The sequence below is a fragment of the Acomys minous genome (genome assembly GCF_964271855.1).
Source record: "Acomys minous genome assembly, chromosome: 16".
NCBI classification, from domain to species: domain Eukaryota; kingdom Metazoa; phylum Chordata; class Mammalia; order Rodentia; family Muridae; genus Acomys; species Acomys minous.
This window is the reverse complement of record NC_140498.1, coordinates 84,923,858-85,060,828: the sequence shown is the minus strand read 5'-3', so window position 1 is coordinate 85,060,828 and position 136,971 is coordinate 84,923,858. Positions and strand designations below refer to the sequence as shown.

At 49.0% G+C, this 136,971-nt stretch overlaps 5 protein-coding genes and 1 long non-coding RNA gene across 12 annotated transcripts in view; 4 read left to right on the top strand and 2 right to left on the bottom strand.

Moving 5' to 3' along the window:
• Nucleotides 1–29: 29 nt before the first annotated feature.
• Nucleotides 30–2,910, bottom strand: HCAR1 (hydroxycarboxylic acid receptor 1). Its single transcript, XM_084762722.1, has 2 exons — nt 679–2,910; nt 30–634 (listed from the first exon to the last, which is right to left on the bottom strand). Exon 1 carries the CDS (start codon nt 1,935–1,937, stop codon nt 906–908), a length of 1,032 nt encoding a protein of 343 aa, XP_084618848.1. The 5' UTR covers nt 1,938–2,910; the 3' UTR covers nt 30–634; nt 679–905.
• A 13,137-nt stretch (nt 2,911–16,047) lies between these two features.
• DENR (density regulated re-initiation and release factor) lies at nt 16,048–36,567 on the top strand. 6 transcript variants are annotated; one of them, XM_084761099.1, is made up of 9 exons: nt 16,048–16,203; nt 17,083–17,197; nt 23,470–23,489; nt 24,548–24,632; nt 26,591–26,665; nt 30,591–30,674; nt 32,832–32,948; nt 35,996–36,135; nt 36,236–36,567. In XM_084761099.1, the coding sequence occupies exons 2-9, from the start codon at nt 17,092–17,094 to the stop codon at nt 36,278–36,280; spliced, it is 672 nt and encodes a 223-aa protein (XP_084617225.1). In that variant the 5' UTR covers nt 16,048–16,203; nt 17,083–17,091; the 3' UTR covers nt 36,281–36,567. The 6 variants fall into 6 exon arrangements, with proteins under 6 accessions (XP_084617225.1, XP_084617227.1, XP_084617228.1 ...); XM_084761100.1 differs by having other exon boundaries at nt 16,120–16,251; XM_084761101.1 differs by lacking the exon at nt 26,591–26,665.
• Nucleotides 17,217–19,955, top strand: LOC311585651. The gene is made up of 2 exons (XR_014775290.1): nt 17,217–18,093; nt 18,161–19,955. It is a non-coding gene; the product is annotated as an uncharacterized lncRNA (long non-coding RNA).
• Nucleotides 36,568–38,593: 2,026 nt separating the features above from the next.
• CCDC62 (coiled-coil domain containing 62) lies at nt 38,594–88,047 on the top strand (the record flags this gene model as incomplete). The annotated part of the gene is given in 15 exon segments (XM_084762687.1): nt 38,594–38,676; nt 38,678–38,692; nt 38,694–38,754; nt 42,647–42,839; nt 46,904–47,070; nt 49,649–49,750; nt 52,942–53,113; nt 56,788–56,889; nt 64,309–64,397; nt 65,089–65,204; nt 67,474–68,202; nt 71,563–71,743; nt 74,762–74,878; nt 82,485–82,577; nt 87,525–88,047. Coding segments are annotated over 14 exon segments (2,181 nt in total). The 3' UTR covers nt 82,539–82,577; nt 87,525–88,047.
• A 5,129-nt stretch (nt 88,048–93,176) lies between these two features.
• On the top strand, nt 93,177–122,830 carry HIP1R (huntingtin interacting protein 1 related). Its single transcript, XM_084762019.1, has 32 exons — nt 93,177–93,406; nt 109,058–109,121; nt 109,424–109,566; nt 109,729–109,785; nt 110,799–110,879; nt 111,217–111,293; nt 111,569–111,630; nt 114,500–114,640; nt 115,226–115,283; nt 115,373–115,448; nt 115,549–115,689; nt 115,829–115,890; nt 116,062–116,134; nt 116,208–116,391; nt 116,482–116,570; nt 116,653–116,769; nt 116,862–116,963; nt 117,212–117,406; nt 118,325–118,472; nt 118,600–118,686; nt 119,049–119,156; nt 119,347–119,483; nt 119,660–119,770; nt 119,899–119,957; nt 120,174–120,204; nt 120,289–120,351; nt 120,522–120,622; nt 120,815–120,920; nt 121,021–121,144; nt 121,227–121,288; nt 121,376–121,582; nt 121,714–122,830. The coding sequence occupies exons 1-32, from the start codon at nt 93,314–93,316 to the stop codon at nt 121,759–121,761; spliced, it is 3,207 nt and encodes a 1,068-aa protein (XP_084618145.1). The 5' UTR covers nt 93,177–93,313; the 3' UTR covers nt 121,762–122,830.
• A 1,940-nt stretch (nt 122,831–124,770) lies between these two features.
• Nucleotides 124,771–136,971, bottom strand: part of VPS37B (VPS37B subunit of ESCRT-I) — a 28,626-nt gene continuing 16,425 nt past the window's right edge. Inside the window, exons 1-4 of one of the 2 annotated variants that reach the window (XM_084762043.1) lie at nt 136,067–136,300; nt 130,121–130,292; nt 127,775–127,857; nt 124,771–126,858 (exon numbers count right to left, since the gene is read on the bottom strand). In XM_084762043.1, the coding sequence (XP_084618169.1) occupies nt 126,367–126,858; nt 127,775–127,857; nt 130,121–130,265 (720 nt within the window). In that variant the 5' untranslated portion in view covers nt 130,266–130,292; nt 136,067–136,300 and the 3' untranslated portion in view covers nt 124,771–126,366. Of the gene's footprint in view, nt 126,859–127,774; nt 127,858–130,120; nt 130,293–136,066; nt 136,301–136,971 lie in introns of those variants that run through there. The other variant, XM_084762042.1, reaches the window with a different exon arrangement.

Here is a 136,971-nt window from a genome sequence, read left to right as displayed (position 1 = left end):
GAAGACGAAACAGACAAGATGCGGCATAGTGCGGGACAACGCACTATGAATTTAATAAGGACTTGGGAGGGACTGAAGGAGTGATTTCAACTCACACTCAATTATCAAGCAGTCAAAACCCGCCACACTTAAACTAGCACATCCCTAATACCAAAAGCACTCCTGGCAGCAGGACCCAGGCTCTCTGATTCCACTGGAGAAACTAAGGCATGTAGACATGTCCCAAGGCATCTTCTTTGAAATACAAACAAACAAACAAACAAACAAACAGCAAGCCACCTAACATCAGAAAAACATGGAGCTGGAAGGTTAGAATAGATTCTTTTTGCCGCCCTCCTGGACCACCTGGATGTTCAAACATTGAAAAGGAGATATACAGAGGTTTCCCAGGGAAAGTGAAAAACTGGCAAGGACTGCACGCCCTGACCTAAAGGGTCTCGCTCAGCTGGAAATAGGTGTATTGACTCAGTCCAGTTTCTATTTTTTTTTTCCAGTCCAGGAAATACTGACAAGTTATTGAGATCATTAACTCTCTCAGGGCAAGAACAAGACCCAGCAACACACACACACATTTTCTCAGCCGTGTGTAAGTGACACAGGATCCGAGCAGTTCCTAACCCAACATGCACATTTTCTTCACACACACACACACACACACACACACACACACACACACACACACACACACACACGCTGTCTCCTTAGCATCGCAATCAGTATCTAAACATAACCAGCCCACTTCGAGCAAACTGGAACCTTCTAGAAAAGGTCAAGTGACAGGGATTTCTTGTCTACCTGAGTGAGAATGATACAGCTGAGAAAGCGTGGTGGCACTTTTCAGGTCCCCTACAGTGCGATTTAACTCACAGTTGCCCATTTCTCTGCCTTGCTTGTCTTAATGCCGTTCAACACACTTGGAGATCCCACTGCCCGTCTGACGGCCTTTGGGAACTATTTGCCACATCGACGGAGCTCTTACGACAGAGATTCGAAATTGGCATCTCTTCTGACCTCTGGGTCTTCTGGTGTCCTGGGCGTTTGGGTCTCAGACTGCGGATTTTGAGCTTGGCATAGAATTTTGGGAATGAGGGGCTTGAGAAATAATATACAAGAGGATCCAGCATGCTGTTCAGGTAGGTGAAACTCAGGGTGACATGGAGGGCTGTGTGGACAGAGGGGTCACAGGCGCTGGAGGGCACCGTCCAGAGGAAGTAGAGCCTGGCTAACACGCTGGGCAGGTAGCACGTGACGAACACAGAAGCCACCACCATGATGAACCGGGTGGCCCTCCTCATCCGAGTCTGTCTGGCCAGCTGCTGCCTCTGTCTCAGGCTCCAAACAACCTTGAGGGAACAAAACAAGATGATGACGAGGGGCAGGAAGAACTCCAGCTGGAACATGACGTCATGCCACCCGTTGGCTGACTCCATGATGAAGCTCTCACAGGACGACACCGTCCCCTGCGCGCACAGGTGACTCTCCATCAGGAGATACACAGTCCCCAAGATGACCAGAGTCCAGAGCGCGCAGGCAGCGGCAGCTGCCGTCCGGTTGGAGATGGCATTGACCGTATGGTGGGGGTGGACCACTTTGAAATACCTGTCCGCAGCCACCACAGTGAGGAAGACAATGCTCCCGGCCCTATTCATGGCCAGCATGAAGAGGACCAGGCGACAGGGAATGTCCCCAAAAATCCAGTGTCTACGTCTGAGGTAGTAGTCTGTCCGAAAGGGTAAGCAGACCATGAGGAGAAAATCGGCCACGGCCAAGTTGAAAAGGTAAATAGTGCTCGGCTTCCAGGTCTTCATGTGAAAGCAGAAACCGCACAGTGCTATCCCGTTGCCCAGAGCGCCCAGCACGAAGGCCAGGATGAGTAGCGGTGGCATCACCTGGGAGATGGGGTCTCCTTCGATGAGACAACACGACTCGTTGTCCATGGCAGTCGGAGAGAGGCCGAGCGTCCTAGGTGGCAGGCACAAAGGCACAGATGCCTGTCTGAACACTACGGCTCCCCCAGCAGCTCGGGGGCCCCTAACCTCATCACCCTGGGATGCAGACGCTGTACCCACAAGAGAAACTTCAGCCAGGAAATTAAAGCCAGCGGCAGTAGGTTCTTTCTCCTCAGCCTGGATCACAAGCTGCGCGTCCCCCACAGAGGGGAAGCCGGCAGCTGGGCCAGGCTCTGAGGCGCAAGCCGTTTTCCATAAGTGCACGTTTCTGGGATGCAGCTCCAGGGTCTGGTGGGACGCATGCTGCAGAGTTGTTGCTGGTTGCAGCCCTGGGGATAATTTTTCTTTTCTGCTTTTGTCTTCTTCCTCACACTCTGTGCTGCAGAATGCTCAGAGCTGCACAGAAGGCTTGGGGGAGAAGGAAAAGAAAAAAAGCTTGTTTGCCCTCCCTCCTGGTGGAGAAATCTAAACATTTCCTGGAGTCGTTCTGGGCCTCTGCCTAGCTAGCTGCTTTCCTGCCTAACCTTTGCCTGACTGCCCCGTCCTCCCCCGATCCCTTGGGACTCTCCCATGCAGTGCCAGAGAGGGGAGACTGTATTCCACAGCCTCTCAGGGCCACTTCCTGTGCCCACACCCACCCAGAAATACAGCTTCTAATACCCAGGAGGATCTGCAGAGAAACAGCTCGAAACACGACATCTGTCTGGTGTCAGAAAGATTCTTGATGGGCTGAGGGTGTAGCTCAGAGACAGCATGTACAAAGCGCTGGGTTCTTGCCTTACTGCCAGCCCCTACCAAGAAGATCTGAAAACTACATGAAGAACCCCAGCTTTCTTCTTGTCTCTGTGAGGCAGCCCCTTCTGGAGGAGTCGGACCCTTTCTCTTCTGGGAAGTAGAGGGGGCTGGAGAGATGGCTCAGTGGCTAAGAGCACTGTGTGCTCTTCCAGAGGCCCTGAGTTCAATTCCCGGCAACCACATGGTGGCTCGAAACCATCTATAATATGATCTGATGGTCTATTCTGGCATGTGGGTGTAGAGCACTCATATATGTAAATAAATAAATAAATATTAAAAAACATTTCTGTCTCCAGCTGGTGGTACAGAAAAGCCAAACTTCACAGAATGAGTGAGGGAGGAAACAAGCGGTTGCTTAAGGAGTTAATTTCTAAAATAATCCGTGGTAAAATGAGACTGCTTAAGAAACTGGAGCCTTTGCTAAAATGTCCTGCCCTCTGGCTTGAGAGAGCGTCTGGCTGCCTGTGCCTTTCCCCATTTGGGAACAATGGGAAGGGGAGTGCGTCGAAGGAACGAACAAAAATGGTCATTCTCCTGCGTGTGATGAAAGCTAGGTGTGAGCCGGGCGTGCAGACTTCACGCGCACACGCACACCCATGCGTGCACATACAGATGTTAAATAAAGGTTTATTTTATTATTTTGTTTATGTGTAAGTGCCCATTGGAGGCCAAAGAGGGCGCTGGGTCCTCTGAGCTGGAGTTGCAGGTGGCTGTGGGGGTGAGGTGGGGGTGGGGACGTCTGGAAGAGGTCTTGAACTTGGCCTGCAGCTGAAGATGGCCTTGAACCCCTTATCTTCCATCTCCCAACTGCTGAGATGAAAAGTTTATGAGTCGCCGGGCCAGGTGCTCACTTCTTCCCAAAAGAATACTAGACTCCAAATCAGCCCTATACATCCATCACAGACGCCAGCACCTTCCGTGTCATCACCCACTACTCCCCCATCACAGACACTGTCACCTTGCACATGGCTGCAGAAACTATATCTTACATGCTTTCACTTCCTGCTCTTTGAGATTCAACTGCCACCGAGAAATTAACATTATTCTGTTCTGTGGATCGAAGCCACGGCTTCATGTATTCTCAGCCAAGGCTACCACTGAGCTGGGTATGGGGGTATCAATCCCATGCCTTTCCTTTCCCCCCTTCCTCACTCCTCCTCTTTCCCCGGCCCCCCCCCCCCTCTCCCCCCTTCTCTGTCCGCTAAATTGTCCAGGTGATCTTCTCTCTTTGACTTCAATACGTAGCCCAAGCAGATCTTAAATCTGCAGTCCTTCGGCCTCCACTTCTTCGTGAGTGGGATTGCAGACCTGGTCCCCCATGACCAGCAAGGCTCAGACATTATAACCCTTTTTCTTTTTTCCCCTAAGGGCTCCACAAACTCCATGTAGTCTGGGGAAGTACTACAGTATGAGGCACACATGATTCAGAAAATCTTGTTTGCTTTGGTCCATTTGCCCAACACCTTGCTTATGTTAAGTGCTTGGCAGATTCGGCACAGAGTAAGGCTCGTGATTTTTAAAGGATTTATTACGTTTTATTTATGTGTGTGTCTGAGTGTGTGTATAGGCACCACTTTCATGCAGGAGCCAATGGAGGTCACAAGGAACCTCCTGGAACTGGAGTTACGACTTGCTGCTCTTGCAGAGGACCCGGGTTCAGTTCCCAGCACCCACACTGGCTGGCTTCACAACTTCCAGCTTCAGGGCTTCCGACCCTTCTGGCCTCCTCTGGCACCTGCACCCACATGCATGCGCATGTGTGGCAGCAGGCAAGCCCGCGCGGTGCGGTGCGGTGCGGCCAGGAGTGTGGCGCGCGTCACTTAAACTTCTGAGAGAAGTTTTAAAAGTTTAAGAACTACACAGAGAAAACCTGTCTCGAAAACCCAGAAAAGAAAAGAAAAAAAGTTTAAGAAGGGCTGAAGGGCTATTCTCGGGCATGGTGGCGCACGCCTATAATCCCAGCACTCGGGAGGCAGAGGCAGGCGGATCGCTGTGAGTTCGAGGCCAGCCTGGTCTACAAAGTGAGTCCAGGACAGCCAAGGCTACACAGAGAAACACTGTCTCGAAAAACAAAAAAAAAAGAAGATGAAGAAGGAGGAGGAGGAAGAGGAGGAAGAGGAGAAGAAGGAGGAGGAGGAGGAGGAGAAGAAGAAGCTCTACTGTACAGGAAGCTTAGGAAATTCACGTCCCTCAGCTCAGGCCGTCCGCTTTAGGTTATTACTCTTCCACGAACCAGTCCACCGCCCACACGCACTTGTGCACACCCACGCGCACGCGCGCACCATGCAGGACTTTAATGATGCTTTCCTTCTGTGTCTTCCCAGAGCCTATGGAGCCCAACACATGGAATGGAAAAAAAAATATACAACCAATACGTCCTAAATAAATGACAGAAAGAAAGGGTGGGAAGATCTTGAAACCCGCCAGGCTGGTATCAGCTCAGGGCACGCACGCCCTTTGTTTGGTGCCACCTCTGCTTTCATAAGTTGGCATTCCATTTTATCAGTGACAAAGGGGGGCAGGAAGTGGGATTCCCAGCGAGGCCGCCTAGTAACAGGTGGTGGGAGGAGGCAACGTGTGAGTTCGGGAAGCCAGCTTCCCCAAAACTCCTTCTCAGGCCGCGGGTGGGAGCGTGCTGTCAGCGGTTCCCTATTCTGATGTGACAAGGGATCACGTGTGTGTGGCGACTGAAGCAGGCTCTCAAAGCTCTGGAGGCCGGAAGGCAGAAATCTAGGTGTCAGCCGCTGGCTCAGGGACAGGTTCTGGTTTTTTCCTCATCCAACCTCCTTGCTTTGTGGCTCCACCTCTTTACACCTTCTGGCTTTATCTTCCATGTCTGTCTGTGTGTGTGTGTGTGTGTGTGTGTGTGAGAGAGAGAGAGAGAGAGAGAGAGAGAGAGAGAGAGAGAGAGAGAGAAAGAGCGAGCGAGCGAGAGAGAGAGAGAGACAGAGAGAGAGACAGAGAGAGAGAGACAGAGAGACAGAGACAGAGACAGAGACAGAGACAGAGAGAGAGGGGGGGAGAGGGAGGGAGGGAGGGGGGGGAGGGAGTGTAGGTGGGGGGAGGGCGTGGGGGAGAGTGCTCTGGAGATTAAACCACAGGCATCATCCAAGCTAGATAATTGTTCTATCACTGAGCTATGGCCCCAGACTCTATATGTGTCTTTAATAAGAATACCCACTGTTGGATGTAAGACCTAGCTAGCTAGTACAGAAATATCTCAGTTTAGCACTGTGTTTTTAGGGCTGGAGAGATGGCTCAGAGGTTAAGGACACTGGCTGCTTTTCCAGAGGTCCTGAGTTCAATTCCCAGCACCCATATGGTGGCTCACAGCCATCTACAATGAGGTCTGATGCCCTTTTCTGGCCTGCGGGTGTACACACAGTAAATAAATAAATCTTTAAAAAATTTTTTTTTGTTTTTAGTCTACGTGTGTATTTATTCCAACATTCTAACCTTCTTCTGTAAGTCAAACAGTCTCGTGGTTTTTGCGTTCCACACCAAGCTGGTTGGTCTGTGAACTTCCCAGGGTTCACTTGTCCGTCTTCCCTCTCACTGTATGAGAGCTGTGTTGGCCGTTATACAGGTGTCGGGTAGCTGAACTCAGACTTCACGCAGACGCAGAACTTTGCCCAATGGAGTCCTCTCTCAACCTTTGGTTTGTTTGTTTGTTTGTTTCCTCTCTCTCTTTTTAAAAAGATTTGTAGCTGGGCAAGGTGGAGCACGCCCGTAATCCCAGCACTCAGGGAGGCAGGCGGATCTCTGTGAGTTTGAGGCCAGCCTGGTCTACAAAGCAAGTCCAGGACAGCCAAGGCTACACAGAGAGACCCTGTCTTGTAAAACCAAAAACCAAAAACAAAAGATGTTTTAGTTTTTAATTATGTGTATGGTGTGTGTGTGTGTGTGTGTGTGTTCGTGCACACACATGAGTGCACATACATACTATCAGAGGGTAGACAAGAGTGTTGGATTCCCTGGCATTTGTGAGGCCTCCTAATGTGTGTGCTGGAACTCAGACTCAGCTCGGATCCTCTGGAAGAGCAGTTTATACTCAACCACTGAGCCGTCATCTCTCTAACCCAGTGTTTCTTGGCTTGTCTTTGTTTTTGTTTCTGATACTGTCTCTCTACGCAGCCAAGGCTGGCTCAGCCTTCCATGTGCTGGGGAATCCTTAAGTACAACTAAAAGAGATGGGTCATCTGCTAAGAGTCCTGGCTGCTGTTGCAGCACCCACATAGCTGCCCCCACTGTCTGCAACTCTAGTTCCAAGGGACCCAGTGCCCTCCTCTGGCCTCCACCCAGCACCAGGAATGCATACCTGCAGGCAAAACACAATTAGGGAATGGATGTATATTTTAAGAAGCTCTATTATGTTGGAGGATGTTTTTGTGCACTGTTTTTTATTATTATTATTATTATTATTATTATTATTATTATTATTATTATTATTATTATTTTGGGTTTTTTGTTTTGTTTTTTGGTTTTTTGAGACAGGGTCTCTCTGTGTTAGCCTTGGCTGTCCTGGACTCGTTTTGTAGACCAGGCTGGCCTCGAACTCACAGCAATCCACCTGCCTCTGCCTCCCGAATGCACTGTGTATTAAATGCTGACTTCTGTACCTAGAGATCCGGTTGCCGTCCAGGCTTTGGCACTGTCAGTCATTGGGCTCCTGTCTTGGTGTGTTGTAAGCATTGTTCTCCATCGCCTTCTGATTGGTTAAATAAAGAACTGAACGACCAATAGCTGGGCTGAAGAGTTAAGGCGGGACTTCTGGGCCTAGAGAGAGGAGGGGTTCCAGGTGGGGACCAGGGAGAAGGGAAGTAGCTGTGTGTGTGTGTGTGTGTGTGTGTGTGTGTGTGTGTGTGTGTGTGTGTGTGCCACAGTGTTTCTATGGAAGTCACAGGCCTCCCTGGTCCTTGCACTGTGGCCCTGGGATCAAACTCAGGTCATCAGACTTGTAGGCAAGTTTTACCTCCTGAGCCAGCTCACTGGCCCTTCAGCCTTCAGCTTTTTTTTTTTAAAAGATACTAACAGTTGTAGTAGAACTCGACACTCTCGGGGCTTTGTGTCCCTCAGATCCAGAGATCTGGCTGGCCGACTAAGCCGAAGCAGTTTCCAGGCCTGCCTTCTCCTGATAACGCAGTGTTATCTTTTAAAATCGGTCTTCTGCATGGCCTGTTGCATGGGCCTTTTTGGGGCAGAACTGGTTGAGTCCCTCGCCAGTCCTGTATTGCTAGACTAGCAGGTGAGCTTATTAGACATCTAATTTTTGGAGGCGCCAAACAGATTCCTTCTCATTAACCTCTGAAGAGCTGACTCTCCCCGCCTTTCTTCGGTCCCTCAGCCCTGCTTGCTTCGCACGGGGCCTGTGGGATCAGGAGCCGAGGAGATGGTGTCTCCGGATGCTGTGGCCGTCGCCCCTCCATCCCTTCTGTTGGTATTTACATCCGAATGTCTAAAGTCTGGGAAGACAGGTCTCCACGAGTCGAGGTCTACACAGGGCTAAAAAGTGAGACCCTGTGTCAAAAAGCTGTTCAAGTAAAATGGACCTCTTGAGAGGGAGACGGATAGTCACAAGGCCACTAGGCAATATCCAGGCTGACAAGACGGCGCCATGGGTGAAAGTGCCTGCCTCCAACCCTGATGATCTGAGCCTGGTCCCTGGAACCCACGTGGTGGAAGGAGAAAAGTGACATCTCTAGATTTTCCCTCTGACCCTCAGGGAGAGAGAGAAAAAGAAAGAGAGAGAGAGAGAGAGAGAGAGAGAGAGAGAGGAGAAGAGAGAGAAAGAGAGAGAAACCAGGTAAAAGGGAACACATGACTCAGTGCCAGTTGAGACCCAAGAGGGGAACAGTGAAACCTGTGATTTCTGGATAGTCTGGACCTTGTGATACAGTGTCACGTGACAGTCACAAAGCCTAGGGCAAGGTCTCTGCTTCTCATCAACAGGAGACTTCTCAGAAAGGGGGTGACAACACTGCCCCTTCCGCCAGGCTTCTGGTGAATGGCTCCTGCAGCATCACTTCCCCCTTGCTCTTCCGCCAGGCCGTTATCACCTGACCTCGGGCATGCTTAGGATGGCCACAGACTTCTCTCTTGTCGGAAAGGAAATGTCTGGCTTTCTGGCGGCATCAGTCCAGTATGCATGCGTCCTATAGTGCAAGTGAAAACCCTACTGTGATGGTTTGAACACATGGGAGCTAGTGTTTTTCTTTGTGTGGAGGCAGACAACCTCAGGTGTCATCCCTCAGCTGCCACCCACCTTTCTTTCTTTCTTTTTTTATTTTTATTTTCTTTTAAAAATTTTTTTTTTATTTTTGGACACAGGATTTGTCATTGTTCTGAAATTCACAGGTTGTCGAGGATCCCAGACATGGAGCCCCTGGAATCTGCCAGTTTCTGCCTCTGCATGTTTGGTATTATAAGAAGACACGAAGGTTGGGGATTTAGCTCAGTGGCAGAGCGCTCACCTAGCAAGCGCAAGGCCCTGGGTTTGGTCCTTAGCTCTGAAAACAAAACAAACAAACAAAAAAACAAAAACAAAGTTTCTTTGGGGCTGGAGAGATGGCTTAGTGGTTAAGAGCACTGTCTGTTCTTCCAAAGGACCCAGGTTCAAGTCCCAGCAACCACATGGCAGCTCACAACTGTCCGACACCCTCACACCAATGCACATAAAATTAAATTAAATTAATTATTAAAAAAAAAAAGAATACATGCGCCCAGCTTTGTTCTGGGAAGCAAACTCTGGCTTGCAGGGCAAGCACCTTACAGAGTGAGATGTCTCTCCAGCCTCTGAGCGCAGGGCTGTCGTGGAGCACGCCTTTAATCCTAGCACTTGGGAGGCAGAGGCAGGCGGATCTCTTTGAGTTCGAGGCCAACCTGGTCTACAGAGTGAGTCCAGGACAGGCAAGGCTACACAGAGAAACCCTGTCTCAAAAAACCAAAAAGAAAAAAAAAAAAATGAAGGCCAGGACGGAGAAAGGCCAGAGCCCATGAGGCTATCATTAGCATAATGATTAGCATAATAGCATAGTCATTACTATAGAACCCTCTATCCTTAGACTTTCAGACTCGGTCCTTGTGGTCCCAAGGGAGCAGTTGTATTTTCTGCCTTATGTATAAGACCCAATCAAGATATAATTCTATATCCCATAGGTCAGTGCTTCGCTCAGCCCTCATCAGAGAAGTCGCTTCTTACAGTAGGTGGTAATTAACAGAGACCGACAACTGTAGAATGTGCAGAGAATAAGCGACCTCAGAATGCTCAGCCCTAAACAGGCTGTTTCATCACGTCCCGCCCGTCAAGGCTCAGGGATAGATTTGCAGGAACCAGACGTGGTGGTTAACCTCAAGGAAATAGCGTTTTCTGATACAACAGGGCAGATATAAACTAACAGTGAGCGAGACAGCGTGTACAAGACCTGTACGACCTCAAGACAGACACAATGCCAACGCAGAGGAAGGGAGATGGGCCAGGAGTCCCACCCTTAGCTAAGGAGCTATTGGCATTTAATTGCTTCTGGGACAGGAAAGTCAGTTTTCTTCAATGGAGAGAGGCCTGGTATATTGATCAAACTTCAGGGCAGGTCTAAAGTCCAGGAGTATTTTGAGAGAGAGAGAGAGAGAAAGAGAGAGAGAGAGAGAGAGAGAGAGAGAGAGAGAGAGAAGGAGAATGAATATAAAATTTGTGAGGAGTTGGATATGGGGAAATTCCCAATAAATACAATATTATTAAAAATATCAACAAATGTAAATAAAAACAAAACACAAAGAAATAAAAACCAAGGAAAACCAACGTGTGTGTGTGTGTGTGTGTGTGTGTGTGTGTGTGTGTAGAGAACAACTTTTACATACCTATAGAGGAAGGCCATCAGAAAAGCTGAGCTGAATTTCAGTATAAACGAGAAACTCCCTAATATCCACAGAGGGTTAAACATAGCTTTTCCAAGTAAGCTTTTCCAAGTTTGCATTGAGTATCTGTTAGCTTCAGTATTACCCGGATGTGAAACAGCAAAGACAGGGCAAGATGGAAGTGCCAAGGACGAGACCTAGCGCCAGAGCAGCCAGGGTTCTTTTCTTTTTAAAGACAGGGTCTCACTATACAGCCTTGGCTGTTCTGGACATAGACCATGCTGGCCTTGAACTCACAGACTTCCACCTTTTTCTGCCTCCTGAGTGCTGGGATTAAAGGCGTGCACCACCAGGAATTTTGTTTTGTATTTTTTTTTAGCATATGTGAGCATGAGGATGCCTGTAGCAGCAGCCATTATTTCCTATAAAGGTCTGTTTTCAGTCATGTGTACTTATCTGTGTTGGGGTGCCTGAGTACAGAAAAGCTTTTAGAGTTCCCGGTGTTTGTAAACTGCCCAGCACAGGTGCCAGCAACACAAGTCTAGTCGTTGGGAGGAGCGAGGAGCACTCGAGCTCAGCTTTGAACTTCTGATGCTCTTGATTCCGCTGCCCCACCTGGCTTGTGGAAAGCTGGAGGTTGAACCCCTCCCTGGCCTTTCTTCCTGCTCAGCAAGGACTAACTAACTAAGCTGCATTCCCAGGCTCTGGAGTAGAAGCGCTGCTCCTGAGGAGAAAGCCTCACATCTCCGAGGCAGAGTCTCCCAACTGCTCAGTGGCATTTACCAGATCTCAGACTGTATGCTATGATCGGAGATGAAAATTTACCTGGGTGTGGTGGTGCAAGCCTGCAATCCCAGCACTTGGGAAGGCGGAGGCAGGTGGATCTGTGAGTTCGAGGCCAGCCTGGTCTACAAAGCGAGTCCAGGACAGCCAAGGCTACACAGAGAAACCCTGTCTCGAAAAACCAAAAGGAGAAGGAAAAAGAGAAGGACAAGGAGAGGGAGAGGGGGAAGGGGAAGAGGGAAAAGGGAGAGGAAGGGGGATGGGGAGAGGGAGGGGGAGATGGGAAGGGGAAAAGGAGAGGAAGAGGGAGAGGGGGAGGGAGAGCGTTAGGATTCTGCTTCAGTCCTCCTACCTGTGATGCCATTGTCTACCTGCCTCAGGCCGTGTGGCAGGGCTATATAAAAGGACAGCCCTACCTCATCCCTCCCTTTTACTCTCTCTCTCTCTCTCTCTCTCTCTCTCTCTCTCTCGGATACTCCTCCTGCCCTCTTTCCTTCTCTCCCCATGCTAATTTAATAAACCTCATATAATCTAATATCTGGTATCTTTTTTGTTTGTTTGTTTGTTTGAGACAGGATTTCTCTGTGTAACAGCTCTAGCCATCTGGACTCACTCTGTAGACCAGGCTGGCCTCGAATTCACAGAGATCCGCCTGCCTCTGCCTCCCAAGTGCTGGGATTAAAGGCGTGCGCCACCATGCCCAGCTTCACTTCTAAATTTCTTAAAGTTAATTTTTTAAATTTCTTTTGGGGATTTTCAAACAACAATGTGTCCCCCCCTTCCCCCCCCCCCCGGCTTCTGGTATCTTTTTATCATTTTCTTACTTATTAAACATAAAAGAGAGGGAGAGGGAGAAGAAAAGAGGAGGAAGAGGAAGAGGAGGAGGAAACAGCAGCAGCAAATTTGGCTTCCAATGCCAAGTGTCCAGCCAAAACCCAGAGCCACCATGTAAGCGTGCAAAACAAAAGAGGAATGAATTCTGGAAATCGGTTTACTGTGGGATGAAACTGTTGAAAAGTTAGACAGAGTTGGGGAGGTCACAAGGGTGTGAGCTAGAGGCTAGATTCAGAGTGGGTGCGACTTGACAGAATCCCAGGGTGTGGGATCCCCTAACAGTGAAGAAGGGGGCAGGGCCTAGGGGAGAGATGAGGGGACACCGGACACAGCAGGTACTGCCAGATAGAGGCTGCTTAGGGTGGACCAAGGCTGCTGCCCTGTCCGGTTCCCATTGGCTGAACACTGAGCTAGAAACTGAAATAACAGCCTATACAGCGCCACCTTCTGGAAAAAGTGGAGTAGGAAAAGGTACAAAACTGAGGGCAGTGGCATCTAAGAGCCATTTGATTGTCACATGCACAATCATTTTATGCACCATTAAGATGTTGCCGACTACACTGACCAATGCTAACAACTCATTGCCATGCACTTTGATGTTTTATTTTAATGTGTAGATGCATGTTCATATGTGCACATGTGTTTGTGTGTGTGTGTGTGTATGTGTGTAGACAGGGGCAACAGTGTCATCTTAAGGAACTGTCTACTTCCTTTGACACAAGGTCTCTTCACTGGCCTAGACCTCACCAATTAGGGTAGGCTGGCTGCCATTACAAACATGCAGCACCAGCTGGGCAGTGGTGGAGCACGCTTTTAATCCCAGCACTCAGGAGGCAGAGGCAGGCAGATCTCTGTGAGTTCGAGGCCAGCCTGGTCTACAGAGCAAGTTCCAGGACAGTCAAGGCTACACAGAGAAACCCTGTCTTGAAAAACAGCAACAACAACAAAAAGAGCACTACATCTGGCTTTATAAATATGCATTTGTGTACTTATTGTGTTTTTATATGGCATTGTGGAGGTCAGAGGACAACTTTATGAAATTGGTTCTTCTCCTTCCAACTTTCTGTGGTCTCCAAAGACCAAACTCTCAGGTTGTTGGGCTTGTGTGGCAGGTCTGTTCGCTGTGTCATCTCCCTCATCTCACAGCTTTGGATATGAACCTGGTAACCTAATTCAGGCCTTCGTGCTGACGAACTGGGCCACGCTCCCAGCCCTGCATCTTGGTGTGCTTTTCTTTATCTTTCTGCTTTTTTTTTTTTTTTAATTAATTTTTTTGTTTTGTTTTGTTGGTTTTTCAAGACAGGGTTTCTCTGTGTAGCCTGTCCTGGACTAACTTTGTAGACCAGGCTCACAGAGATCTGCCTGCTTCTGCCTCCTGAGTGCTGGGATTAAAGGTGTGTGCCATCATGTACAGCTTTTTTTTTTTTTAAAAACACAGGTCTTACTGTGTAGTCTTGAGTGACCTCAAACTCATAGCAATCCTCCTGTTTCAGCTGACTAAATGCTGAGACTGCTGGGACTAAATGCAGGTCTGGCTAAAATGTGAATCATTCCCCCCACCCTGTCCCTTCCCATGATTTTTTTTTAAAAAGAGGGTTCTCTGTGTAGATTTGCCTGTCCTGGGAACTCTCTCTCTGTAGACCAGGCTGGCCTCAAACTCAGAGCTCCACCTGCCTCTGTCTCCTGAGTGCTGGAATTAAAGGTGTGTACCACCATGCTCAGCAAAATATGTGTCTTAAGATAAATAAAATATGCTGTTTGCTGTGTGATTTTCCCCCCAATTTGTAGATTGAACCCAGAGCCTGTACATTTGTTTGTTTGTTTGTTTTGTTTTTCGAGACAGAGTTTCTCTATGTAGCTTTTGCTGACCTGGACTTGCTCTGAGACCAGGCTGGCCTCGGACTCACAGAGATCCACCTGCCTCTGCCCAGCTGAGCCTGTACATTTTAGGCAGATGCACTACCATTGAGCAACAGGCCAACCACTTGGAGCTTTGAACTTTGACTAGGGACAATCACACTTCTTAGGGTTTCTGGTGAGGTTTAAATCCAAAAGATGAGGCTGGGTGTGGTAGCGTACACCTTTAATCCCAGCACTCTGGAGGCAGAGGCAAGCGGATCTCTGTGAGTTCGAGGCCAGCCTGGTCTACAAAGTCTAACATAGTCAAGGCTACACAAAGAAACCCTGTCTCAAAAAAAAAGAAAAAAAGAAAAAAAGAAAAAAAAAGAAAGAAAGAAAGAAAAAGAAAAAGAAAAAAGAAAAAAACCAGCAAAGATGTTTATGATTGTTAAATTTTATTTACTTGTTTAAATTTTGTGTATATGGAGCTCTTGTCTGCATGTATGTCTGTGCTCCATGAACATGCCTGGTATCCTTGGAGGGCAGAGAACATTGCATCCCATGGACTGGAGTTACAGAGATCGTGATAAATTGCCATGCAGGAGATGGGGATTAAAGCTGGGTCTGCTGGAAAGCAGCCAGTGCTCTTAACTGCTCAGTCATCTCTCTAGTCCCATTTATTTATTTATTTTTTTAATTTTATTTTTTGAGACAGGGTCTTACGAGGTAGCCTTGATAGCCTGGAATTTACAGAGATCTGTCTGCCTTTGCCTCCCCAGTGCTGGGATTAAAGGTTTGCACCCCCCGCCTCCACGAGATGCTGGAGTGCTTTTTGTTTGTTTGTTTTGATACAGGGTTTCTCTGTGTAACCCTAGCCCCTGCCACTCTGTAGACCAGGCTGGCGTTGAACTCAGCAACGCCTTTTCCTCCGCCTCCCAAGTACTGGGATTAAAGGCAAGCCCCTTCACTGCCTGGCTGGGATGCTTTTTTTTTTTTTTTAATTATTTACGAAAGTGATTAGAGGGGCTCAGGCTATAACCCAGTGGCAGAGCACTTCTCTAGCATTCACAAAGGCCTGGGTTCAATTCCCAGTACCGAAAGAAAGTTGTGGGAGGGGGCCACGCAGGATGAATCTCTGGTGAGGATTGTGTTGGCTAACTTACTCAGGAAAAGTAAGCTGAAAACAGAAACTTAAAGGGATGGTAGCAGTGGTTGTGAACAGAGCCGGCACTGGAGGATGTGAACCTGTGGGTGTGACCAGAGACGATGCAAAACCAAAGAGCAGCCAATCTACCAAGCTCTTCCTTTCCGAGCTCTGAAAGTGTCCTAGTGTTATTCCTGTTTCGGGAGTGAGACTTGGGCTGAGTATGCAGATGAAAGGGGTTTCCCCAGAATCAAAGTAACAAAAACAAAAACAAAAAACAAGGAAGCAAAACTAAGGCAAGGGTGTGTGTGTGTGGTTAAAATCAGAAATCCAGAGACGTGATAAAGGCATTCCAGCGTAGAACACGTGTAAGGTGAGGAACGCACAAGCGAGCATACGGAAGCAGCTGTCAGCCTGGCAAGATAAGTTTGAACAGTCATCCATATGATCTTTGCAGGAGTAATTCAAATTAAGGGAATAGTAATGAAATAAAACCCAGTGTCTCATCCAGCCATAATCTCTCCACAGAGGGGTGACTTATCAGGCGAGTGGCTAGTCTGGACTCTAGGATGCAGTCCAGACGCTGGGGCAAGGCTGTAGCCCAGGCACATCATTAATAGGGAGTCACAGTGACTCAAGCGCCTCTCTGTCAGTCCGGTCCACGCCCCACTGCGCAAGAACACCCAGCGCCACTCGTTCACCCTCGCCAATAGGTAGCGAGCGCCTCCTACCGGCCATCAGCTTCTACGCAACTCAGTCCCCATTTCCCCCCCCCCCCTTGCTCAGCGCTGGGCGCATGCTCCTCCCTCTTTGCCCCGCCCACCCACAGCACTCAGGCTTCTCGCGACATCCGCCTAGTGGCTGCCGGGATCTCGCGATAAAGGCTTATTGTCTCGCGCGAGCGTGCCTAGCCGACGGCTTTCAGGCAGCTGTGGCCGGGGAAGAGGAGTTGCATGTGTCCCTTCAGCTGGCCGGAGCGGAGGCGGCGGGGGCTGTGCGGACGGCTGGGTAACGAGCGCTCGCGCCTCTGCGGCTTCTGAGGAGCTGGTAGAGCGTGTAAGGGCAGCCTAGGCGCTGCCTAAAGGAAGGGGGCCGGGCCGAGCGTCTCCACGCCCGCCCACATGGGGGCCTCCTGTGGCGTCCCCGGGATCTCCCCTTAGCCACAGCCTTCCTGTGGGCTACCTGCCCTTTTCCTGGTCCTTCTGTCCCGATTTTATATCCCCAGGCTTTGGCACTTACATCCTCATCCCTGGCTCGGTTTCCCTCTCCTTTGGTATTTTGCTGTCGCCGTACCTTGCCTTCTGGTCACCACGGGTGACTCCCCCCGTCCTGCAGAGATGCCTGGGTAGCCTTTACTGCAGTTTGCATCCCTCCCATATAGACCTCAGACCTGCCCGGTCTCTATTGAAGTCACCTACCCCAACTATCCCCCCCCACTGCTTCTTCTTTTTCTTTGGTGTACCTTTTGCTTTCACCCCCCAACTCTTAGCCTTCATGGCCCATTTATTCTTGGCTCCCTGTAAACCCGTGGAGCAGGTAGATAAGCCTACAGTTGTTCATTTTGTGAGTCTAATGAGACTTGTTTTCTTTTTGCGGGGGGGAGGGCTGGGGTGTTTCAATACAGGGTTTCTCTGTGTAGCCTTGGCTGGCTGTCCTGGACTCACTTTGTAAACCAGGCTGGCCTCGAACTCACAGAGATCCGCCTGTCTCTGCCTCTCCAGTACTGTGATTACACGCTTGTGCCCCCGTGCCCATCAACTTGTGTTCTTTTTAATAGAATTGAAACAGCTTTGGGGGTTCAGGGAATACATGGTGAAAGCTTATACCCAAATGCTGGCTTTCGGGGTGGAGCTCCCAGATACTAAAGTTGTGTTGTTTTGTTTCCAGGTTTGTGAGATGGCTACTGACGTTTCTGAATCCAGTGGGGCTGATTGCAAAGGCGATACGAGGAACAGCGCCAAGTTAGATGCGGATTACCCTCTTCGAGTTCTTTATTGTGGAGGCAAGTGTTGGAAGGAAAATGGAATGGCTTGTGCTCACTGTAGTTTGTTTGTTTGGAGACAGACAGGGTTTTTCTGTGTCCCCATGGCTGTCCTTTGTAGACCAGGCCAGCCTCCAACTCACAGAGATCCGCCTGCCTCCGCCTCCCTGAGTGCTTGGGATTACAGGCGTGTGCCACCACACATTGATAGTTTCATGTTTGGTCCTCTTGATTCCCCCAAGTGTCTTTGTGGTGTGAAGGGACCGGGCTTAGTAAGGACACACAGGTTAAGAGATACTCCTTTTCTGTGTCATTTATGTCTTGCTTCCTGGCCTGGGGGAGTTTACAGTCCAGTTAGATTAGAGGTAATGTGCAAGTAGAGAATTCCCAGCCTTAGGCGGGTGTGTATCACTTTGTTAGGAGAATTTCTTAGTAAAGTATGGAAGAAGTGAGGAAGGGCATCCTAAAGGAAGTGATGCCAAAGGAAGCTTTGGGAGCAAGAGGCAGGGCCTGAAGATGTTGCTTAGTGGCAGAGCACTTATCCAGAATGTTCAGAACCTCCAGGTTCAGTCCCTGTACTGGGATAAGGAAGGATCTGGGGGAGCTTGATGGCTGACTAGACTCTTGAGCAATTTTATTATATTTTTATTTACATTTTAATTTCATTCATGCCATGGTTCGTGTGTGGATGTCGAGGACACTGTGGTCCTTAGTTCTGTCTTCCATGTGCATCCTGGGGATTGAGCTCTGGACCTTGAGCTTGGCATCAGGTGCCTTTACCCCATGAACTCTTTAAGCAACTTTGAATTCTTATGGTACAGGAAGGGAGTCAGTTAAAAAGTAGAGAAGATGAGGTCAGAGTGGTAGGACAGTGTGTTCATGTTCGTGTTTGGATGTGTGCACATGTGACACCAGAGGTCAGTGTTAAATGACCCCTCCATCACACGGGTTAGTGTGTGGATGTGTAGGCTTGTGACACCAGAGGTCAGTGTTAGGTGACCTCTCCATCACATCCTACTGTGTTGTTTTTGAGGAAGGGTATCTCCCTCACTAATGGGCTAGATTGGATGGCTAACAAGCACTGTGGATCCTCAGCCTCCCCAGTGTTGGGATTTTGGTGCTGTGGTTCTGTGCTGTCTTTTACATGGATGCTGAGGTTGTTGGGGGATCCTGACTCAACTCTTTAGGCTTATGTGGCTTTATAGAGTAAGACTAAGGCATCTTCCATCTCCAAACTTCAGACAGGATCTCTTTATGTAGCCCTGGCTGTCCTGAACTCACTCTGTAGACCAGGCTGGCCTCAAACTCAGATCCACCTGCTTCTGTCTCTTGAGTGCTGGGATTAAAGGTGTGCACCACCACTGCTTGGCTCTGCCTAGAATTTTTAATATAACAAAGTTGGAGTTTTGTGAGAAACAGGCTTTAATTTTTGTTTTTGTTTTTGCACTCCTCCCCCAGTCACCATGGAGAGCTTGGGACAGTCTCTCTCACGTCATCATTAATTTGTTCTTTTTATTATTGTTGTTAATTATTGATTTATTTTTGAGACAGCCTCACTTTGTAGCTTTGGCTAGCCTGGAATTCAGAGATCTGCGCATGTGTGTGTGTGTGTTTGTGTGTATTTCTTCCAGACATGTTTTTTTTGTGTACCCTTGGCTGTTTTGGACTTGCTTTTAGGCCAGGCTAGTCTTGAACTCACAGAGATCCTCCTACCTCTGCCTTCTGAGTGCTGGGATTTCAGACATGCACCACTATGCCCAGGTGCTACTTTTTGTTGTTGTTGTTTTTCAAGACAGGGTTTCTCTGTGTAGCTTTGGCTGCCCTGGACTCACTTTGTGACCAGGCTGGCCTCGAACTTACAGAGATCCGCCTGCCTCTGTCTCTGCCTCTGCCTCCCGAGTGCTGGGGATAAAGGCATGCACCACCACACCCAGCTGCTACATCTTTTTAAAGTGGGTTTATGTATGTACCTATGTATGTGCATCACATGCATGCAGGAACCAATGGAGGTTAGAAGATGGTATTGGATCCTTTGGAGCCAGAGTTAATAGCTGGTCCTGAGGCACCAAGTGAGTGCCAGGAATCAAACTTGGGTCTTTTGTAAGAGCAGTAAGGTCTCTTAAGCACTTAGCCATCTCTCCAGCTCCACCCTTTGTGCTCTTTTCTTTTTTACCTCTATTAAACCAGCTTTATTAAGTTTATTGTAGAGAAACTATGTGGTAGCCATGGTCGAATCCTGGATCCTATGCATCAAGATTCTGGTCTGAGTTTTCACAAGACAGTCTGTAAGTTCATGATGAGGAGATTTTCTCTTTCAAGAGAGTCAAGTAGCTGTAGATCTTTGTAGGTATCAAAGGTGGCTTTGGTGAAGTTGATCAGGCTGAAGTATAGTAGTCATCATCAATATTGGCCATTAGTTCCTGCTTCCTGGACACAGGAGCCAAGACCGTGCTAGTTCTTCTGGTGGAGATGCCATAAATCAGTACAAAGCTACAGCAGTCTGTCACTTTATATGAAGTGTGCAGTTTTTGTACCCTCAGTAACCTCTGCATAGGGGTAGTGGAAAGCTTGGCCAAGATGGCAGTTCCTTGGAAGGCAATGGCTACTTGGAGCATTTAACCTCCAGACAAGAGTGTGTATTGTAGCAGTAATGTGGCAGTAAATGCCTTGAAGCTGGTCTGCTAGCTGTTGTGCGTGTGCTTTTGCCTCAGCTCAGTCTTCAAATCCCTTATGCTTAAGGGATAACCCCAGGAGAAAGTCAGTATTCTGATTCCTTATAGGGCTGGGAGAAAAGATCTCCTCTAGAGATCTTGACCAGATGGCTCAGCTTGGTCTTAAGGATCCACTCCTTGTCTTTGGTCTTCACTCCATGAGTAAAATACTCATGTGGCTTCAGCTTTGGCCCCATCATGACTCCCAGAGACTGCTGCCAATGCCTCTGAGAAAGCTATAGGGCCTCCTAATCCTGGGCCCCGGAGCCTCTGGGCTCTCGGCTGCATCAGCCTCGGGTCCCCTTTGGTGTTTTCCCAAGGAAGATGTTAAATAGTTTTAGTATAGATTCTAAGCACAGGCTTTAAGGGAGGTACTGGGAAGTACGTAGAGAAAGGACAGTGCACAGCAAATACATGTTTGCAGGCTACATAGTGAGACCCAGGTTCAAAAACAAGAAACAAAACTGCAAAAGCATCTTAAGACAGATGATTTGTATAAATCCCCTGACACAATTAACCTAAAAATAAAACAGTACTGATTCAGTATAGTGTTTTTGTTTTTGTTTTTTGTTTTTAGGCTGGGTATCTGTGTAGCCCTGGCTGGCCTGGATCTCACTCACTGTGTCGATCAGATTGGCCTTGAAGTCATAGCTTTTCCTGCCTTGGCCACCACTCTCAGCTCAATATAATTTTTTTCATTTCCCCCCAGCAGGATTTCTCTGTGTAGCCTTGGCTGTCCTGACCAAGCTAGCCTCAACTTAGAGATCCATCCACTTGCCTCTGTTTCTGCCTCCCTAGGGTTAGTGTTGGGATTAAAGGCGTGTACCACCACTCCTAGCGTCAATATAGTTCTTTAAGCTTTTTTGCTGAATGCAGTTCAGAACTATTGGGCTTGAGGAAGGGGAATATTGTGAGCAGAACACATATAGGGAAAAAAAATCAATTAGAAAAAACTGTTGGGCCTTTAAGATGGCTCAACAGGTAGAGGTGCTTGCTGTGGAGCCTTACAGCCTGAGTTGGAATCCCTGGTCCTGCATTGTAGAAGTAATAAACCAATCCCTGAAAGTAGGCCATGGTACGTGTATCTGTACACACATAATAAACAAACTAGTAAAGATCAAGTAGGGCATGGTGGCTCAGGCCTGTAGTTTCAGCGCTTGGAAGGTGGAGAGAGGAAGGTTGTTGCAAGATTGACGCCAGCTTGGGCTACAGAGTAAGACCCTATCTTTTTTTTTTTTTTAAGTGGCATACGCCTTTAATCCCAGCACCCAGGAGGCGGAGACAGGCAGATCTCTTGAGTTTGAGGCCTTAGTTGTAGGGTTTTTTTATGTGTGTGGATGGTTGTTTTGGCTATGTGTATGTGTGCAGCACTTGGACTTCTGGTGCTCACAGAGACGAGAAGAGGGCATTGGACCTCTTAAAGCTGAAGTTACAGATGGTTCTGGAAGAGGAGTCAGTGTTTTTAGCCACCACGCCATCTCTAGCCCCTGGATTTACTTTATGTTTATGTGTATAGATTCGCGTATGTGCGAATGCTGTCCACAGCCTGGTGTTTGTGCTCTAACCACTTTCCAGTCCAATTGTGTAACCTTAAAAAAAAATGATATTCTTAGCCAGGTGGCACGTGCTTTAATCCTAGCACTCAGGAAGGCAGAAGCAGGCAGATTTCTGAGTTTGAGCTACACAGAGAAACCTTGTCTTGACGGGGAGAAAGGGATGTTGTTTTGTCTTTTTTTGTTTGTTTGTTTTTGAGATAAGGTTTACTTTGTAACCTTGTCTGGCTAGGAGCTCACAATGTACACTAGGCTGTCCTCTCCTTCCTACCTGCTGGGATTAAAGGTATGAATCACCACTCTGCTATATTTAAAAAAGAAGTCTCTTGTATCTCAGGCTGTCCTTGAAAAGTATTTTCATCTCCCGCCTTAATTAACTGTATTACAACACTAAGGGAAGGGGGTGCTTCTAATTCTCAGGGAGTGTGAGATCTACATGTATAAGAAACACTCGGGAGTAGTGGGCTTGCCTACTAGCAGGCCTGATGACCCGAGTTCAATCTTGGAACCCACACGGTAGAAGGAGAGAATCGCTTAGGGAATACAAAACATTGAGCTAAATAATATTGATACAGCTGTGAGTTAGGAGTTGAGCAAGGGAAGGGTCTGTCGAGAGTGAAGTAAGGAGGTGACAAAGAAGTGGACTCTTTGATAAGCCTTGGATCATAGGTATTAAGTGGTGGTTTCCTAGGAAACATTTTTAGTTGATTATCTGCGTCAACGGTAAGATGTGTTTTTTGTGGCCCCGGGCTTAGTAAACCAGGTCTGTAGGGCAGAGGCTACCAAAAGATAGATGCACTTAGAGTCCAACCAGAAGGCGTTGTGATGATTGGCTTCATGAGCCAGCTCAGTAGGAAAATGCAGTGGAATTCTTACTAGGGTCAGTGTCAGTGTGAATCAGTGATTGACAGTGTATCTATCTGGATAAGGTGCTGCGCTAGATTCTGGGAGGGATTGTAAGACAGCAAGGCTCTGCCTGTTCTCTACAGGTAACTTAGAACGAGTAGGTGTAAGTGTTTGGTGAGGAGACGTACACAGGTACAGCTGTAGCAGACTGACACACACCTGGGTCAGTCGTGGTGGTGGTGTGGAAGGGCAGAGGGCCTTTCAATTGCAGAGTCAGGGGGACTAGAGGTGAGCACACAGTTGGTAGGAGGGGAGGGTCGTATTCAAGCAGCACTGAGAGCAGAGATGTTAGGCCAGAGAGCAAGAAGAGAGGTAGAAAGGGTGGGGAACGTGGAGCTGCAGCACCTGGAAGTCTACACTATTTGGATCTTCAAAGTAGGAAGTTGAAAGACAGTGGTGTCTGGGACCACAGTGTTGGGACTTAGTTCTTAGCTGCTGTAGGTCACTGAAGGTTTTTGACAAAGAAGCTGTGTTCTCACATAGCTTCACATCCGGCGGCAGGATAAAAGCTGGAGGAAGCAAGCTTAGTGACCAGCCTAAGTTAAGATTTAGTCAAAATTGACCAGGGGTTTAGAAGAATGGCGTATTGAGTACAGTATTAGATACTTGCAGTCCCAGCTGCTGAGGAGCCTGAAGCAGAAAGCATTTGAGACCAGGAATTCCAGCCTAGCCTGGGGAGTAGTAGTGTGTGGCCTTGTCTCTGTCTGTCTCTGGTACATGAGGGGACACCTCAAGTGGAATATTTGATCGAAAAGTAGGAGAGGTGATAACACAAAGGTGTCTTTTAAAAGGGAGTAAGAAATGAAAAACTAGAGGAAAAAATAAAGTATTCTGTCAGAAAATAGTTATGGGGGGCTGGAGAGATGGCTCAGGGGTTAAGAGCACTGTTTACTCTTTCAGAGGTCCTTAGTTCAATTCCCAGCAACCACATGGTGGCTCACAGCCATCTATAATGAGATCTGGTGCCACCTTTTGGTGTACAGGCATATATGTAGTCAGAACACTGTATACGTGTACAGTAAATAAATAAATCTTTAAAAAAGAAAGAAAAATAGTTATGAGGCTTGTGTTTTCATGGTTTTAACATGTCACGTCTTTGTTTTTTTCCTCTCCATTTCTCTAGTCTGTTCATTACCAACAGAGGTAAGTCTTGTTGGGTTTTTTGTTCTTTTTCTGCATGTGAAATCTTGATATTAGAGTTAATCTAATAGCTTCTGGTTTTCATTTCCTTTCATTTGATAGTGTTTCACCCTTTTATAAAGAACTTTGGATCAGAATACTTAATTCTCTGTGTATGTGCCTTTTCTTAAAAAGATTTATGTATTTTTATGTGAGCTATGTGCCTAACATGAGTTAGGTGCATCCTGTACATACAGTGCCCTCAGGTCGAAGAAGGCTGACGTTAGAGAAGGTTGAGAGCAGACCTGTGGGTGCTAGGACCTGCATCCAGGTCCTCTGCAAGAGCTATAAAAACTCTCTAATGCTGAGATGTCTCCAGCCCAGCTGTGTGTCATTTTTGTACTTGGCTGTATGTTTTAGGTTTTTGAGTGGAGTTTATGAGTAGCCAGACGATGGGAGCAAACATAATCGGAAAGCCAAGATTTACATGCCTGCGAAGAGGAAGAGTGAGGAATAGAAAATGTGTATATGACTTTCCTTCATTCAAGCTGTGTGGTCAAATCAGGAAAATAATGAGGGCCCTTTGTGGCCAAAGCAAGAACCATGGTTTTGCTTGTGACTGCCCTCCCTCCCTCCCTCTTTGAGTTTCTCAGAGTAGGGGGCCTCACTTTGTGGTTTATGACCTTAACCTCAGGGTCCTCCAGCCTGATCTTGAGTGCTGGGCTTACAGGCATATGCCTCTGTACCTGGCCGTTAGTGTCTTTTTAATGACCTCTCTGTTTGATGGAGAAATGACCAGCTGCTCTGAGGAGCTCCTGGTCTGAGTTTTCATTTCTTGTGGGATAGTTCCTACTTGAAGTACAGATTTCCTGTGGATGAATCAGGCGAGGCTGAGCATGGTGACCTGTAATTCCAGCACCCTGGAAGCCGGAGGAGTTAGATTGAGAGGCTTCCCTGGCTACAAAGTGAGCTATGGATGTGGTTTATCATTCTTTGTGTTGGGAGTATGTGGGATGGCTTCTCATTAAACTGTAGTAGTTGAAATGCATGAGTTCTCACTTGTCCTTCTCCTTCCCTTGCAGTACTGTGAATATATGCCTGATGTTGCTAAATGTAGACAGTGGCTAGAGAAGAATTTTCCAAATGAATTTGCAAAACTGACTGTAGGTATGGACTTTTTCCTTTTTTGAACCTATGTGTTTTTTGGTTTGGTTTGGTTTTTAACTAAAATTGTATTAATGAAACGAATACATGGTGGGGCATTTTAAACATAGGAAAGTTGAACCAGACCTGGTGGTGGAAGCCTACTGCTTCAGGTGTGTGGTGGACTGAGGTTAGACAGTCATGTCAAGGCCAGCCTGGGCAGCATGAGGGACCCCGTCTCTTGAAGGAAAAAGAGAGTTGTGGATGTAGCTTAGGGGTAGAGGACCTATTTAACATGCGCAGAGCCCTGGTTTAAACAAAAAATGATATGAAAGACCTTTTATAGAATATTGTGAAATTTCACCAATCTTGGTTAACTTTATAACTTTTTAAATTCTGAGACAAGATAAATCTTTGTATTAGCTGATAAAAGAGTGAACAATTTAGGAGAGATATATACATATATATATATAGTTTGTTTGTTTGTTTGTTTGTTTTTTGAGACGGGGTCTCACTATCCTTAGTTGGCATTAAAGTCACAGAGGTCCGCCTGCCTCTGTTTTTGGAGTGCTGGAATTATGGGCATACTTACCACAAGTGACTATATTCACATTTATTAGGAGCATATATATGCTGTTTGAGGGTCTGAAGACAAAGTAGTGGGAACAAATTTCTCCAAGGGGAAACAAATCAAGTAGTATACAGATAGTGGTAAACAGAAAGGGGGAGATGAGAATTGTTTCCAGCTGGCAAGATGGCTCAGGGGGTAAAGGTGCTTGCTGCATAAACCTGGGGAGCTGAGTATCCCAGGAACCCACATTAAGATGGAAGGGGAAAACCAGCTCCGTATAGTTGTCCTTTAATTTACACATGCGCGTGCGCACACACACACACAGACACACACACACACGAATAAATAGGTCTGAAGACATGTTTTGTAAAGTTGGGCATAGGGAATAGGCCTGTAATCTCAAGTGGCTAAGATAAGAAGATCTGTCTGACGAGAGGGAAAATTCATGGTCAGCCTGGGTAACAAGAGAGTTTAAAATCAGAGTGGTTTAGTGAGACCCTGTCTCAGTAATGGTGACAGTGACAGCTTGCCTGAGAATGGCAACAGTGGGTAAGAACTGGTCAGAGAATGAGGCAGTGTAGAACAGAATGTTGGACATGAGGAAGAGGAGCATGTAGAGCTTAGAGGTGCAGGCATCTGAGTGGGATTGATGGTGCTGGGCTCCTTTGATGGCTGCGCACAAGGTGGGTTAAAATAGAGGCACTCGCAGGAACAAGGAAGTCTAGGCCCGAAACAGGCCGACTCCACTCCTGTGCATCCTATGTTGCTCTTCTCTTTGCTGCCCAGTTTTCATACTTCTGTGAGGCAAAACCCCTTGTCCTTTGTAAGGCCTTTGGAGATGGTAACTACTTAGTCACTCTGTTAGAAAAGAACACTTAAGGCTGGTCTTGTAATTAGCCCCTTCAGTTTTGGTCCTGAGCATCACCTGCCTACACCATGATTGTGACTTAGAGAGGGATGCAGGAGAAATGTTCACAGGATCAGTGTGTTGAGGTTATAAACTGGCCCGGTATGGTGGTGCACACCTGTAACTGCAGCACTCAGGGAGGTAGAAGCAGGCGGATCTCTGAATTCAAGGCCAACTTGGTCTGAGTTCAGGACAGCCAAAGCTCCACAGAGAAACCCTGTCTCAAAAAACAAACAAACAAACAAACTAAGCCAACACTGAGATAAGTAGGGTTGACTGATTTGTGAGTGCCCTCTTGTCTAGAGAGGGGAATGCTACCAGTGTGAGGGAGGATGTTTCTCAGCAGGCTGGTAGTGTGGGCCTGACCCCTCCACCCCTAGAGACTCCGTACAGACCCCCATAAGCGGAGGCTTCTCGCCCTGCAAGTGAAGTTAGGTGCCCTCACCTCACGCTGGCCTTGCTGCAGAAGTGCTTGCTAGATCTCTGTCCTTCACCACCATTCAGGAACAGATTTTGGCAGTGAGGAGGAAGAAGGAATAATTGAAGAAAATGAAAATGAGGCAGAAGGAAAGAACCAAGGTGAAGTGGTTTTAGATGTTCCTTTTACTAAAGTGTTTCAGCTCCAAGGCTGTAAAGCGGAGATGAGTGCCCGTCTGCTGCATAGAGAGTTCAGATGCACGTTTACAGGATGAATCCTGGTAAGCAACTGACCTGGAGTTAGGTGTGTGTAACTAGCAGGTCTTTGAAGAAGATGAGGACTCTTGAACTACTCTACTGTTTTGTTTGTGGAGAACAAATAATCTTTATAATTTAAGTACTTTTAATGATAAATGCATTCATAATCTTTTTGTTTTTGAGACAGGGTCTCACATGAGACCCTGAACTCACTATATACCAAGACTGGCCTCATATTCTATCCTCCTGCCTCTGGTTTCCAAGTCCTGGGATTATAGACATATGCCACCATGATTTTGGCTGATTTTCTTTTAATAACATTGACATTTAGTTTGAGTCCTTTCTACTACATCCCTGTCACTGTCATGTTAATAACAAGTTGTTTATATTTTACTTTTTGTTTCTGTCTCAAAGATACTGGTTCTGCTGCATGTGGTGGCAGCACACCTTTAATCCCAGCACTTGGGAAGAAGAGGCAGGTGGATTGCTGTGAGTTCAAGGCCAGCCTGATCTACAAAGCGAGTCCAGGCCAGCCAAGGCTGCACAGAGAGACCCTGTCTCAAAAAACCAAAAAACAATAATAAAAAAAAGATATAGATTCTGTTTTGGGAACAATCTTATCATGTAACTCTGGCTGGCCAGAACTTGGTAAATGTTATTAAAAGAAGAAAGAAAAGAAAAAGTTTCCCCCCTTTTTATTATTACTTTTAGGTTTTATTTAATTTTATTTTTTATGTGTGGATGTTCTGCCTGCATGATATCTGTACTACATGCGTGACCAGTGCCTATGGAGGCCAAAAGAGTGTGTAGGACTCCCTGTAGCTGGTGGTACAGGTAACTGTGAGTCGTCATGTAGGTGCTGGTAATCACACAGACCTCCTCTGCACGAACAACAAGTACTGGAGAGATGGCGCAGAGGTTAAGAGCGTCGCCTGCTCTTCCAAAGGTCCCAAGTCAAGTCCCAGCAACCACATGGTGGCTCACAGCCATCTGTGATAAGATCTGGTGCCTTCTTGTGGCAGGCAGGCATACAAATAGGCAGAATACTGTATATACAAATCTTTTTTTAAAATATGTGTGTGTGCTTGCGCGCGTGCATGTGTGCAACAAATACCCTTACCTGCTAAGCTATCTCTCCAGCCCTATAAGAAAATTTCCCTTCCATATGGGAAGCAAAAAAGAATCATAATTTGTGAGCTGGGCACAGTGATGCATACTGTAATCCTACTACCTGAGTGGCTGAGGCAGAGGCTTATGGGGTGTTTGTTTTGTGTTTTGTTTTTGGATTTTTGAGACAAGGTCTCATTATGTAGCCCCACCCCGTAAAGCAGGAACAACTTCTTGGGGACTAAGTCTTTAATACCTGGGCCTTGGGAGGATACGTAACCAGACTGTATCACTTACTGTTCTGTTTCATTAGAGTCGTATAGCCATTTGCTTTATAGATGCTATATTTAGCTAGTGTGGAGTGCTTCACATACTTAGGAAGTGGCGCAGAGGTGAATTTTAAAGAACATTTGGGGTGTGTGTGTGTGTGTGTGTGTGTGTGTGTGTGTGTGTGTGTGTGTGTGTCAGAAGACAGCTGTGGGAGCTGTGCTCCTGATCGTGAGGGTTCCAAGGAACAGACTCACATTGCTTTGAAGCAAGTGCCTTATTCACTGAGCCATCTCAACAGCCCTGTTTAGTTTTGAGACAGATTTGAGACAGACCAGGCTAGCCTCAGACTTGTTATGTAGCTAAGGATACCCTTGAACTTTGTTGTTTTTCTTTTTTTTTCTTTTCTTTTTTTTTTTAACAGTTTCTTGGGAGAGGGGACATATAAATGCAGTAGACACACAAGGTGGGGGAAAACTCAGCAAAGCAGAGAGGGGACTTGTCCTGGTTTTAAAGCCCCTGAAAAGTTTTCCTCCCCTAATTTGTGGTTGGTCAGTTTGAAGAAAGTGAGGAAATTTGGTTGGCCCAGAACTGTTGTATGACATGTCCTGAGCAGGCCTTGAATTTGTTGAGCCAGTCCACCAGAGGGCTGCTGGTGGGAGACAGAGTCTACAAAGGCTTGGGTTTTTTTTTTTTTTTTAACATTTAAAAAACTTTATTTATCATACATACACAGTGTGATCTACCATGTGGTTGCTGGGAATTGAACTCAGGACCCCCTACAAAGCCTTTCCCCCCCCTTCTTCAAGACAGGGTTTCTCTGTGTGGCCCTGGCTGTCCTCGACTCACTTTGTAAACCAGGCTGGCCTTGAACTCACAGAGATCCACGTGCCTCTGCCTCCCAAGTGCTAGGATTAAAGGTGTGCACTACCATGCCCGGCCACAAAGCCTTTATTTATTTTATTTTTTTAAGTTGCCAGGCTTTTGTCTCAAGTCTGGAGGGTGAGGAGGAAGCTGGCCGTCTTGGAAATTTGCCTCCTTTATTACTGAGCCATGGCCTCCCTTCCCTAACTGTCTGCCTACCACGGAGTGTGCCTAACTCCTAATTTCTCATTTCCTCTTCTCAGAGGTCACCCTAACTGCTCTTAAGGGACTTGAGGAGGATGAAGTGGGCAGCAGTTAGAGTGCCTCAGAGGGGAGTCTGTCCAAGGGGCTTAACTGGTGCCAGTGGTCTAGAGCACAAGACAGCCATTTGGTGATGGTGTGTATCTTTGGAGTTTATCATATGAATGTGAGATGCTGATTTCCTGCTGAAAGTGTAGTTGGACAAATAGCTGGAACATTTTTTTGCCCTTATTAAAGAGAAAGAACAGGTAAGAAAACCATCTTAAGTAATTCTTGGCAGGCTCTGTCATAGGTGTCTATAGACTGATGATTTCTCTGCCACCATTGTCAGCCAGAAGGTGTACACTATGAAGAAGGCCATTCGTCAGGTTAAGAGTTCAAGGAGAGCTGGGCAGTGGTGGTGTATACCTTTAATCCCAGCACTTGGGAAGCAGAGGTAGGCGGATCTCTGTGAGTTCGAGGCCAGCCTGGTCTACAAAGTGAGTCCAGGACAGCCAAGGCTACACAGAGAAACCCTGTCTCAAAATAAAAACAGAAACAAACAAAGAAAGAGTTCAAGGAGTAAGCTGCGCATGGTGGTGCACACCTTTCATCCCAGCTCTTGGGAGACAGAAGCTGGTGGATCCCTGAGTTTGAGGCTAGCCTGGTCTACATTTGTGAGTTGCAGGATAGCCAGGGTTACACAGAGTAACCTTGTCTCAAAAACCATAACAAACAAAGCCAATTTAAGCTTCTAAGTCAGCCATTGAGTTTCTTTTATTGTAACCTCATGGGGAACATAAAGATACAAGGTTAATGAGGAAAAAATTTTGATGACATGGTTAACATAAGTTTTGTTTAGGAAAATGAGATATAATTTTGTAGCTAGCTGGACTTTATAAAGGAAACACAAGAACCCTGTAGAAGAATGCCTGTGGGCAGTGTCTTACCAGTAAGAGATGTCTCTGTTAGTGGTCCTTAAAAAATGGTAAGAGTCTGGGGTTTTGATCAAGTTTCTTTTCTGTGCCAATTATTAATTAAAAAATTGGAAAAATCTGGTAGCAGTAGAGAAATTTCAAGCACCACAGCCAACCAGCAGTTTTAGCATGGTGTTTATTGGGGCTGAGAAAACAGGTCAGTAGACACATTTGGAAAGCCAAAAAATCCCAGCCTTGCAGTGCTGATCCTTCTAAATCAGTGCTGGAACTAAAGTGGGGACAGGACCCAGGGCCCTGTGCATTCAGGCCAACACTCTTCAGCCCTGGCCACATCCTTGGCAGGTGATTTTTTTTTTTTTTTAATACTAGTATAAAATGATGTTCATGTTCTTGAATTTCATTTTTCTATCCAGAAAATTCACCCAAACAAGAAGCTGGAATTAGTGAAGGCCAAGGACCAGTAGGGGAAGAGGAGGAAAAGAAAAAACAGAAGAGAGGTAAGGCCTAAATTCATGTTTGATTTATAAAAACATACCTTCTCTTCATAGAAGATAGGTGGGGTGATGAGGGCTGCAAGGTGAGGAACTTCTGTCTGTTTAGTGTGAGCTATGCATGATGGCTTATGCTTGTAATCTGCTGAGCCAATTTTCCAGCCCCAGCTTACAAATATTTTAAAGATTTTGCCCTCCCCAATTTCCCCCCAGTGCTGGGTATTAGACCTAAGGCCTTACACATGCTGCTCTAAGGGAGAGAGCTCTGCCAAGACTCTGTTGCTGTGTTTTCCTCACTCTTCTCATCCGTTCTTAGTCTTCACTAAAGTGCACTCACCTCCACCTGCACGTCTGTCACTCACTACTCGCTCCGTTCTGTCTAACCCTGATTTTTGCCTTACTGGAACTGTGGTAGTAGAAGTCATCGGTGTCTTGGTATTTGCTAAGTAGAAAAAAATGCATGCACTTTTCTGAAGTGTGAATTTCTCTGTTTTTCCTGTGTGTAGACCTCTCTTCTTCCCACTGTCCCTTAAAAGTAACTTCCCAGGCCTGTCCTTGGTCCTCTTACCTTCTCACTCTGTTCATTGTCTTAGGATGTTTCTGTCATAGCCCTAACGTCTGCTGCACTATATACCTGTAATACCTTTGTACTTTGTTCATGTCAAGCTGGAAATGTGCTTGGTCCCCACAGATACCACAAACGAAGCACTTCTAAAGTTAAATCGACTGAGTCCTTAGCCAATCTTTCTTTTCTTTCTTTCTTTCTTTTTTTGAGACAGAGTTTCTTTGTGTAGCCTTGGCTGTCCTGGACTCACTTTGTAGACCAGGCTGGACTCGAACTCACAGCAATCCACCTGCTTCTGTCTCTCGAGTGCTGGGATTAAAGGTGTGCGCCACCACATCCGGCCTATGAGTTGATCTTTATTTCTTCCTTTTCTCCGTTTTGGCAAAGGTTATCCTGTCACCTGAGCTGGAAACTTGAAAACCTTTAACAGTCCTAAAATCTCCCTGCCCCCTCTCTTTCTCTCCCTCTCTCCTTTCTCCTCCTCTTTACTCTGACTAGCAGCTGTTACCAATGCTGCATTTGGTTTACATTTTGATTAGTTTCTGCTGGAGTGAATGCAGGACCTGCATTTGCCTCTTTTTCCACCGTACTCTTCATAGACCCACCCTTCCAACTAGAGCTAACATGCTCCTCATAACCATGGAGCTGTCTCTTTTCATTCTTCTCTCTTCAGTGACTTTGCTTTGCCCAATGTAGTCACGCCTGAGCTTTCCCCAGTTCCTTACTGACTTCTGATGTCCCTTGGTACATATTCATAAGCATTCTCCAGGAAGACAGAATGCTTCCTAAATGTCATGTTTTGTCTCTTGGACTGAACATATGTATGTCTTGTACCTGTCCAGCCATTTATCTCCACCTGAACATTTCTCTGCTCTTCAACACTCACTTTAGAGGTCACATCTTTTAGGAACGATTTCCTGCCTTTTATTTGTTTGTTTTGTTTAATATTTATTGTGCTGGCCAGTGGTGGCTCACACTTTTAATCCCAGCACTTGAGAGGTAGAGACAAATGGATCTCTGTTTTCTGGGACAGCCTGGCTACACAGAGAAACCCTGTCTTTCAAAAAACAAAACAAACAAATATATATATATATATATATAGTGTGTGTGTGTGTGTGTGTGTGTGTGTGTGTGTGTGTGTGTGTGTAAGGTAGTGTACACATGTGTGAGGTCAAAGGATAATTTGTAGGAGCCAGTTCTTTCCTTGTATCCTGTGGCTTCTGGGGATTGAGCTCAGGTTATCAGGCTTGACAGCAAGCACCTTTACTTGATGACACATCCACAGGCCCATAAGACTTGGTCTTACTGAAGTAGCTGAGGCTGAACTTGACCTGCGTGCTGGTGCTATAGGCCTTGCACTACCATGTCTGGTTTAACATCTCCACCACCACTCTTCCTGGTCTGGAGGATGGGAACTGTGTTCTGTCTGTCTGTACCCGCAGTCCTTAGTGCAGCGCCAGGCACATCATAGGTACTAACTCAGACATGTAATTGGATACTTTTGTATTTAGAAAAGAAACTTAAAAAAAAAGAAGACTCAATGTAGCGTTTCATAGCTGTGAAGAAGGGTGCAATTGATGTGCTCTTTGTTACTGAAGGTGGGAGAGGGCAGATAAAGCAGAAGAAGAAGACCGTTCCACAGAAGGTCACCATAGCCAAAATCCCCAGAGCAAAGAAGAAATACGTGACGAGAGTGTGTGGCCTTGCAACTTTCGGTGAGTTGGGGTTTTAGTTCGTTTACGGTCCTGGAACACAGCAGCCTAGACGTACAAGCCGGAGTCTCTGTGTGTACCCTGAGCCACTGCAGGTCTGCTGCCGTGCTTGCTTCTGTGGGGTTGGGGAGCCACCGCCTCAGCTCCCATACATCTGTTTATGCCAAGAACACCCTAACCGGGGTTTTGGGTTTCTTTTTGTTTTTATTTTTTATGTATGGGTGTTTGACCTGCATGGATGTCTGTGCACCCTGTGTCTGCCTGGTGCCCACAGAGGCCAGAAGAGGATTCAGATTCCCTGGAGCTTGTGAGCAACCAAGCAACCATGTGGGTGCTGGGAATCGGACCCAGAACCTCTACGAGAGCAGCCATTGCCCTTAGCCATGTAGTGATCTGTCTTTCTGGCCATTGTTCTAGATTTTTATTTTTTTAAGACAAGTCTTGCTTAGCCTGGAATTTGCTGTGTACTTAAGGCAATCCACCACCTTATTTTCTAAGTGTTGGGATTACAAGCAAGTGCCATGTTCAGCACAACACCCCCCCCACCCCCCCCACCCCCGTCTCCCCCTTTGTTGTTGTTATTGCTTTGTTTTCCTTAAAGGCAGGCTGCCAGGTGTGATGGTGCACCCCTTTAATTCCAGCACTCAGGAGGGAGAAGCAGGCATGTTCATCCTGCCAGTCTGCTCTACATAGGGAGTTCTAGACCAGCCCGGCTATACAGTGAAACCTTTCCTCAAAAAAAGAAAAGACAAGACTGAGTGGAACTATTTTTTTTTTTTAAAGATGTGTTTATTCGTTATTTGTTCAGTAAGTATCCTGCCTGCATGTGTGCCAGCAGGCCAGAAGAGGGCAGCATGTGGTTGCTAGGAATTGAACCCAGGACCTTTTGGAAAAACAGACAGTGCTCTTGGCCTCTGAGCCATCTCTCCAGCCCCCTGAGTGGAGCTCTTATGTCTCAGGCCGGCTATGCTAGTAAGGAAGGACGACCGTGAACTTGTGATCCTGCCTCCACCTCTAAGTACTGGTTTATAGGAGGGTACCACCCTGCCGAGTTTATGTGCTCTGTCCACTGCTGGAGATTGAGTGCTAGGCACAGACTTTTCATATTCAGCTAATCTCCAGTCCTAGGGTTTTACGTTTCTTTCTTTCCTCCTTCTTCTTTTTTTTTTATTTTTTATTTTTGTTTGTTTTTTGTTTGTTTGTTTGGTTGGTTGGTTGGTTGGTTTTTCAAGACATGGTTTTTCTGTGTAACCTTGACTGTCCTGGATTCACTTTGTAGACCAGGCTGGCCTCGAACTCACAAAGACCCACTTTCCTCTCCCTCCAAATGCTGGGATTAAAGGTGTGTCCACCACCACCTGGCATGAGTTTTACATTTCTAACTATAGTTTTAGAATTAACATTTAAAGTCTTTTGTAGACGACACTAGCACATTCCCCTCACCTTATTTCAGGTATTTTTGCTTGGTTTTTGTTTTTAAGATGCTCTCTTGGCTGTGTTGCCTTGGCTGCTCTCAAACCACTGCTTACCCTCTTAAGAATCTGGGGTTGTGGATATGTACTAGTGCCCAGCTCTTATGGGATTACTGTTTTGATATATCTACAGAATTTGGAGAGGTAGGTAGGATTTAAAACTGCCAGGACTGCTCCTGTGTTTCCAGCAGTCTTTATTGAGAGAGGTTTGAAAAATAGCCCATCTCTAGGAATGACAGTAGATGAGGGAGAGTGAGCTAATGGTATGAAGCTTTGTTCAAAACCCTTCAGGAGCCAGGCAGTGGTGGCGCACGCCTTTAATCCCAGCACTCAGGAGGCAGAGGCAGGCGGATCTCTGTGAGTTCAAGGCCAGACTGGTCTGCAAAGTGAGTCTTGGACAGCTTTGGCTACACAGAGAAACCCTGTCTTGAAAAACAAAAAACCTTCAGGACAGAGAAACCCTTGTCTTGAAAGACCAAAAAAAACAAAAACAAAAACAAAAAAAAACCTTCAGTTTCTAGAGGATGACTGGATAGTAGAGGCCGTGGTAAAAATGTAAACTAAGGTCTCTGTGTGTGACAATAAAAATTGTGCAGATTGAGAAATATATCGCCAAACTACCTTTTGTTTTTTGTTTTGAGACAGGGTTTCTCTGTGTAGCCTTGGCTGTCCTGGAATCACTTTGTAGACCAGGCTGGCCTCGAACTCACAGCGATCCGCCTGCCTCTGCCTCCCAAGTGCTGGGATTACAGGCGTGCACCACCACACCCAGCTAAACTGCCTTTTAAATACTAAGATTTAACCTGTTGAGGTGGCACATACCTATAATACTACCACTTAGGAAACTAAGACAAGGAATAACAAGTTCAAGGCAGCTCGGCCCTGTGGCAACCATGTCTTTTTTTTTTTTTTTTTGGTTTTTTTTTTTTTTTTGGTTTTTCGAGACAGGGTTTCTCTATGTAGCCTTGGCCATCCTGGACTCACTTTGTAGACCATGCTGGCCTTGAACTCACAGCGATCCGCCTGCCTCTGCCTCCCGAGTGCTGGGATTAAAGGCGCGCGCCACCACGCCCGGCATGGCAACCATGTCTTAACAAGCAGAAAATAAAGTAAAAAAGGACTTACCTGTAAAGGCTTGGTTCTGTTTTCAGTTTTCCTGTTGTAAGCACGAATGTGATGCTTAAAAGTAATGTGTTCTTGGATTTTTTTTTTTTTGAGACAGGGTCTTTCTTCTATGGCCCTGGATATCCTGGAACTCACTATGTAGATCAGGTTGACCCGTAACTCAGAGATCCTTCTGCCTCTGCCTTCTGCGTAGTGAGATCTAAGGTGTGTGTTCCCATTCACAGCCATTTTGGTCTTGCTGTGTGCTGGAGTAGTGTGGAGGATGTTGTCTTATGTACTGAGGCTAGTGACCTAGAAAATAGGTGTGAAAAGCTCTGTGGTCTTCCCGTTACTCATCTGTTAAATGGCTTTAAAATGTAGATGAAATTTCAAAATGAAGAAATGCCTTTATTTTACAAATCCAATTATGTTCTTGCCCTTTCTTTTTCTAACAAACAAACAAAAACGAAACAGAAATTGATCTCAAAGAAGCACAAAGATTTTTTGCTCAAAAATTCTCCTGCGGTGCCTCAGTAACAGGGGAGGATGAGATCATCATTCAGGGAGACTTCACAGATGACATAATCGATGTCATTCAGGAAAAGTGGCCAGAGGTAAGTGCACAAGATGCATAAAAACACATTTTTAAAGTAAGTGACTTACTTACTTAACTTTTGCCACAATTCATGAAATTCTTCTACCTGTGTCTTACAGGTGGATGATGACAGCATCGAAGACCTTGGGGAGGTGAAGAAGTGATTATGTGTTTCTGAGCTGACCTGAGAGTTGACACGGCCAGCAGAGGAGAGGCCTTTCAGAAATATATACATATGTACATATGTGTATGTATATATCCTACAGTAAAGCTGTGGACTCCTCATCCTTGGCGTTCTCACTGTTCTGTACAAGGCTGCTTGGTTTGTTTGTTGTTTATTTGTTTGTTTGTTTTTATTGCCAAAGTCTGAAAAACCAGAGAGAGATACTGTTCATGCTTATGCATGAATCTGAATTTAGTCAAATAAAACATTTTGGTCATTTGGTACTGATTTTCTCTCTCTCTCTTTTTACTTTTTATTTTAGAAAAATAACCTACTCTGTGCTGTCAGTGAGACCCAGGGCCTTGTGCCTCTGGGCAAACACTGCCACTGAGCTAGACTCTTGACAAAAAGCCTTCTCTTCTCTTTGCCAGAAGTGTTTCTGTTGGTTATCTTGTTGGCAGAAAGCTGAGCAACTTTCCAAAAGAATTTGTATTTCGTTTTCTTACTAAAAGTATGGCTCCTTGGTTGGTGAGAATCTAATGGAGTTTTGGTTGGTGTAACAACACAGTGGGTAGGTTTGCTCAAGCCATTCTGGAGACTACTTGCTTTAGAAACCTGTACACTGTTTGACCCAGAAAGCCACTTCAACACTATCCTAAGCTAAGGACAAACCCTGCATACAGCTGGTGAATGAGGGTACCAGTCACAATGTTACTGATGGTGTTAGTAAGAGCTTATAAATAATGCAGAATAGTTAAGGAAATGGGGGTGCATCTTGTGGTCAGATACTGTATATTTGAAAATGCCTTTTTTGGGCTGAGGAGATGGCTCAGTGGTTAAGAGCACTGTCTGCTTTTCCAGAGGTCCAGAGTTTAATTCCCACTACCTACATGATGGCTCACAACCATCTCTAATGGAATCTCATGCCCTCTCCTGATGTTCATGAAGACAGGCCTCATATACATAAATAAACAAATAAATATATTTTTAAAATGCCTACTCTAAGAATATTAGGAACCTGCTTGCTGATGTTGAGTAGGGTCAGACCATAAATTTGCTTTAGACATTAATTCTTACTGTTACTGTGGAAAGATGCTCAGAAGAGCTATGAACTCGTGCTCTTCCAAAGGTCCTGAGTTCAATTCCCAGCAACCACATGGTGACTCACAACCATCTGTATTGAGATCTGGTTCCCTCTTCTGGCCTGCAAGCAGAACACTATAAACATAATAAATAAATCTCTTATTATTTAATGTACACCATAGTTCAGAGATTGAACTTAATTCTAATTGTCTCGGTCTAGTTTTGGTTTGGTTTGGTTTTCAGTTTTTTGAGACAGTTTCTCTGTGTAACCCTGGCTGTCGTGGACCTCGATCAGAAACCGGCCTGCCTCTGCCTCCCAAATGCTTAGATTAAAGTTGTGATCACGCCCGGTTTGTTTTAAGTTGTTACATTTTTTACTTTGTGTGTTCATGGTAAAGCGTTTGATTTACAATAATAATGACAGGGATTTGATCCCCAACACATAATTTTAAATTTACTACTTTTTTTTTTTGGTGAGAGCGTGAACTGGTGCAGTGAAATAAGAAAAGAGTTTTACATTCTTTCCTGTGTAGAGTGCTACAGGATCACTGAGGTGGTCAGGCCTGGGTCGAAAATTGCTTTTAGAGTCCAGGGCCATTCTGCTTGCCGACCTCTAACACCCCTAAAACAGAACAGAACAAAAGAAGCAAACAAGAACAGTGAGTGTCTGTTGCGTGCATTTGTAATCCTAGAGCTGGGAACCAGGAGGATGGCCGGCTAGCCTGCCTGGCATAATTGTGGACCTTAGGTGGTTCTCTCAACTTCCAACAAGTGCGGAGTGTACAGACATAATAATGAGACCCAGAGACTTCCCTAGTCTCCGATCTTTCTACCTTAGCCTCGGGATCCAGCAATAATATAGTAAATGTCATAACAGAATTTCACGGTTCTCATCACTATAGCAGGCAGATGATGGACAGAGCCTCCGGTCTAGTGATCTTTGATCTTTGATTAGATCAGTATTCCTGAGAGCCACACCCGCTTTTTCACACCACATATCCACAGGAAAGCAAACAGCTACCCCTTAGCTACGAGAAGCCAGAAAGCAAGTGAACTAGGGGTACTGGGACTCTTTTGATCCACTTTTCCCCCTGCAACGCTTCTCTAGGAGACTTTTCACCGTGGGAAAACAGGTTCGCGTTCTCAGGCTGTGAGCCCGGTCCCAAGTCTCGCGAGACTTGGAGCGTCCTCCTGCGCGACGCCCTAGCGTGGCAGGGCGGTTTGGGTGCGCATGCGTGGCCTGGAGGGCGCGGCGTCCCGGGCTGCGGCCTCGCCATCGCCCCTGCGGCCAGGCACCTATGGCGTTTCTGAGCTGACGCTGCTGGCACAGACTCTCTAGGGCTGGGGACATCACCCATGAACCCTTCGGTGACCTTGTTGGTCCGGCGCCAGGTGAGCGCCGCTGCCCCGGGAGACGGAGCAGAGAGGGAACGGAGAGGCCGTTTCCTCAGCCCAACAAAACCTCGCGCCCAGAGCCGCGGCGCGAGCCCCAGGGCATTGCTGTTGAACGGTGATAGGCGCCTTGCCCTCCCTCGTTTATTTAACAGTAGCCCGGCGAGCGGAAGGACTTTCTCACTTCACTTTGACAGTCTTAAAAGTGAATTTGCCCAAGGTGTGCGTTCATGTATGAGTGTAGCGTGACATGGAACAGTTTTTGGTAGCCCGTTTTCCTCCACTGAGCTCCATGCCCCTTCCTGCCGTTCTTATAGACTGAATTCGGGTATTGTGAATTGGAATTCCACGTGTGTGTGTGTGTGTGTGTGTGAGATAAATCATTTTTTTTACAAATCTTTCACAATGACGTGATCCTGTCCATGAACCCCTGTATGCCCTATATAGACCATACTGGCATCGTTCTCACCCCCACTTTAATTCCTGTGTCTCCTGGGTTCTGAATCCTCATATCCCAGCTTTATTTACTGTCTTTAAATACATGAAGCTGGCCTGATGATTGGTGTTCTGGCCCTGGAATCCATATGGTAGAAGGACAGAGCCAACTCATGAAAGTTGTCCTCTTACGCACACACGTACATACGATTTAAGCCAGGTGTGATGGTGCAAACCTTCAAACTTGGGAAGTAAAGGCATATTAATTTCTGTGAGTTCAAGGCCAACCAAGGCTGCATAGCAAGGCCCTGTCTAATTGTACTTTAAAAATAAATAATAATAATGGCCCTGCAATAAAACAACAGCAGCCAATGTTGAGGGATTACTATATACCAGGCACCTACAAAACCACAGGCCTGCAATCCCAGATGCTTCGGAGGCTGGAAATATCAAGGCCAGAGTGAGCCAAAGGGCAAGGAGCTCAAAAGGTTCGTTTTGTTTTGTTTTTGTTTTTAAGGCTGTGGGAGCTGGAAAGGTGGCTTAGTAGTTGGTTCAGAGCACTTGCTGCTCTTCCAAAAGATTGATTCCCAGTGGTCACATGGTGGCTCACAAACGTCATTTCCAGCAAATCTGATACCAACTTCTGACCAACACAGGCCCCAGGCATGCAAGTGATACACAGATGTACATGCTGCAAAACACAAAATTAATAATAATTTTAAAATACTGTAGATATTGCTCAGGAGACATTGCCCAAGCATGTGCAAGTTCTTTAGAACTTTTGTTACCATTTTTAAGGGAAAGAACTAGGGCTGAGGCCGGGCGCAGTGGCACACGCCTGTAATCCCAGCACTCAGGAGGCAGAGGCAGGCGGATCGCTGTGAGTTTCAGGCCAGCCTGGTCTACAAATCAAGTCCAGGACAGACAGAGAAATCCTACCTTCAAAGCAAACAAACAAACAAGTAAGGCTGAGAGAAGCTGAGTAGCTTGATTAAGGTTATATAACCACTAAGTGGCCAACTCCAGATTGGAGTTGATAGGACCTGCCATACACTAGACTTTAAAAATGGTTTGTCAGGGCTAGAGAGATGGCTCAGTGGTTAAGAGTGCCTGCTCTTCCAGAGGTCCTGAGTTCAATTCCCAGCAACCACATGGTGGTTCACAACCATCTGTAATGAGATCTGCTGCCCTCTTCTGTAAAGCCCTCATATGCAATAAATAAAATAAATCTTTAAAAAAAAATGGTTTGTTATAGCCAGGTGGTGATGACACAAACTAATCCCAGCACTTGGGAGGAGGTAGAAGCAGGTGGATCTCTGTGAGTTCGAGGCCAACCTGGTCTACAGAATGAGTTCCAGGACAGCCAGGACTACACAGAGAAACACTTCAGAAAGACAAAAAACAAAACAAATGATAATAATAACCTAGAAAAATGATGTATCATTCTTGTCTTGATAAGCACCACTACGCCTGGCCTATTTCTTAAAATTATGTGTGTGTATGTGACGTGCCTGTGTGGATACAGCACCAGTACACATGTGGAAGCCAGAGGACAGTTTGGTGGAATTGGTAGGTTCTCCCTCCAACTTTCCCTGGGTTCTAGGCATTGAATTCAGATCCCCAGGCTGTAAGGCAGGCAGCTTTGTCTGCTGAACCATCCTACCCCTTTTCAGATTCATTTTTTATTTTCTGAGTATGGGTGTATAATGTGTACACCACGTGTGCCTGGTGCCAGAGGTGGATGCAGAAAAGAGCATCAGATACCCTGGAACAGACAGTTTTGAGCTGCTATGTGAGTACTAAGAACCAAACCTGTGTCCTGCATCATCTCTGCCCTTGTTTTTAATTATATATGTTGAGTTTGGACAAGCAACAATATTTAATTGCCCTTGATTAGATTGAGTGTATTTCAGTAATATGTCTGCTAATATTTAGAGTTTAATTATTTTCTCTCTTTTTTTTGTTTTGTTTTTTTTGTTTGTTTGTTTTGGTTTGGTTTTAGTTTTTTTTTTTTACCGGACAGGGTTTCTCTGTGTAGCCTTGACTGTCCTGGACGTGATTTGTAGACCAGGCTGGCCTCCAACTCACAGAGATCCACCTGCCTCTGCCTCCTGAGTGCTGGGATTGAAGGCGTGTGCCACCACTGCCTGGGCCTTTTCTTTCATTTTTATTTATTTATTTTTGTTGTTGTAGCCACAGGGATATTGTTCTGGCTGGCTTGTAACTTGATATATAGGCCAGACCGGCCTTGAACTCATAGAGATCCACCTTTCTCTACCTCCAGAGTGCTGGGACTAAAGACTTGTATCACACGTCCAGCTTTCTTTTTTTGTTTGTTCTGTTTTGTTTTGTTTTTTGAGACAGGATTTCTCTGTATAGCCTTGACTGTCCTGAACTCACTTTATAGACCAGGCTGGCCTCGAACAACGATCCTCCTGTCTCTACCTCCTGAGTCCTGGATTAAAGGCGTGTGACACTACGCACCACATCCATCTTAATTATTTCCTAACAGATTAAAATCCCCATTCTTTGAGAAGAATTTATTATAATATTGTTAAAAATAACTGTTTCAGCCAGGCGTGGTGGTGCATGCCTTTAATCCCAGCACTCGGGAGACAGAGGCAGATGGATCACTGTGAGTTTGAGGCCAGCCTGGTCTACAAATCGAGTCCAGAACAGCCAAGGCTACACAGAGAGACCTGTCTTGAAAAACAAAACAAAGCAAAAAAAAACAAAACTATGTTTACCTTTCCTTGATTTCCCTAGAATTTCTAGGCCGAGGATTGGGAATGTATCTCAGCTAAACCACATGTTCATTAATGCTCTGGGTTTGAGCTCTATAACCGCACACACACACACACAGGCATCTGCAGGTGTGTGCACGTGTGCACGTGTGCATGTGCTGGAGCACACAGGAGGCCAGTGTAGGGAATAGCACTGCTGACCAGAACAGGAAGATTGACAGCAAAGAGTGGGGGTCGGGGTGAGCAGAAGCTGAGTGTATTGTGGTCAGCCAGAAGTTATAGGAATGGATCTAAAAGAACTGTGTGTGAGCTGGGTAGTGCACGCCTTTAATCCCTGCACTCGGGAGGCAGAGGCAGGCGGATCGCTGTGAGTTCGAGGCCAGCCTGGTCTACAAAGTGAGTCCAGGACAGCCAGGGCTGTTCCACAGAAAAATCCTGTCTTGAAAAATGAAAAACCAATCAAACAAACAAAACCCCCTCAATTTCACAATTCAGAGTTGGCCACAAGCTGGGCAGTGGTGGCGCACGCCTTTAATCACAGCCTGGTCTACAAAGTGAGTCCAGGATAGCCAAGGCTACACAGAGAGACCCTGTCTTGAAAAACAAAAACAAAAACAAACCCGGAGTTGGCCACAAAGGAGTATAATTGTTTGGAAAGTATATTGTGGCTGATGTATGGCATTGCCTTTATCCAAACCATCCTCCATGTTTAGAACATCGGATCAGAAGTTGAGAGTTCCACTATTGAGAAACAGCGGAAGGAACTGCAGTTGCTTGTTGGAGAATTGAAAGACCGAGATAAAGAGCTCAATGACATGGTTGCAGTGCATCATCGACAGCTGCTCTCATGGGAGGAGGATCGGCAGAAGGTGTTGACTTTGGAGGAACGTTGCAGCAAATTAGAAGGTCAGAAACATGTAGCTCCATCTGTTGTATGCGCTGACATTGAGAGGGCTCATAAGGAAGCGCTTAAGCAAGAGGTAAAGAGTGCGGCTCCTGATGTCCTGGGATTCATTCCTGCTGAAGATGGGGGGCTTGACAAATAGTCACCTCAGATGTCCAGACACACGAAGGCAGGGTGCTCAAGTGTAGGAAAAGTACTGGCCAAGAGCTACAGTTAAACACCGTGTTAACATGAGCAACAGCTGTGGATGTAGCTCAGTGGTAGGGAATGCGCAAAGCCCTGGGTCGCCATTGTCACGTTTTAAAGCAGGGGTGGCATGATGGTTGAGCAGGTGAAGGTGCGCATTGCTAAGCAGACAGCCTGAGTTCAGTGTCTAGGACCTACCTAGTGGAGAGAGAGTTGACTCCCACAAGGTACCTGGTGATTTTACAACACTCAAGTCCTTATAAATACCATAAATAACTAAGTTAAAAATTACTTTATAGTTGGGCGTGGTGGCGCACGCCTTTAATCCCAGCACTCGGGAGGCAGAGGCAAGCGGATCTCTGTGAGTTCGAGGCCAGCCTGGTCTACAAAGTGAGTCTAGGACAGCCAAGGCTACACAGAGAAATCCTGTCTTGAAAAAAACAAACCAAAACAAAACAAAGCAAAACCAAACAAAAGACAAATAAAAGTTACTTTATGTGTTTGTGTATCTGTGCACCATGTGTATGCAGTGATAGAGGAGGCCGGGAAATGGTGATGGATCCCCTGGGACTGGAGTCCCAGGTGCTTATAAACTGTTATGCTGGGTCCCCTAGAAGAGCAGCAGTGCTCTTAGCTACTGAGCCATTTCTCTGTCCCATAAATATAATTTCAAAAAATGTAAAATAGCACTGGGAATATAGCTAGGTTGGTAGAGTGCTTGCTTAGCATGAGTGGAGAATTGGGTTCTATCCCAGCACCTTAGAAACCAGCCTGGTCAGTAGAGGTCAGATGACCAGGAGGCCAAAGACATCCTTTGCTACATAGTAAATTTGAAGCCAGCCTGAGGTTCATGAGGCCTTGTCTCAAAAATTCCAAATGGTATATAGCTGTAGAGTTGGCTCTCTTTACCAAAACCTGATAGCAAACATGAAATGATCTATCATTACAGTCTGTGCTTCCCTGATGACTCAGTTTTCCTCTTTCCATGAAGAACTTATTGAAGATGAACAGAGCCCTCTGAATGCCAGGCAGGCACCTCCGCTAATCTGTACACCCAAGACTGAATATTGTTTACCTCAAAAACTGGATCCTGGTGTCCATATATAGTTTCTGTTATTTAAGAAGTATCTTTACACTGTTTTTTTTTTTTAAAGACAGTCTCAGTCAGGTGTGGTGGCACACACCATTGATTCTATACTTGGAAGGCAAAGGCAGGTGAATCTCTAAGTTCCAGGTCATCCTGGTCTACAAAGTGAATTCCATGACAGCTAGAGCTGTTATCTAGAGAAATCCTGTCTCAAACAACTAAAAATGAACAAACAAACAAACAGTGAATGAATCAATGACTCAATGAATGAATGAATGACAGGGTCTCATTATGTATCCCTGGCTGTCCTAGAACACACTCTGTACTCCTGGCCTTGAACTCACACAGATTCACCTGCCTCTACCTCCTCAGTGCTGGCACTAAAGGTGGCTGTCACAACACCTGGCTGTTCATACTACTTAAAAAAAATTTTTTTTAATCACATGTGTGTGAAGATAGACGCAGGAAGGCTAATTCTGCTTTTGGGAGTAACTTGCCACGGTTAATTTGGGAAATCATTTCAAAGTACCTAGGAAAGTTGAGGACATACCTATCCTGTAAGGAAGGGTCCAAAGGCTGAAAGATATTCTGCATGGTCCAGCTGGTCCACCTCCAGGAATTTTCACTTGAGTTGCTGTGCAGATTGTGGGCTACAGAATATAGCTCACTGGGAAAATATCTGAACATCCTTGAAGTCCTGGGTTCCATCCTACCACCCCCAGTACCCAACCAAAAAGTAGTTTCTGATATAAGAGATTTGGGATTCTATAATCCCAGCACTCAGGAGGCAGAGGCAGGCGGATTGCTGTGAGTTCGAGGCCAGCCTGGTCTGCAAAGTGTGTCTAGGACAGCCAAAGTTACACAGAGAAACCCTGTCTCAAAAAACAAAACAAAAAAAAATGCAAAGAGATTTGGGATTAAGAGTCTACATTCTTTGGTTTTTTGTTTTTTGCTTGTTTGTTTATTTGTTTGTTCTGTTTTTTGGCTATTTTATTTGTTTGTTTATTTTGATTTTTCCAGAGTTTCCCCGTGTTGCCTTGTCAGTCCTGGAACTCACTCTGTAGACCAAACTGGCCTTGAACTCACAGAGATCTGCCTGCCTCTGCCTTCTGAGTGCTAGGATTAAAGGTGTGCATCACCATTGCCTTTTTTATTAAAAAAGAAAAGTATGTGTGGGGGTCTTGCCTTTATGTTTGTCTGTACACCACATACGTGCAGTGTGTTCAGAGGCCAGAAGAGAGCACTGGATCCTGGGAGTGGAGTTAAAATTGTAAGCCACCATGTGGGTGATGGGAACTTTGGTCCTTAGGAAGAGCAGCCAATGCTGTTAATCATTGAACCATCCCTTAACTCCTTGGTTTTTTTGTTTTGTTTTGTTTTGTTTTGTTGCTGTTTTCTTTTCCCCCTTTTTCCCCTTTGAGACAGGGTTTCTCCATGTAATCCTGGCTGTCCTGGAACTCATGATGTAGACTGGGCTGGCCTTGAACTCACAGAGATCTTGATAGGTGGGATTCTACCTCCCAAGTACTGGGATTAAAGATGTGCACAACCACACCCAGCAGTCTCTTACTTATTTTTTCAATAGATTCACTTATTATTTTATGTTATGTGTGCGGGTGCTTTGCATGGTTGTATGTGCATGCATCACATATGTGCCTGGTGCCCTCCCAGGCCAGGAGAGTGTGTTAATCACCTGAAACTGGCAGTGCAGGGAGCTGTGAGCTGCCGTGTGGTATTGGGAAAGAACCCTATGTCTGTGAGAGCAGCAAGCGCTCCTAACCACTGAGCCATCCCTTCAGTCTTTATTTACTTTTATTATGTAGATATGTGTGTGCACATGTGCACGTGGGTGGGTGCTGGTGCCTGACAGGGTGCTTTGATAGAGTCTCCTCCCCTGGAGTGGAGTTAGAGGCAGTTATGAGCTGCTGAGTGCAGGTACAAGGAGTCAGGCTGCGTCCTCAGCAAGAGCAGCGCAAAGCTCTTAACTGCTGTGTCATATCTTCAGTGCTCTGTTTTTTATTTTTTCATTTTTAACTTTTGACACAGGGTATTCTGTGGCTCAGGCTGGTTTTGAACTTGCTCTGTAGCAAAGGATGATTCTGAGCTCCTAATCTTACTGTCTTCACCTGCCAAGCACTGTGGTGCTGGTATCACAGATAAACAAGGCCATGCGAACGTTAGGGAATTCTTCTAGAAATATCCCCAATGATACTAGTGCTGCAGGCTCAAGGACCACATTTTGAATAGCAAAGCACATAGCCCCAAGACACATGCATGGATATTCAGAGCAGCACAGTTTACAGTGCAGAGCGGGCGGCAGAACCAATAGCAGAGTAGATGTAGACATGTTGGTGTTAGAATTTAGTAGACTGCATGTAGCAGCATTAGCTAGGAACACAGGATCTTACAAGTGAAGAGACAAACACTTGAGTATATTTCCTTCTATATACGGCTCAGATTATGCTTTGGCGGGTGATGCAGAGATAGGAGTGTTGCTCAGTGGTGGGCAGGCACCTGGCGTCCCAGCCTTAGCATGAGGAGCGAGTGGGCAGCAAGGAAGTGATTATGAAGATGAGGGTGGTGGCTTGGAAAGTGGGAATTAAGAGAGATTATGTTTAGGAAGGTGACTTCCGGGTTGGTGTCAGTATTTATTTCTAGAATATATATGATATTGTGCATTTCACAGTAAAATGTTTTTAAGATGTTGAACACGCCTTTACTTTATAGTCACTGATTTTGAAAATGCTGCCTGTTGCATCTCAGTACAGACACAGTGACTGAAGTTTCCCTTAGGTGAGCTGCATAAAAGAACTGAGATAATCAAGTCACTCATGAAGAAGGTCAAGATCCTTGAATCCAATCAGATAGAATGTCAGAAAACGCTTCAGAAGACTCAGCAACAGCTTCAGGAAATGGCTCAAAAGGCTACACACTCTGCCCTCCTCTCCGAAGACCTTGAGGTAGGTTTTCATTTTTTGATCATCTTCACTATTCTGGGTTTCAGTTACAGAAAAAAAAATAACTTTAAATGTCGACATTAAAAATGGATGTGTGAGCTGAGCGTGGTGGCACACACCTTTAATCCCAGCACTCGGGAGGCAGAGGCAGGCGGATCGCTGTGAGTTCGAGGCCAGCCTGGTCTACAAAGCGAGGCCAGGACAGCCAAGGCTACACAGACAGACCCTGTTGTGAACCCCCCCACCCCACCCAAAAAAAATGGGTGTGTATATGGACGTGTACAGTGTGTATGTTCTATCCATCTTAACTTTGTGTTCTCCATGCTTTCTGGCTAGCTGCACTGCACTGCTCTGTTCCTAGAGGTGAAGTTTCACCACAGTCCATAATGCTGTTTGGTTTAGAAGCATTGTCCTTCTTTTTTTTTTTTTTAGTGTTGGGATTAAAGGCATACACCACCACTCATTACCTTTTTTGTTTGTTTGTTTTTGTTTTTCAAGACAGGGTTTCTCTGTGTAGCCCTGGCTGCCCTGGACTCACTCTATAGACCAGGCTGGCCTCGAACTCAGAGATCCACCTGCCTCTGCCTCCCAAGTGCAGGGATTACAGGCTTTTTTATTTTTTATTTTTTAAAAAACATGTCTCCCTAAGTCTCCTAGCTAGTGTTGAACCTGCAGTTCCCCAGTCTCGGCCTCTGAAGTTCTGAGATTAACCTAAGGTCTATCCAGTACAATAAATACCCACACCAAAGCCAGAAACATAGGGTAAAATTGTTAAGATCGACTTTTCAGTATTTTATTCTTTCTTTCTTATTTATTTATTTAAAATAGTCTTACTATGTACCCCAGGCTGGTCTCAAACTTTTAATCCTTCTGCCTCAGCCTCCTGGATGCTATAATTACAGTGTGTGTCACCATTCTCAGCTAAGCGCTGAGCTTTAGAGCAGTTTTAGGGTCATAGCAAACGTGAGTGCAAAGTACAGAGTCTTCACGTCTGTTCTGTCCACACACACTCCCTCCTTCCGAGGCCCTGCATCATGAAGCTCTATTTGTTGTAACTGGTGACTGCTTGTGGGCATGTCACTATCCCCCAAGTCCAGTTTATGTAATGACTCGCTTTTTGTGTTTCACTTTATATAGAATGATATGGGCAAATGTATACTGGCATATTGAGGAGCCAAGCCCAGTGTAAAGTTCTTTTAGCCCAGATGTTAAAAAAGATGTGCAGCCAGGTATGGTGGTGCATGCCTTTAATCCCAGTACTCAGGAGGCAGAGGCAGAGGCAGAGGCAGGCAGATCTTTGTGAGTTCGAGGCCAATCTAGTCTATAAAATCAAGTCCAGAACAGTCAAGCCTACACAGAGTAACCCTGTTTGGAAACAAAGCAAAACAAAAAAAGATGGGCAGAAGTCACTAAGACTGTTTCCTTTAATGAAAACCCAGTTCTCATTTGTTCATTATGTCTCTTCTAACTGTGTTCACGGAAAGGCATAGAACCTGGGACCTTAAACAAGCTGTGTGGTGTTTTATTTGTGAGTTAATTAAAATAAAATAATTTTATTTAAAAAATTAAAAAGGCATGTTTATAAACATAACCTATATAAATCAGTATGAGTTCGATCAATTGCTAAGTATTGAGAGGAAGCTAGAGTTTTTGGGTTTTTTTGTTTGTTTTGTTTTTTTTATTTTTTATTTTTTGGGTTTTTCAAGATAGGGTTTCCCTATGTAGCCTTGGCTGTCCTGGATTCCCTTTGTAGACAGGTGGCCTTGAACTCACAAAGACCCGCCTGCCTCTGCCTCCCGGGTGCGGGGATTAAAGGCTGCGCCACCACGGCCAGGAGAGAGGAAGCTAGAGTTAATAGAGGAATGGGCATTTGTGTTCTTTTATATTTTCTATTTTTTTTAAAGATTTATTTATTTATTTATTTATTGCATATGAGTGCTTTATCTGCAGAAGAGGGTATCAGATCACATTATGGATGGTTGTGAGCCACCATGTGGTTGCTGGGAATTGAACTCAGGACCTCTGGAAGAATAAGCAGCACTCTTAACTACTGAGCCATCTCTTCAGCCCCTGTGTTCCTTTTTAATGATTACTTACTTACCCCATCTTATTTTTTTTTAAATGTTAATTTAAACCAGGTGTGGCGGTGCACGCCTTTAATCCCAGCACTCAGAAGGCAGAGGCAGGTGGATTCCTGGGAGTTCGAGGCCAGCTTGGTCTACAAAGCAAGTCCAGGACAGCCAGGAATACACAGAGGAAACCCTGTCTCGAAAAACCAAAAAAAAGCCGGGCGTGGTGGCCCACGCCTTTAATCCCCGCACTCGGGAGGCAGAGGCAGGCGGGTCTCTGTGAGTTCGAGGCCAGCCTTGTCTACAAAGTGAGTCCAGGATGGCCGAGGCTACACAGAGAAACCCTGTCTCGAAAAAAACCAAAAAAAAAAAGAAAAGAAAAGAAAAGAAAAGAAAAACCAAAAAAAAAAAAAATGCTAAGTTAAGAAATAGAGAAAGGACTGTTTGTGGTTAGTAGCACAATGGAGGCATTAACAGGCTCAATGAGTATTTTCTGTGTTGTTCCCTTGTAGGCTAGAAATGAAAATCTCAGCAGCACGTTAGTGGAACTGTCTGCTCAGATAGGACAATTGCAAGCTAGAGAGCAGGCTCTCACTACCATGATAAAGCTAAAGGTAACTGAACCGCTCTACCTCTGTCCCAGACTCTGCTCCCCGCAGAGCTCATCCGCGTGCTTCATCTTTCTCCTAGTCCCTAGCAGCCCGGAAGCAGAGCTGTCAGCAGTGCCCATTTCACCTTCTCCCTCCAGAAATGGAAGGACCAGGTTTACGTGGTACTCCCAAAGCCGCTGCACTTCATCTCAGTGAGTCTGTTTCTTTCCTAGGTATCTGCTGTGGTCTCCTGAAGATGCTGACCATTAGGTGGATCCTTGTTAGTCTTTTATTAGAACAAAAAGAAGCTGGGTGGTGGCGGCGCACACTGTTAAGCCCAGCACTCAGGAGGCAGAGGCAAGCAGATCTCTGTGAGTTCGAGGCCAGCCTGGTCTACAAAGAGAGTTCCAGGACAGCCAGGGATACACAGAGAAACCCTGTCTGGAAAAACCAAACCAACCAACCAACCAAACAAACAAAGAAAAAACAAAACAAAAAAATCCCCCAAAACCAAGAGGTAAACTAAACTGGCAGCTGTCAAACATTGGTAGAGTGTGACACATGGCCTCTTCAGAGAGAGCTCCTGTGCCTCATGCCCCTTGGGCAGTTGCTAAGCAGGGCTATGATGTTGCTGTAGTGGGACATTCGCATGAGTTCATATGTAATTTTCCTGACACTAATGCTGTATAATCATGAGCAAGCTTTCTGAAAATTAAATAGAAATATGAAAATCTGTAGAATTAGCTTTAGTTAAAATAGTTGCCAGCATGGTGTCCACCACAGCCCTGGTAGAGCCTGTGAGCTAATGATGCAGCTTCCCTCATGTTAGGACAGTGCATTCATAAAAAAGAAGCAATGTGCCTCCAGGCAGAGTTCTGTTTTGAAGGAAATAATCTGCTAGAGGCACATGCTTATTAGGACATACAGAGAAAAACAGAAGCAGGAACTCCTTAAGCTCCTTGTTTAAGGTTGACAGGATTAAGGGACTTGTCTCTCTTGTCATTGTTTTAATGCTTACTATTTTTATACTGGTCTGGTCACAGACTTTTGTTGTTGGTGTTATTGTTTTGCTTAATGAAACAAATTTGCTTATTTATGTTGCTAGGGACGGACCCCAGGAGCTTTTGCTTGCTAGGTAGCATTCTACCACTGAGCTACATCCTTAGCCCCTCCTGTGGTTTTGATTTTGTTTTGTTTTGTTGCTGACCTGAAACTTGTAATATAACCCAGGCTGGCCTAGGAGTCATTGGTCCTCCTCCCTCAGCCTCCAGAATGCTGAGATTCCAGATGTGTGCCCCCATGATCAGTCTTGCACTGGCTGTGAGTGGTCCACCCCAATCCTTTTTCTCCCAGTAAGCCCTCTGAGTTTGTAAGGTTTGTTTCAGAATGCATGTGTAGTGCTTCTGTAGCAGTGGGTGTGCTCAGGAAGGGGCTCCCGTTAGTCAGGGTATTTCAGCACGTGCGCCTGAGATTGAGGAGTGAACCTGGGACCTTACACATGCTAGGCAAGTGCTCTACCACTGAGTACCTGAGAAGATAAATTATAGTTTGGTGGTGAGTCTTTTCTGTTCTCCTGCTCTAGCTCCCCAAAATTGGCACAGAAGTTTATTAGATTTATGAATAAGCTTGGACTCTCTTACTGGGCAGACCTGATCTATTTCTAATGCACTATGCTAGTCTTGCTGTTCTCCAGCCATATTGGCCCTTCCTGGGCTGCTTCTGCTCCATTCACGTCTGGTCCTTTCTCTGCCTCCTCTTCTTTCTTCTCCTCTCACGGTGCCTACCGGCCACCCTGTAACTGGGAACGGAAGTGCTGCCTTCTGCCCTCTCTCACCCTGTCAGCAGCTTAATTATTTTTCCTTGTTCGCTTTTCGAGACAGGGTTTCTCCGTGTAGTCTTGGTTGTCCTGGACTCGCCTGCCTCTGCCTCCCGAGTACTGGGATTAAAGGCGTGCACCACCACGCCCAGCTAGCAACTTAATTATTAACCAATCAGATAACTGGGGAACAAAGTGGTTTTTGGGTTTTTTTTTTTTTAAGATTTATTTATTTATTACTATGTATACAATGTTTTGTCTGCATGTACACCTGCAGGCCAGAAGAGGGCATCAATCACATTACAGATGGTTGTGAGCCACCATGTGGTGACTGATAATTGAACTCAGGACTTTTTGAAAAGCAGATATGCTCTTAACCTTTGAGCCATCTCTCCAGCCCAAGCAAATTGGTTTTTTGTTTGTTTTTGGTTTTGTTTTTATTTTGAGACAGGGTTTTTTGGGGGGAGGAGTGTGCACATGCGCGTGCATGTGTAGCTTTACTTTGTAGACTGGGCTGGCCTTAAACTCACAGAGATTCTCCTTCCTCTGCCTCCCGAGTGCTAGGATTATAGGCATGTGCCATCTTGTCCTGCTCTAGGGAGCAAAGTTTACAGAACACTGATCATTGGATGTGACGGTGCCAGCATCTGAACTGCAACCAGATCTCAGGGCCCAGAATTCGGCATCTGAGTGCACAGAGCACCTGACTAACCCCCGACAGCTACTTCTCCACACTTACGGTTATATACTAATTATCGTTAGAATTGCTTTTCAGCAAGTATATGCCTTTTTTGAAGCTTCAACCACAAAAGCTTCTAATGCAGCATGTTTGTTGGTTGAGGTCTTAAGAATCTGTCCTTTTAACAAGCTCAAAGTAGGTAGGAAGTGTGGATCCCTACCAGACTTATCCAGAGCCTAATATCCTAGTCAAAGAGCTGCCAACTCAACACTTGCTGAACAATCTGGCCTGGCCATCAACTTGTCTGATTCTTGCTGGATGTGGTGGCGCACGCCTTTAATCCGAGCACTAGGAGGCAAAGGAAGGTGGTCTCTGTGAGTTTGAGGCCAGCCCAGTCTCTATAGTGAGTTCCAGAACATCCAGGGCTATGTAAAGAGACCTTGCCTTTTAAACGTCTGATTTTCAACTTAGAGAAAATACAGTGTCATGATGTCCTAGGATAGCCAACTAAACTGAAATGACTGCTTTAGTGCAGATAGGAGTTTCTTCCTGTGTTTCCTGACTCCTTTGTCACTTGGTGCTAGCATAGAGTTACAGCAACTGAGTTACCCTGAAGGGCATTAGGTAGGAACTCACTGCACAATACAGTCTAAGTAAGAACCACCTCATGGATTCCATGGAATTTGAAATCTAGCCTAACAGTTTTCCCCTTGGTTTTAGGACAAAGATATTATTGAAGCAGTCAATCACATTTCAGACTGTTCGGGTAAGTTTAAATTGTTAGAGCATGCGTTACGTGAAGCTAAGATGGCGGAGACTTGTATTGTGAAAGAGAAGCAAGATTATAAGCAGAAATTGAAGACACTTAGGATTGAAGTCACTAAGCTGAAAGGTAAGGAAATAACAACTTAAGATAGTAGTATATTGTCTTGGGAATTTATTTCTTTATTAGAGTCTCTCTTTTTTTTTTTTTTTTTGGTTTTTCGAGACAGGGTCTCTCTGTGTAGCCTTGGCTGGCCTAGACTCACTTTGTAGACCAGGCTGGCTTTGAACTCACAGCGATCCGCCTGCCTCTGCCTCCCAAATGCTGGGATTAAAGGCGTGCGCCATCACCACCTGGCCCTATTAGAGTCTCCTTAACCTTAACCTTGAGAGTGGGTTTATTCCTGCCTATAGACCCTAACATTCAAGGTCTGTTTCATTTATATAGAATTAATGCCACAAGTTTTGTGATACAAGATAACAAAATTGTAATTAAACTCCAGAACTGAGGACTGAACTGAGAGCCTTCTACTTGCTAAATCTCCAGCCATGAATCCTTTTTTGTTTGTTTGTTTTTGTTTTTCGAGACAGGGTTTCTCTGTGTAGCCTTGGCTGCCCTGGGCTCACTCTGTAGACCAGGCTGGCCTCAAACTCACAGAGATCTGCCTGCCTCTGCCTCCCAAGTTCTGGGACTAAAAGCATGCACCTCCATGCCCAGCCCTGAATCCTATTTTTAAAAGAATCCCACTTCAGTTCACTTGGTCCTATCAGGTAGCTGTTGCTGGCACATGCTGTGTAACAGACAGCAGCAGCATAAGTGCAGCAGTTGTTAAACTCCAGAAGCTGGAGTTGGTCCAGGTGAGTTGGTTGTTTTGGCCTAGATGGAGCCAGGTTTCTCATCAGACCATTCTGCTTAAGTGCTTTTTCTCCTGACCATGGGACCATCGCTTTCCACAGTGAGGGCAGACATTTAAAAAAGAACAGAAACATTTGAAGAGTTTCAAGGTATAGGCCTGCACCTGCCACAGTGTCACTCTGCCTCATAAGCAAGTCACAAGGCCAAATCCAAAGTCAGTCAGTGGGGAACTGCTCATCTCTTTGGTGAACTATGTAAACTCCTTTCAGGAGATGAGCAGTCACCACCAGTGCAGTCTCCCCAGGTGGCTTTTAGAATTTTGCAGGTGCCTTTTGGGTGGTTTTCTAGTTTTGTTCTAGGTACTTTTGTGATTCACTTCTTTCTGATTCTTGGTGTTGTCTAGTGAAAGATAGATCAAAGGCCTTGGCAGAGTGGAAGAGAGAGAGAGAGAGAGAGAGAGAGAGAGAGAGAGAGAGAGAGAGAGAGAGAGAATGTGTGTGTGTGTGTGTGTGTGTGTGTGTATGTGTGTGTATGTATGTGTTTGAATAAGAATGTCTGTGACAGTGTCAGTTTACATTTATCTGTGAGGGCCTAGAGGTAGGCCGGTGGTCTGTGGGTGCTGAGTTGACTGTGGGCTGAGTAGCTGCTGCTTTCTCACATGTGCACCTGGGTCAGGTGATGGACTGAGTATTTAGTAAGCCTCTGGGGAACTACAACAGAGCCACAGCCCGTGGAAGTTCCCTCCCTCCTGTCAGGGTGGAATGCTTCCAAGACAGTAGCTGAGTCTTCGTGGACAGTCAGGCCTGAGATGATGTGGAGAGGATTGCTGTCTGTTCTCAAATTGTTTTACCTAAGAGATTTTGAATTTGAGCCAGGCATAGTAGTGCAGGTACCAGCACTTACGAGGCAGAGACAGGAGGATCATCAATTCAGAGTCATCCTCTACTACATAGGGATTTCAAAGGCCAACCTGGGCTACATGTGACCCTTTCTCAGCTCCACTCCCCTAACTCTGAAAAAAAAAAAAAAAGAATATTTTTTGGTTTTTGTTTTGTTTTTTTTGAAGCAAGGTTTCTCTGTGTAGCCTTGGCTATCCTGAACTCACTTTGTAGACCAGGCTGCCCTCAAACTTACATCTATGTGATCTGACTGCCTCTGCCTCCCTGGGTGCTGGGATTAAAGCTGTGCGCCACCACGCCTGGCTTAAATCTGAAATTTTTATGCTGACTGATTTAGTGTCTTGGCCTTGCCATGCCTTCACTGATGGTCACAAGTTCCATTCAATTTATTTATTTATTTACTTAGTGGGTTTTTTTGTTTTGTTTTGTTTTTGTTTTTGTTTTGAGACAGGGTCTCTCTGTGTAGCCTTGGCTGTCCTGGACTCCCTTTGTAGACCAGGCTGGCCTCGAACTCACAGTGATCTGCCTGCCTCTACCTCCTGAGTGCTGGGATTAAAGGCGTGCGCCACCAATGCCCAGCTCCATCTCCACTTACAATGTCAGCTAAGCCACCACTTCATAAGCCCCATGGCAGTAATGGGGACAGACTGTATCTCTTGTCTTTGGGTCAGCACAGCATCAGTGGCACACTGTGGCTCATCAGTATTCGTTGAGTGTGTGCGTGAGCCAAGTAGGATGTTCAAGTAGAAGTCTATTATGTCACTATTTATGTATTATGAGTATTTGATTATCCCAATATTTATTTAAACATTTTTTTAAAGTAGGGTAATGGAAAGTAGAACAGAGAGCAAAGGAAAGAAACTTGTTTGGTCCCGGCTGACTGAGAAAGTAAATTTGAAATGTTAGCATTTGAGCTATAACTGGACTATAGACAAAACTAGCCAGAACGCAACTGAGACCCTTCTAGGCAGAAAACAGGAAGAGCAAATGCAGACGGCCTAGAGTGGATTCTAAGTGGGCACATTCAGGGTTTGTTTGTTTGTTTGTTTCCCTCTTGGAAAAAGGAACTCTTATTTTCCTATACCAGTTGGGTACATGCTCAATTCAACTTGATGCTATCTATGTACCTGGAGTTAGTGACAGTTTCTACAAGTTCATTTCCCATGAGATTGTTCCCATTTAAGACACCAGTCCCAAATTGCTCGGGAGCCTCATATACCAGTGGACAGTAAGTTAGGGTTTTCACAACCTGAGCTGCCTTTGTCATTTGCTGGAATGTTCAGACAGCTCAGGGACACTCTAGAGCTACAGGTGGAAGTAGCTCTGTGTGTTGAGCTAGGTCCTCTCTAAAGTGAGCCCTGAACTGTGTGTGTGTGTGTGTGTGTGTGTGTGTGTGTGTGTGTGTGTGGTGTGTGTGTGTGTGTGTGTGTGTGTGTGTGTGTGTGTGTGTGTGTGTGTGTGTGTGTGTTTAGCAGGGGCTCAGAGAGTTCCAGATGCTAACTGGAGACAAGGGCTTATCATATAGCATAACCCAGGGTAGCCTCAAATTTGTGATCCTCCTGCCTCAGCTTCCTGAGTGCTATCATTATCAATGAGGCTCTTTTTGAATGACAAGATATACTTATCACTCAGGAAATTCCAAGAGATTCAGAAGCTGTTCACCAAGTGAAAAACAAAACCCCGCTGTCTTTCCTCTTTATCCCAGAGGCAGTTAAGGAATCGAGAGAAAGAAGCGGGAGACTGGCAGGGAGCCAGAAGGACACATTACCAATGCCTTTGTTGTCTACAGTAATGATTTGGCTTCATCCTGATTGTAGCAGGCTGGCCTCTTACCAAGAATGACACAAGGCATTTTTATTGTTAAAGATTGTAGCCCCCGGGTTGTAGCAAGGGAGGCCAGGCCAGCGACAGTGAATGGCCCCGCATGTATTGGCTGTAGACACAACAAAGTCCTCAGAGGCTGCTGAGGACATGGAGGTTTTGTGTAGTGTTTGTGTGTCCTAGGAGACTGATATTCACTTGAGGATTTTTCTTCCTTCTGTTGTAAAGAGGACCTAAATGAGAAGACAACAGAAAACAATGAACAACGAGAAGAGATCATTCGCCTCAAGCAAGAGAAAAGTTGTCTGCATGACGAATTAACTTTTACTGGTAAAAGAATTAGATTGAAGTATTTGAATAGTTGAATGTTTGTAGCTTCAGCTTTTTGTCATAGGCTAAAGGACCTTCTTCAAAATAGGCTTTTGGGTATTTTCCCTGTGCCTTTTGAGGAATCAGTAAGGACTGGGCCTGAGTTATAACATTTTTATTCTTACTGGGTGGTGGTGGCACACACTTTTAATCCCATCACTCGGGAGGCAGAAGCAGGTGGGTCAATGTGAGTTCGAGGCCAGCATGGTCTCCAGTGCGAGTCTAGGATAGCCAGGGCTACACAGAGAAACCCTGTCTTGAAAAACCAAAATATAAAAAAATAAAAATAAAAAAAAAAAATTTAAATTCTCCCTCCATGTAGCCATTTTTCTTCCTACATTCTTATCCAGCTTGAGTGGGTCATTATGTTTTGATAAAAAACACAATATTCCTGCTGGAAAGCCCATTACAGGGTAGGAGAGTAGCTCAATTGGTGGAGGGCCTGCCTAGTAACAAAGCCCTGGGTTCAGTCACCAGCAGCATCTGGGCCTGGTGGCATATGACTTATAATTCCAGAACTTGGGAAGCAGAGGCAGAAGGATCAAAAGTAACATCATTTGATAAGAATCTTATGGAAAACAGTTGTGAGTTCAAAGGGCTGGGATATAACCTAGAGTGTATAGTATTTACCTAGCACTAGACTTGGGCTCCAGCACTAAAAACCTTTATGATTTCAGCAGTCAGTCTTTCACCTTAATTACCTATGGTTACTAAGTCAGGAAAACACTAATGTGTATTGCTTTATTGGCCTAACTCAAAGTGAGAAAGCTAGGCATGACTTGTCCTCGTCAGTAAGTGTCAGGTATAGTCATGCCCGCCTTTCCCGCCGCTCACTGTGTTCCCGAGCACTCCCCTTGCCTATCTGACCTCAGATTTTCACTGGTGGCATCCTCTCCCTTAACACTGTGGGCTCACTTAGCTTCTATGTACCCCGACCTGTCAGCGTTTCCCTCGGCTCTCAGGTAAGCCGGTGTGTTAGGAAAATGATAGATTTAGAGGGAAAATTTCAAAGAGAAAATTAAGATGAACATTTTTGGTCCAGTCATTCCTCTCTTCAAAACCCCTCACTTTAAGATGAAAATGAATTCCTATAGTTTAACGGGAACAACATTACTTTAGAATTTTCAAATACAAAGGAATCCTTATTTTAATCTTTTTTTAAGGATTGCCAGTTTCACCACTAGAGGTCACCGTGTTCACTATTTCTGTCTTAGTTGTGTCTTGTGTATAACTAAATATACAGTGTGTTTGCCACTTTACAGTTGAAATCAGACAGTCTGGGTCAGTATGAATGTGATTCCACTAAAGCTAAGATGCAAGACACAGAGAATTATAACTAAGCAAATGCTACAAACAAAGACACTAATTGATTTCTCTAGTGTATTTTGAGGTGTATTACCTAAGGTAAATGTTATGCAAGCCTTCAACTACCTGTATATTATATTAAAATCATACATACATACATACGACACTGCATGGGAAAGTTAGAGGACACAGTTAGTTTATAGGCTAATTTATACCACCAGCTCCCAATTTGGTCTTGAACTGAGACTTATAGGTGTGTGCCATCACGCCCAGCCTACCCTTGATTCATAAATATTAAAGCCTCTTTGGTTCCTAAGATATATGAGACTTGTTAAATAAAACTATAATCCATTTGGCAAATAATTTTTTAAAACTTTATTTTTATGTATATGAGTGCTCTGTCTACATGTACACCTGCAGGCCAGGAGAGGGGATTAGAGGCTATATATAGATGGCTGTGAGCCACCGTGTGGGTGCTGGGAATTGAGCTCAGCCCCTGGAAGAACAGACAGTGCTCTTAACCACTGAGCCATCTCTCCAGCCCCTTGGCAAATAACTCTTAAAAACATTTCCTCAACTGAAGATAATCATGCATCATTGTTTCAAAAACAATGGTTGTTTGTTTGTTATGTTTGTTTACTTGTTTTGATTTTTCAAGATAGGGTCTCTCTGTCTAATCTTGGCTGTCCTGGACTCATTTGTAGTCCAGGCTGGCCTCAAACTCACAGGGATTTTCCTGCCTCTGCCTCCTGAGTGTTGGGATTAAAAGGGTGTGCCACCACTGTTTAGCCAGGGTTTTTTTTTTTTTTTTGCATGTTTTAATTATAAAAGTGAGTTGAGGGGCTGGGGATGTAGTTCACTGCACACAGGGCTTGGCTGCTATACCTTGGGTTTATTCCCCAGCATCACAAAAACCAAGGTATAACTGGGTCTGGTGGCATCACCTTTAATCCTAGCAGGCGGAGGCAGGTGGATCTCTGTGAGTTTGGGGCCAGCCTGGTCTATCTACATAGTGAGTTCCAGGAAGCCAAAACTACATAATGAGACCCTGTCTCAAACAAACAAGCAACAACAAAACAATGAAAAAAACTCAAGATGCCTGTCTGTTGTGGTATAGGTACACACTTGTAATCTCAGAGGGATCAAGAATGCAAGGCTAGCTTCAGTTATGTAGTCAGTTAGAGGACAGCCTCGGTTATGTGAGACCCTCTATTAAAAAGAAAAAATAGTGAGTGCAGAATTAAGTAAATGAAAAAGAATTGAGCATATATATGTAGCTCAGCAGTTGAGTGCCTGCATAGTATACACCAGACCCTTGATTCAGTACTCAGGGAAACAAAAATGAGTGAGGTAACCAAGTATTTTAATGTGGTAACATGCTATCAAGTTCTATGGAAGTACTATGGCAGAAGCTTGACACGTTTTATTCAAAATTGGAAGTTGTTCTAAAGTTTTACTTTCAAGTTCAAGAATTTGTTTCGTCTTGTTGAAGATGAAGTTCTTTACATAGACTTAGCTATGTACCAGTTGGTCATAAGTTTGCAAAGAGGATGACTTTAGTGCGTCTTGACTTGTGGGAATGGAGGCTTGTTTCCTTAAGCCCTACCTCAGGTTACAGTGAGTAAAAGGCAGAGGGAGCCTTAGCCAGACTCAGACCCCATAGCCCTCCCCTCCGTGCTGTCTTGTGCTCAGGTAGAGCTATTAGCACAACGTCCCTTTTTAGTTTCTGTAACCAACTTGTTGAAATAGACAGACTCACTCCACTCTGATCCCTCAGCTTAGCAGCCTTGTATACCACTGTCTGGACTGAGGAAGCATGCCTGTTTATGCTGGAATTGCTTCAGATGCGACAGGAGGTTGTTCTAAAATGCAGCATTAAACTGGGTATGGTGGCACATACCTGTAACCCCAGCCTTTGCAACACAGAGGAGCTTAACGCCTACCTGAATTACATACGAGCTTTATGAAAAGTGGAGCTGGGAAGGTAGCTTAGTGGTGAAGAGAACTTGCTCTGTAATCCTGAGGACCAGAGAGACCCCAGTGCCCAGCACCAAGCTGGGTATCCCTGAAATTATCCAGCTCTGAGTGGAACAGAGACTGGAGGGTCCTTGGGGCTTGCTGGCTTCTAGCCTACTAAACCCCGGTTCAGCCAGACTCAGGGAGAGACTTCGCCTTACAGTAGGAGGTAAAGAACAGGCTCTAGAGATGGCTCATCCAGCCAAAGCCATTTGCTGCCAAGTCTGAGAATCTGGGTTCAGTCCTTGAGAGCTACATAGTGGAAGGAGAGAACTGATTCTTGCAAGTTGCTTACTGATTTCCACATGCATAACTTTATGTATAAGTAAGTAAATGAACAAATAAATGTAGGCTGGCAAGATGGTTCAGTGGGTAAAAATGCTTGCTGCCATGGCTGATGATAGACTGAGTTTAATGCCCAGAACCCACATTGTGGAAGAAGAGAACTGAGTCCCAAATCCTCTGACCTCCATAAGTGTGCCATAGTGCATGTGTACTGCAGTTACTTACAAAAATAAACACAGTAAGTCAATAACTATTTGCTACTTTAAAAAATGCAGGTGACCCCTAGGGAAGAGCCCCTAGTCGGTTATCACATATCCAGTGGTCGGCCTTGAAATCACGTATAGCCGAGTAACATTACATTGACTGAGCAGGCTGTGTGTGTGTGTATATAAAAACCACAAAGAATAAGAGGCCATGAGTTTAAAAGAGTAAGAGGGCTACATGGGAGGGATTAGAGAGGAAAGGGAAAGGAGGAAATGGTGTAATTTTATTTCACTTTTAAAAGAATTACCACCTAAACACTAGGTGGGAAGTGATAGAGGGTGACACCTGATGCTTCCTCTGGTTTCCAGACATCTTGGACACACTCATACACATACACACTGATAACAAATAGGAGTAAATCCTAATCACAAAGTTACACCAAGATCAGAAACTAATGTTAAATTCAATTTTTTTTTGTTTATTGTAGGTTTTGTTTGTTTGTTTTGAGTCAAGGTCTTATGTGGACAAGGAGGCTTTGAGCTCCTCATTCTCCTGCCTCTACTCCCAAGTGTTGGGAGTATAGGTGCACACCCCAACACCAGCTTCTAAAGTTAGTCTATTTACCTTTTTAAAAATGTGTATGAGTGTTTGCCTGATTGTGTATCTGTGCACAGTCCCAAAGGAGACCAGAAAGGGCATCAGATGCCCTGAAACTGAAGTTACAGATGATTGTGATCTGCCATGAGGGTGCTGGGAACTGAACCAGGTCCTCTGTAAGTACAGCCAGTGCTCCTAACCACTGAGCCATCTCTCCAGCCTCCAAAAGTTTATTTTAATTGAGTCATAATTCAGAAAATCACCTAGCAATGAAGTTCAGTATTGAAGCACTTTCCTAGCATGCTCCAGGCCTAGATTTGATCTCTAACACCACTGATAATAGTAATAATACTACTATATATTTATGAAGTACAATATGTTAATTTAACATACACATATAATGTTTAATACTATTGTAGTTGAAATGAGAATATGCCCAATAGGTTCATATGTTTGAATACTTGGTGCCCAGTTGGTAGAACTGTTTAGGAAGGATTAGAAGGTGTGCCCTTGTTGGAGGAGGTATGCCACTGGGGGTGGTCTTTGAGGTTTCAAAAGCCCATGTCATTCCTAGTGAGCTTTCTCTGCCTCGCTCTCTCTCTTTTTTAAAGATTTTATTTTATTTCTTAAGATATATTTATTTATTATGTATACAGTGTTCTACCTGCATGTATGCCTGCAGGCCAGAAAAGGGCACCAGATCTCATTGTAAATAGTCATGAGCCATCATGTGGTTGCCGAGAATTGAACTGAGGACCTCTGGAAGAGCATCCAGTGCTCTTAACCTCTCTGCCATCTCTCCAGGCCAAAGATTTTATATTTTTATTTTAAATTGTGTGTGTGTGTGTGTGTGTGTGTGTGTGTGTGTGTGTGTGTGTGTTTGTGTGGGTACGTGCATGTGATCACAGTGCTCTTGAGGCCAGAAGAGATCATAAGATCCCCTGGGGTTGGAGTTACAGGCAGCTGTGAACTGCCTGACATGGGTGCTGGGAACTGAACTCTGGATCTCTGGAAGAGCTTAAGCATCCCTAACCACTGAACCATCTCTCCAGCTCTTTCTCTGATTCCCACCGTGATAATCATGGGCTCTAACCCTTTGGAATTGCAAGCCATCGACAAGCTCTTTCTACTATAAGTTGTCTTGGTCATGGTGTCTCTTCACAGCAATAGAAAGCAACTAACTGAAGTACTAAGTATTAAGTAAAGTAACTAAAATAAATATCAAATAATCTCATTTTTATCTCTGTGTTTTTTTTAAAGATGTATTTATTATGTATACAGTGCTCTATCTGCATGTGTGTCTACTGATGCCAGGAGAGGGCACCAGATCACATTATAGATGTTGTGAGCCACCATGTGGTTGCTGGGAATTGAACTCAGGACCTGTGGAAGAGCAGTCAGTGCTCTTAACCTCTGAGCCATCTCTCCAGCCCCTCTTTGTATTTTTTTAAGTGAAGCATTTATTGCTGATGGAGTTGTGTGAATCAAATCAATTTTTTTCTTTTTTTTCTTTTTCCTTCTGAGACAGGGTTTCTATGTATAGCCCTGGCTGTCCTGGAACCCGCTTCATAGACCTGGCTGACTTCGAACTCAGAGATCCTTCTGCTTCTGCCTTCCGAGTGCTAGGATTAAAAGCCTGTGCCATCACCACCTTGTTCAGATCAATTCTTATGTACACTGTTAATGTATGTTTGGGGATAGTACTTTGCTTTTATTTATTTATTTTTTTAGTACTTTGCTTTTATACCTTTATTGTACCTTTTATCTATATACTCCTTTTTTTCAATCCATGTGCTAATTAAGCACTCTACTACTGAGCCATATCTCCACCTCTAAAAATAACTTCTTATATTTTCATAATGTATTAATTGGGGTCCTTCTATGTTGCCAAGGCTTTCTCCAACTGTTGGCTCAAATGGTTTTCCTGTGTCAGAGTCTGGAGTAGCTGGGATTACAGGTGCACATCACCAAACCCAGTTAGTTTAAAATAAATTCCTAGAACTGGAGAGATGGCTCAGCAGTTAAAAGCACTGACTATTCTTCCAGAGAACCTAGACTCAATTGCCAGCATCTACATGGTGGCTGACAGATCACAATTGTCTGTAACTGCACTTCCAAGGGATCTAGTGCTTTCTTCTGCCCCAGAGGCATGTGTGATACACATACATACATGCAGGCACTCACATACATATAATTGAAAAGGTTAAATCTGTAAAAATAAAATGTGCCCTTAGCCAGGGATGGTAGGACACCATAATCCCAGCAGTCTGAGGCTCCAACAAGATCACAAGTTCAAGGCCAGCCTAATAAAGGGACCCTGTTTCAGTAAAGATGAAGACCACTTTTCAATACTTTTCATGCTTTGGGGTGTTTGGTTTTGGTTTTGTGGTTTTTGGACTTTGGTTTTGAGTTGGTCTCATGTAACCCAGGCTAGCCTTGAACTCCTGAGTTTCTCATATCCATCTCCCACGCAATGGGATTACAGGTGTGTGCTCCCATGCCTGGCTTGCTTTCATGGTTTTTGTGTGCATATTTTCTTTTTTTATTGTAATCTTTTTAAAAATAATTTATTTAATCTTACGTGCATTGGTGTGAGCGTCTCAGATCACCTGGAACTGGAGTTACAGACAGCTGTGAGCTGCCATGTGGGTGCTGGGAATGGAACCTGGGTCCTTTGGAAGAGCAGACAGTGCTCTTAACCACTGAGCCATCTCACCAGCCTCTGCATATTTTCTTGTAAGCATGAGCATATACTTTAAATCCCTTGTTGACTTAGCATTAATTACATTGTACATTTTCTTGTTTCATGAAGGATCCAGTCAGAATCACAGATGAAAAAGCTCTTCACAGTGAGGCATTCTGCAGTTTTTAAGTTTAAGAACCACAACAAAAGTGTTAGTTGCTAAATCTTTAGAACCTGAGAGGTGTGTGTTGATACTGCTGATGAAAAATGTCGCTTTTGTCCTTATACAGTTGAAAGAGAAAAGAGGAAAGATGAGTTACTTGATATCGCAAAGTCAAAGCAAGATCGCACAAATTCAGAGCTGCACATTCTGAGACAGGTATGTCCCAGTCGTCTACTGTGACCACAGGTGGGAAGTGTTGGGGAATTAGGAAGCCATCTGCCTGTTGATAGTGTGTGTGTGTGTGTGTGTGTGTGTGTGTGTGTGTGTGTGTGTGTCTTGTTTGTTTGTTAGTTTGTGAACTGTCACCACCTAGCACCTCTTCATTTTGTTGTTGCTGTCGTCTGGTCTGTTGTAGGATTTCTCTCTCTCTCTCTCTCTCTCTCTCTCTCTCTCTCTCTCTCTCTCTTTGTTTTTGTTTTTCTTTTTTTTAATTTATTTTTATTTTATGTGCATTGGTGTTTTGCCTGCATGTCTGTCTGTCTGAGGGTGTCAGATCTTGGAGTTACAGACAGTTGTGAGCTGCCATATGGGTGCTGGGAATTGAACCCTGGTCCTTTGGAAGAGCAGTCAGGGCTCTCAACCACTGAGCCATCTCTCCAGCCCTTTTTTTCTTTTTTTTTTTTTTTTTTCTTTTTTGGTTTTTCGACACAAGGTTTCTCTGTGTAGCCTTGGCTGTCCTGGACCAGGTTGGCCTCAAATTCATAGTGATCCACCTGCCTCTGGCTCCCGAGTGCTGGGACTAAAGGCGTGCACCACCTCTCGCGGCTGTTGTAGGATTTCAAATGGCAAACTGTTAATTCAGTTTGGTTTTATTTTTATTGTATTTATTTGTTGATGTCTCTGGCAGATTTACGCAAAACAACAGAGTGACCTGCAGTTTCTTAATTTCAATGTAGAAAATTCTCAGGAATTATTACAGATATATGACTCAAAGATGGAGGAGGCAAAAGCTCTGGAATGCAGGTAATTTTAGCTTATGCTATTGGTGTTGGTTTTCACTTCCTCAGTATGTCAGTTTTAGTCTGTACTCACTGTAAGCCAGTACTTGCTGCTGTTTCCTGTACAGTGGGATAGAAATCTGTGTACACTAGTAATTACAATAATCCTCGTGCTACGGGGACATAATGTAAGAATTTTAGGTGTGATCCACAGATGTCAACTAGTCATCTAACAAATAAAATCATGGAACAGATTTGTGTGTCTGCGGGTAAAAGGCTCTGAGGTGGAGTAGACACTACAGAGACAGCCAGGCTATTCATTAATGCCGCACTCACTGTGTTAGACACTGGGCTTCCCATAGGGAATCAGATCTATGGGGCTTGGTACCTGCCTGAAAGAATAATGCAAAGAATAGCATCAGTGGCTGCAGCAGCAGCTGTCAGTAGGAGGCACCCTTTCCTCACGGCAGGAGTTGTGGGGATGATTGTGAAACTGACACCTGAAGAATGATTTGATAGCGCAGATAAACTACCACAGCTGAAGTCTATCTCCTCTCTTTTTTGTTGTTGTTTTTCTTTTTTTTTTCTTTTATTTTTATTGTTGTTGTTGTTTTTCAAGACAGGGTTTCTCTGTGTAGCCTTGGCTGTCCTGGACTTGCTTTGTAGACCAGGCTGGCCTTGAACTCACAGCGATCCGCCTGCCTCTGCCTCCCAAGAGCCGGGATTAAAGGCGTGCGCCACCACTCCCTGGTTGGCTGGCCTGCCTTTCTGCCTGCCTGCCTTCCTACCTTCCTTTCTCCCTTTTTACTGTTTTTGCAATATGGTCTCACTAAGTTGTCCTGGCTGGTGTTAAAACTAACAGCAGTCTTCCTCTTTACTGGGATTACAGGCCTGTGTTGGCATGCCTGACTAAAGCCATTGTACTTTTCAGGAAAAGGGGTTGGGGAGTCCCTAGTCTGCAGGGAACTATGAAGTCTGACCTAGATTGGCAATGACTGGGAAAGCTGGAGTTAGTAGCGGCAGGGACAGGATGTGAGAGGCTGTGACTGCAGCTGGCAGTAGGAGTCACGACCCGTGTTTCTGTCCTGAAGCCCTGTGCACGAGTTGCCACTCAGTGTTCTTTTTCAAGCTTTTGAGATACATCATTTTCCTCTTTGAGCTTTATTGCCACTGGGAGGCACTGGGCGAGTTTTGCTCCTTAGAAGTGAGTGGTTCATGTGTGCCTAGAGGGTCAGCTCCCAAGGTAATGGCACTTAACCCAGCAAGCCTGAAGACCCGAGTTCAATTTCTAGCCCCACATGAGGAGGGAGAGAAACAACTGCTGTAAGTTGTCCTCTGACTTCTGTATTCTCCCCTACACAACAAAATCAATCAATAAATGCATAAAGTTTTTAAGTGATTCCTGTCATGATGGAAAGAAAAGCTGTGTTTTCTAAGGGATCAGAATTGCTGAATACAAGCCAGGCAGGGTGTGTACATCTGTGTTCCTTGTTCTCTGCACAACCTGTGTTCCAGGGGTTTCTAGGCCAGCCTGGGCTACAATGTGAGACTCTGTCTCAAATCAAGCAGGTAGAGTAGAGTCCCTGATAGGACAACCTTAGAGTAGGCATGGAAACGGTCTAGTTAACTGGTGTAGCAGTCTTGACTTTGTTGCCATGTTTTGATATAAACACAAGGATTGAGGGATGAATGGTGGGGGTCGGGTGGGGGCTGTGGGCTGGGTCAGAAAGGCTTCCTGTAGGAGGTGGGGCTGTGGGCTGGGTCAGAAAGGCTTCCTGTAGGAGGTGGGGCTGTGGGCTGGGTCAGAAAGGCTTCCTGTAGGAGGTGGGGGCTGTGGGCTGGGTCAGAAAGGCTTCCTGTAGGAGGTGGGGGCTGTGGGCTGGGTCAGAAAGGCTTCCTGTAGGAGGTGGGGCTGTGGGCTGGGTCAGAAAGGCTTCCTGTAGGAGGTGGGGCTGTGGGCTGGGTCAGAAAGGCTTCCTGTAGGAGGTGGGGCTGTGGGCTGGGTCAGAAAGGCTTCCTGTAGGAGGTGGGGGCTGTGGGCTGGGTCAGAAAGGCTTCCTGTAGGAGGTGGGGGCTGTGGGCTGGGTCAGAAAGGCTTCCTGTAGGAGGTGGGGCTGTGGGCTGGGTCAGAAAGGCTTCCTGTAGGAGGTGGGGCTGGAATTGGGCTTGGAAAGTCAGACTAGTGGGTTTTCTTGGGACTTAGACGTAGTAATAAGGCATCGGGGAGGTAAGACTAGTAGATGACAGTATCAAGTCTATCTTATAACTCCTATTTTTTTGTAATGCCACTGTAGCAGAGACATGTGTTTATCAGACCTTGACAATAACTACCCAAAAATCGATTTTAAGAGAGAGAGAAATCAGAAGTCATTGGTTAAGGATCAAAAGTTTGAGGTCACGTTGGCTCAGCACAATAGGTCAGACAAGAGCTCTTGTGATGCATGCAAAGAGAAGAAGCTACAGGTTAATACTTCATTTGGGGAAAAAAGTGTAATTGATCTCTCATCTCTATTTACCAAAGACTTACTGGAGAAACAAAAGTCTTGGTCTCTGGGTGGAAAAATCCAGACTGAACCCGAAAGTAAAGTTACACTATGCAAGATTCATACAAAATCACCAAAAATCAATGAAGTGGAGCTTGAGATGGAAGAGAAGCAGCTCGCAGAGACATCCGTCTCGCTGGCTGATGACAAGCAGTGGCATGACATCAGCGTTTACCTGGGCCTTTCCAACTGCTCGGCCTTTAAACAGCCGGGAAAGCCCGATGGGGACTGCCATGACCCTGCAGAAACTCCTGAAATCTCATGCTGCACCCAAAATGAAGTCTGTATAGGTGACAGTGACCTGTGTGAGCCCAAGTGCTGCCACCCAAGTAACCTCATCATCGAAGCCCCGGGGCACATGACCGACGTAGAGTGGATGAACATTTTCAAGCCTTCCAAAATGCAAAGGATTGTTCACCACAAAACCGTGTGCACTTGTTCAGGAGGTGGCAGTGGAGTGAAATATAATTCCTCAGCAAGGTTAGTAGTGTTCACATCTGTAAACACAGGGGCGTAAACAGCAATAAGCACAGGATGGGCTGCAAGAGAGAGAAAGCACTGCCAACTGTGGTCTACGTAAGACAAAACTTTCGCCGGGCGGTGGTGACGCACGCCTTTAATCCCAGCGCTTGGGAGCCAGAGGCAGGTGGATTGTTGTGAGATCGAGGCCAGCCTGGTCTACAAAGCATCTAGGACAGCTAAGGTTACACAGAGAAACCCTGTCTCGGAAAAAAAAAACAAAAACAAAAAAAACCAAACCTTTTGCTTTTTTCCTTGGGGTGTAGACACTCATGTAAGGAAGGAGACATTACAGTGGAGAGTTCACACTGAGCGCAGCTTCTGAGGCAAAGGTTTTGCTTAAAAACAAAACCAGTTCTGAGTTGAGCAAAGATGTTTTATTAGAAAACAAGCAAGTAGGTCACTGTGCAGAGTGGAAATGCTGTTCTGGAGCATTCCTCGCCCCAGGATGCTTTCCAATTGACAGACTGAGCTTTTGAGGCCCAGACTTCAGCATAGACCCGAGTCGCAGTTGTCTGTCCTTGTCTAGGTCGCTCCCCATGTTACATACCCACAATGCCACTCTTCTGTGTATAGCTCATAACCTGTTTGCAAATCTTCATTGCCCTGGCTTTCTTAGTTTCTAAGTATTAGAAACTAATATTTAGTGAAAGACAGAACTTTGGTGTTTAACAAGCTGATAAAAGTAACTGGCTTTTTTCCAAAGACAATTAGTATATGCTAAATTATTCAAGCTTGTCTTGTTGTTAGAGCTGCTAATCTTATGGCTGAGTGGCACTGTAATAATGCCTGCTATTTTTAAGTAAAGCATAGCTCTTGAGAGCACAGGAAGGATGAAGTTTCTATGTTGAAAGCCTATTTTAGTCACTTCATTGACTTTCAGAGGACTTTATGAGTAAAATTTTTAGTACTTACAGTATGGAGGGCATTCTTTGGGCCTTTAAAAAAGCTTGAGTCATTAAGAACCACACAGATATTCTGCTAAGTGTAAAATTAAAAGTTGTTTGCCATACTAAATGTCATTAAGTCACTTGGTTTTTTAAAATCTTTGGAAGGTTGCAAGTATCAGGAAGTAGCTGTCAGTGCCTATAAGCAAGATCTTGTGTGTGTGAGACTGGGAATGACAGGGGCTTTGTTCATGCGGGGCAGGGGCTCTACCACCAAGCTACAGCCTTGAGTGCCCCCAAACACTCCTTATTTATAAGGGGAATGTCTGCATTGGGTAGTTTGAGAGGACTGTGTGTGTGCGCACATATGTACATATATATTAAATTTAATGTATAAGTAAATTCAAACATAGCATTGAGGGTTTTTCTTCAAGGCCTCTTTGACCTTACTAACTTCAATAATTTAAATATCAACTTGTTCTGCCAGCTGAGCCTCATGCTCAAGAGTGTGATTAAGTGGAAAAGATAGTGATGTTTTCCTATTTCCCTCAGGTTACAGGAACCTGTGTATCCACTTTATTATCTAAGTAAGTGTTCACATTTGTGCCCCATTCCACTTAACAAGTGAGGGCTGTTTGTGAGAGGGGACCACAGGCACCTGCTCTCCTGTGTTTCCTGAGATCCTGTGCCTGCAGCCCAGGGGCTACAAAGGCAGGGGCATGTGTCAGTTTCACAAGCCAAAAGACTAGCTTTTCCCCATTGAGCCTTATATTGCTATTGGTACCTATCCTGCCTTCTATATTTTTTCACTAAAACTTACTTTCTTTTATTTCAGGGTTTGAACCCAGGGCTGAGAATACTAAGCAACTGCCTTACCAGTATGCTTGCACCCCTAGCTTCTGTATTTAAAAGGAAAAAATTAACTGCATTTATTTGTTTGTGTGTGCATGCCACAACACTTGGAGTTCAGAGGACAACTTGTGGGAGTTGGTTCTCTCCTTCCACCCTGTGCATTCTAGAGATTAAATCAGTTCCCAGGCTTGGTGGCAAGCAGCTTTATCCATTGAGCCATCTTGGTGGCCTTTAGTGTGTGTGTGCTCGTGTGTGTGTGTGTGTGTGTGTGTGTGTGTGTGTGTGTGTGTGTGTGTGTGTTTGCCTTTGGAGGCCAGTAGAGGGTGTCAGATCTCTGAAAGCTAGAGTTGCAGGTTGTTGTGAATGACCATGTGGGTGCTGAGAATGAGCTTGGGTTTTTCAAGACAGGGTTTCTCTTGTGTAGCCTTGGCTGTCCTGGATTTTCCCTTTGTAGACCAGGCTGGCCTCGAACTCACAGATCTACCTGCCTCTGCCTCCTGAGTGCTGGGATTACAGGCGTGTGTGCCACCACGGCCCACAAAGCACATACTCTTAATCAGTGAGCCATTTATCTAGCCCATCTCTGTACTTTTGAAGGAGGGAAATTCCGTATTCTTATGGTTATCCTGAACTATATATTTTAATTCTTACTTGCACAAATATGCATTACTATATAATACCCTATCCAGATCTACATTATTGCATTCAACTTTGACTCCTTCATTTCAAAAACACATTTAAGCTAGAGATAGTAATGCACTCTTGTTAGCCTAGCACTCCAGAGGCTGTGGTGGAGGAGGGTGAGTTCTAGGCCAGTGGGCTTCATGACAAGTTTGAAGCCATCTTGGACTGCATAGCAAGACCCTGTGACTTTCCGTTCCCTTTTTCCTTTGTCTTCAGACAGCATTTCACTCTGCCCCTAGGCTAGCATGGAACTTACTGTGTTGCTCAGACTGGCCTAAACTTGTTGGTTGATCGTCTTCCTGCTTGAGCTTCCTTATGAATACTGGGGTTATACGTATGAGCACCCTTAGTAGTGGTGCACGCCTGTGATCCCAGCACTCTGGGAGGCAGAGGCAGGAAGAGCACTGTGAGTTCAAGGCCAGCCAAGGAAACCCTGTCTTGAAAAACCAAAAAAAGCTGGGTGTGGAGGCGCACGCCTTTAATCCCAGCACTCAGAAGGCAGAGGTAGGTGGATCTCTGTGAGTTCGAGGCCAGGCTGGTCTACAAAGCGAGTCCAGGACAGCCAAGGATACACAGAGAAACCCTGTCTCGAAAAACCAACCCCCCCCCAAAAAAAAGTATGATCCAGGCATGATAGCATATGCCTTTAATCCCAGCATCTGGTAGGCAGAGGCAGACATATTGCTGTGAGTTCAAAGCCAGCCTGGTCTACAAAGTGAGTCCAGGACAGCCAAGGCTACACAAGAGAAACCCCATCTTGAACAACCAATAAAACAAAACAAAACAAAAACAAAAAAAGTATGAGCACCCAGGCTTTTTACTTTGTCCTCCTTACATACTTTTTAGGTGTATGAGTGACTTTTGTGACACTGTTTCTCTTTGGTCTTATTGTTTGCAGTGAGCTCATTGCCACTCGGCCTTCTCAGTGTTTGGGTTCCTCAAGATCTGCTGAAAGAGAAGATGAGTCAGAGGCCCCTCCTGACAAACGAACCGCAGTCAAGAGTGTGTTCATCAGCAAAGATGCAGCAGCAGCCAGTGAAAAGGTTTATGCTTTGCATGAAAGTTCCCAGTTTGTTCAAGTAAAGTTTCTCCTCAACCCACTTTTATTCTTCTGTAGCATGGTTGCTTAATTTTGACTGTTTCTAGATCTTTATAGTCACAAGCGTTGTGTGACTGAACTATCTCATACACTGGAGTTAATGTTTGCTGCTCTTGGACCCAGGCTTGGTGGCTTACAACCATCTTTAAATCCAGTTTCAGAAATCCTCTTCTGAACGTCATAGGTACCAGGCATGCATGTGCACATACATGCAGACAAAACACTCATACACATAAAATAAAGTACATCTAAATGGTGGGTTTAATGGTTTTTTGTTTTGGTTTTTGAGACAGGGTCTCTGTACATAGTCCTGGCTGGAGCTCACTATGTAGACCAGGCTAGCCTCAAACTTAAGAGATCTCCCAACTGTTGGCACATCTGGCACTAAATTTGTTTTAATTCATATGCCTTTAAGGTTACTTGAAAATTTTTATTCTTTCACAATTTTATACACACATCACACACACACACACACACACACACACACACACACACACACACACTTTGCTCTTATTCTTTCCCCTTTGTCTTCTCATCCCTTTTTAGGTCCTTTTCTTTTCCTTTCTTTTTTTCTGAGACAGGGTTTCTTTATATAAACCTGGCTGCTCTGGAACTCACTCTGTAAATCAGACTGTGCTTGAACTCAGAGATCTGCCTGCCTTTGACTCCCTCCTGAGTGCTGGGATTAGTGGTGTGTGCCACAACTGCTGGTCTTACTTTTTTTTTTTTTTTTTTTGAGTTAGGGTTCCTCTATGTAGCTCTGGCTGTCCTGGACTCACTATGTAGACCAGGCTGGCCTCAAACTCACAGAGATCCGTCTGCCTCTGCCTCCCATGCTGGGATTACAGGCATGCACCACCATGCTTGGCTTTCTTTTTTCTTTTTCTTTTTTTAATGTACAAATCTGGTAGGAAAGAAGGAAAACACTGCAGAAGTAATGCATACCTTTATCCTGCCACTCTGGAGACAGAGGCGGGATGACTGTGAGCCTGAGTTGACTTGGGCTACATAGTGAGTTCTGGGCCAGCCTGAGCTACAGAGTGAAAGGCTAGTCTCAAGAAACCAAAAAGGAAGCCGGGCGGTGGTGGTACACGCCTTTAATCCCAGCACTTGGGAGGCAGAGGCAGGCGGATCCCTGTGAATTTGAGGCCAGCATGGTCTACAGAATAAGTCTAGGGCCACCAAGGCTACACAGAGAAACCCTGTCTCAAAAAACCAAAAAGAAAAAAAAAAAAAAGAGGCCGGGCATGGTGGCGCATGCCTTTAATCCCAGCCCTTGGGAGACAGAGGCAGGTGGATCTCTGTGAGTTCAAGGCCAGCCTGGTCTACAAAAATGAATCCAGGACAGCCAAGGTTACACAGAGAAACCCTGTCTCAAAAAACTCCAAAATAAAACAAAACAAAACAACAACAACAACAAAAAAGGAAGCCAAAAGGAGCTGGTGAGATAGCTACCTCATTTTACATTTATTTATTTACTTCATTGTAGAGTGTTTTTTTTGCTTTGGGGTAAAGGCAATCACAGCCAAGCCTGACAAGTTGAATCCAAACAACTGAATCCACTGGGTAGACATAGAAAACTGGCTTTGCAAAGTTTTCTTCTGATCTCATGCCCTGGAACATACACTCTCTACACACAAACTGAACAAATGTTTTGTTTTAAATAAAGGTTGTCTATATGGCTCAGAGAAAAAGGTGCTTGCCACCAAGCCTGACAGCCTGAGTTTGGTTCCTAGAACTTACATGTTGGAAAGAGTACAGACTCTTAATTCTCTGCTTGAGAACTGACTCTTTTTCTTTTCTTTTCTTTTCTTTCTTTCTTTTTTTAAAAGATTTATTTTGTATATAGTCCTCTGCCTGCATGTACACCTGCAGGCCAGAAGAGGGCATCAGATCCCATTATAGATGGTTGTGAGCCACCATGTGGTTGGTGAGAATTCAACCCAGGACCTTTGGAAGAGCAGACAGCCCTTAACTGCTGAGCAATCTCGTCAGGCCCAGAGCTAACTCTTTCACCTTGTCCTTTGATCTTCAATCTCAAAAAACCAAAAACAACCCCCGCCCCAAAAAAACCAATAAAAATAAAATAGCAAGATTAAATTAAAGAGCATCTCAGCCAGGCACATCTTTAATTCCCCCACTCGGGAGGCAGAGAGGCAGGTGGGTCTATGTGAGTTCAAGACCAACCTGTTCTGCAAAGCAAGTCCAGAATAGCCAGGGCTATTACACAGAGAAACCCTGTGTCAAAAAACCAAGAAAGAAAGAAATTAAAGTGCATATCCACATATTCTACAAGCCCACATACCTTCAGTGTCAAGGTTCTATTTTGCATTTACTTTAAATTGCTGATTAAGACTTGAAGTTTGAGGGGTTTTGTTTGTTTGTTTTTTAAAGATATGGTCTCATTATGTAGTCCTGGCTGGCCTAGAACTCATTATGTAGACTTGGCTAGACCTGAATTTACAGAGGTCTGTCTGCTGAGCACTAGAATTAAAGGTGTGTGCTACATACCTTTATGTTTATATTTAGGAAAGCCAAACAATGTCTAGGAATTTTTTCTTATAATTAGTCATAATAGGTTCTGTTTGGGTTGTATTATTTTATTGTATAGGTTATAAGGAATAAAATGAATAGAGTATATTTTATAATATATACCTGATATAATAATAATATATATATATATATATATATATATATAAAACAAGGTGAACAAGGTGGTGCATGCCTATAATCCCAGTACTCGGGGAGGTAGAAGCAGGTGAATTGCTGTGAGTTCAAGGCCAGCCTAGTCAACAAAGACTAGGACGGCCAAGGCTACACAGAGAAACCCTGTCATGGAAAAACAAACAAAAAACAAAAACAAAACAAAAACTATATACATATATATAGTATAACTGATGTCTAACTTGAGTTGACATCTGTGTCTGTAAGTTGTGATTGTGCAAAAACACTTGAAAATGACCCTCTGCTCACAGTGCTGACTGCATTGTTTTCTCAGGATGACTTTTCTCCTACCAGTAAACTCCAGCGCCTGCTGGCCGAGTCTCGGCAGATGGTTACGGATCTAGAGCTGAGCACACTGCTGCCCATCAACTGTGAGAATCTCAAAAGAAGTGTGCGTTCCCTTTTCTTTTTCTTAAAAAAAAAATTGTGTCTAAGTGTATGTACAGGAAGGGTGTGTGTGCATGTGTGTGTCTAGGCCAGAAGACAACTTCAGTGTTATTGCTCAGGAGCTGTCTGCCTTTTTGTTAGAGACAAGGTCTCTCACTGGGAGCTTGAGCTTGATGACTAGGCTAGTCTTGCTGGCCAGAAAGTCCTGGAGATCCAGCTGTCGTCACCTCTCCAGCACTGGGCTTTTCAGAGCATGTACCATATCTCACATCTGGCTTTTATGTGGGTGATAGGGATCAAACTCAGGTCCCTATGCTTGTGTGGCAGGCACTTACTGTCCTGTGTCCCCAGCCTAGATCCCCTTTTCTTGGGCCATACAGCAATTGGGTCTGAATATGGAGGTGGCTGTTCTGATTGAAGGAAGGTTTCAGGAAGAGAGGCAGTGTTGAGGAGAAAAAGCCATGCTGTGGGGCTAGAGACAAACCAGAAAGGAGCCCAGCGCCTTAAGAAGCAAGTGCCTTACCCTCCACACACATTCTTGGAGGTTTCATATTTAATTTTTGTTGTTTTGGGTTTTGTTTGTTTGCTTTGAAACAGGGTCTCCCTTTGTAGCCCTGGCTGTTCGGAACTATGTAGACCAGGCTGGCCTCAAACTCACAAAGGTCCTCCTGCCTCTGCTTCTGAGTGATGGAGTTAAAATTGTGCCCTACCATGTCTGACTCCAAATTTTCAAATTTAAGGTATACACAAGATTTTTTTAAAAAGACTTATTTATTTATTATGTACACAGTGTTTTGCCTGCTATACACCAGAAGAGGGCACCAGATCTCATTATAGATGGTTGTGAGCCACCATGTGGTTGCTGGGAATTTGACTGAGGACCTTTTGAAAGAGCATGCAGTGAGTACTCTTAACCTCTAAGCCATCTCTCCAGCCCCCTGTACACAAGATTTTAGGAACATACAAAAGTAGGGGAAAAATGCAATTGTTCATCTCTAGCAACAACCTTGGCTTTTAAGTTTTACCTTTCTTCTCTGTATATTTTACATTTGCTTACTTTTGTGTGTTTAAGGCAGCATCTTCCCCTTGGCCTTGGCTAGTCTGGAGTTACTATGGAGACCATACTGGCTAAGTCAGGACAGCTTGTGGGGTTGTTTCCCTCCTTCCACCGTTGGGTTCTGAGGATCCAACTCAGGACATCAGGCTGAGCAGCAAGTGCCTTTGCTGAGCCATCTCATCACAGGCTCTCTCTCTGCTTCCCAAAAGCATTTTAGAGCACGTTTAAGACATAGCCTTTCACTCATTTGCGTCTCTTTCAGGAGTATAATGTCTTTGGAAAGGTGGGTGTATGTACATAGCCACTCTGTAACTAGCCTAGAACTCACCATCCTCCTGCCTCTGCTTCCTAAAGTACAAAGATTACATGCATGTGGTGCCATGCTCAGCAGGTGGGGACATTTAAAAAAGCAACCATGACGTCACCACACTCAAGAAGCCAACTGTGGAGCCTCAGTCTCTTCTAATCACTACCCTACAGTAGCTCTCTCCACGCACACGACAAATCTTTTTCTCTTTGTTGCATTGCTTCCCCTAAAGTCTCCCCAAACACAATTCATTGTTCCCCCTCTCCTCCTTTCCTCCTTCTCCTTCCTTCCTTTCTTTTTTCTCTTCTTTCTTTTCCTTTTCCTTTGCTGTAGACATGGTCTGTGTGTAGCCCTGGTTGTCCTGGACTCTATGTAGGTGACACTGGCCCATCTGCCCTGCCTCCTGAGTGTTGGTACCAAAGGAAGTGTGCTCCTGCTCCCAGCCACCCCTTCATTCTTTCTTTATGTTTTTTGTTTTGAGGCTGGGGTAGAACTATTCTGGGTCTTACCGTCTTCCCTCACTGTACTGTACAGCACTTTTTCTCTATAATTCCTTGACCCCGATGCTTAGATCTAGGGCTTGACGAGGTTCACCTACTAAGCTATCTGCCTCGCTCAAAAGCTGTCATGTTTCAGAGCTCTGGGTGTTGATTTTGGCTATTTCTTCTGAGCATAATAAGATTTTGTTTGGTTTTGAATGATTATTAGTATTCAATAATGATTTATAATTTTATATACTCCGTGGTTACTCCTTAACCAGGTATATACCCAAATAACCACACAGAGAGGCTGGAGTATACTTAATTAGCCTAGAGCACAATACTGAGCGGTAATCACTCCATCCTAAGCCTCCAAGTTAATATAGTTTCCTCCCATTCAGATTTCTCACATTATAATTGCTTTTTACTCATATCCTAGGTCCAACTCATTTCTCCTGCTGCTTCCCAGTCCTTTCCATGTGCATCTCTTTCCCTCCTCTTTCTCTCCTCCCTTCACTGGACCAGCATGTCCCACTCTGTTCTTTGTCATTGCTCAGTGTTGGCTAGATGCTTTTATTGGCAATACAGAGAACAAATGGTGACATGTTTACACAAATTTGAGACAAGAGAATCTTAGAATAAACATCACAATGCAGTGTTAGGATTGAAACTAGATAGTGTGGTGGGGAAATCAGCATTTGAATGAACAAGGGTAAACTGTGCATAGACCACAAGAACATTATCCAACAGTTTGACTCTTGTTTTTCAAGACAAGGTTTCTCTGTGTAGCCCTGGCTGTCCTGGAACTCACTCTGTAGACCAGGCTGGCCTCAAATTCATAAAGATCCACCTGCCTCTGCATCCCGGGTGCTGGGATTAAAGGCGTGTGCTACCACCACCATGGTACATAGTGAGATTTCAACAGCAATTGTATAAGCTGCCTTGTAGACACTATACTTGATCTCTAATTCCCTAATTGTGGAATAAGAGCTCAGAACTTTGGGGATGGAGAGATAGCTCAGAGGTTAAGAGCACTGGCTGCTCTTCCAAAGGTCCTGAGTTCAATTTCCAGAAACCACATGGTGGCTCATAACCATCTATAATGAGATCTGGTCCCCTCTTCTGGTGTGCAGGTAGAACACTGTATTCATAATAAATACATCTTAAAAAAAGAAAGAGCTCAGAACTTACACTTCATTTTAGAGTCAAGGTACATTCCTTGGACATGCTATCTGTGTAGTTAAAGATGTTTGAAGGCCATTTCAGTTAAACTGACTTCGTATCTCTGACCAAAACTCCAAATAAAAAATTTTTAAAAGTCTACAAGAATACTGTCCAGTAAAAATAATTGTACTGATTGTGTATGACTGAGTGTGCACATGTGTGGAGTCCCGAGGACAATTGCAGGAGGGAGTTCTCTCCTTCTGCCATGTAGGCGCTGGTGACTGAACTCAGCTCCTCAGGCATGGCAGCAGGTTTCCTTACCCATGAGCCACGCCACCAACCCCCGCATTGCTTTTCTAGTAAAGTAACATTGCTGTTAGTGTAGCTCAGTAGTATAGTGTATTTTGGGCATATACAAGGCCTGGGTTCCATCTCCATGACTAAGAAACAGCCCCCAAACAAAACAAACAAAAAATACCAAATTTTAGTCAAGTATAATTTACATATAACAAAATGAAAATAATTGATTATGATACTGATGTGGGTCTGGGAGATGGCCCAGTGGATAAGAGTTATAAAAGCATGAGGACCTGAGTTCAAATCCCCAGCGCCCACATAAAGCGCCAAGTGTGGATGTGCGCTCTGTCCTCTAGTACAGTGGGAGTCAGAGACAGAGGAGCCTGAAGCTTGTTGGCTGCCAGCTCAGCTCTGGATTCAGTGAGAGACTCGGTCTCAAAGGAATGTGTGGCAAAGTGAGATGTCCTTCCCTGGCCTTTAGTCATATGCATGGATGCTCAACCTGCACACCTACATACAGTACATACACACACACACACTCACTCACTCACATGCACACTCATGTATGAACGCACATTCACACACATAAGATGTCTTTTTCCTTATCATTGGTACATTGGTGCTTTGTTCTTTGTTGCCAATTAATATTCCATTATATGATATGTGTGCATGTGGGGGTGCACTCGTATGTGCAGGGGCAAATGCAGGTGCAGGTCAGAGAACAGTGTTGGTGGTGTTCCCTGAAGTGCCGCCCACCATTTTTTGAGAGAAGGTCTCCTACTGGAATTTAGCAAGTAGGCTAGTATGGCTGGTCAGTGATCCACCTCTCTCTGCCTCCCCAGCTCTGAAATTACAAGCCCATTCTAACACACGTGTACTTTTTAAAGGATTGCTCTTATGAGAACGAGCATTTGGCCTGCATGTGCTGTGCACTATGTCTGTACAGTGCTGGTGGAGGCTAGAAGGTTTATATGCGATTTTATCTTTTCTCTCAGGTATAACCCAGAGCTCCGTGGGTGTGGACCTGCATGTCTGTAGATTTATCTCCATCAGAGTTTCTATCATGGTACACAGTGGTTGATCACTTATACCGCAGAGGCACCTCAGCAACAACCTTGAATGAAACTGAGAGGAAAGAGCAAGGAAAGGCACAAATCTGTTGAAAACTTGGTTTGAGGGCTGGAGAGATGGCTCAGAGGTTAAGAGCACCAGCTGCTCCTCCAGAGGTCCTGAGTTCAGTGCCTAGCAACCACATGGTGGCTCACAACCATCTGTAATGAGAGAGAATTTTTGCATTGGCAAACCCAGAAGAGATAAATTATCCCATTCAGGCATGGTGCCACACACCTTTAATCTTACCACTTGGGGAGGCAGAGGCAGGTGGATCTTTGTGAGTTTGAGGCCAGCCTGATCTACAAAGCCAGTCCAAGACAGCCAAGGCTATTTAGAGAAACCAAAAACAAAACAAAACAAAACAAAGAACAAGAAAAAGAACTATATAATTCCAACCTTTCACTTCATAGATAGATGAGGGAAGGGGATTAAATCCTTTGCTTAGCATTCCACAGCCAGAATCAGAAAATCAGTTAATTAGAAAAACAAAACAAAACAAAACAAAACAAAAACCACTGCCTCCAAACAGAATATATTTGTGGATGGATTAACTTATTCTTGAGATGTTGGGAAACAGAATTTAAACAGAAGAAATGTACTTGGCAGTAGGGGAGGAGCCTCCTCCTCATCAGGGGACTAGGAGAAGGGAAGAGGGAGGGAAGGTGGGGAAAAGAGGATAGGAGCAGGGGGTAAGAATCGGAAGGTAGCCGGGCGGTGTTGGTGCACGCCTTTAATCCCAGCACTCAGGAGGCAGAGACAGGTGGATCGCTGTGAGTTCGAGGCCAGCCTGGTCTACAAAGCGAGTCCAGGACGGCCAGGGCTACACAGAGAAACCCTGTCTCGAAAAAACAAAAAAAAAAAACAAAAAAAAAAAAGAATCGGAAGGTAATGTGAATAAATTATAAAAAATTAAAATTTAAAATATATACTTGGCAACAAACTTGACATATTTTTTCCCCCGGTGCCTTTGAACTTGTTAAAGCTAGAAACAGGAAAAGCAAATGGTTTTATAAGAAATTCCTGTTTTTGCAACAAGGTAACAGGGTAAAGTTCTGAGCAGCCTGTCTGTCTTTCTGAGGCATCACATCTGTAGCTAAAGACCAGGTTGGTAATTCACAGCCTTTCTGTGGAAGAGATGCTCTCCTGCCACACTGCAGAGTTCCAGAGAGTTCATTCTCCCTTTGACACGCCGAGTCACTTTGGGACTCTCCCAGACACCTCTGCTTGGGTACGAAATGACATAATTCCAGGTTTTTCTTGCAACTTTGCTTAGTAGCAGAGTTCAAGTTTGCATAGGACAGGGACTGTAACTGTTACTAGCAGGATGAAAAGGAAAGGTACAGACCACACTACTTCTTACACTGTGTGGGCTTCAACACTGTTGTGTTATTTATTGAGTGTATGAGTGAGTGGGTGTGCAGCAGCTCGTGTGTGGGGTCAGAGGACCACTTGTAGAAGACGCTTCTCCTTCCGCCATGTGCATCCTTTGGATTCAACCCAGGGCATCAGACTTAGTGGTGGTAACTTGTAGCTGCTAAAGACATCTTACTAGCCCTATTTTTAAAAAGTTTGTAAATGTATTAACTGTTCAACAGCAACAGCAGTACAGAACCCCAGTAATTTAAAACTTGACTATACAAAAAAGGAAAGAGTACATTGCAGTACTGCTGGCCACATCCAGGGCAGCCCCTTATTGCAAATGAGAATGGGGCACCTCAGCCCTAAGCAGAGCTTGGCATTGTGACTAGTACATAAAACTAGACATTTTATTTATGAGCTTAATATTTATGCTGGTAATCCCAAAACTGGGAAGGCTGAGGTGAGAGCATCATGAGTTCAAGGCCAGCCTGGGTTATATCATAAGGCCTTGTCTCAAAAAAGCAAAAAGTGATGAGGTATGGTGGCACATATTTTTAATCCCAGAACTCACCAAGTAGGCTAGTCTAGCGGGTCAGTGATCCATCTCTCTGCCTCGACAGCTCTGAGATTACAACCCCATACTAACACATTTTCTTCTTTTTTTCTTTGACACAGGGGTTCTCTATATAGTCTTGGCCTTCCTAGAAGCTCTGTAGACCAGGCTAGCTTTGAACTCATAGAGATCTGCCTCCTAAGTGCTGGGATTAAAGTCATGCACAATCACTGTCTGGCCAGATTTCTATTTTTTAAAAGATATATTTATTGTTATTTTATGTGTATGGGTGTTTTTTATGCATGTATCCTACACCATATCTCTATAGCCTCATGTACATTCCAAGTTCAGGCCAGCCAGGCTGCATAGCAAGACCTTGCCTCAAAACAAACATCCAAACAATAAAATAAGGAAAAATTAAGCTGTAAGTAGTGGTGCACACTCTGTGAGTTGGAGACCAGCCTGGTCTACAAAACAAGTGTCCAGGACAACCAGGGTTCCACTAGTAGTAGGAGAGAGCCAGCTCCCAAGAGTTGTCCTCTGACTAACATACACATGCCACAATGAGTGCTTACACACACACACACACACACACACACACACACACACACGTTACCATACAAGTAAGTCAAGAAAGAATGGCAGCCAGGTGTCGTGGCACACGCCTTTAATCCCAGCACTTGGGAAGCAAAGGCAGGCAGATCTCTGTGAGTTCGAGGTCAGTCTGGTCTACAAAGAGTTCAGGACAGCCAGAGCTCTGTGTAACAGAGAAATCCTGTCTCAAAAAACTAAAAACAAAAAAGAGAGAAAGAAAAAAGAAAAAGAAAGAATGACAACAAAAGACTCTGTAGACCAGGCATAGTGGTGAGCACTTATTGTCCCAGATACTGAGGCAGGGGGATCTGAATTTAGACTAGGCCAGCTTCAAACATAACACAGTGAAACTGTTCCCAAAAGACAAGAACATTATATTGTATTTCAGTGTTCTTCGTAAGGTGTGTGTGTGTGTGTGTGTGTGTGTGTGTGTGTGTGTGTGTGCGCGTGCATGCTGTGCCATCTGTGTGTAGAGCTCAGGGAGTTGGTTCTCTCCTCCCACTGTAAGTCCCAGGTATCAGATTCAGGTGGTCAGGCTTGCAAACTCAGCAAGCGCTTCTGTTGTGACCCATTCTCCAGCACCTGCCCCCAGGTCTTTGGAGGCATCCCTGCTATCGTTGTGTCTAGCTATCAAAAATATTTTGTAATTTATCTAACCTGGATACTCATTCTGGATTTGTTTTCTAGAAATTAGAAGTCTCAGAAGAGCCAGACGAAAAAAACACCCTTGTCAGTCACTGAAGGAAACAAAGTCAACTTGGACATTCACTATGGCCATGTGTAGGTCACCTTTGCTTGTCTCACCTTATATCACAGTTGATATTAATAAGTAACTAGGAACAGTGATAATGTTGAGTCAAGGCCACACATTCATCTGACCAGTATTCTTTCTCTGTTGCCTGATCTGCCTTTACTATAATTAACTTGAGTAGAATGCCAATTACTTGTAAGAGAAATACAGACCAAAAATATTTTTGTTCTCCATACTGACAATTTTAAATCTAAGAAGTTGGTGTATTGATCCAACTTTAAAAATTGGGCGGGCAGGAGAGATGCCTCAGAGGTTAAGAGCACTGGCTGCTCTTCCAGAGGTCCTGAGTTCAATTCCCAGCAACCACATGGTGACTCACAACCATCTATAATGAAATCTGGCGCCCTCTTCTGGAGTTCAGGTGTATATGCAGACAGAGCACTGTATACTAAATAAATAAATCTTTAAAAAAAATAAAAAATAAATAAATAAATAAATAAATAAATAAATAAAAATTGGGATTTTAGCCAGGCAATGGTGGCGCACACGCTTAATCCCAGCACTCTGAAGACAGAGGCAGGTGGGTCTCTGAGTTCTAAGTTCTAGGCCAGCCTGGTCTACAGACTGAGTTCCAGGACACTCAGGACTACACAGAGAAACCCTATCTTGGAAAAAAAAAATCTAAGTTGGGCCTGCTGGCATAGTCTATACTCCCTATGGGGAAGCCGAGGCAGGAGAATCATAAGTTCAAGGCATTTGATCAACCTAGTGAGACTCTGCCTCAAAAAGAAGAGAAGGTGGTGTCCTTGAGGCCAGACATGGTGATATACACTTCGGTAGTCCTAGAACTCAGGAAGTTGGGAGACTGAGGCAAAGAGATGAGTTGGAGGTCAACCTGGGCTACATAAACAAGACCTTGACCCAGGAAATATAATTTTTTCAAAAGGCATCTAAATTTAATTTGAACATTGCTTCTGTATGTCTGTCTAGAAAGAATCATGTATGATTTTGAGCTTTGTGAGTCTATTGCCCAGGAAGCACTTTCTTGGCTTGTTTGCTTTTGTCAGACTTTATTCCTAGAGCAGTGTAGTGAATTCCATGGCATAGGCACTACAGGTGTCTTCTGTTGAGCACAAGAGCCTTTCCAGAAGGCGGCCAAGACATCTGAGCAGCCCCTGCCTGCCTCCCCTCACCCTCCTGCCCCTGCCCTCACTGCCTCCCCCCACCCTCCTGCCCCTGCCCTCACTGCCTCCCCCCACCCTCCTGCCCCTGCCCTCACTGCCTCCCCCCACCCTCCTACCCCTGCCCTCACTGCCTCCCCCCACCCTCCTACCCCTGCCCTCACTGCCTCCCCCCACCCTCCTGCCCCTGCCCTCACTGCCTCCCCCCACCCTCCTGCCCCTGCCCTCACTGCCTCCCCCCACCCTCCTACCCCTGCACTCACTGCCTCCCCCCACCCTCCTGCCCCTGCACTCACTGCCTCCCCCCACCCTCCTGCCCCTGCCCTCACTGCCTCCCCCCACCCTCCTACCCCTGCACTCACTGCCTCCCCCCACCCTCCTGCCCCTGCCCTCACTGCCTCCCCCCACCCTCCTGCCCCTGCCCTCACTGCCTCCCCCCACCCTCCTACCCCTGCACTCACTGCCTCCCCTCACCCTCCTGCCCCTGCACTCACTGCCTCCCCTCACCCTCCTGCCCCTGCCCTCACTGCCTCCCCCCACCCTCCTGCCCCTGCACTCACTGCCTCCCCCCACCCTCCTGCCCCTGCCCTCACTGCCTCCCCTCACCCTCCTGCCCCTGCCCTCACTGCCTCCCCCCACCCTCCTGCCCCTGCACTCACTGCCTCCCCCCACCCTCCTGCCCCTGCCCTCACTGCCTCCCCCCACCCTCCTGCCCCTGCCCTCACTGCCTCCCCCCACCCTCCTGCCCCTGCACTCACTGCCTCCCCTCACCCTCCTGCCCCTGCCCTCACTGCCTCCCCCCACCCTCCTGCCCCTGCCCTCACTGCCTCCCCCCACCCTCCTGCCCCTGCCCTCACTGCCTCCCCCCACCCTCCTGCCCCTGCCCTCACTGCCTCCCCCCACCCTCCTGCCCCTGCACTCACTGCCTCCCCTCACCCTCCTGCCCCTGCCCTCACTGCCTCCCCCCACCCTCCTACCCCTGCCCTCACTGCCTCCCCTCCTGCCCCTGCACTCACTGCCTCCCCCCACCCTCCTACCCCTGCCCTCACTGCCTCCCCTCCTGCCCCTGCCCTCACTGCCTCCCCTCCTGCCCCTGCCCTCACTGCCTCCCCCCACCCTCCTACCCCTGCCCTCACTGCCTCCCCTCCTACCCCTGCCCTCACTGCCTCCCCTCCTGCCCCTGCACTCACTGCCTCCCCCCACCCTCCTGCCCCTGCCCTCACTGCCCCCCCACCCTCCTGCCCCTGCCCTCACTGCCTCCCCCCACCCTCCTGCCCCTGCACTCACTGCCTCCCCTCACCCTCCTGCCCCTGCCCTCACTGCCTCCCCCCACCCTCCTGCCCCTGCCCTCACTGCCTCCCCCCACCCTCCTGCCCCTGCCCTCACTGCCTCCCCTCACCCTCCTGCCCCTGCCCTCACTGCCTCCCCCCACCCTCCTACCCCTGCCCTCACTGCCTCCCCTCCTGCCCCTGCACTCACTGCCTCCCCCCACCCTCCTACCCCTGCCCTCACTGCCTCCCCTCCTGCCCCTGCCCTCACTGCCTCCCTTCCTGCCCCTGCCCTCACTGCCTCCCCCCACCCTCCTACCCCTGCCCTCACTGCCTCCCCTCCTACCCCTGCCCTCACTGCCTCCCCCCACCCTCCTGCCCCTGCCCTCACTGCCTCCCCCCACCCTCCTGCCCCTGCCCTCACTGCCTCCCCTCACCCTCCTGCCCCTGCCCTCACTGCCTCCCCTCACCCTCCTGCCCCTGCCCTCACTGCCTCCCCCCACCCTCCTGCCCCTGCCCTCACTGCCTCCCCCCACCCTCCTACCCCTGCCCTCACTGCCTCCCCTCCTACCCCTGCCCTCACTGCCTCCCCCCACCCTCCTGCCCCTGCCCTCACTGCCTCCCCCCACCCTCCTGCCCCTGCCCTCACTGCCTCCCCTCACCCTCCTGCCCCTGCCCTCACTGCCTCCCCTCACCCTCCTGCCCCTGCCCTCACTGCCTCCCCCCACCCTCCTGCCCCTGCCCTCACTGCCTCCCCCCACCCTCCTGCCCCTGCCCTCACTGCCTCCCCCCACCCTCCTGCCCCTGCCCTCACTGCCTCCCCTCACCCTCCTGCCCCTGCCCTCACTGCCTCCCCCCACCCTCCTGCCCCTGCCCTCACTGCCTCCCCCCACCCTCCTGCCCCTGCACTCACTGCCTCCCCCCACCCTCCTACCCCTGCCCTCACTGCCTCCCCTCCTGCCCCTGCCCTCACTGCCTCCCCTCCTGCCCCTGCCCTCACTGCCTCCCCCCACCCTCCTACCCCTGCCCTTACTGCCTCCCCTCCTACCCCTGCCCTCACTGCCCCCCCACCCTCCTGCCCCTGCCCTCACTGCCTCCCCCCACCCTCCTGCCCCTGCACTCACTGCCTCCCCTCACCCTCCTGCCCCTGCCCTCACTGCCTCCCCCCACCCTCCTGCCCCTGCCCTCACTGCCTCCCCTCACCCTCCTGCCCCTGCCCTCACTGCCTCCCCCCACCCTCCTGCCCCTGCCCTCACTGCCTCCCCTCACCCTCCTGCCCCTGCCCTCACTGCCTCCCCCCACCCTCCTGCCCCTGCCCTCACTGCCTCCCCCCACCCTCCTGCCCCTGCCCTCACTGCCTCCCCTCACCCTCCTGCCCCTGCCCTCACTGCCTCCCCTCACCCTCCTGCCCCTGCCCTCACTGCCTCCCCTCACCCTCCTGCCCCTGCCCTCACTGCCTCCCCCCACCCTCCTGCCCCTGCCCTCACTGCCTCCCCTCACCCTCCTGCCCTCACTGCCTCCCACCACCCTCCTGCCCCTGCCCTCACTGCCTCCCCCCACCCTCCTGCCCCTGCACTCACTGCCTCCCCCCACCCTCCTGCCCCTGCCCTCACTGCCTCCCCTCACCCTCCTGCCCCTGCCCTCACTGCCTCCCCCCCCCTCCTGCCCCTGCCCTCACTGCCTCCCCCCACCCTCCTGCCCCTGCACTCACTGCCTCCCCTCACCCTCCTGCCCTCACTGCCTCCCACCACCCTCCTGCCCCTGCACTCACTGCCTCCCCTCACCCTCCTGCCCTCACTGCCTCCCACCACCCTCCTGCCCCTGCCCTCACTGCCTCCCCCCACCCTCCTGCCCCTGCCCTCACTGCCTCCCCTCACCCTCCTGCCCTCACTGCCTCCCCTCACCCTCCTGCCCCTGCACTCACTGCCTCCCCCCACCCTCCTGCCCCTGCACTCACTGCCTCCCCTCACCCTCCTGCCCCTGCCCTCACTGCCTCCCCTCACCCTCCTGCCCCTGCCCTCACTGCCTCCCCCCCCTCCTGCCCCTGCCCTCACTGCCTCCCCCCACCCTCCTGCCCCTGCCCTCACTGCCTCCCCTCACCCTCCTGCCCCTGCCCTCACTGCCTCCCCCCCCTCCTGCCCCTGCCCTCACTGCCTCCCCCCACCCTCCTGCCCCTGCACTCACTGCCTCCCCTCACCCTCCTGCCCCTGCCCTCACTGCCTCCCCTCACCCTCCTGCCCCTGCCCTCACTGCCTCCCCCCCCTCCTGCCCCTGCCCTCACTGCCTCCCCCCACCCTCCTGCCCCTGCCCTCACTGCCTCCCCCCCCTCCTGCCCCTGCCCTCACTGCCTCCCCCCACCCTCCTGCCCCTGCACTCACTGCTGGGAAATTTTCATATTTACAACACAGCATGTGGCCTTATTGATGAGAACCAGATCTGTAGTCAGGGTCTAACACCAGGAACTCTGAATGCACCATCCAGTGCTAATTCATTTTCATTTTGTTGACTGTTTTTTGTTTTCTCCCAGAACCAGGATTCTCACCAGAAGGCAGAAAGTGGATACCACACTTCACCTGAAGACAAAGAGGACTATGATTCCCACATAAGCAGCAGTTAATACAAAGGCGAGCAGAAACTCAAAAGTTCACTTCTTAAAGCATCTATATTTTGTTTTTGATGAGCATTTTTGAGTAAAAAATATTTTATACCTAAAAAATGAGGCCTTGCTTTACACAAGTGTTTGGAAATATGCTAAAAGGCAAAAAACAAAACAAAACAAAAAAAAACCCACAAAAACAAAAACAAAAACAAAAACAACAAAACCACTCTGTCAAGATGGAGATACGTTCAACCCTTACTGGCCAGTCTCCGAGAGAACCCGGTATAAAGTGCTGCTTTAGCTGTCTGCCTCCTTAAAGCAGGTGTATCCACATTGTCACTAACCTCTCAGTCAGCTCCCTGCATGTGACACAGTCTTCCTTCTCTTATGGCTCTAGTGCTGGACTTTGTTGTGTTGATGGACATTAGAGAAAGTGGTGTAAAGTTCGTAATGGGACACTATCACCTTGGGTGCTGGTGTTAAGGCCTGTCTGTCCTTAGGCGACAGCTGCATCTTGTCTGGCTTTGTAGTAGGCAGTTCACTTACACAAGACAGCAGCTGCTGGAAGATCAAGTTTTATATGGATTTTAAAAAAATGTATTAATGACTAAAAATTCCACTTTAACTTGTAATTTAATTTTAAAAAATTATACTATTTGCACCTCTTCTTTCTACCAGAACTGAGCAGTTCCATTCAATAAAAGTATTTTTAATAATAAAAATAATTTTATTTGGTTTCATTTTACTATACAGGACTAAAACAAGGAATTCTATTTATTTATTTATTTTCACTCTTTTTGGTTTTTTGAGACAGGGTTTCATTGTGTAGCCCTGGTTGTCTTGGAACTAGCTCTGTAGCCCAGGCTGGCCTCAAACTCAGAGATCTGCCTGCTTCTGCCTCCCAAGTGCTGGGATCAAAGACATGCGCCACCACTGATAGGCTAACAAGGAACTCTAAGTGCAGCCTGGATATTCTCAGGAAAGCATTCTCTTAAGCACTGCAGGTCAAGGTTGTACTGTGCTGGGTCAATGACCCTTTGTTAGAGGCTTCAGAGTTTCTTCTCAGACGATTTTCATGAGAGGGGAAGTCTCTTCAGCTCACCTTTGTAATGAGGGTGCTGAAAAGAAGCCAGGTGAGGCTGACTATACTCCTTGCTTTCTCTTCAGGCTGGTTGTGCTGAGCGAGACTGAGAACATAGACCTGATTCTGAACCAGTGCTTGCCAAGTGTGAAACCCAGAATGCCCTTGGAGAGGCCAGGTTCCAAATGGAGAAGGCAAACAGTAAACTGTTCCCGCTCTGTGTGACAGGCCCAGGGCTGCTTCCCCACCTGCCTGCTGACAGGGAACACCAATTAGTTGCTTCGTAGGCAAACTTAGGGTAGAATAGGATTTGAAATACTACATTATTTTATAGCTAAGTATAACTTTAGTTCATAGGCTTGAAATATCTATAACACCTATGTATTCCAGGAGTATACCACCTGCCATGTCACCATGCCCAGCTTTAGAAACCTTTTCTTACCCAACAAGATTATGATGAATTAACATGAAATTCAGAATGGCAGATTTTAGTATGATCAACCTCTCCGTCTCACCCATGTTATTTTTATATAGGAGCAATTTCTCATATGTGTTGCAAAGAGCTGCAAGATACATGAGCTTTTAGGATTTGCATTTTGTCATTATCATTCTTAAGACCAACATATTAGGAGGCAAGTGAATTACACTATAGTTTGTCTGCCAGAAATGATCTCAGTGTTGGAAAAGACCGATACAGGGTATTTTTAGAACTTCTGAACAGACCTTTTAAACAGAAATAGAAACACCCCCTCCAAAAGAAAATTCTGAATCAACATAATACATAAACACTTAAAACAGTTTTACCCAAAGGTGCCAAGAGAATACTTAGAACTGAGACTATGTGGCATTAGGCCAAGGATGGAGGCCCTGTCATGGAAGCCTTGTCACACTGTGAATAGCCACCCATAGTCTTCTGTGTCCCTGATGTGTAAGCCTCTCGCGAGAGTAATGCCTGTCCTGTAGCTTTCTTTCCTTTAAAGATGGACGGTGTGATTCTGGTGGGCTACATTGCAGGAAGGCTCATCACGTAAGCCTTCAGGAGAGTGGGGTGTGTGTGACCCTAGTTAGAAACCCCCACGTTTTGGACTCATACATCAGGGTTAAAACTGAGGTGGCCTTCCAAAAGAGTCTATGGAAAGCACAGTGCATCAGCCTGGCTAAGGAGGACCTGTGAGTGCAGCCAGGTAATGCTTAAAGCAAACGGAAAGGGTCTGTAACCCCATCTACAGGGGAGGCTGGGCAGGAGGACAGCACGCTGAAGGTCAGCTTAGGCTACAGAGGGAGTTCAAGTCCCACTTAAGCTACTCTAGAGAAAAGAGGACTGGAGACAGAGCTCAGCAGTAGAGTGTGTTCCCAGCATGCACAAAGCCCTGGATTCAGTCCCTGGTGCCTTGACCATACACATTCACTGTAAGCACACCATGCAGCTGTGCAGGCCATGGGAGACCCTGCTTACGTTGTGGCAGGGGACACAGATGCTATGGAGTAGAGTGTTGAGACCCTGGGATGTGTGGGTCAGGGTGGAGGAATCAGAGAGGCTTCCCTAGAGACAAAGCATCTAAGAGCTGCAAGGTAGGCAAACAGGAAGAGAATTCCAGGTATAGTGACAGCATGCGCAAAGTCCCTGGGGCTGAAGCATGATGCATGTGCAGACTTGATAGCCCAGGATGGCGCAAGATGAAACTGCAGAGGGGCTGGGTGGATCGTGTCTGCGTCAGGTGAGGCAGTGCCTATTACGGCATATGGTGTTTTTTCAGTGAGTCCCAAAAAAACATTGCTGTCTTCCTGAGTTCTCCCAGATGGGGCCTAATTTGTATTCCTTGGAGGCATATTAAACAGCTATTACAATTTACCAAAAGGGCATCCTTACTGTAGTGATGAGGAGGGTCTCACCCAGCTAGTGACAGCCAGCCAAGCGCCAAGCCCCTCCCTGAAGATGTCTGGAGATGAGGTGATGGATTTTGCATCTTTGTATCCCTTTAAATGTCCATTTATTTATTTATTTATTTATTTGTTTATTTATTTTTGGTGGTTTTTTTTTTTTTTTGAGACAGGGTTTCTCTGTGTAGCCTTGGCTGTCCTGGACTCGCTTTTGTAGACCAGGCTGGCCTCGAACTCACAGCGATCCACCTGCCTCTGCCTCCCGAGTGCTGGGATTAAAGGCTTGTGCGCCACCACTGCCCGGCGAAATGTCCACTTATAAACATAAGCCAACAGTGAAGTGTTCCCTCTGTTCTCTACTCTGTGGGGCTGATTTATTCTCTCAAAACCTTCATTTTATACGCCAGCCTTTTTTTAGTCGCTGTGTCAACCAGGCTGGCCTCATAGTCATAGAGCATACGAATTCTGCTGGAATTAGGTATGTGCTACCATATCTGCCCCCACACTCATTTTTAAAAATTAAATGTTATGTGTTTATTTTGCGTATGTGTCCATACGCATGCCACAGCTCAGAAATAAGGGTCAGAGGACAACATGCAGGAATCATTTCTCTCTGTCCACCATGCTGGTCCTGGGCATTGAACTCAGGACATGAGTCACACTTGGCAGTGAGTGTCTTTACTTACCCAAATCGTTAGCCCTCACAGCCATTGGCATGTACCAGGTGCTCTGCCAGGCATGGAGAACTGAAACACAAGGCAGCCTTGACCCCCAGCAACTCAAAAGCTCATGAGCAGACACGTTCCTCCAGTATCGGCAACAAGTCAGTGCGGTGTTTATCAAGGTGCACTGACTTGACACCCGGCAGACCCCCGACCACATCCTGAAGGCATCACTTGGCAGTTATGTGAACCTGGGATCTAAGCTTTTTTTTTTCCCGATGGTTTGTAAAAATACCACCAACACTTAAAGATTAACTGAGACTGAATGCTGAACACCATGCCTAGCACAGAAATAGCCTCTATTTCTAAAGAAAATGGGGACGTTTGATAATGACAGGCCACTGTAGCAGATGTTCTCTATCCAGTGGGGGCTGTGGCCTCTTGTGTATGTCTGAAAATCACAGGACAACTGGCTTTGTCCCATGTGAGGAAAAAAACTATGAGAAACAGCTGGCACAGAGCAAAGCTGTGTGTGTGTGTGTGTGTGTGTGTGTGTGACCGTGGCTATTTAGTGAATTGTTGAGGATTAGGGACAAGATAATACATTAGCCCTGTACCTGACAAATAAGTAAACATCAGCTGCTGTTGTCACTCTATTGTTATTTTGGCAAAGAAGCTTTTCAGTGATTGGTATCAGATAAAGCATGGTTAATCCCCAGCACAGGGGAGGCAGAGGCAGGCTAATTGCTGTGAGTTGGAGGCCAGCCTGGTCTACAAAGTGAGTCCAGGACAGCCAGGGCTACACAGAAAAGCCCTGTCTCCAAAAAACAAAACAAGGGGCTGGAGAGATGGCTCAGCAGTTAAGAGCACTGACTGCTCTTCCAAAGGACCTGGGTTCAACTCCCAGCACCCACATGGCAGCTCACAACTGTCTGTAACTTCAAGATCTGACACTCTCACACAGACATACACACGCAGGCAAAACACCAATGCACATACAATAAAAATAAATATTAAAAAAAAAAAAAAGAAAAACAACCAAAACCCCATGTTAATCTCTTAGTGGTGAAAGAGAACCTTGTTCAACTCTGAAATGTTCAGTAGATGTCAGCAGAGTGAGGAATGAGCAATGGCAAAGAAAGGGTCCCTTTGGGTCAAGGCAGCGGTTTTTGTTTTTGTTTTTGGGTTTTGTTTGTTTGTTTTTTGGTTTTTTGAGAGGGTTTCTCTGTGTAGCCTTGGCTGTCCTAGACTCGCTCTGTAGACCAGGCTGGCCTCGAACTCACAGCGATCCGCCTGCCTCTGCCTCCCGAGTGCTGGGATTAAAGGCATGCGCCACCAAGCCCGGCTCAAGGCAGCGTTTCTTATGACAGGTAGTTGATACTTCATCTCAGACAGCAAGGGGTTAGAGAGGCGTGGCTGGGCTCACCACCACCACCACCACAGCAAGAAAAAGCCGGTTGTGAGACTACAGGGCCAGACTCCAGACGACTCAGTGTGCTCTGCCCCCACCCCCCGCCCCCGGCCCCCGCGGGTGTGGAGGAAGCACCAATGTGAGGAAGGAGAGGGACTAAGGGGTATTCATGCATTTAGTCTGTCAGAATTAGAGGTTGGGCGGGGTGTGTTTCCGGAGTCCTGGAGAGCTGGAAGTGTGCAAGACACAGGGGCAGGTGTGCAAGGGGCATTCCCCGCAAGTCCTAGGGGACCAGAGGGTGCTGGGTAGGGCGTCTCAGGGGACTAGAGGGGTGCAGGGCAGAACATCCTGGGTGACAGAGGGCGGCACGGCACGGCGTCCCAGGTGTCCTAGGGGACCAGGGTGGATGCAGGCCAGAGGGTGCTGGGAGTCCTAGGGTTGATCTGGGGATGCAGGGGGTGGGGCAGCCAGGAGTCTTGGGGGCCCGGCAGGGGCAGGGGGCGGAGCGTGCGGAGCAAGGAAGGGCGGGGCGCCGGTTGGACAGCCCGAGTGACTGGCGGGAGGGGCGGCGGCTCCTCCCCGCGCGGCGCGGCCCTGCCCGCGACCTCCGGGTGCCTAGGCTCGGGCCAGGCGGTGACGCCTCATTCGCTCGGAGCTGGGCCGGGATACGGTCGGCGACAGCATGAACAGCATCAAGAACGTGCCGGCGCGGGTGCTGAGCCGCAGGCCGGGCCACAGCCTGGAGGCCGAGCGCGAGCAGTTCGACAAGACGCAGGCGAGCGCGGGCGCGGGCGCGGGCTGGGTGGGCGGCGGCGGCGCGGGGTGCTCGGCCCTGCGTGGACGGCTGCGGGCTCCGAGGCCCCGGGCGGCGCAGGTGACCGGAAGCCGCGCTGCAGCCCGGCTGGGCTCGGGGATGCGGACGCGGCCCAGGTGCGCGGGGCCCGGGGTGCCCTCAGCGCCCTGTCGCCTTCCCCGGGAAGCTCCTGGCTCCCTTTGCTCCTGAGCTGTTTCTACCGCCGTACAGTATCCTATTATCTGCTGGGGGAAAAGTTTCACGTCGCTAGACTTGTTTGCCTGCGCGGGGGCCCACTTATAAATAGGCTGCCACCCCCTCGTTAAACACCGGCGCCTGACAGACGGAAACTTCCCAGGCTCCTTTCTGCGCTCCCACGCGCCGCTTTCCCAGGAGAGGGCCCGACCTGAGAAGGTGGCTTGGAAAATTAAATAATGGCATCCATTCATGCATGGGTTCTGGGGACCCACTCTCTGTGCAGGTGTTGCTTTGTCTGTCCTTTTGTTTTTTCGTTGTTTTTAGACAGGGTCTCATGTAGCCCACACTAGACTTGAACCCCTAAATCTCCCGCTTCCACATCCCAAATACTGATGTTAAAGACATCCACCAATACGTCTGGCTCTCTCTCTTTTGTTCTGTTCTTAAGTCTTGGGTGGACTCACAGGGGTGGGAGGACGAAGGGTGTCACTACTTATTTGCTAGTCCTAGTCAGCCAAGACCGAAATGGCTGCGGTTTTTTTTTTTTTAAGCTTTAGTAATAAAGGAAGCCAAAGACTCCTCCCACCTGTGTCTGAAGCAGGTTAGTGACATTTGCATTTGTGGGTGCCACTGGCGAGTTCCTTCCCCCTTGGTCAGACCAGAGAGCAAGGACTCCTGCGGTTGCTTTCAAAACAAGTTAGCACAAGCAATCTACACTGGCTTTCGTTTTTGAAAATAAGAGTTAACGTGAGATCTAACCTTTGTGCTTCTTCTGATGGACAGTGATAAGCTTCAGGACATGAGGGCTCCGTGCTCGCCAAGTGCCAGTACCAACCTGGCTGCAAATGATTAATTTATCCGTGTGATCTCCATCTGGCCCAGCCTGCATCGCCCACCATTAAAAACAAACATGGTGTTTGATGTGAAGTCATTAATACATAATTAATTGTGCTAGTAAACTTGCAGAGCCTAGGAGACACACTGTTGGCCCCGTAGAACCTCAGTGTTGTCAAGAGCTTGATTTGTTCAGTGAGTTTTAGGTTTTTTTTTCCCTCCCCTGCTTTTAAAAAGCAGGTGCAGAGAAAGCTCTGATTGCTGCAGGAAGAGATGGGGGAGGAGATGGGATTTTAAAGGTCAAGTTCATTGATCTTCCGCTTACGTGATTATGTCAAGGGGAACCCTCCCTGAATGTCAGGGGGACAGGCTCCTATACAGGACCACGAGTGTTGACGTAATGTGGTTATTTTGGCTTGCTTTGCCCATTTTAAAAACTCTTACTCTGGTTATTTATGTATCGCGTTTGTGTGCACACGTGAGTGCCACAGCCTTTGTGTGGAAGTCAGAGGACAGCTTACAGGAGTTCTCCAGGAATCAAACTCCCTGCTGTCAGGCCGGTCAGCAAGCCCCCTTAGCTGCCCAGCCGCCATGCCTGCCCTCCTTGAGTTTTTGAGGGATTTAAAGCAGTTGTTCATGAAGCGTGATTTTGTACTGAGGACTCTCCTAGGGCGCAACCCACTCCTGAGCAACTTTTTCATAGAAGCGAGAGTTTTGAGTCTTGAGTTTTGAGTACGCCTTACTTTATAGTGACTTGGTGAGGGATGTAAGAAGGAGGATTTGTAAGTAGTTAATATTTAATTAGCTCATTCCCAGAAATATCTAGCGTGCTGCCAGCCAGGCTCCTTGCGAGAAAGGCCTAGGGACTTCTGGCTTGCTGCTTCCATGTCTCCTTTGGATAGAAAATAGCACATCCAGTCCTGGGACCTGCTTCCCTTCGGAACACAGCGCTTGTCTTGACATTGACAGTGGCGGGGAGGCGGCCATGGAGTAGCTAGTTTCGATTCGAAGTCCTCAGCAGCCTGCCAGCCTCTCCTCCGGGCTCCTGGGGCCAGGAGGAAGAGGAATGCTTACATGTTTGCTCTGTGGACAGGCCACGCCCTGTGTTGCACAGAGCTCTGTGGTTACCTCTCAGGAGTGTGGAGGGAGGCAGCCATCCTCCCGGCAGCTGGCGCTTGAATTATGAGCTTTCTGACCCTAGCGGCGTGTCTCAGAGACACTCTGTTCCGCCCCATTACCTTAGTCCCTTTGTTGATAAGGGCCCCTTTCTGAATGATTATAAAATGCCACACGGCTCGTTGTGCCTGTGTTCTGAGTGCCATACCTTTAAAAAGACACTCTGAATTCATGGAGCATACTTGTGCACAGGGTAGACCTAGTCTCTCCTCAAGTGTCCCCGGTGGCGGGCAGGCTACTTGACTGCGTCCAGAGCCTGCTCTTTCTGTGTTTCTGCAAGAGTACATTGTGAGATGCCGTGAGGTAGGTCGAAGTCATGTTCCAGCAAAGATGACCGCAGCCTAACTAAATGTTATTTTCGTAACTCAGGTTGTAGATGGAATCAAGTTGCTCATCCACGTGGGAGCTGATTCTGAGTCACCAGGTGGGCCCTGTATAACAAGAGTCCCCAAGAGTAGACGAGGGAAACAAACAGGAGAGGCAGCTGGTCACAGTGGCGTGTGGTGGAACTCAGCTGGCTACAGGTGGCTGAGGAACAATGGTGCCCTTTATAAACTGGAGAAGGCAAGGAGAGAGATTTTTGCCCTATAACCTACAGAAGGCAACACAGGCCTGATGCTGATGCTGGCCTGCTGATGCTAGCTTTTAGCACTTTGATACCCAGGAGCACATAACTCCATCATGGCGGTACATGCCTGGAATCCCGCTATTTGGGGTGCCAAGCAAGGGAATTAGAAGTTCAAAGTCAGGGCTGGAGAGATGGCTCAGAGGTTAAGAGCACTGACTGCTCTTCCAGAGGTCCTGAGTTCAATTCCCAGCAACCACATGGTGGCTCACAGCCATCTATAATGTGATCTGATGCCCTGGAGGTGTACATGCAGGCAGAGCACTGTTTAATAAAATCAATCAATCTTGGGGGGGGGGGGGAGAAGTTCAAAGTCATCCTTAGCTGTATGGCCAGCATGGGCTGTAAAAACATTTCAGACTTCAGTCTGCAGAGCTGTAACATGTATCAGTGCTGGTTTGGTTTCGTTTGGTTTTTTGAGACAAGGTTTCTCTGTGTAGCCTTGGCTGTCCCAGACTCACTCTGCAGACCAGGCTGGCCTCAAACTCACAGCTATCGGATCTGCCTGTCTCTGCCTCCCAGAGTGCTGGGATTAAAGGCGTGTGCCACCATGTCCCGCTATCAGTGCTGTTTTAAGGCACTAAAATTGTAACTATTGGTTACAGCAGCCAGGAGGGACCTAATACCTGCTGCACAGCAAGCATAAGCAACACCTAGCAGTAGTAGGCTCTCAGCAAATAGTTGGCTTAACTGTTCTTTACTCCACCCACAAAGTTCGAAATCTGGGGCCTCCATGAAAGAGGCAAGCCGTCTTTGAAGCACACGATGCAGCTGGAAGCCGTGAACACAGTGATCGCATTTTCCTTTCTGAGGGAAAACACAGTTGCCCTTTTCGTTTGCTTCTCCGAGCCACGGGTTTACCCACAGCATATGGAGACAGAGGGAGGGGCCTTTTCTCAGGTCAGAATGAGAGAAACCCTTTAATCATAGAGCAGGGTTAAACCCAGGGCAACGTTGACTTCGGAGGGGAAAGGGTGAGGGGTTGAGGGATGAGGCGCTCCCTCCTACGGGAAGCCAGGTACTGAGGCAGCAGCAGATGGAAGTAGTTCTTACCTTGGGTTTTCCCGGTCAATGTCGCATCTCCTCAGCAGCCCCACCCCCACCCCCCCTCACCCCAGAGTCCAAAATCTTGTAAAGATTAATATTTATTGACAAATCCTGGCTTCTGGGTGCTGAGTAGATGCAGAAGAGGGGCCACATGCATAATACGGCTTAGGTCATCTACTGGCTTCTAGAGAAAGTAAGCAGGCAGGTGAAGTTAGTTTGGGCTGTATCGTTGACTGTACTTGTCCTTGATTAAATCCCTCTTAACACTGGAGTGCTGTTAAGTATGAATGGGGTATTTTCTCATTTTGCTTGTCCCATGGAGCAAGGCTCAGCCTTGGGGGGCATTTAGCAGCTGCCCTTGGACAGTGCAGGTGTGAGAAGCGACCAGACCTCAGTGATGGCAAATGGGGGTGGCGGTGTGTGTGTGTGTGTGTGTGTGTGTGTGAGATTTGATTGAGGCGGAGCCCCAGGTGTTGGTTTTGTGTAAAGCAGGTGATTCTCAGAACCTTATCACAAGAGGCCGCCCATAGGAGCGAGCAGATGTCTGGGAACCCTCTCTGCTGGCTTGAAAGCTGTCCTCCAGTTCTGGGGTCCTTTCAGGTCCCGAGCTATACTCAGGGCTCTCACTCAGCCCTGGACTGCTCATAGCTCCGGGTGTGTCCCAGCCAAGCTCTGCAGCACAGTGCTTACATGTAAGAAGCCCCCGTTTGATTCTGAGCACTGCAGAAGGGGGAAGAGTGTAATTATAACATGTTACTACATGCTTGCACGCTCAAAATAGTTACAGTAGTAGGAAAGGAAAAACCCATCCCCAGAGTTGGAGAAGAGCCCTAACCCACACGGGGGAAAGCCAGCACCACCACCCCATCCCCTCATCTGGGGCTTGGCTGAGGCCTTGAAGGCTTGGAGTGGTCCCTCCTCCCTCTAGTGTCACAACAGCTAACTGAATGAGAGGAGACAAAGTCAAGGCCCCTGTCAGAAAGGCTGGGCTCACACACTTCAGAAGTCAGTCTTTTTTTTTTTTTTTTTTTTTTTGAGACAGGGTCTCTCTGTGTAGCCTTGACTATCCTGGACTTGCTTTTGTAGACCAGGCTGGCCTCGAACTCACAGCGATCCGCCTGCCTCTGCCTCTGCCTCCTGAGTGCTGGGATTAAAGGCCTGCGCCACCACGCCCGGCCCTCAGAAGCCATTCTTAAGGACCCATGTAGTGCTACTGGGTGGGTCAGGGTCTGACTCCCAAGTTACTAGAATTTCAAAGTCTTCTATCCCAGGCAGAGCAGTTTAGGGGCCACTTGTTGCCAAGGCTGGGGTAGGACTGAGCTGCCCATTTTTTTCTCCTCCTCCCTGCCTTTGCTTCTGTGCACCCCTGGGACACACTGACTACATCTCTTGACCTAGCCCTGAAGAATTGGGGTATTCAGTAGAAGGGAAAAGTTCACTTTGTACCCGCCCTGGGGAGAAGGGGTGCCAGCTATGGCCAAGTGTACTGAGCAGTTAGGAACCTGGGTCAGGCCTGACTGTGTCATGTTGCTGCTCTGTGCCTCAGTTTCCCACCCCACCCCCCTTTTCTAGACAGGGTTTCTCTGTGTAGCCCTGGCTGCCCTGGAACTCACTCTGTAGGCCAGGCTGGCCTCCAACTCAGAGATCCGCCTGCCTCTGCCTCCCAAGTGCTGGGATTAAAGGCGTGTGCCCCCATTTCCAAGAGAGTAATAATAACATGACTTTGGGCCCAGGGGAGTGGCTGTAGATATTTGCAGGGGTGCAGCAGGTATTTGCAGGGGTGCAGCAGATGTGTTAACAGTTAGGCTGTGTAAGGAGACAGAAAGCGTCCCTGTGTCCTGAGTATAGCCAGCTGTGAGCAGGACAGCTGAGCTGCTGGGCAGTGGACCTAAGAGCTGGCTGGGGCATCTGGAGGGAGGCTCATCGCGTACCATCCCTTCAGGAATGAGCATCAGGTTGCACCGTCCAAACACTACCCAGCTCCAGCTCTCTGGTGATGCTCTCTGCCCTAGGGACTCCAGGGAGCATGGGGTAGAGGCAGCTTGGTACCCCGCAAACCCACCCCCTTTCTGAATGGGGAAGAAGCTCCTCCATGCCCCAGCTCGGACGCCAGCGTCCAGACGCTGCTGTGTGCCGAGCCTGTGAATGAAACCCAGCCGGCCACTTGATCCCGGCAGCTGGGTCCCAGCCGTGAGTGGAAACCCTGCGGGGTGGAGTGAAGGCCTGATTGGCAAGGAGCAGGGAAACTCATCTGGCTAACCTGAGATGCCTGGCCAGCGTGGGACTGTGTGCCAGCCAGGCTATGCTGGTCAGCCTTGCCCCTGCTCTTCTCCACCTGGGAGCCCCCTAGTTACTTCAGGGCTGACTGGATTGTCACTCGGTCTATGACGACATCTGTCCTCCTCTGCCCAGCCTTCTCTTTCCTCCATGTCCCTGCTCCTGATGGCATAATGCCCACTTCCTTCAGCTCTAAGTGGCCTGGCAGAAATTATAAAGTGGTTCTCAGCCTCCCTAACTCTGCGGCCCTTTAATACAGTCCCTCATGGTTGTGGTGACACCCCCTCCCCACAAGCCATAAAATTTATTTCATTGCTACTTCATAACTGTAACTTTGCTAGTTATGAGTCATAATGTAAGTATCTGATGAGACCCCCATAAAAGGGTCATTTGACCCCCAAGAGGGTTGTGGCCCACAGGTTGAGAACCTTTGTTCTAGAGGGACCGCTCTCAGTTTGAACTGTTGAAACAGTGGACCCCCAAGAGATGGGGATGTCCCAGGAAGTTCTCGCTGGAGGAAGGGAAAGGCTGGGGGCAGGAAGGGGAGCTTGTCTCCTGTGAGATGTTTCACAGTCCTAGACCACCTCGCAAGATGAGGGTGGAACCCAGTCAGCGGGCGTCAGTGGTGGCCATCCTGATAGGATCTGCTGAGATGGCCCTGGCCCTCCTCCACCCAAACTTTAGTCCAGCTGCAGGACCCTGAAGGTGGCCTTGAGGAGGTCACTAGGTTGTCGTCCTTCCTTCCAGTGTGGCCACATTGAACATGCCTCTTTTTTTTTTTTTTTCTGCTTTCCACTATTAGTTTGACTGTTTCAGTCGGCTTCCGGAGGATGGGTGGTGAACAAGTTGAGTGACACCGTCATAGGACAGCCAACCTGCAGGGCAGGAAGAAGTGGGCAGCGTGGGGTTGGGCACGTGTTTCTGTGTAAGGTCAGCTGCTGTTCGGGTACACCCACCCACCGTGCCTGACATTCTCAGCTGACGACTGTGTGCCCTCCTTAGGGCCACACTGATAGCCTCATGGTAAGGACAGCCTTAGGAAGCGGCAAGCCTCAACCCAGTCCACACTGTGGCTGTCTCTGTCCCGGCCTGGCTGGCCCAGAGCACCACACTGAACTGAAAGAACCCATGGAAGTCTTCAGCCCTGGCGGGCGAGACTTCTTGCTAAGTAAACATAAGCCTCAGACTGTAATAGGTTCGTCTGCCTGGGTGTGACTCAGGCCTCTGGCTTGTGGGACAGACAGGTCTGCGATGACAAAACCACCCAGCTGCCTCCCTGTCCATCCTCGTTCCGGCACGACAGAGGTGACTCAAGACCACGTCCCAGTCCACCCACAAAGTCTGGGGCTGGGAGCCGGGCGTGGTGGCGCACGCCTGTAATCCCAGCACTCGGGAGGCAGAGGCAGGCGGATCGCTGTGAGTTCGAGGCCAGCCTGGTCTACAAAGTGACTCTAGGACATCCAAGGCTACATAGAGAGACCTTGTCTCGAAAAGAAAAACCAAAAAAAAAAAAAAAAAAAAAAAAAAGTCTGGAGCTGGGATGGCAGTGGGTGTGAACTTGTCAGTAGTGCCCACTGGGAAAAAACCCCAGGACTTTTGTGCTGCCCTCTGAGGTGTGGACTATTATAGACTAGCTGCTTGCCTCCTTTAATGTTGGAATGACAGGGAGGGCAGGACTGAAGGGACAGGAGCCTGGAATGAAGAGAGACGCATCGAATGGACCAGGGCCAGCCGCTCGCTGACTTCCTGTCTGCTGAAATGATCCTGCCTCAAGCCTCTTCGCTGCTTTGCATGTGGCCCCATCTTAGCCTCCCCAGCTACAGAACTCCTGTGTTTGTGGTCATCAATGGCCTTTGAGGTAGCGAAAGTGTTTGAATGAGAGCACTCTGTCCTCCAAACCAGTCTTTGGAATCACAGAGCAAAATAACTCAGCGCCCTGCCAACAGCCCTGAGCCTGGGCCCTTGGAGGAACCTGCCTGTCCCTGCCAACTGCCGCTAAGCCTCGTGATAACCACACAAGGAGGCTTAAGTTGATTCATTTCAGGCATGATTTCAAAAATAGAAATTGTTTTATAGCTACCTTAATAAATAACTCTAGTGGCTCGGTTACTAGCCAAGGAAAGGCACCGCCTTGAAGTTACCCAGTGCTCATGTCTGAAAGCTCTTGTGTCTCAAGTGCTCCCTCTCACATGTGTCCAGTAAAGATTTATTGGCTGTCCTAGAGAAGCCACAGAGGGGAAGATGTACGGCCAGTCCTCAGTGTCTACGAGATTAGGTCCAGAACCTCTGAAAATATTGGGGTGTGAGGGACGTGGTGATACACACCTTTAATCCCAGCCTTCAGGAGGCAGCTTTCTTTTGAGTTCCTGGCCAGCCTGGTCTATGTAATGAGCTCCAGGCTAGCCAGGCCCTACACAGTGAGACCCTGTTTCCAAACAAACAAACAAACAAACATAATCAGAATCCATGGATGTCCAGGCCCCTTGTGTAAATGGTGCAGGACTCGCCCGTGCTTTACACCAGCCACTCACGTGTTTTAAACCATGTACCCCACACAACACAAAGTGAACATACATGAGTTGCCGTCCTCTATTGCTGAGGGAACAGCAGGGACAAAGCCTGCGCGCGCGGAGTCCAAGGCAGATTTTTCTCCTTGAATATTTCCGTTGGCATTTCGTCGGATCTATGAGTGTGAAGCTCACGCACAGAGGTGGGCTGCCTGTGTGTTCAAGGAGTTGGGAGACAGAGTATAAGTGATAAACTAACACAACACTTTCAGATGACACATGCTCTAGGTGAAATAAACAAGACACAGCCAGACACGGTGATGCACAGCTTTAGTCCCAACAATGGGGGCTGTGGGGTGGGGTGGGGTAGAAGCAGGTGGATCTCTGTGAGTTCCAGGCCAGTCAGAGTCAGACTCCACCCCAAATACAAAAACAGAAAAACCCAGGAAGTCTTACAGCTAGAGGTAGCTTCTCTATCAGGGTACCATGAGCCACACATAGGCTCGCTGAGGACAACGAGGAGGCAGTTGAGGGGAGGATGGCAGAGCTACACTTGACAGGTACTCTGTGCTGAGTTGGTTTTCTTTCCTTTTGCTGGGGATGGAGCCCAGGCCTTCGTGCATGCTAGGCACAAGCATAGCATCACCCAAGCCTGTACATCACCCAAGCCTGAGCAAAGTCAGAGCCTGGGAGGTCTCTAAAGCAGTGGCTTCCAGTGTGTTGGGGACACCAGCTGAGGGCTCTGAAGTGCTCTGGGTGTAGGCTCCTGGAAAAGAAGGCGGTGAATCAAGTTCACATGTAGCCTGTGCCCACTGGGCTGTAGGTTGCAGAACACAGTGCCGACACTGTGGGCGCTATCTGTGGAGCCCCTCAGACACCTGGCCAACCCAAACCACGGCTCCTCTGCTCCTCCACTTATGTGCTGGCTATCCACAGCTTTGTGTGCAGCCTTAGAGCTGATGGGAGGGACATCACTGAATGTCCTGCCTCTCATCCACGGCATCTCCACTCCATGTGCTCGTGTAGGAAGTGTCCCCCTACCTCTGCTGAAACAGGACCCTCTAGGACACCTCCTGGGAGTCCCTGGTGCACGGCTGTTGGCAGCTCTGGTCTTCCCGTGAGCCAGCTCTTCCGGCCTGCTTCTGGTATCTGTCCTAAGCTTTGACCCCTGGCTCTTCATGGGATCATCATTTTTTCTCTCTCTCTCTCTGAATTAGAAGAATGTAGTTGTCATGGATAAGCAGGGAAGGTACATGAGGACATGGGCTCCCGTGGGCTGTGGTGAGGCCTTCTCATAGGTCCAACCTAGACACAGAGTATAGGTTGCTGTGGGGATCCAAGGTCAGGAGGTGAAGGCCAGGTCCAGCATCAGAGCACAGCACCAAGGCCTGAGACTGGGGGAGGGTCGCTGTGTCTCTGACTCCATCTGTCTACCTGCCCACCCAGCCTAGCCAGCTCTGTATCACCCATGGACTTAAACAATTCCACAGTCGAGAATCCGTGTCCCAGTTTGCAGTCGGGTCAGGTCCACTGTGTTTGGGGACCCTGGGAAGCTTGATTTCCATCTGGGCTAGAAGGACATCTACATGGAAACTTACTCCTCACCTGTCCCTTCAGAGAACCAGAGGGGCTGCCTAGGTCAATCTCCAGAGCCTAGGGGCCTGGGGGTGAGTCCTGCCAACCACTTACAGCTGAGGGATGGTGGGCAGGCATTCTGTCTCCATGCTGCACACGGCACATGGCACACGGCCACATGAGGATCCTGTTGTGAGATGTGGCTGCCTGGGTAGAGTGACACAGTTAGCATGTTTTGTGCTTATGACCTTGGACAAGTGGCCAACTCCTAAAGGCTCAGTGTCCTTATCTGCCCACTCTTGGGGTTCCTCCTGGAAACCTGGTGGGGTCCCCTGGCCAAGCACTTGGCACAAGGATGAACACAGTAAAACTGACGGGACCGTTGTGTCACTGGGACCCGGTTGCTGGCCTATATGGCAGCCCTGAGCTGTTTCTTACCCTCTGCCCCTCTGAGGGTCAGTCTGTCCTGGTGCTGACCCTGCCCTTCAGTGACTGGTGGTCTCTGGGGCACAGGTGTGGACTTGCTGCATTTTTTACAGTGGGCCATATGCTAGTAGCTGGTCACCTGCTCAGATTCCTTCTGTGGGCCCCCTCGCAGTTTTCAGACATCTCACAGTTGCCATGGAATCTATTGTTGTACCTGCCCTGTTTCCTCGATGACTGAGAGGGTCTCTTTCGCTTTATTAAGAAGTGGGGAGACAGGGCCAAGCATGGTGGTGCACATCTTTAATCCCAGCACTTGAGAGGCAGAGACAGGCAACTCTCTGTGCGTTTAAAGATGGCCTGGTCTGTACGGTGGCCAGCCAGGCCCACATCTGAGACCCTGTCTCAGCAAACGAATGAATGAATGAAGTAACAAATGAACGAACGAATGAACGAGGTGGGGAAAACGGTTCGCATTGCTGGGCTCCCCAAGTACACCGTTCTAATTTACCTCTCAGTTGTGTGGAAATGGGCTCCTCTTGGCTTTCTGAGGAGTCAGGCGGGACTTAGGGTGTGATAAGCACCCAGATACCCCCGTCCCTTGGTGCCTGTTGTTCCTGTGACTGCTCTTTCTCCAGCTCTGGGTTGGCATCCTGATCTTGGGTTGTCTTTCGCTGAGTTCTTTCCATGGCGGTTGACCCCAGGAGCTCCTCTGCCTTTGCCTGAGTGGGGCTGACGTACTCCTCACGTGCCAGGATGCTAGAAGGGTGTTCTCAGAGCTGGGGAGTCCCTCTGTCTCCCCGTCACCGTGTGGTTTCCCACCTGCTGGGTGAGTGTGAGGGTGACATGGTTTCAGAACCCCATGTGCCTCTGAGGTCAGACCATGTCATACTCTCACCTCAGAGAAGCGCCATGTGGCAGAGTCTGTCAGATATTCCAAGCACAGCGACGTTCCGAAGTGCCCTTAAGGCCACTCTCCCCTCCACATGGAAGCCCAGGGGAGGAGGGCGGGTGTCACCCCTGCCTGCCTCCTGCTGCCTGGGAGGATGAGCAAGGGCCAGGAACACCCACAGACTCCCACTGTGTGAGCACTGGGCCTCCTTGTGTGGCGCCAGCCACCCCACACATCTGCCCGCCAGGCACACAACGGGCCTGTGTTCCCGGGAGCCAGCCTGCGCCTGCACAGGACGCCTAGCTGACACGGTCCTACCCCTTGTGGCCAGCTCAGGGATGGGTGGCACCCAGGTCCTCCACAGAAGACCCTGCCATATTCCCTCCTAGGCTGTGTTCCTCGGTGCTGCATGGCCTCCTTACAGAATTGTGCACTGTTGGGGTGCGCGCGCACACACACACACACACACACACACACACACACACACACACACACACGCAGCCATACACGCAGCCACACAGACAGGCAGCACTCCTGCCACATGCCATGAGATGACATGAGAAGGCATATCAGATGGACATTTGGAGAACCACAAATCAAACTTAGAGCCGAGGGCAGCCCGTTGTGTGGTGAGCACCTTTAATCCCAGCAGAGGCAGGAACAGCTGCTCTGCTTTTGAAGCCAGCCTGGTCTTTACAGTAAGTTTCAGGACAGACAGCTGTGTAGAGAGATCCTGTCTAAACTCGACAACAAGAAGAAGGGCTCAGCAGGAACTGTTGCTCCTTGTGGCTCAGGTCTGCTGGTGAGGAGAGGGCTGGGTGTATTAACACACTGGGGGCTCAAGAAAGCATCAGCTCTGTCAGACGTGGTGATGCACACTTGTAACCCCCGATCTTGGATCAAGAATTCAAGTTCAAGCCGGGCAGTGGTGGCGCACGCCTTTAATCCCAGCACTCATGAGGCAGAGGCAGATGGATCTCCGTGAGTTTGAGGCCAGCCTGGACTACAGAGGGAGTTCCAGGACAGCCAGGGCTGTTATATGGAGAAAACCTGTCTAAAAAAAAAAAAGAATTCAAATTCAAGGATGGTGGCACACTCCTTTAATCCCAGCACTCAGGAAGTAGAGGCAGGCAGATCTTTGTGAGTTTGAGGCCAGCCTGGTCTACACAGCAAGTCCAGGACAGCCAAGGCTACACAGAGAAACCCTGTCTTGAAAAACCAAAAAAAAAAAAAAAAAGCAAGTTCAGCCTCAATTACATAGTAAGTTTGAACTAAGCTATATGAGATAAAAAAAAATAATGGGGGGGGGGCTTCAGGTATTGAGAGTTATTGAGATAGCTCAGCTGGTAAGGGTGAGGCTACCAAGCCTGACTTCCTGAGTTTGGTGGAAGGAGAGATGGGACTTCCTCACACTGTCCTCTGACTTGCAAGGAGATTTTTAGGGGTCAGACGGTCAAAGTTTGAACCAGCACCAGCTCTTGAGTCATGTTGAACCTATACCATCTTGCTTTGTCACCCTTGGGTCGTTACTCTGCTGGCCACAGTGGACACAGAGATCCCCGAAATTTTTAATTATGTGTATGTGTCTGTGCAGGTGATGGTGGGTGCCTGCAGGGCCAGTGGTCTGACCCTCCTGGGTCTGGGTTACAGGAATTACAGCTCTTGATGTGGGTGCTGAGAATTGAGTTTGGGATCTTTGGAAGAGCAGCCAGTGCTTTTTTGTTTGTTTGTTTGTTTTGTTTTGTTTTGTTTTTTATTTATTATTTATTATTATATATACAGTGCAGAAGAGGGCATCAGATCACATTATAGATGGTTGTGACCACCATGTGGTTGCTGGGAATTGAACTGAGGACCTTTGGAAGAACAGTCAGGGTCCTTAACCTCTGAGCCATCTCTCCTGCCCCCATTTTTGTTTGGTTGGTTTTGTTTTAAAGCAAAGAAAAGCAGAGGCTCTCCTGCAGCCTGGGGAGGCCTGAGTCTCACATTTCATGATGGCCTCATGGTATCCTCTTTCCTCAGAAGGAAACCCCCGGCCTGCCCATTCCCACTACTTCGAAGTATCTGAGCCCCTCCTGGGTCCACTTCATCTGGACCACGTGGGCAGCTTGAGCTCCTCCCTTCTTGCCAGGAAATCTTCTAGGCCAGGTGGCATTCATCATTAGAGCCAGCTCAGGTGTCAGGGCAGTGAAGGTTGTGGCTCCACAGTCCAGAGAGGGGACACTCCTTGCTGTGGGCTTCAGTTGCTTGCTCGATGCTCTGGGTGGCCCAGCCCACTTACCACGTGACCCCTGCCCGGGGAAAGCTGTACCTGGAAGCTGTGTCACAGTCACTGTAAGAACACAGCGTGGAATCCAGCAGATCTTGCTCTGCCCTTATTACCAGTGTACACAAGACTCCGAATCTCTCTGAACTCTAATTTTTTTTTCAAAGAAGTAAGAAAACAGCACAGCAGCCACCTCCTAGGTTGCTTCTGGGAGACAGGTGGCATACACTGGGATCTCTGTCATTGTCCCCGTGGCCACTGTTGTGCCAAATATCCCCTCAATAGAGGTGAAATAGCCTTGGTGTGCAGAGTGGCAGTCTCGCCACAGCTGCTGACAGATGAGACCTGGGGGAGGCCATGGGCGCAGGCTGAGTGCACATAAGAACATGTGGTTAGCTGCCTGAGGCTCTGTGTTTCTTCAGGACCCTAGCTCCGTGAGGTGGGAGGGCTCCGTGATAGACCAAGGTACCCACATTTTACTGAGTTTCCCAAAATGGACCCTGTGTGTGAAAGGGAGTCAGTGTACCCTCGCTGGGCTGTAGGGTGCAGGGTCCAGTTCAGGAGCAGCCTGTGCCCAGCCCTGACAGTCCCTAAACCATGCATCTGAGCAGAAAGGGACTCTCAGCCCCACCAGGCCAGCTGCCCTTACAGGGATATTGAGCCAACCTGCTCAGCATGTGCTGAGGTGTCCACTGTGGGCCTGGGGCATCCACTGTGGGCCCGGGGCATCCACTATGCACCTGAGGTGCCCACTGGGGGCCCGAGGCATCCACTGTGGGACTGAGACATCCTCTGTCGGGAAATCGCTTCCACACTGTCCAGCCCTTGTTGGCCTGTTGTGCCTCCAGTTCGTGTGCCCAGTGTGGCTCCTTGGCTCACCTGGGTGAAGACACTCTGTTTGGGTCAGTTGTATACCTTGGCCTCTGGATCTGTGCCTGTCAGTCCATCCCACCCTCCTGCTTGCGACCTGGGGAGCTCTTTCCCATTCACAAACAATGGTCACCTGTGAAGAGAAACTCATCTGACTTGTTGCCCCTGTCGCTGCCAGTGGAGTCTCAGGAGTAGGCCCGGGATAGATAATGTTTGCGCTGTGTGTGTGTGTGTGTGTCCGTGTGTCCATCCTGCTGGCTTCCTTCCTCAAGGAAGCCTTCCTGGAAGATGTGGCCAGCGGAGGCGAAAACCACCCTCAGCACCATGGCTGTGGTTTTGGTCAAGTGTGAGGCTTCTTCCTTCTCAGGAGGCAACAGCCTGGTGCCAAGCAGCCTGGTACCTTTGCCCCTCCCCAATCCTCAAGGGGGCCACAAGCTGTCTTCAGTGGCATGAGCAGCCAGTGATAGGGCCTGGTTTCTGCGAGGTGCTTGCTGTGGGCCCTGCCAGATAGGAAGAGAGGATAACACTGTGAGGACAAGGAGTGCTCAGGGGGCCAAAGGCCATGCATGTCTCTGTTGCTTTCCCCCCATGGGGAGCTTGAACAGAGGATGCTACCTTGGGCCATGTCCTTGGGCACTCTTCCTGGAGTCTGGAGACCTTTGCAGGGAGAGCAATGTGAGGTAGATCAGAAGTGCCTCTCTGAACCACAGCTCGGCTCTTCTCCCCGCCTCCCTGAGCCTGGAGCTCTCCGTCACTTGTGGCATGGACATCAGCTACGAGTCATGGAAGGGAAGGGTCTTTGGAACATGGCTCTCAGGGCAGGCGTGTTCTTCCTGGTCCCTGCACTTGCCGTCCACCGGACCAGGCGGCCCATCCTCCCTTAGGTTGGGTTCAGCGGCCAGCTACAGACGGGAGTGTAACCCTGCCTCTGTGTTCCGCATAGGCCATCAGCATCAGCAAAGCCATCAACAGCCAGGAGGCCCCCGTGAAGGAGAAGCATGCCCGGCGTATCCTTGTTTCTCTTGGGTCTCGGGGAGGTGTCAGGAGACCGTGCGTGCGTGCGTGCGTGCGTGCGTGCGTGCGTGCGTGCGTGCGTGCGTGCGTGCGTGCGTGGGCTGAGCCCGGCCCTGACCCAGGGTGCGCTGAGGTAGGGAGGGCGTGACCTAAGGACTCTAGCTGTTGTGACCTGGGGTGGATGAGAACTTAGGAAACTGGGCAGAGTGCCAGGGCCCAGTGAGAGGGGCTGCCTGCAGAAGACCTAACTGTCCACGCTCCAGTCCGTCCTTCACTTGACCTTGACCCTTCTAAGGCATCATTTTGGGCACTCACCATGAGAAGGGGGCCTTTACCTTTTGGTCCTATGCCATCGGCCTGCCGCTGCCCAGCAGCTCCATCCTCAGCTGGAAGTTCTGCCATGTCCTTCACAAAGTTCTCCGAGACGGACACCCCAATGTGAGTAGTGACCGCAGCCCTCCGGTCTCACAGGCTCAGCAGGGCACAGCCTGGCTCTAGACTGGCCCTCCCCGCCCCCGGCCTTCTGCCTTGTCCATGACGCCCTGTGCTGGGAGGGACCGCTCTCAGGCCCCATGTCCTCGCCTCCCTTCTTGGCTGCAGGTGCTGCATGACTGCCAGCGCTACAGGAGCAACATCCGTGAGATCGGCGACCTGTGGGTAGGTTGTGAGGATGGCGTCCAGGCGATGTGGCCTGAGCTGAGGGCGGCGTCTGGGGATGCTCTTTCCTCCCTCTTCGGCAGCTGCTAGAACTGTCGTTGCGGTTCCCATCAGTATGAAGCTGCAGGCTTGCTGTTGGGGTCCAGCGCAGCCTGACTGGCTTCCTGCTCTATGAAGCAAACCCATTAGTCCCCCCCTCCCCCACCACACTGACAAAGGCTGCAACCCCCCATGCCTGTGTGAAGAGCAGGGACACCCAGGATCTCCTAGACTTTGACCCTAGGCTTTAGAAGGCAGGTTACAGGTTCGAATTTTTCCATGCATTTGCCAGCAAGTTTCACACCCAGTAGTCACGTCCCCAGGGAGCCTGTGTCTGGATCCACTCTTAACATCCTCAGAAGTCAGAAGCCCGGGAGGAAAGAGGGCCCCAGGCCTCATCCTCGGAGTTCTCCTGGGACACTTAGCCAAATGGATCTCCTAGAGCAGACCCAGAGGGAGGGCGTTGCCTGTCCAGTACCACTGCACTTCACTTTAGTCATGTCCTTTGACGTAAGGAAAACAGCATTTGGCACGGGGCCCGCTACAGACGCAGGTCCAGTGGCGTGGCCACACACCATGGTGTTTTGCAAGCGGGAGCTGGGAGGCAGTGTGTAGGCCAGAATGTGCCTCCCCCGTCTGCCACCAGCACTTTAATGAAGTGGCCCCGCTCAGAACTGGCCTGTTGCCCTGGACAACAGGCTTGCTTTGCTTCTCACAAGACTTTCTCTGGCCAGAGAAATGGCGAGGGCTAAGATTAAAGGACTGGGGTGGAAAGCTAGAGACAGAGTGTAAGGAGAGTGCAGAGGGCCGCCAGGGAGTGCTTGTTGAGTGAGCGAGTGGCTGATTTGTGGAAGAACGGCCCTTGCGTCTCCTCTTCCCGCCTGCTTCTTCCTCTGTCAGGATGCGTGCTCGGTCCTTAGGATTCCTAGGCATGCCCTTGACCGTGGCCTCACACTGGACTCCTGTCCCCACAGGGGCATCTTCGTGACCAGTATGGACACCTGGTGAATGTCTACACAAAACTGTTGCTGACCAAAATCTCTTTCCACCTTAAGGTAGTCTTCGCTGAGGAATCCTGGGGCTGAGGGACTGGGGGGGGCTCGTCCTGGGCCACAGAGGGGGGCTGCACCTGATTTGCCCATGGTCTGTCCACTTGCTGGTGCTCCAGTGGCCGTGTGTGTGTGTGTGTGTGTGTGTGTGTGTGTGTGTGTGTGTGTGTGTGCTGCCCCTGCCCCACCCCCAGGCTTTCTATCTGCTGGGGTCACTGGAACAAAGGGGTTGGGAAACCTTCCTGGCCACTCCCCTTCTCGTGGGAGCTGTCAGGAGCAGGGGTAGGACCAGTACGTGGCTGCTTGATGAAGCTGCAGCTGAGCGCAGTACCCGTCTCTGCAGCACCCCCAGTTTCCTGCAGGCCTGGAAGTAACAGATGAGGTGCTGGAGAAGGCGGCAGGAACCGACGTTAATAACATGTGAGTCCGTGTGGCCCCACTTGCTTCCATGCCCCTGAGGGTTTCAAACCCAAGTAGCCACTAGGGCCCAGGATGTCAAATGAAGCCACAGCCTCTTGGGTTGAAGGTCATGGTCCCAGATGGGTCAGACTGTGGGTGAAGGGGTGGGGTGCAGTTTGTTAGGTACTTGGTGCTTCTGCCTGGCAGAATGTGCTTCCTGCTCCACGGGGGTTTTGGGGATTAGGTGGGTGTGCCCTGCCTCCTTGTGAATTGTCCCTTCTCTCTTCTCCTCCTAGTTTCCAGCTCACCGTGGAGATGTTTGACTACATGGACGGTGAACTGAAGCTTTCTGAGTCAGGTGAGCATGTCACTCACACCAGGCCGCGGAGACACCAGTGGTCAGACTGACGTTCACACTGTTGTTTCACCTGGTGGTAGGATGGAGCCTGGGCCTCACTCGGCCTGCACAGGAACTCCCAACAGAGCACCAGCCGCCACCCAGTGCACCTGTTCCTGGGCTTCCTCTCCCTCTAGGGACAGAGAGAGGGCCCCACAGCACCTCAGGAGCACAGGCAAAGGCTTCCCTGGCCTTGGGGCCCCGTGTGTATGTCCAGAACTTGGCTTATCTATCAGCATCACTCTGGCCCCGCCCTGCCCCGCCCCCCCATCCCCAGGTGTGCAGAGCGTGGGGAGTGAGCGGGGGACAGGCTCTCTAGGCCCCTGCCTGGCCTCAGCAGCTGAGGCACTCTCCAGGAGAGACTGTAAGTTATATTTCCTACTCGGTGTTCTGAAACGCCTCTGGGTGCTGTCAGACTGTTGAGCTCAAGAACTGGCAGCAGTTGAACAGGAAGTCTCCGAGGTCTCGCCCTCCCGGCCCAGGAGGTTCTGGCCTGCACCTTCAAAAGAACTGCTAGTGACTCAGTGTTGTCCGTGGCAAAGCCCAAGGCTAATGTCTTTTTAAGGGGAAAAAACTAGGGAGTTGGGAAGAGGCGGGACAGCTGCTTTGTACCCTGGGTCTGGGCCTGTGGCTCTGGTGGGTGAGAGGCCAGCTTAGTGCCTGCCAGGACTCAACATGGGTGCAGAGGACAGGTCACCAGGGATGTGGCCCAGCAGTGCAGCAGGACCAAGGCCACCAGGATCTATGTCCTAGCAGAAGAGCTAAACCTCAGAGTACACAGGCCTGGATGTGAGTCACAGACCCTGTGTCCCCCACACCCGGCTGCTCTTGGCCTAGGAGGCAGCCCAAGGGGGCAGGCTGTGGTCCCTACAAGAGAAGCGGAAAGAACCCTGAAGGCCCCCATCCTTGGTGACCTGCCATCTCAGTGGAAAGCCGGCCAGAGCATGCTGCCTTCAAAGGGAGCACAAGGCCGTTGTTAAGAGATTGGTGTAGGAGAGTCATGGGTCTGAGGCCCGCTTCAGCTAGAGTGAGTTCAAGGTCAACCTGGGAAACTTAGTGAGTCCCAGCCTGAAGCTGAAGAGATGCCTCAGTTGAGAGAAACACTGGCCTGCTCCCCTGAGACTCCCCCGCCTCAGCCCCCCACAGTCCATTCCCAGAGCTAGCACACTGGCTCACAACGGCTAACTGCAATCCTCAGGCATATGATGCCCTCTTCTGGCCTCTGATGGCATTGCAGGCATGGCACACAGGCAAAACACCTATAAAATAAAAATAAAGGAGGGCTGGGCGCATGCCTTTAATACTAGCACTTGAGAGTCAGAGGTAAGCAGATCTCTTAGAGTTTGAGGTCACCCTGGGCTCGATAAGCCAGGGCTGTAGCTCAGGAGTAGAGAGCTTGCCCAGCATTTAGGGGACCTTGGGAAGGATGGAAGGGAGAGAGGAGAGAGGAAGAACATTCTACCATGGCTGGGAAGATGCAGAGAGTGTTTGGCCTGAAATAAGGCCGACTGCGATCCAGTGTTCACACACACACTGGAAATCCAAAGCTTAAGACATACCTGGTGTGACTTCCAATTAGGATGGAAGGGAGAGGTGAGGGAGGGAACCTCCCACCCCTGGCTCCTCCCTGTTACTGCAAAGTCTTGCAAGCAGCCCCACCCCAGGCATGGCCAGAGCAAGGCTCCCTGGGCTGGGGCTTCTGGAACCACTCAAGAGTCTGCCCGGCGGCGTGGGGCCTGGCTGCTGTCCCACTCTGGCTCACTGCCTGCTCTTTGTCAGTCTCTTTCTTCCCCCAGAGAGGATGCTTGCCAGGGAGGCAGCCTTGTGTTTGTCCTTTGTCCCTCCTCCTCTGGAGTTGCGATACAAGGCCCGATTGTCAGGGTCTCTAGTGCAAGTGAGGTATCAGGTCACTTGGGGCTTGCAAAGTGGTGACCTGGAACAAACTCTAGCCGGTTTCCACATCCATAAGATGAGGTTTTAGAGTGACAGTCTTTTTAGAAAGTGTCTATGGGCGTTTTGTCAGCATGTGCATCTGTGCACCATGTGCACCTGGTGCCTGCAGAAGCCAGAAGAGGGCATCAGATCCCCTGGATCCAGGCTTACGGGTAATTGTGTGGCCCCATGTGGGGCTGGGAATGGGACTTAGGTCTTGTAGAGGCGCAGCCAGCGCAGTTTAACGCCTGAGCCACTTCCCCAGCCCTTGTTGTTTTTTGAGACAAGGTCTCCCCTTGTAGGCTAGTTTTGCCTTGAGCCTTGAGCCCAATCCTCCTGGCTCAGCTTCCTGAGCGCTTAGATTATAGGTTTGCCCTAACATTCCTGGCTGGAGTGACAGTGTTTTTTAAAACAGACTTATTACATTTTAATTCATTTTACGTGCGTGTGTGAGTTCATGCCTGGGCCATGGCCCATGTGTGGAGGTCAGAGCGCAACCTGAAGGAGTCAGTTCACTCCTTCTGCCGTACAGCTTATCAGATTTGGTGGCGAGCGCTTTTACCCACTGAGCCATCACTATGGCCTTTGGTGACAGTCTTAACTCTTCCTTCTCTGAGGGTCGGTGTAAGTTTGGGGGTCCTCAGGTGTGGAGCTGGCGCGCCTGTTCCTCCAGCGCCTTGTCCCACACCCTGGCACAGGGGCTGCAGTCCCAGCCTAGGACATGCCGTTGAAGGCCAGGATTAGAGTCCCAGCGTCTTTAACCCATCGCGTGGTTTTGACAGCACCGTGCGTGGACGGCCACTCATTGACCCCAGAGCCGTCACTAAGGTGGCCTGGGGGCGGGGCTGCTCACGCTGGCTTCCCCCCACCCACTCCTCCTCCTCCTCCTCCTCCTCAGTGTTCCGGCAGCTCAACACAGCCATCGCGGTGTCCCAGATGTCGTCCGGCCAGTGCCGCCTGGCGCCCCTCATCCAGGTCATCCAGGACTGCAGCCACCTGTACCACTACACAGTGAAACTCATGTTCAAGCTGCACTCCTGTGAGTTGTACGCGTGTCCCCGGCCGGGCGTGTGAGGCCTCGTGCCCGCCATGTTACTGAAAGGAAGGGCAGAGGGATTAACTGCTGCTAGTTTAGAGAGAATACCTCTAAGCCCCTTTCCTGTTAACATCAATAACGCGTTTCATGGGGGAGGGGAGAAAATCACAGTTTCCAGAGTAGAGAGTTTGACATGTTCACGGCTTTCTGCGTACCTCGCATAGGAGCAGTTAGTGGCCCCTCCCCAGCTCCTGCATGGCCCGCCCTGTTTTCTGGGGAGCAGTAGTGAAAAGGCTGTCACTGTAGTATTTGGAAAAGGTCCTCAGGTCACGTGGGCCGGCTCAGGGCAACTTTGACAGTACACAGCTGAGGGGCTGTGGCTGAGGGCATCTCCACCACTGAGTGCCGCCCTCACGGCAGAGCTGAAGCAACCCCCTGGGCCTCATCTCCCTTCCCAGCTAGGGTGGGCCAGGCCCCACTGACCCATCTACTCTCCAGTGGGCCCAGAATCTTGAGGGGCAGAGAGGGAGAGCACGCCTCAGGACAGCGTGCAGAGAGGAAGTCCTGTTCCCTTGTGCCGTCCCTCAGGTCTCCCAGCAGACACCCTGCAAGGCCACAGGGATCGGTTCCACGAGCAGTTTCACAGGTAGCCCAGAGGGCAGGGCTAAATGGTGGCTGGAAAGAGGGCTGAAGTCACCCGCTCCCCTGTGACCTGTCTCCCCTTTGCACCTGCAGCCTCAAAAACTTCTTCCGCCGCGCCTCGGACATGCTCTACTTCAAGCGCCTCATCCAGATCCCGAGACTGCCCGAGGTGCCCTAACCGCCCCCACCCCGACCCCCGGCAGCCCCCGCCCCCTTCCGGGCTCTGGGTGACTCGATAGCTGAGCATCTCCCTCCCTCTGTCCCTACAGGGACCCCCCAATTTCCTGCGGGCCTCGGCCCTGGCCGAGCACATCAAGCCTGTGGTGGTGATTCCAGAGGAGGCTCCGGAGGAGGAGGAGCCGGAGAACCTCATTGAGATCAGCAGTGGGCCCCCTGCGGCGGAGCCAGGGGTGAGGCCCCCAGCTGCTGGTCTCCCCCCATGCCTCACCCCATGAAGAGGGGCCTCCCACCCAAGGCTAGGCAAAATGTGGGGTGACTGGGCCTCCCCCACCTTGGAGGGTCAGAGGTCCATGCTCTCTTCTATGGCAGGTGGTGGCTGACCTTTTTGATCAGACCTTTGGTCCTCCCAATGGCTCTATGAAGGATGACAGGTGAGTCCCCTGGGGCCAGCTAGGGTGGAGGTGGCCAGACAAAGCCTTCTGTCTGGAAAGGTCAAAGGTGGGAACTACAGCCTAATGAGACACCCAAACCCTGAGGGCCCACTAGTGAGACCTGAGATCCCCTGTTGGACACTGTTGTGACCTTCTGGCCTCTGTTCCCAGAGACCTCCAGATAGAGAACTTGAAGAGAGAGGTGGAGACCCTTCGTGCTGAGCTGGAGAAGATCAAGATGGAGGTGAGGAGATGTGGCCGAGGGTGGTCCCCACACGGGTGGGCCGGCGCTCCATCCTCCCCTTCCTGCCCTGCAGGCCCAGCGGTACATCTCACAGCTGAAGGGCCAGGTCAACGCCCTGGAGGCGGAGCTGGAGGAGCAGCGGAAGCAGAAGCAGAAGGCCCTGGTGGACAACGAGCAGCTGCGCCACGAGCTGGCCCAGCTGCAGGCCCTGCAGCTGGAGGGCGCCCGCAACCAGGGCCTGCGCGAGGAGGCGGAGAGTGTGTGCCTCTGTGGGGGGTGCCCAGCACCAGGGTGAGCGGTGGGTTCCACCCTGCCTGCCCACCCCGCTCAGCCTCGCCTCCCTGCAGGGAAGGCCAGTGCCACGGAGGCGCGCTACAGCAAGCTGAAAGAGAAGCACAGCGAGCTCATCAACACGCACGCGGAGCTGCTCAGGAAGGTGGGTGGCCAGCCTCAGGCCGGGCGCCGGGCCGGCCGGGGTCCAGAAGCTCAGAAGCTTGACCCATCGCTCTGCCTCCTAGAATGCGGACACGGCCAAGCAGCTGACAGTGACACAGCAGAGCCAGGAAGAGGTGGCCCGGGTAAAGGAGCAGCTGGCCTTCCAGATGGAACAAGTGAAACGTGAGTCTGAGATGAAGGTATGTTCAGTTGGGGGGGGGACAGGGGACACCCCATCCTACCCCACATCCTCCAAGCCCGGCTGCCCTACTGACACGCTGTCCTGTCCTAGATGGAAGAGCAGAGTGACCAGTTGGAAAGACTCAAGCAGGAGCTGGCAGCCAAGACAGGAGAGCTGGCCCGTGCACAGGAGGCCCTGAGCCGCACCGAGCAGGTGCCTGCTAGCCCGGGCTCTGGCGCAGTGCTGGGATCAGGCTGGGACAAGTCATGTCCCCTTGCTTGTGGATTAGGCCATACTTACGTGGCAGTGGCTCCTCAAGGCGGCCACGTGTAGCCTTGACCCTCAGGGAGAGCGTCTTGGGAGGCAGTGTGATCGTGAGGCACGCGGTGAGGGGTAGGCTGTAAGCACAGGGTACGGCCAGGCAGGGTCGGCACGGCTGTTGACACCCTTCCTGTTCACAGAGTGGGTCAGAGCTGAACTCCCGGCTGCACACACTGACTGCAGAGAAGGACGCCCTGAGCGGAGCCGTGAGGCAGCGTGAAGCCGAGCTGCTGGCTGCCCAGAGCCTGGTGCGGGAGAAGGAAGAGGCCCTTAGCCACGAGCAGCAGCGCAGCTCCCAGGAGAAGAACGAGCTTCAGGGGCGGCTGGCAGAAAAGGTACAAGTGGCCTCCGCCTGGCACCTGCTCCCCCTGCGGTGTGAGTCAGCCATCTGTCTGGGCTCAGCCTGACATCCCTTCTGCTGAGACAGTCTCAGCTCTCCTCAGGGATAATAACCGGCTTCCAGGCCAGTTGTGGCACTCGGGATGCAGAGGCAGGCAGATCACTGTGAGTTCGAGGCCAGCCTGGTCTACAAAGTGAGTCCAGGACAGCCAGGGCTACACAGAGAAACTCTGTCTCAAAAAAACTAAAAAGAACCGGCTTCCAAGTGCTCCATTCTTGCCACCATTTTTTACTGTCCTCTCATCGCAGCCGGTTGCCTGGGTACTGAGCTCTTGATTATTGTTTGGAGACAGGGTGTGTAATCCAGGTTGGCCTCAAACTCAGGGTAGTCCTCCTGTGCTCAGCCTTCTGAGTGCGGGTCGTGTCCTGTCCCTCAGGGTGGTTAATTGTGATTTTGCTTTGCATTTTCTACTTGTCTGATGAGATTGAATACCCATTCTTTAAAGTTCTGATTATTGTGTTTGAGGATGGGGGCACATGTGTGGAGGTCAGAGAACCTGCAGTGAGAACTTGCAGGAACCAGTTTTTCCTAGCTCAGGCCATCAGGTTTGGCAGAAGGCTCCTTGACCTGCTGAGCCATCTTGCCAGCCCGCTGAGCATCTTTTCATGTGCTCAGTGGCCGCTTGAAATAAGCCTGTTCAGGTCCTGGCCGGGTTTCTCACTGAGCTGTTGGTCATCCCTGCCCCGCCTTAGGAGTCATCCAAGCCCTGGGGGTTAGGGAGATGGTCTAAAGGTCTCCCTCCTAGCTAGACTAGCACATCCTTCCCAAGAGGGCGTCAGCGAGCCCTGGTCTGCTGCCCGCTGTCCATCCTGGGCCTTGAGGGGGTCTGAAGGTCCCACTCCCTCTCCATCAGGAGTCTCAGGAGCAGGGGCTTCGGCAGAAGCTGCTGGAAGAGCAGTTTGCGGTGCTGCGCAGCGCGGCTGCCGAGGCGGAGGCCATTCTGCAGGATGCAGTGAGCAAGCTGGATGACCCCCTGCACTTGCGCTGCACCAGCTCCCCAGGTGCGTGCTCCAGGGCACCTTCGCCCTTCAGTGCTGCTCATCCACCTGTGATGCTTGCTCCTGTCACCCGGTCCCGAGAAGCAGGTGGCAGCAGGCTGAGGGCGCACACTCTTCCCTGTGCTTGCAGACTACTTGGTGAGCCGAGCCCAGGCAGCCCTGGACACCGTGAGTGCCCTGGAGAAAGGCCACACCCAGTACCTGGCATCTTCTGAAGGTGCGTCCGGCTGGAGGGAGGTACAGTGGACCTGTGGTTCCTGTAGGGTTCCTGCCGCTAGGGCTGCCTAGTGCATGGGTTCTCGGGTGACAGGCACCCCCTCAGGAAGCCTGTTTGTTGCCCCTCAGAGGCTTGTTCCTGCTAACTATGATTTACAGTGGGCATCTGCAGGACGTGGAGGGAGTAAGGGGCCTGGAGTCACCTGACTCTGCCTGGTAACTGACCTGCAGCCTCCTAGCCATCCCAGCGTCCCTGCTGTCCCCGTCCGTATACTGGGGTGCTGAAGCCTTGGCTCAGGCTCAGTGAGAAAACACAAACATCTCACTGTTCTCACTTACAACCTCGGCCTCATCCACCTGCAGATGCCTCTGCCCTGGTGGCAGCCCTGACCCGCTTCTCCCATCTGGCCGCGGACACCATTGTCAATGGCGGAGCCACCTCCCACCTGGCCCCCACTGACCCTGCTGACCGTAAGTAGATCCTGGCGGCAGGGCCTGGCTGCTTCATCTCGTCTCACACAAAGGTCTTCACAGTGTGCAAGGGAAAGGAGGACCTTCCCGTGGGCAAGCCCTTGGGTCAGGCCCTGCGCCGGAGTATGTGGGCACCTTAGCCAAGACTCTTAAGCAGAGCCTCCCCTCACAGACTTCCCTTAACCCCCAGGCCTGATTGACACGTGCAGGGAGTGTGGAGCCCGGGCCCTCGAGCTCATGGGTCAGCTGCAGGATCGCACAGTGCTCCCGAGGGCACAGCCCAGCGTGATGCGGGGCCCCCTGCAGGGCATTCTTCAGCTGGGCCAGGTGAGGCGTGCCGCCAAGGCCCTGAGCGTGGGCTGAGGGGGTGCTAACAGCCTACAGCTTCAGTAAACGGGGCTGGACCCGCACACACCGCCACCCTAGCCTGCTGTCCCCTGTGCGTCCTTCCCTGGGCCTCCGTGAGGTTGAATCTACCTGTCTTGACGTTTACGTCTTCCCAGGACCTGAAGCCTAAGAGCCTGGATGTGCGGCAAGAGGAGCTAGGGGCCATGGTTGACAAGGAGATGGCGGCCACGTCTGCAGCCATTGAGGACGCTGTGCGGAGGATTGAGGTGAGGGCTGAGTGTGTCAGGACGCCTCCGGTTCCCGCAGGAACTAAAGGGGCTAGAGGCTGCATCCGAGCAGGGACAGATAGCACATTCGTGGGATCTGCTGGCTCATTCTCTGTCACCGGGTGTAGGACATGATGAAGCAGGCCCGCCATGAGAGCTCGGGGGTGAAACTGGAGGTCAATGAGAGGTGAGCATCTCTTGGTCCCCAAAGCCCCAGCCGGAGGCAACTTCCCCAGATCCATGAGCAGATTCCACCTTCCCCGGGCCCTTGAGCGCCGCCCCTACCCCAAGGGGGCGGGCCCTGAGATTGCGCTTACCCCTGCCCTGCTCTGGCCGAGCCTTGCATGACGTCACAAAGCCACACCACAGAGCTGTCTTCTCTCTCTTCCCTGCTGCTCCTCAGGATCCTCAACTCCTGTACAGACCTGATGAAGGTAAGTGTGGTGCATGCGTGTGGCCCCAGGAAAGGCTCTGTGTCAGGACCGCCCCGAGAGTCACACACACCTTGGTCTTGGCAGGCCATCCGGCTCCTCGTGATGACCTCCACCAGCCTACAGAAGGAAATTGTGGAGAGCGGCAGGGTGAGCCGGAAACAGACATAGCCCCTTGTCCCCTTTGTGCATGGCACCCCCCCCCCCCCAACATAGCTTCTGTTGCCACAGCTAGAAGTCCCGCGCACCTCAGGGTGGCCGTGGGCTATCTGAAATGTCTTTGATTGGACCATCTTGTCTTGTGCTTTCATTGCCACTAGGGGGCAGCCTCGCAGCAGGAATTTTATGCCAAGAATTCACGGTGGACTGAAGGCCTCATCTCCGCCTCTAAGGCGGTGGGCTGGGGAGCCACACAGCTGGTGTATGTCGCCCCAGGTGTGGGTAGGGTGGGCAAGGTGCTAAGGTCGTGTGTGTGTGTGTGTGTGTGTGTGTGTGTGTGTGTCTGTGTGTGTGTGTGTCTGTGTGTGTGTATGTGTGTGTCTGTGTGTGTGGGGGGTTGCCCTACTGTTCATGATTCAGAAACACAGACCCTTGACTGGCCCCCACCCCTCAGGGAGTCAGCCGACAAAGTCGTTCTTCATATGGGCAAATACGAAGAACTCATTGTCTGCTCACACGAGATTGCAGCCAGCACTGCCCAGCTGGTGGCAGCCTCGAAGGTGAGCATGTGCTGATGCCTGCCGCCCCAGGCTTTGTGCCAGGCCTGGGCCCTCACCTGCTTCCTATGGCCAACAAACCTGTGCCCTCTGCTCCCTGCAGGTAAAAGCTGACAAGCACAGTCCACACCTGAGCCGCCTGCAGGAGTGTTCCCGCACTGTCAATGAGAGGGCCGCCAGCGTGGTGGCCTCCACCAAATCGGGCCAGGAGCAGATCGAGGACAGAGGCGAGCGCTTGGGTATTAAAGGGGTTTCCCAGAGCTCGTGGCAGGGATCACTCAGCTACTTACTTCTTCCCCGTGACCACAGACACCATGGACTTCTCTGGCCTGTCCCTCATCAAGCTGAAGAAGCAGGAGATGGAGACCCAGGTGGGTGCCCTCATGCCCGCAGCTGCCAGGGACTGCCCCGCCCTCTGGGACTCACGGGCAGTGCTGAGCTGGCTTCATGGCCCGCAGGTGCGAGTCCTGGAGCTGGAGAAGACACTGGAGGCAGAGCGTGTCCGGCTGGGGGAGCTGCGGAAACAGCATTATGTGCTGGCTGGGGCGATGGGGACACCTGGTGAGGAAGAGCCCAGCAGACCCAGCCCAGCTCCCCGAAGTGGGGCCACCAAGAAGCCACCCTTGGCGCAGAAACCCAACATAGCCCCCAGGCAGGACAGCCAGGTGCCAGGCATCGGTGCAGGGTTAGGGAAGGAGAGCTCGTGGGGGAGGGGGAGGGGAGGGGGTTGGCCACACCTGGACGGTAGGTGTGCTTCTGGCCTCATCTACTGAGCCCCTGTCTTTGACCCCTGCAGCTCGACAAAAAGGATGGTGTCTACCCAGCTCAGCTTGTGAACTACTAGGCCCCCTAAGCTGTTCAGCAGGATGGCTGCTGCTCATGCCTGGGCCCCGTGTGGCTGTCCGGCAATGGTCAAGAGGCCTCTGAGAGGCCTCAGACTCCTGCATCTGGAGCCCAAAGCAGTATCCCCAAGGCCCCAGCCTTCACCTGCCCAAGGGGTCTGGGCCCTGTGGGGATAGTTCATCAGGATGTGAGTCTATTTATCTTCAGTAGGAACTGCCCAGAGCAGCCGGGACCCAGCAGGCCTGAGCCACAGCTCTGCAGTGAACATCTGGGATGGTTTGACTATTGCAAGTTATTTCTTTTTTTTTCTAAGTCTAGTCAGCACACTGGTAAAAGGCCACATAAGCCTGGAGCCTCCCTGCCTCTCACTCAAAAAAGCCTGAGGCCATAACTGAACAGAAAGAGGGTCCCTGCTGGCTGCCGGGACAAAGGGATGACCTGTGGCTCTTGAGAGAAGAGCAGGTGGGCTGGCCTGTGTCATCCTCCCGGGTCCTGGTGCTAGGGCGTCCATCCTGGGAGCCCCAGGAGACCAGGCTTTGTGTGAGAGCCTGGCAACAGAGTGGCCTAGGCTGCTGCTGGGCTGTGCCTGTGGGCAGCCTGCCTCAGGTGCTGCCTCTACCCTTGAGTTTCCATTCCATCCCCCCACTTCCTGTTTTCCCTTCTCTTGGCCTGGCTGCTTCCACTAGTGTGGCTGCTTACCCACCCAATGGGTAGAGTCCAGCCCTCCTAAAGCTGGACTCAGCTCTCTAGGGAGCTATTTAAAAAAAAAAAAAAGCAGAAGCCAGGCCCACGTTTCTGGGGGCTCAGGAAGTCCTGATGGGCCCTCAGAGGAGCGGCCCAGACTTGGAGGCCTAGCCTTGCCTGCCCCCCCCCCCAGTTTTAATACATTTGTGTTTCTTGAGCCTGAGGGGGGATGGTTGGTGGGTGGGTGGGGAGAATATCCAGGCCACCAATAGAGCCAGCAGCTGGACTGGGACAAGTGCCCAGCCTCCCTCCAGCTGCCTGCCCTGTGCCCTGTGTCTAGTACTCCGTGTTGAGTTCCACTGGCAATAAAACACTGACTGTTGTCACCACTGCCCTGGTGAGGGCCTCTGCCAGGCTGTTCATTTCTCCAGAGATACACACACTTGTCCAGCCCTGTGAAGGTATCTGCAGTTGACGCTGGAACCTGAGGGCACAAAGAGCCTCACTAGTGCAGCTGGCAGCGCTGTCACCAGGCGCCAGCTTTTCTGTAGACGGCTACAGCATGGGCCACCCTTTCCTACAGGCTGAACCAGCTATTTCCCTCCCCCCACCCCCCAAGGCCTCCCTAATTGAGGACACTGCTATTCCACAGTCTTTCTCGGGCCTTACCAGTGGTTAATGCCAGCACGCCACATCTGAGACCACGTGTTAACAGTTGACAGTTTCCAGTCTTCCGGGGGCTGAGCTGAGGTGGGCGAGGACTTTGACCTTCATGCCACACACAGGCTTCCAGAGAGCACCATTCAGTTCGCAGCCCCAACAGAGGTGACTCCCAGGGCGCTCCTCGTCCCCACACTCAGCGTGCATAGGACACAGGATGGTGCATGCCGTTGAGATAGTCAAACCTTCCTTTTCCAGACAGAGCCAGCTTACCAGGCAGGCTGGGAGTCTGTGCCTGTGCAAGAGCTTTGCAGTCAATCTCTCCAGTGTGAGGATAATGGAGCCAGCCGCCAGCTCTGAATAGCTTCTAGAGCGCTCTAGAACACTTTCGAGTGTTTGTATATACAAACCAGAGAAAACTGGTCCAAGGTAACTAGTGACCCTAAGGGCCCATCTGACCTAGCATCGGGGCTGAAGTCAACCCCCCATCATTCACCACCTCTCCTTGGCTCCACTCATAAGTAAAAAGGGCCCCAGGGAGAGAAAAGGGTCCAGTAGGTCTGAGTTCATAAAGGCTCATAAATCCCAGGGAGTGGTCCTGACCAAAGTCCATCTCTTGGTCAATATTTAGTATTTAATACAGCTTGCTTTAAATAAATCACTGAGAAAGTGCAACACACTTACCAGGAGGGACTTCAAATCTGGCTATAAGCCAGCAGCCACAGTGAAGGAAGCAATCAGATTCTCTCTCTTTTTTTTTTAAAGATTGATTTACTTATTTAGTCTGTGTGCCCTATCTGCATGTACACCTGCCCACCAGAAGAGGGCATCAGATCCCACTATCAGTGGTTGTGAGCCACCATGTGGTTGCTGGGAATTGAACTCAGGACCTCTGGAAGAGCAGACCTCAACCTCTGAGCCATCTCTCCAGCCCCGATCAGATAGATTCTTTTTCAGGGTGTGTGTCATCAGAGGGCTGTGTACGTAAGGTAAGCATCCTCCTCAGAGGATGGGACAGCTTGAACAGGGCTGCTCTTGAGTCAAGTTCTTTTAGAGGCCTTGTGGTCCAGCAACACAGCACAGCAGAGAGCAACAGAGCCCAGGGAACTGTAGTTCAACCAGGGGCAGTGGGCACATGAGATCAGAAACATAGCTTAGGACAGTAGGCACACAAAGTCACAGAGAAAGTCACACAGGCATGCAGTTCAGCCAGGGGTGGCAAGTACCCAAAGGCGCAGGAGCTAAGGTGCCTCCTCACTGCAACAGGGTGGCACTTGGTGTGGGCTTCCTTGAAACAAATGTTAAGACCTGGAAACGGCCAGTGTCCTAGTTATTCAGTTGCATAGCCTGTGGATAGAGACTAGGGTCAGCGGTGCCCCGAGGTCCTCAACACAGTGGCCCATTGCAAAGACACAGTCCTGTGTCAGGAACATTTTCCTGTTGCTGCCATCTGGCTTAAAACAAACCAAACCACAGCTGTTTTCTGAGATGGGTCTGAGTAGCCCTAGTTGGCCTGGAACTTACAGTAATCCTCCTGTCTTTGCCCAGCTAGCATGCCTTTTGTTTGTAGCCCTAGTAACAGCCACTGACATACTAGACCACATCACACACACACCCAACTAAAGCAGTGGCCGGCTGGAAAAGAAAGAAATCCAACAAACCAAAATGAATAATTCTCAATTTATTAAGACGTCTACAGCTTTACAGCCCTGGTGCCAGATAAGGCCCTGGGCAGTGATCACAAAGTCAGCCTGGTGGCCCCTTCACCATATCATCCAGGAGCTCCCAAGTGGCTGCAGCCCATGACTGGGCCGTGGGCGTTCCTGATGGCAGCTGGTGGCAGAGGTATGAAGGTGGCACATACAGCTTTTGTCTCTTGACAGAATAGTTCCAGTAGGGTAGAGTCCAAACCCATGACCAGGACTATAGGACTGGTGGCCCAGCGGGGACAGGCTCTCTAGTCAGCTCTGCCCGGTTCCCGCCCTGGCTTGCAGCCAGTTGGCAGTGCGACGGTACGGCTCTAAGTTCTACCCACAGGCACATGGCCGCCTTCTTGGAACCCGTGAGGGCGCTGCCCCTCCCCCTGGAGGGGGGTGGCCTGGGAACTCTGCATTTGTGGCACCTGCAGATGAGATCCCAGAAAGGAAGGAGCAGCTGCCGCCAATCCTGTGGGGTGGGCCTTCCCCTTCCACGCCCTCGGTCAACACCTGCAGCACTGCCGGCTGGCCACGGCAGCCAACACTGCCCAAGAACATTCCGGTTAAAGGTGGATGGACCTTCTCTGACCTGTCACAAAGCAACGAGGCCCGCCAAAGCCCTGCCTAACTGTGGGCCCGGCAGGGCAGCCATGGCTGGCACACTGCAGGCATCTGAGCCCTGGCACCAAGTGAAGTAAGGCACAGCACGGGCACTGCCGGATGTGACCGTGCACTGCTTGCCTGACAGGAAGCGGCACTCAATAAATCTGCATTTTAAACCAGCTCAAAACAGTATCTGTATTTTTAAAAAAGTTTCCCTGAATGGTCTTCAGAATGTCAAAAAGTTTTCTTTTGAAATATAAAACAGGAAAATTACAAGTGTAGTAAAAACACTGAGTATTTTTTTCACAGAAACCATCATGCGGTTTGAGGTGTGAGAAGAGGGATGGGCAGAGTCCAGCTCACACTGGCCTCCCACCCGGGGCACAGCTCCCCTGGCCTCTGACACAGCAGCCAAGTGCAAACTCTGTCTGTGGCTTTGAACCATGAGAGGATCCAGCTTGGCAGGAGCAGGAGGTGACTCTGATGACCTGCCCTGCACAGACTCAACAAACAGCACAGCTGCCCAGCGTGGCCTGGCCGGTGTAAACCAGCCTTTACTAGCGCCATGGCAGCTGGTGGGCCAAGACTTGAAAATAATACATATAATTAACCATGCTTATTAAATAAAGCTGCAACGGGAGGACCACGATTCTAAATCGGAAGGGGGTAGGTTTATCTTTCCAAACACACAAGTCCATCAACACTAGATACTCAGAGATCACACCCAGAACACAGACCAATGTGATGAATGGGCGTGGCAGCCTGTGGCCTGGCAGGCACAGCGCCCTTGGTGTATAAAACCTGCTATTACTTACCACAGACCTACAGTTCTACACTCAGATGGACACACTGGCCCAGGGCACCCCAAGCCCTGGGCACAGATGCTGGACCTCACAGCCTCTGTTCGTCGAGCTCGGCACAGCAGGCAGAGGATGTCTTGCAGGATGAACAGGAGCAGGAGCTCACTGGAGGATGAAGCCTGGCTGGTGCGGAGCCAGCCGTGGAGGGGGCCTCTGGGGCAGGGCTGGCGGGTACGGTGACACCAACTGTGCAGAGAATCCTTGCTGAGAGGGGAGGCCCACCCTGGGAGGCAGAGGTGGGCACTGTAATCCTGGGTATGGAGAAGCCTGTCCTGAGCCCATGGCCGCAGTGAACGGGGTGGCTATCTGTCCTGTAGACACCGGGGGTGGAGGTGGGGGTATGCGCCGAGGCACCACAGAAGGGAGCCCGGTGGCCTCCAGAGGGGGATAGGGCAGGGAGGTGGCAGGTGATGGCTCGGGCGCCCTGGGTGGTAGTGGCACACCAGCCTGTGGGAGTCTCTGTCCCTTCAACACTAGCTCCTGGAGCTTCTCCACTTTGACACGTCGCATGTGTGCCAGCTTCCGTTTGCTCTGGTAGACATCGATAAAGGAGTCCAGAGGAAGCTCGCCATCTAGAAACTTCTCTGCCATGTTCTATAAGAAGCAGGAGAAACCTAGTTAGGCACACTGTTAGGAAGAAGGCTCCCTTCACAGTCCAGGCAAAAGGAAAGAGATTCTCGGCCCCCTGGAGGGCGCCTTCTCCTGGGAATACTCCTTGGTGCCTGACTTACGTCACAGGCTCAGAGATGCAGACCTTGGTTGGAGGTATGCTTGGGCCTGGGTGATGCTGGCAGGAGCCATCACCAAGCAGAGGCCCAGGAAGATGAGGTGGGTGGTCCTGCTGTTGGTTCCACCCTCCAGAACCACAACAGACAGATGGCAGGCCCGGCAAGGCCTCTCACCTTACAATGAGGAAGTCCTGAGTTGCCAGCCCTCCCAATCCAGAGAGGCGGCCATTGCCCAGGCCCTTGCCCGCTGCTTTCCACCTGGCTGCACCCAGACCAATGACTCACCCTGGACAGGGTAAGCAGCAGAGGACCCTACCTGTGGTTATCAGGACCCACCAAAGCCTAACGGTTAGTCAGACCAGCATAGCCTGACCTAGCAATGTGTAGCCAGCCCTGACTTGCTACTGAGGCACACACTTGACCCTGACTCACTTCCTCCCCTGACAAGGCTCCAGCCAGCCATGTCTAGAAGGCTCGGCAGCAGCCAGCTGCCTCACTGACCACAGCAGATGCTCAGCCACTGGCGCCCAAGAGGTTAGCTTGCACATTCTTACCCGGGCCAGTGCTGAACTGCCCCCCCTGCCCACTGGACCCCTGCCCGGCACGTTCCCTAGCCAGAGGCCAAAACGCTCACTTGCACCCAGACCCGCGTGCCTGGGAAGTGCCCCTGTTGGCTGGAGAGCTCCCATGTCCTGGAAAAAGAAGATCCACTGACGAGCCAGGGTGACCTAAGAGCCCAGACATGAAGCCTGAGCTATTCCACTAAGGCTGTCCACCCTTACCTCAGTGTCTTCCTCAATCTTGGCTCCTTCTGCTTGAAGAAGTGCTAACAGAGTCTCCAAGGAAGCGTTGTTAGACTGTTTATCTGGGAAAAGCAAAAAATATGACAGCGTGATGCAGTGCATCATATAGTGATGCCTTCCGGTTTCCTGGTTGGAGAAAGTTGTTTTTAACTAGAAAGACAACAGGAAATGGCTTTCCAGGAAGCTGAAAGTAAAGCCTTAAATATACCAGAGTAATTGCAACGAACAAGTTCTAGGAGGCAGAGCGGGCCAGCATCCCACCTGAGGGCAGCAGGCACCATCTGTCCACTGCTCCCCACCACATGTGACCGCAACACAGATCACACAGGCTCTCATACTAAGGGACAAGCGGGGGCTTCACACATGTAAGGCAGGTGGTCTACCCCTGAGCTGTAGCCACAGCCCACCCGGTTCTTGTATTGTATACAGTTTCACTCAAGTGGTTGGGTAGCCTGAACCTCAAGACCCACATCCTGCGGCTGCAGCTACAGGCCTTGGTCACCATTCAAAGGAGCATTTCTTACTTTTTCTCTCAACTGCCTTCCCTTATCACATCCTACTTTTGAGCGATAATCTAGCACACCGAAGCGTTAGGGTGTTAGAACAACACGAGGGGCTGGAGAAATGGCTCAGTGCTTAAGAGTACAGCCTGCTCTTCCAGAGGACCTGGGTTCAGTTCCTACTGCCCACGCCAGGGAACATACATTCACAGACACCCACGTAAAAACCAATCTTTAAACAGACAAACAAAACATCACATAAATAAAACCCTAGTAGAACGGCTGGGTGCAGTGGCTTGTAATCCCAGCACTTGGGAGCCAGAGGGAGATGGATCTCTGTGAGTTCGAAGCCAGCCTGGTCTACCAAGCAGCTCAGAATAGCCAGGACTACCTGTCTCAAAAAAACAAATAAAATCCCCCCTCCCCCCAAAAAACAAACAAACAAAAGACCCCAAACCCAGTAGTGCCCCATCAGGTCAGACCAGACAGATGTTCTCAGAGGCTCCACCTTGTCCACTTTCCCTTGGACGGCACTGCCCTGGCTCTGCCTGCCTGCTCGCTCTCAGCACTGCCTCCCGGCCCTGCCCTGCCTCCTGTCCTAGAGGCATCTGGGATTCCTTTCTTTTTGAAGCTGCCGTTCCACCCCAGCCCGCGCCCTGGAGATGGACACTTATTCTTCAACCTAACAACTGTGCAAAAACAACCACAAACAGACAAACAAAACCCAGTGTTTGCACTTCTTCTCATAGGCACAGTGTCCCCGCCCCTGGGAACATGGCCAGGTGTCCCTCAGTCAAAGGATGTGCCATGTACATTAGAAGCTCTTCCAAGGAGGTGCCCAGCCCTAACATGTGGGGTTCTAGCCTTTAACGTTTTCATTACGTTCTGGGTGGGTGGGTGCCAGTAACTGTACTGAAGTTACAGAGGCTGAGAGAGTCGAGCAAGCAGCAGCTATAGACCTCACTAAAGGAGGGGTTTTTGTTTCTAAATGTTTTGAGACAGGATCTCTCTATGCAGCTACAAAGTAAGCCCAAGTCCAAGCAGGGATGTATGAGACACACAACACAGACATGTGCGCGCGCACGCACGCACACACACACACACACACACACAGAGAGTCCCTCCGCCTTTGCGTAAAGATGAAGCATGCTGTGACGTTTCAGCGAAACGGCTCTTTGACCATTTACTTGAGAGCCAGGCCCACACTGGGGGGTCAGCTGACCACCCAGGTTAGGAAGACAGCCCATCCTTTCCTCTGTGCTCTCTGGAGCAGCTGGAGTCTTGAACTTAGAGTCTCTCTCCTAAACCAGCAGTGTGGCTCACACACTATTGCTTGTTACGGCAGTTGCCGTACCGGTCTGAAACCTTTTCCTGTCATTTTCCTGGTAGGGCATTGCTTGAACTTCCTTCAGCTCTTTTTTGGTTTTCCTTTTTTTTTTTTAAAGATTTATTTATTTATTTTGTATGCAGTTCTCTGCCTGCATGTGTGCCTGCACACCAGAAGAGGGCACCAGATCACATTATAGATGATTGTGAGGCACTGGGTGGTTGCTGGGAATTGAACTCAGGACCTCCGGGAGAGCAAGCAGTCAGTGCTCTTAACCTCTGAGCCATCTCTCTAGCCTCTCTTTTTGGTTTTTCAAAACAGGGTTTCTCTGTGTAGCCCTGGCTGTTCTGGAACTCACTCTGTAGAACAGGCTGGCCTTGAACTCACAGAGATCCACCTGCCTCTGTCTCCTTGGTGCTGGGATTAAAGGCGTGCGCCACCACTACTCAGCCTCCCTTCAACTCTTTACTCTCAAAAGATCACCTGAAAAAAAGTTACCTAGTTTGGTCTTCTTTATCTGATAGGCCTCAAAGAGAACCTGGAGTTCCTGGTATTTTTGGGTCAGGCGAGCTTTCTGAGCATCCAGCTGGGGCTGGTACAAAAGGTTTCCTTCTGCCAGGCTCCGGTTGCTAGCCAGTGTCATCTCTTTGTTAAGCTGAACAGTCTGCGTCTGCAAGAAACACACAGGTTGGTGAGCCCACCCTTGTGAAGTAGCTCCTGTTGTGAAGTGCTGGTGGGGGGAGGGGGCAGGAGGCCACGCCCCTCCCTGCTCTCCCTGATGGCCCACGTGCTGGGCAGGCACAGCCAAGCAGAGAGACTCCTGCCCCTCCGCCCTTCTCCTTGTGGGCGCTCTCCCCATTCACAAAGGGTGAAGCCCGCTTCCCTCCCGATGGTAACACACAGGGCTTTGGCTTCAATGGCTGCACTGTGACTTGAATTCTGTACAGCTGCCGCTTTGCTGGCGAAAGTAAACAGCTGTAAAGGCACAGGGCTGGATTGTTCAGGGCAAGCTCCTGCCGTGGCAGAGGAAATCAGAGCCACTTTTATCAGAGAGTGCTCCGTTGGCAGGATGTCAGCGTGTGCTTCATAGTTAGCCTCAGATCAAAAGAGCCCAGCCGGGCCCAGAGAGTGAAATATGTTTACAGTGACCGGTTCTCCCAGCTTTCCCACGCCCACCAGCAGCTCTCCTGGGTTGTCCCGTTAGCAAAGCTGACCCAAAAGGAGAGGCACTGCCTACCCAACAACGGCGGCTCCCCTCATTGACTCGAGGCTTTCTGACAGGTACTGAAAGCTGGCTGTGTGGACTTTTGGGTAGGAGGTCTGTGGAAAGGATTAAGGACAAAACTTGGCCACAGTGTGTTCAAGGAGGAAAAACCAGAGCCAGACAGGCCTGCCCTCTGGTTCCCTGTTTCCTCACTCGTGACACACTTCCTCGACAGGGCCTGCCCACCGCTACCTTGTTTTCTGCATTCTAAGTTCAGCCCCTCCCCCAAGGCGACACCACTGTGTCTACCAGCAGCTCCTCAGCCCCACCCTGCCATTCATCCTCGCTTTAATATTTTCTGCCGCCCGCCCCACCCCAACCAGGCTATTTTTGCTGAGACTTCCTTCCTCCCCATACTCTGTAGATAGATAGTCCTCTGCTCCCCCACCTCCTGCCAGACCCACTCACACACAGGGGACACACACACAGTGGAGACCAGGGGAACCCCTGGAACAAAGGAAAAGCCCTGAGCAGTGGATACCTGAGCTCGCAGGAGGCGTTTGTTTAGCAGATGCACAGGACCTAAAGACCACACTCAGTGGAAACCAACCAGCGAGATCTCAGTCACAAAGCCACTTGAACCCCAGCTTGACACTGTAAAACACAAGCCAGCGCATCCCTGGGGCGGGCGGCATGGAGACTCCATCTCTCTCTGTTGCGGCAGCGGAGCCTGGCAACGAGGGCCGCCCTTTAAGGAGGGGCTCCTGTCCCCATCTACCCCAGAGGCTCCCTGAGCTCTTTGTGGTTTCCTGTACCGATGGCCACACCAGAGTCTACGATGGCTGTAGAAGAAACAAAACAAAACTGTGTCTATCCACTCTGGCGCTCCTTATGAAACTAACCATGGACATATTACTCGACCCAGAAACTGTACTCATGGGCCAGTCTTCCAGAGAAACAAAGCCCCTTCCTGTATACGTACATGTGCACATATGTGCGCGCGCGCGCGCACACACACACACACACACACACACTTGAATTTCCCAGTAGATCTGTACATCCAAAGTAATCTAAACTTGCAGCAACCCACAGGAGAACTGTCAGCTGTGCCGAGTCCATACCATGGAATACTCCTCGGTGATTAAAAGGGAGAGCACTTCTCATATACGAAACAGTTCCCACAAGACCCCAGGGAGCCACAAGGAGTGAGAAGGGCCAACCCTGGAGGGCCGGATGCCCCACAATCCCATGCATGCAGTACTCTCAAACATCAAGATGGAAAGATGTGGCCCGGCAGGAAGGCTGTGAACAACCAACTTCTGATTGTGACGGCGGCTCTATTCTTTTTTTTTCTTTTCCTTTGTCTTTCTTTTTTTGTTTTTGTTTTTCAAGACATAGTTTTTCTCTATGTAGCCTTGACTATCCTGGACTCGCTTTGTAGACCAGGCTGGCCTTGAACTCACAGTGATCCACCTGCCTCTGCCTCCCAAGCACTGGGATTAAAGGGGTGCGCCATCACCAGGTGGCACCAGGACATGGCTCGTGCTCCCAGGCCTTCGCTCTGTGCCATTACTCTTCTTGTTTGTTTGAGACAGGGTATAGCCCTGTGTCCCGCCTGGACGTCCCAAGCGCTGAGACTGAAACACCTCGGACCGCCACGTTCCTGAAGCTTGTACATGTCCATACTGGCACTGGAATTCTCGGTTTCATAAGCATTTACTAAAAAGCCACTGCCTTCCAGGCAGACTCAGAAACACAGGAACACCTTCAAGATGGGCATCAGCCGGGCGGTGGTGGCGCGCGTCTTTAATCCCAGCACTTGGGAGGCAGAGGCAGGCGGATCTGAGTTCAAGGCCAGCCTGGTCTACAGAATGAGTTCCAGGACAGCCAGGGCTACACAGAGAAACCCTGTCTGGAGAACAAAACAGTGTCAATGGAACCCTGTCTTCCGTCCTCTCTGTAAGGTCACTCTTGCCTTTTTCCCACCAGCTGGGAACTCAGACTCCACCAGCATGCACCCTCCACCTTAGAAAACAAACCAAAATCATCTGAGGCCAATTCTCAATCAAAGAGCAGGACTGGGGATCCCGAGAGCTGGTGCGAGGCTCTAGGTTTCATCTCTCCCATCAAACAACAACAATGCGAAGGTAACAGAATATGGAGTAGGAAGGAAGGAGGGAGCTGTTGTCAAGAACACGGAGCATTATGCTGCAAAGCGTGCGCTCTCGCCGGGCTCTCTAAGAATGTCACTTGAGTCTAAGCCTATCTGGGGGCATGTGGGGTCACACTGTGGGTAGTTTCCAAAGCAGAATGTCCCCACAAGTTCTTAGGAGAAGCAACACAGTAAACTCATGGTCCTGATGTGGGCGTGGGAAAGGTGACATATTCAAGCGCTTGCCTCAGCGCTGTTAAATGCGGCTTTACAACACAGGCTACGCATCAGAATGCGCCTTAAGGGGGGGGAGGGGTTGAAAAGCCAGGTGCCTCAGCAGCAGAGCACCTGCCTAGCATGCATGAAGCTCTAGAACACCCCCACCCCCCCACCCAGACCAACCACCTACCAGCTGACAGTCTGGGGGGTGGGGGAGTGGGCAGGGGAGGCGCCAGGCAAAGAAACTTTTCCAAACTCTCAGGGGATCCAGTATGTAACTAAACTGAGATGCACTGCTTTAGTTTCTCTCTAAAATGCAAATACAAAAATATCCTGTTCCCACAGGGTACAGTCAGGACCACTTGCCCTACATAGCACAAAGTGCTGGAAGGAAACAAAGAGCCTGTGCTGCGAATAAGACAATCATCTGACAGGATCTGTGCAGCGCAAAGCCACCCACCAATAAAAGACGACAAACACACTCCCCGCGACGACAGCCAGGCTGTTAAACTGGCTGTGTTTTTATATAAACCCTTTGGGCAGCAGATGGTATTTATGTGAACAAATGACAGCAAACCCTAACCGGCCACCCAGAGAACCGCCCCACCCTCCAGGAGGGCAATCAGCCGGGCCGGGAGTGGGCACCCTGCGGGCTGGCACACCTTCTTTCTTAGCTTTTGTAACCTTGGCAGAGACTGGGGACAAGATGGAGGGACAGGGAAGCTGGGCAGGGTCACCGTGGCCCAGTAACGGATCTGAGAATGCAGAAGGAAGTCAGCAAAGGTCAGGCTTAAAAAAGAGTCCTCAGCCCCATGACAGGCGGGAGCACACATGCCGACGAGACCGGCAGCGGCCAGGCCCCTTGCTCTTTTCCCACAGGTCATCCTCCTCCTCAACCATAAAGAAAACTTTTCAGGAAATAATTTTTCTGTGGTAAAGAACCATTTTTGTAAATGCTCTCAGTTTCACTTCAGCTTCCTTTTCCTCCTCCTACGGAGAAATGAGCGAGCGGTGCACGACACACTTATCAGGGCCCCATTTGCATGGCTATTTCTACCCATGAGTGTCTTGGCATTGCCCGGAGTTAGTTAACATGGTTGCCCTAATCTGGTGGAATTAATTCACTTTCAAACTTTCTACTTTGCACTACCATTTGATTTTTTTAATCACTTGATTCCTTTTAATAGTCATATAATTTTACAGAAAGAGTCATTTCCTTACATTAAAAACCCACACCTCTTTGATGTTAATACAAACAGAAGGCAAATACTCTGGGAAAATAAAATTTAAAAATGAGAGAGGTGGAAGTGGGGAAGGGGGAGGGGAAAGGGGGTGGAGAGGACCTGAGTTCAGATCCCCGGTGCCCATGTAAAACAGGCAGTAACTCCCATGCTGGGAGTGAGAGGCCAGCTGTCCCAGCTGGTAGGTGAGCTTTGCATTCTGTGTGTGCGTGTACGTGTTTGAGCATGTGAGTGTGAGTGAGAGAGAGAGAGAGAGAGAGAGAGAGAGAGAGAGAGAGAGAGATCTTATCTCAAAAGGTAAGTTGGAAAACGAAAATGAAGATACCCAGAGTTGACCCCTGGCCTCCACCAATGCGAGTACACACAGGTGCACATGTGTGAGTGCGCACGTGCGCACACACACACACACACACACACACGCTCACTGTGTGAAATGAGGCAGAAATGAGGACACCATTAGAAAATAAGTCCAGCAAGAAAGAAAACAGACGAGGCCCCTCTGCCCACCAACAGCCATGATGGAAGATGGCAGGGGCTCGTTCTGGCTAGGGCCGGGTCACAGGGCTGGGTTTCCAGTGGACACTGTCCAGACCAGCACTTCTCCAACACGAAGCTCCGAGCCAAGTCGGCCAGGGAGCCGGCTCCCTTGTCTATACTCATAACCATGTCTGTCCCCGCTTCCAAACTGTCTTTTTCATGGAAAACTACTTCTGGCAGTTCCTGACAAACTAAATGGCACTGCTGAACCACGTGAGCAAATTTGAACAAAAAAACCGGAAATTCTCTCCTCTGTGTGTGTATGTGTAGACCAGGTTAGCCTCAAACTGAGAGATCCTCTGCCTTCCAGCGCTGGGCGTGCACCACCACCGCGGGCGGCTGGAAATTCTTCAGAGCTCTCGGAAGTCTGTCACATGATGCAAGCCCTGCTGAGTCACCTGAAGGTTACAGCCGACTGACTACCTGTTACCGTTCTCGGCAGGCCTAGCACATGCACACCTTGCTATCTTAGCAGGCAGACACGTGACTGGGCAGCACTCAGGAGTGTGTCTCCTAGATCCTGCCCACACCTCTACCAGGCTTGGCCATGGTGCATAGCCCCACCCCAAACTAGATGCCTCACTGCTCAGAGCGCTCTGCTATCTCTTGTACTGATGTGAGTCCCAGTTTTGAGGAGCGTGGCCACAACCCCGGGAGCCAGGCACAACCAGATGGGAAGGTGACAAACAGGCTCTTTCCTGGATTCCAGACCCTCCAGAGACCACAGGGACCTCATGCCAGACTCCCAGTCCCTGGACTGTGACGGCAGCCACACACAGGGCACTAGCACCGTGCTGGCGTCTTCTACGGTCATGGAGGCCCACCCTCGATCCTGCTCTGTTCCTCAAAGCCTCAACTATGCCTGTGACCTCCCTCTTCTCGCCCTGTGGCTCAACAATGCAAAGACAGAAGAGAGCAAAGAGGGGTACTCCTCCTCACAAGGAGCCAGAGCACTTTCCCTCCCAAACCTGTCATGAGAGAGGACTCTCAGCACCCCCTTCCCACCAGGAATCCCTCCATCCAGTGTGCCCGTGCTTGGCCAGAAGCCTGCGGCCGTCCTATGCAGAGAGGCCGTCTGAGCTCACACTCACCCTTCTGGTGAGGGCAGAACTGTAAGCCAGGGGTGGTGCACCTCGTGTGATCCTAGCACTGCAGATACAGGAGGATAGCTGCAAGTTCAAGGCCAGCCAGAGCTGCAGAGCTAGACCCTGTCTCAAAGCAGCAAAACTACAAAAGCGCAGAAGAACAGCACCGGCTGCCGCAGAGCACCGGACGCACACAGCAGCCTCATTCCTCGGCCGCAGCCGCCGTTACTGCTCCACTCCTCAAGGGTGGAGCCTTTAATTGTCTAACGTAGTTTTGGCAGCAGCATAGACGACAGCCTGTTACCACAAAGCAATGAGCCCAGCACTAAATACAAGGAAAAGAGTAAGATTGTGATGACGGTTACCAAGAGGAGACACGCAGCACGAGGCACCTCAGACAGGAAGTGGCGGTGCAAACCTCTCCAGCTGATATGCAGCCCTCCCTACTTATAAGGCTCAGTGGGCACGGAAAGCCGAGGCCATTGTAACTTACCCATTTATTTAAAAAAAGCAAAGCTTCCCGGGGTACCAGCCCTAGACAAAGAGGTAGGCAAACAAGCACTGCTGGGAAAGGGAGAACCAGCCTCCCACAGGGCGGATACCCTCACTGGCTGGCTGACACAAAGGTTGCCATGAAACCCACACACACCGGACAGAAACATGCATATAGATACGAACACAACAATAAGCAAAGAAAAAGAGCTGCCAGTTTTGGGGGGGGGGGGATGGCACGGGAGGAGTTGGAGGGAGGGAGGGAGGGGAAGGGGGAATGGATAATTTTAATTAAAAGTGTGTTCTTACAAACTATGTGTATTTTTACAAAATCACAAGCAATTGCTCATCCTGGTCGGTCACAGCACGCTTTACCACAGGAACTGGCCGTTCGTTCATTTGGCCAATTCCCCCACTCA

Bases quoted from the DNA above. Each gene is read 5' to 3' on its own strand.
- HCAR1 (XM_084762722.1), bottom strand. From the start codon at position 1,937: ATGGACAACGAGTCGTGTTGTCTCATCGAAGGAGACCCCATCTCCCAG.
- DENR (XM_084761099.1), top strand. From the start codon at position 17,092: ATGGCTACTGACGTTTCTGAATCCAGTGGGGCTGATTGCAAAGGCGAT. The intron at 26,666-30,590 runs GTGAAGTGGTTT...TTTTCTATCCAG, and splicing joins GGCAGAAGGAAAGAACCAAG to AAAATTCACCCAAACAAGAA. The intron at 32,949-35,995 runs GTGAGTTGGGGT...AAAACGAAACAG, and splicing joins GTGTGGCCTTGCAACTTTCG to AAATTGATCTCAAAGAAGCA.
- HIP1R (XM_084762019.1), top strand. From the start codon at position 93,314: ATGAACAGCATCAAGAACGTGCCGGCGCGGGTGCTGAGCCGCAGGCCG. The intron at 114,641-115,225 runs GTGAGTTGTACG...GCCGTCCCTCAG, and splicing joins CATGTTCAAGCTGCACTCCT to GTCTCCCAGCAGACACCCTG. The intron at 118,473-118,599 runs GTGCGTGCTCCA...CTGTGCTTGCAG, and splicing joins GCGCTGCACCAGCTCCCCAG to ACTACTTGGTGAGCCGAGCC.